General features: G+C 43.0%; 2 protein-coding genes and 1 long non-coding RNA gene across 3 annotated transcripts in view; 2 read left to right on the forward strand and 1 right to left on the reverse strand.

The window, feature by feature from the left end:
* Positions 1 to 2154, forward strand: part of LOX (lysyl oxidase) — a 15581-nt gene extending 13427 nt beyond the window's left edge. The window contains exon 7 of the mRNA XM_075931955.1: positions 1 to 2154. This exon is cut by the window's left edge and continues 2078 nt beyond it. The gene's annotated coding sequence lies outside the window, so the exon portion shown is untranslated.
* Positions 2155 to 6704: 4550 nt separating this feature from the next.
* On the reverse strand, positions 6705 to 119543 carry SRFBP1 (serum response factor binding protein 1). Its single transcript, XM_006128882.2, has 8 exons — positions 119398 to 119543; positions 66621 to 66709; positions 65963 to 66035; positions 31375 to 31446; positions 14018 to 14099; positions 11272 to 12013; positions 10754 to 10791; positions 6705 to 7908 (listed from the first exon to the last, which is right to left on the reverse strand). The coding sequence occupies exons 1-8, from the start codon at positions 119425 to 119427 to the stop codon at positions 7718 to 7720; spliced, it is 1317 nt and encodes a 438-aa protein (XP_006128944.1). The 5' UTR covers positions 119428 to 119543; the 3' UTR covers positions 6705 to 7717.
* On the forward strand, positions 8749 to 18101 carry LOC142829873 (uncharacterized). Its single transcript, XR_012904753.1, has 3 exons — positions 8749 to 8790; positions 16759 to 16994; positions 18003 to 18101. It is a non-coding gene; the product is annotated as an uncharacterized LOC142829873 (long non-coding RNA).
* Positions 119544 to 144179: the final 24636 nt, after the last annotated feature.

Here is a 144179-nt window from a genome sequence, read left to right on the forward strand (position 1 = left end):
AGCTCCAGAACAATTTTTGTAAATGGATTTTTTTTAAAAGGCACACAGACACACACATGTATGAGTGGACTAACACAGTTACATTTATACCTCCCGTCAAAATTGATTCACACCAGAATTTCTAACCTTGGATGAAGACTGATCCTGCAGCTTGTGTGTGGACAAGTTGTACACATGCAGTTGCCTGGTGGGTACATCTAAACTGCAAAAGCACACCCAGTGCAACAAGCTTCAGAGCCCAGGACTACAAACGCATGCTGATGATACATAGCAAAAAATAGCACTGTTGATATTTCAGTTTAGGCTAGAGCTCAGGATTTGAAGTCTGGCGTGGGGAGTGAGTCTAAGAGCCCAAGCTGGCATGCCTACACTCCTGTTTTTAACATGATAGAACAAGTCTTGCAAGCCTGGTTCCATAGAGATGGAGTCTGAGAACTCTTCAGGCACAGCACATTTAGGGTCAGGCATTAACCAGGAGCTGTGCAGCCGTGATGTGTGCTGTTCTAAGGGAGTAGTGTTAAGGGTGTTTACTCCATAGATGCACTGAGATCTGTGGGCTTTTGGGGCATCATCTGTAAAGTTGGAGACACGCTCCGTACTCCCACATATAAAGGCAAATTTTATACCTCCCACATGGATGATACCTCAAAACTTGTGGACGTTTAAAAAGGGCGTTTTCAGAGTATCTTTGGCTCTCCTGTAAGAAGACACATTCTGGCCTTTAGTGCAGATACCTGGACTACCAAATGATTCCCTGATTTAACAGTATTTTAAGTACTCATTGACATGATAGATTGATAAGACTCCATAGATGCCATCTTTGGATAAGAGGAAAATGAACACATTAATCTTATAGACTGCGGATTTTCTTTTCTTCAGCTAAATACTGTACACATTTTAAAACATTTGTTTTAAACAATGGGAGAATACATTTGCACAAACACTGTTCAAAGGTACCTGAATAGTCTTGCTTAAATCAGTAAAAGCTAGCAATGTCAGATTTAAATTTGGAAAAATTAATACAATCGGTCCTGAACTTATCCTGCTGAGTTATAATGCAGGAGTACAGAAAAGTTAATTTACAAAGCTTATGAGCTAATGTTACTAAATGCGGGGTTCTGGCTATTATTGTCAAGATTTTGGTCACTGCAGGTTTGACCCAGATATCTTAAGCCTACTTTTTTATGCTGGAATATATTTAAGGGAATGCTTGCTTTTTTGTAGGAAATCTTTATACATTGTTTTGATGTAAGAGTGTATTTTATAAATCAAATTTTATTGTGTAATCATTTTAATAGGCTTTGGGTCTGTTCCTGCAGTCTTTGAAAAGGGAGCTTTGCTCTTGAGCTCAAAGAACATTAGATCAGTCCAAAAGTCTGTAAAATTTCCAAAGTACAGAAATGTTTCTCTTGCTGTTTCAAATTTCCTTTGAAAATGTTAGAGTGCGCATGAAGCAATTACCTCCCACATTTCAGGTCATTAGAGAAATGTTTCATATAAAGAACATTCCCGTGCAATGGACTTATTACAAGATGGCTTTGCTATATTTGTAAAGTCTTGAAATACATGTTTGATAACAGGTGCACATTTCTAGACAAAAGTATTAAAAGAATGACAGAGTGGTCATCAGTTGATATTTTTAGGTTAGTAAAAGATCTATCCATTTTACGTTGCACACCAAAGTTTACTATGTAATATTGAATGGTGCTTTCACCAATTTTACCTTCATAGTTCTTTTATATATCTGTTTTTTTAGTTGTCTGTTCATACCAGGTTAGCTTCATTCATAAGATATTGAAAGTGGTCTATCCTGTGCCTCATGTTATACCAAATTGTTTTTTCACATTCCCCAGATTTAAAAAGGTGCTAAAATAACTTGAATGAAAAGCAAGAAGTATATGCTTATGGGAGGTTATTTTTGTTTTTAGTATAAATGCTACAAATTCAGTGAAATGCCACTTATTTTTGCAGTTTCCTTCACTGTTTTCAAGAATCTGAATTTTAAAATCTATCTTTATTTGAAGAGCTTTTATTTATAATATTCAGACACTAGCTTTGTATTCTTCATTGCACTTTCATATTCTTGTTTTACATTGCCTGTATTATGGTTGCAAGTTGATGTGAAAATGACTTGAATAAAATGTTTCAAGTGTTCACCTTCTCTGTTCTGCTGAACCCAAGTTAAAGATGGGCTTGATTGATTTGTCACTGAGGTCAACTGGAGTCTCTTCATTGTCTCCAGTGGCATTCAGATGTGGCTATGTATGCGTCAAAATAGGAACGATTAAAGTTTGGCAAAGTTATAAGTAACTGAAAATTGAGTCTTATAATGGGAAGTGTCAGGCAACCAGCAGTAATATCAGCTCTGCCTATAATGCACAAGAATCCAACACAAATACATAGCATGTTTATAAATCTTAGTACTGGACTCCAAATTTACTTCGGTAGATCTTGAAGACTCAGAATACTCTGAAACCCACTTGTTTGAGATGGTCCTCTAACTCATTATAGCAATTCAGCCAGCTGGGATTTGTGAAATATGTGAATGTTTTAATAAGATGCTTTGGCCTGTACTACTGTGTCTTGGATGAAAATGTCTGCAAAAGAGTGGTGGAAGACTAGGCATTTATTCCTTTACCCACATATGCTTTCTCCTAGTCATAAAAAGGAAGCAGTCAATACTTGTTTGGAAGGCAATGTTAAATTGCAAAGGTCTGAAAAAAATGTACATGTGGGCTGTGTCTACACTGGCATGTTCTTGTATGAAAACGGCCGCTCTTGCGCAAAAACGTGCCACCTGTTTATACTGGCCGCGCGTTCTTGCGCAAGTAAACTGACATTGTACTGTAGAAAATCAGGGCTTCTTGCACGAGAACTCTGACACTCCCTTTCAGGAAGAAGCCCTCTTGCGCAAGAGCTCTTCCAGAAGAGGCATTGTAGACAGGCAACATGAATTTCTTGCCCAAGAAGCCCCAATGGTTACAATGGCCATCAGAGCTTTCTTGCACAAGAGAGCATCTACGCTGCCATGGATGCTCTTGCACAAAAACACATGCCAGTGTAGACACACTCTTGTGGAAGACTTTTTGTGCAAGAACTCTTCCGCAAAAGAGTTCTTGCGCAAGAAGCTACCAATGTAGACGTAGCTGTGGTGATATGTAACTGGGATTTGGAGAAAATAAAGATCTTTTAGTATGTCCACACAGCATTTTGGAGTAAGCCTCGGACATCTGAGCTTGAGTTCCAGCCCAGACTACAGTGTCAAAGTGCTGTCTTTACAGTTATTTTAGAGAGCTAGTGCGAGCCCTACTAGCCTGAGTCTCCTGAATTAAACTGGAAGGCTCACTCGCGCAAAAATGCTTTGTAGTCAGTGGTTCCGGATATTTTCCCCTCTGCACATATTTTGGAAGTGCCCATCATTCGCTAATGCAAACTAATAAAAAGAAAATTGTTCTTCAAGAAGTATTTCCTGAGCACAGGCTTAGTTCATCTGTAGCAGGAATGGTTTCACAGCATTTCAAAGAAGGTTGTGAACTCAATAAGAAATGGGTAAATCACTCCAACTTTCCCTTCAGTTTGGCCAAAAATTTTAAGAGGAGGCTCCTACAACCACCTCCTAGTAACAAATCTCGTAGGGAAATGCTTGCTGCCAGAACCCAGGTCTAAACCTCCCACGTTCAGAGGCAAAAGCATAAACAAAATGAGGGCCCCATTTGGAATTTGCTCTTCTTGGAAGTCAGTCAAACCCAAAGTCAAGTGACCTGCAGGCCATGATGCAAAATATTTCATATAGGATCTAAAGACATTTTTGTGTTCTAATTTCTGTGTTAAAAGCCCTGATCAGCCACATTATTTATTTGTATAGTAATTGTCAATCTATCTATTTTAAGTATCAAGGAACAAAAAAGTGAATAAGAGACACTTTATATACAGGGATGCTCTGTTACTTGGAGCAGATACGCTTTGTGGAACCACATACCAATAGTATAGTGTATGGTATTTTGTCATTTGACCTAGCTAAAATTTTGATGTGAAGTAAAACAAAATAAGCAGAAACTAAAGCTAAATTACCAGAGTGACACACATGAAAATATGTACTTTACACTAATGCTTAACACAGGAATGGTGTGATCTATCTATCTTATAGCTAGATCGACATTCACACTGTACTAAGGACACAATGTTAGCAAACACCTAATCAGAGCAGCAGAGGAAGTAAAGCATGGTCTAGAAACCAGTTTGAAGAATTAATTCCAAAGAACAGATAGCATAAGGAAATGAGTGGGGTTGGATCCTCTAACATTCATGGCTCCGTGTGAGCTAGAGAGTTGTAATGGCAAATCTCTAGCTACCCCGCAGTTGCTTCAGAATTTTAGTTTTTATGGAAATATATTTTTAATCCCATATGGTTTACCTTCCAAATATGAACTAATGTTGTGTTGTCTTCCCAGTTTTGTGCACTGCCTGAATCAATAAACCAAGGCTAAGTCTACACCACATCTCTTGTGGAGGGTGCATTGTTTTAAGCCACAGTAAGGCAGGATGGTCCATGCTGCAGCATATGTCAGTGAAATGCTTGTCAAGGGGAAGGCAGTGAGGAAAGGCTTGTCAGCAGAGAGTCTGACATCAAAGAACAAGTCTGTCGATCCAGGGTTAGCGCTTATAGGTCTAATCCAAAGCCCTTTTAAGTCACTGGGAAGACTCCTCTACATACTCCCTATGATTTGCAATGGAATTTGGATCAGTCTCTAAGTCTCCTAAGATCTTATCTAATTCCAGATCTAAATTTCTGAGACAATATAAATTAAATATGCCCATGGTTGAGTTTTCAAATCTTTAAAATGGGGATACAAATATCAGTATTTCTATAATTTTTTCAAGTAACTAAGTTGGTTGATTTTCTGTCAGTTTTTGTAAAGAACTGTGTGCTCTATTTTCATTTCAAGCTATTGATACATATTGGCAACCTGAAATGCAGTTTGGTGAGTGTCTGATAACATATATCGAGGTTGAAATCTGTGCATAGTACTAAACATCGATTTCATTTTGAACCATACAGCTTGCTACAGCACGTTAGGAGTCTCCAGTCATCTAATGTTCACACCCAAAGATATGAACCTTTCTAGTCTGGCAACATCTGTGGTCCAGCATAATTGTGGCCAAGGCATGGGTGTGGTCAAGTTTCCTGTGGTGCCAAAAGTTTGTTTACAGCCACCAGTCTTCTCTAATGTGCTCTCAGTGTTCTCTAATTTATGCTTGTATGTCTTGTAAGATCCCAGTAAGCAGTGGAAGCGTTGGTAATGCTGCTAGACAATAATGACCTCCTATGGTTCGCAAAATTCTCTGGTTTGGCACCAGTCAGATCCCGAGGGTGCCATACTAGAAAGGTTCAACTTGTGCCAATCATAAATAAACAGAGATATATGTAGGCCCTTACACATTTTTGGATTGATTTGGCCATAGCTTCACTACAGAGTAAAACAGAGATAAAAATCATTTCAACAAAAGGTTTACTTACTTTGTATGTTACTTTCTGACCAGAAACTCCTGTGAACTCAGTGTTAACCTTCAGATAAGTCCACTAGGCTCCTCAGTTTAGCAGAGCTGTTCTCTTGCAGAAATACAAGAAAATAGCTCTCTATAGTACAGTGTCTAGAACATTGGGGCTCCAGTCTGGGTATGGTGTCTAAGCACAAATTAAGTAACAATAACCCATAAGACACTTCAAAGGTAGTAAAAAGGCTCTGTCACTATAACATTGCCCTTCCTCTCTATTCCCCACCCCAAGTCACAACAACTAAGAATCAAAATGTGGAATAATGATTGGATTTCTCTGATCAAGGCCTTCCCGTGAAGATCATGAAGTATTCAAAGGCCATTTTGCAAAAAGGGAGGCTCTGATGTTTGAGATACAACCCCCGCCCCTTCCAAGCACACTTAACATTATAAATGATAACTGTAAGAATGCAGGAATACACTTTGTTAACTGCCAAGAAAAACTAAATGATCCTGGCACTCTAAGGACATGTAAAGAGACACTTCAGGATATACAGTTTTAAAAACTAGCTATAATGTATATGCTCTACATTTTTTGTTATGTTTTTAAATACATAAGGTTTTTTTAATTATTTGACCATGCATATCAGTCACTTCTCAAAATTGGAAACTTTCACTTGCCCAGAAAAGATCCAGTGTCTGTGAAGACATTTTTTATAACAGGATAACAAAAAAAAGAAAAAAAAGAAAAAATAGTTTCCTGCTATCTTCTGAAAACAGGAAAGTTGCACATCAAATATTTGTTTGGACTATCACTAAGCCTAGTGAGACAACGCTATCTTCTTGAATAGTTTATTGAATAAGCTAGTTTCTTGAGAAACTAAGACTAGTTTCTTGTCTAGAATATGTAAAACAGTATTCTGGATATTTCTTTCAAGAGGGCTACTTTTTGTTCAAAAATATGACTCTCCCTGAAGAAAAACACATGTTCAAAATCTAATGAACATAGTTCCTATGTATAGCCACTAGCTGTTTACATAGGACAAAATTACTTTGAGTCTGTTGCTACTGAAGGTGCCTTGAACTCTTCTATTCTGGTATAAAATCCCCACTCCCTAGGCCCCTCCCCCCACATCTACCTACTCACACACACACACACACACACACACACCACTGTTTCATATAATAAGGAACAAAAACTCAAAATGCCCTGGGCACAAACTTAATTTAATTCCACTTTCCAGATTCTGGTATATAAGACCTGAATAGGATGGGACTAAATCTTTGACTCTGTGCAATTTAAATTAAGTTGGGCACACTGAATGTTCCTTTCAGTACAGGAATGCTCAAGACTGTTTACTTTAGTTATCCACATTTTCTATCTAATCAAGAAAGATGAATATCATTTTTTAGATGGCAAGTTTTTATTGCTACCCAGAGTTTGCCATAAGCACTATTGATCTGCATTTCTGCTTGCTTAATACACTTATGGAATTTACCAAACGTCTTCAGAGTGAAAAGAGCTCTCAACTTCTTCCATCTAAGACAGGGTAAATATTTTGATGATTTTAACATACACTTTAGTGAACTATTTTAATACAGTTTTCTTATGTTGGAGTTTTTATCCTTCCCATCTCTTCAGATATAAAAAAATCTTTAAATAGTTCTTTTGCATTTACTTTATATAATGCAGAACTCCACAGAGGAAGTAAAAGAAAGCAAGTAAAAAAATCCCAACTATTTTAGAGCACAAAACTCCATAAACCCTTAACTTCATTGTGGGTTTCACAGATGGTAGCAGTACAAAACTGAACTCTTAAACATATACTATGTGACACTCCTATTATTCAATTCATACAGCACAAACTGAGCAAATAAAACAATTTGCATTATAAACAAATCTGGATTAGTTTTTTCCTTGCCAAAAAATTTTTAAAACACTACATCACTGATGTCAAAAGATTAGGATACTTTTAGCTTTTTCAAATCATATTTAGATGTTTTTGTAAAGGCACTAGTTCTCAAATACTGTAAAATGTTTAGTTTCCAAACAACTTTGTATTATCTCAATCAAGAAGATAAATATTCTCTTTCCAATCTATAACACCAGGGACACAAAGGTCCACTCAAATCACAAGTTGTTACATCTCAAAAGTAAGTATCCAATTAGAGGGGAATTAGAAGAATCTTTTTTAAAAATGTGAATTTACATTAAAAAAGTTTAGTCATCCTCAAATTTAATCTTTTTTCCCTGGAATGCTGTAATCTGAGACATTTGCTCTCGACGTTTCTTGCTTGCTTCCCAGGAAGGATGAAGTGGTTGCTCCAAATGCTCTTTTTTATTTTCATACTTTATACCTGCAGCTTTAGCAAGTTGTTTTCTCTTTACCTGCAGTTCATATTTTGGAAAACCTGTGAACAAAATACAACATAAAATATCAGATGTACTTATGTCATGAATATACTAGGTAATACATACTCTAAATATCTTAAGATAAGGATAGGCATTTCCTGGAAGCCAATATAGAGTGAGACATAGCATATAATTTCCAATAGCCATGCCTAATGAGACATGCATAATACACTATACACACACACACAGAAATATTGCTAAGGAGGAAGGAAGATTGTCCCTTATGCTGGGGCACCTGCCCACACTGGATTCTCAAGAGTTAATAGAGCCCTACGAAGGCTGGGCAGGAGGCAGCCAATCACAGAAGGGCTTGTAGGAGCACTCAATCAGGGCCACCCAGGCCCATAGGAGAAGAGCTTCAGTGCAGACAGCTTCAGTCATCCCCTGGAGTTTGCAGAAGGAGAACTGACAAACTTGCTGCAGGCAGAGACCTGTGGAACTAAAGGGAGCTCCTGATGGGCTGCAGGGATGTGCAGGCTGAGGCTGTGTGTCAAGGACAAAGAGGGTTCTAGGGCCACAGGGAAGTAGCCTAGGAAAAGATACTGAGAGATTGGAGGGAATGCAGCATGTAGCTGCCATCTATGAGGTCTCTGGGTTGGGACCCAGAATACTGACTAGGCCTGGTTATCCTTCCATCCCCTTGCCACTGATGAAGTAGCCAGACAATTGGCTGCAGAACCACTGGGGAAGTGGCTGGACAATGGAATGTGATACTGTCCCCCAGAAAGGGGGGCACAGACTGCAGCACAGCCAGAGGGCTGTGTCACAAAGAGGACACCATGGTGCTGGAAGTGACATAGGTCCCTGGAACAGAACACCAATGGAACACCACTGGCTAGCAGAGCTCATCCCCAGGACATCTAGCAGGGGGTGTTAAAGTGGTGAGTCATACCCCATTACATCTCTCTTCTCACAAATCAGCAAACTGCCAGTTCATAAACAGCAGATATGGCCAAGATTATATAGTTATGAGGGCAAAAGCACTGGGGTTGCAGTGCAGAAGCTGTAATTTAATTACCATGTGTAAGAGTCATTGTTTAGTATACAACACAGAGATAAGTCACCACACACCTGATTTTTAGAGTAGCACCTTTCAATACGAGATCTGCACATACTTTATTTGATGTGGCAAAACATTTTTATCCTTAAGTGCAAAATGTGAGTAAAATATTTAGGTGGCTAAAATAATTTGCTGGGATGAACCACTTGATGAGATAAAAGGTTGTGTTCTGCCACCTTTACTCACACTCAGATTGTACCTTTTCCATGGAGTTAAACTACCTAACATGGGAAAAGGTGGCACAGTACAGTGCTTGCTTTTGATACCCATTTCAAACCATGAAAATATATAGCAAATATAAAGTTTCTACAAATTAAAAGGTTTGAATAGTCAAGGTTTTCACATACAACAATACAGGCAGTCCCCAGGTTACGTACAAGATAGGGACCGTAGGTTTGTTGTTAAGTTGAATTTGTATGCAAGTCGGAACTGACGTCCAGATTCAGCTGCTGTTGAAACTGACCATCAGCGGCTGAATCGGACACGCCTGGGGCAGAGCAGCTGGAGTGCTTCTGGGTTGGTCTGGTAGCGCTGACCCTCGGCGCGGCAGGACCAACCCGGCAGCACCCCAGCTGCTCTTGGGGACGCCAGGGGCAGAGCAGCTGGGGTGCTGCTGGGTTGGTCCCGCAGCGCCGCACCTCGGGCTTCCTGTAGTCAGCCGCTGGTCAGTTTCAGCAGTGGCTGACTTGGGGACGCCTGGGACAGAGCAGCTGTGGTGCTGCCGGGTTGGTCCAGTAGCGCCGCACCTCGGCGCTGTGGGACCAACCCAGCAGCCCCCCCCAGCTGCTCTACCCCAGGCGTCGGCAAGAAAAGCCTGGTCTGCTGGGGGGGAGGGGGGGCGCACTAGCTGGGCCCCTCCCCCAGCAGACCAGGGAGACGTGGAGTGGCTTTTCTCGCCGCGGAGGACGCGGGCGGCGGGACCGCCAAGACGCACCGCAGTCCCGCCGCCCGCATCCTCTGCGGCGAGAAAAGCCTGGTCTGCTGGGGGGGTGTGGGGGGGGGGGGGGGAGGGGGCGCACTAGCTGCCCCCCCCCCCCCCCCCCCCCCCCCCCCGCTCCAGCAGACCAGGGAGACGCAGAATGGCTTTTCTCGCCACGGAGGATGCGGGCGGCGGGACTGCGGCCCATCTCGGCGGTCCCGCCGCCCGCGTCCTCCGCGGCGAGAAAAACCGCTCCGCGTCTCCCTAGTCTGCTGGGGGGGGGGGGGGTGCTAGCTCCGCGTCTCCCTGGTCTTCTGGGGCGAAGCGCCCCCCGTGCCACCGGAGGCGGCGACAGTGGGGGAGGCACCCCGCACTAGCTGCGCCCCTTTCCCCCCCCCCCCCAGTTCGTAACTAGGGGTCCGACTTAAGTCGGACTGACGTAACCCGGGGACTGCCTGTATCTGAATAACTATCACTAAGGACTTGTCTACGTAAACATTTTAGTTTGAGGCAAGACAGAGTGTGACTCTACCTTGCATTAGCCTACTGCAGAGTAAGTGTCCACTTAAGACTTGCTGATGCAGTTTGATAACATGTTCTCTTCCAGCTCTCTGTGAAATAGGACTAAACTAAAGCACATTAACAAACTGTTAATTTATGTTAAGCAGGTCCACACAGACAGTCTATGATAGGCTACTGGTGGGGTAGATTCCCAACTGCTAATTCTTTTCATGAAGACAATCCCTAAATCAAAACATGAAATAAAACAGATTACCTCACTGTAATTAGCTATACAAAGATAAACAGGTTTTACTTTAGGCATTTTAAGGAATTCAAATGGAGCTGCAGTATCATGGACACATACCTGCTCTTCTGTTTTTGAAAGTCTGATCATTAACATTTCTAAAAAAAAGAAAAAATAGTATTAAAGATCTAAGAAACTATAATAGAAGGTTTAAAAAATATAGCCAACTCCACCATACTTGCTGGATAACATACATGGCCCTAGGATCATACACAACTCTTGCTATAGGGTTGACAATGAAGTGAAACTGATGTGAACCAATGCAAAAACTACAAATAATTTATCTTTTTGTATGTAACTGTGATTTTGGTTTTTGGCTCAACTTGAACTTTTGAGATTAGCTTTTATGAAGATCAGGAGAAGTTACATTTTTTAGAGCATCTTTTAAGACTCTGTTAACACTGACATATGAAAAATTTTCCTGAGCCAGGAAGAATTTGAAAAATTCATAATGGTCAAGGAAGAACCAAATTCTCCGAGCAGTGATTGGCTGAAATTCTGTTCAATTGATGAGAAATATTATAAGTCATTAATAATTACTCCACAATTTCTATAACTAACATGGGAAAAAAGGGTACCTCTTCATATTTTTGGATTGCTGATCAGATCTGGACAGAGAATTGCAAAATAGTGATTCCAACTTCATTGCTTTTACACTTGATTTACTTCCTTCTGTATTCATATTCTGCATCATCATCAATTTTGAGTCCTTTGTTTTGTTTAGTAATGCTTTTTTCAGTCTTTTCTTTTCCTTTGCTGGAGAAAGGTCACTATCTGCTACTTTTTTTTTCTTTTTCTTCACTTTGCCAATGAAGAAATCATCATTGCTATCACTATCTTCAGAATCGGATGATTGGTTATAAAATCTCTCTTCGGTGCTATCATCAAAATACTCCTTGTTATCATTTTTTTCCATGTCACTAACATCACTATTTGATTCGTTTGTTATCCTGAACTTGTTTACCCTTGTCAGTTTTTTTCTTTTTGGCCTGTCAATTGTAATTTCTGTTTGATCCTGAACTCCTGTGTGTTTTTCTGAAGCTTGCAATGACAAATCACCCAAAGAATCTGTTCTTTCAATGTCCAACATCTTCTGTTCATCTTCTCTTGTACAGATTTCTTCATTTTCTATGTTGGTGGCTGTTTTCTCATTTGCCATTGTTTTATCTTCTTGCTGTGTATGTGTTCGGTTATCTACACGGTTATTAGAATGTTGCATCAATTTAGACTTTTGAGAAAGTTGCTGCTCTGATGAATGCTCATCTGAAGACTGAGTTTTAGATGGCTTCTGTCTTGCCTCCTTAAAGGCTTTTACAGCATCTAGAAAAACAGCAGCAAACAACAGTCATTATGACAGTACATTAATAAAATTATGTTCAAGAGTCTATGAAACAAAGTATGTAAGTTAGATTCACTATACTGAAAAAAAGAGATATTTTTGGTGCCTTCATTATATCATTTACAAATTGAAAGTAGGTGCAGAAAGTGGCTTGAAGTACTGTAAAAGAAGAAAAGTGGGGAAAATCAGAAATGAGAAGTCCTATTGTTGCAAGCATGTAATGAACTTCTGAGTATCAGATCATTTGCATTGCTTTGGGCTCATGTAAAGTGATATTTCAAGTTTGGAAAAACTGCAAACACAAATGTTATATGCACATGTATAACTGCAGGCATCTAACCTTAGTTAATGACCAGCACTGCTATTTCCACCACAACTCTTTTCCCACAAGCTAATTTTTTTCTGAAACATTCACCTTTGGCCTATAATTTTCCATATCTGCTTTCTGTCCAACAGCGAGCACCAAACAACATGCCTCAACCTGCTTTTGTCCTACGTCTACATTGTATATCACTATTGGTGGCGTGTAGGGATTGTGAATGCTGCAGAGTAAAACAAGCTGCACCCACACCATTTTGTTTAGTCAGGCTTGTCAGTTACAGGCTCTGGCAGCAGGGAAAGGCTCCCAAAGCTCCCGACTGCCAGAACTTCTCTCCACTGTCGTGAGAAAAAGTTCTGGTGGAAGAAGGAAGCAGGGAAAGGCTCTGGCAGCAGGGACTGCCTCCCCCCTGCCAGAGCCTTTCCTCACAGTGGAGAAAGGCTGAGGCAGCTCTCAGAGCCTCTTCCTGCTGTTGGGGCCTTTTCCCTGTGGAAATGGCAGGGTAGAGAAAGCTCTGGCAGCAGGACAATTCACTGAAAAAAACAGCAGTGAGCACAGGAGAGGCATTGCTTACAAGTGCAGCAGAGAGCTGGGTAAGATATTTACTCTAAGGATTCAGACATTTTGTTAATCTACTCACCTAAGCAGTTCTTAGCTGTCTACACTGCTATTTATACCTATGGTAGTTCTCTGAAGTGTATGTGTGCCCTTAAAAGAATTTGTTCTGTAGATTTCAGGAAAACTCACTCTTCATCCTTATTTAGTTCTTGACCTCTTGGTATTGAGACTGCCAAAGATGCCAACTATGCCAGTGACTTATGATACGAACACTGAACTAACCACATTTTTTTTACTTTAATTTTAGCCATAATTTTTGATTCATGTATGGATTAGCAGATATCTTTTAAGAGCAACAGAACAACTAGGAAAGTGTGCTTCCAGTGTCTAGTGAATATGCAATATTTTTGGTAGAAACTGTGTGCAAACTGCCTTAGGCTACACTGAAAATCCCAGCCTTAAAATGTCTCCAATATTGAGTCTTTTGCCCTAAATATGTTGCAGCACCAATTTAACTGAGGCTTCTGGATTTTATGAATACTACGATTCCCTTTTTCCTAGCTGCTATGCAACTGACAGTTTTAGAACTTTTAACTAGCTAAGAAGTTAATATTATAAACCTACTTTAGAGGTCTATGACTTCATCTCAGATTGCTCTCTTGAATTTGGTAATATGAGCGTGTAAATTAGGGATGTTAAAATGCGTTTTTTGGGGTTTTTTTGTAAATGTGTAACTGCTGAAAATTATATGAAAATAATATTACCGTGTTTAAAAGCAGAGACAAATATGGAAACAATTTAATAGTAAGCAAAAAGTGACCAATATATTCAGGCTATAACCAGCCAGTTCATTACTGATATACTATGTATAACATTTTATACTGTTATTTAAAAAAATCAGTTCCTTACAGAAGACAGGGAGCCTCAGTGTTGAGGATATAACCATAACACCTTTAAAATTTGTCTGTGTGGATAATTCAAACATCCCTATTTGAGACCAGGTGTAATCATATTACCTCTTCCAGAACAAGTTTTAGGGATAGGAAAAGACAATGTGAATTTAAACAAATACAGAGATTTGAACAAGATAAGAGTGTCTATTTCATACCTTTAATATCAGCAATTTTTGTCTTCAACAGTGGGTATGTTGCTAGTCTAGCAATTGCTCTGTCAGCTGCAGTGGAATTTGGCTGCATAGAAAAAATATCAAGCAGTTACTAGAAGACTGTTGTATAGTGATATGATGGTTGTATTGGTTTGCCTGATCCATATCATAAGGCACACTAGTGACAGATTATGCACTTTTCAGACTACTAAAAATGAATCAGATCCCAAGATAGCGAACATTTAAATGTTAGCAGGACTGCACACATCACATTTGTCTTAAATTAATAATACTGAACCACCCCAAGGAGTGTGAAAAGTTTGACTATGGGGCTACTGAGAAGAACATCACAAATATGCAACAATGCACTTGCCTTATTTAAAATATGAATGATATTGTGATATTTACTACACACCACACCATAATAACTCGAACTCAGGAACCAATCCCTGCAACAAACCTCGGTGCCAACTCTGCCCACATATATACACCAGCGACACCATCACAGGACCTAACCAGATCTGCCATACTGTCACTAGTACATTCTCCTGCACATCTACCAACATAATATATGCCATCATGTGCCAACAATGCCCCACTGCTATATACATCGGCCAAACTGGACAGTCCCTACGTAAAAGAATCAATGGACACAAATCTGATATTAGGAATGGCAACAAACAAAAACCTGTAGGAGAACACTTCAATCTTCCTGGACACACAATTGCAGATCTAAAAGTAGCCATCCTTCAGCAAAAAAACTTCAGGACCAGACTTCAAAGAGAAACTGCTGAGCTACAGTTCATCTTTAAGTTTGACACAATCAACTCTGGATTAAACAAAGACTGTGAATGGCTTGCTAACTACAAAAGCAGCTTCTGCTCTTTTGGAATTCACACCTCCAGATCAGCTGCTAGAAGTGGGCCTCATCCTCCTTGATTGGATCCACCTCGTCATCTCCAGCCTGATCCTGGCCTGCATATTTATACCTGCCTCTGGATATTTCCACTACATGCATCTGATGAAGTGGGTCTTTGCCCACGAAAGCTTATGCTTCTACACTTCAGTTAGTCTATAAGGTGCCACAGGTCTCCTCGTCACTTTTGTGATATTTATGTTAAGAGTAAACTGTCTATATATTTTCAAAGTTGAATAACGTACTACAATTTTACATTCACAGCATATGAGCTATATTGGTCTACAATAATTAAAAAAGGCCGAAGAGGACTATATACATGAAGCTGGCTTGACTGGAGGGACAATTACTAGTATGTCAGATAACATTGTTTGTCTTCTTTCTTTGGTAGAGCTCTATAGACTACATTTAAGCCATTACTATTATTTCCAGTAGTGCTCAGCATGCAATGGGTGCTTTCCAAATTTGAGACAACACTGCTACAGCCCTGCACAGATACAAAATTTGTATCCACATCCATATCTGTCTCCACAAAAATAAGCTGCTGATATCCGCGGATGCGGATACCCATAAGAATAAAGTGGATATCCATGGATTTGCAGGGCTCTAAACACTGCTCCTTGTCTACCAGAACTTTCCAGTCTAAAAGACAAATTGATGAAGGGGTAAAGGAGAAACCTACATAGCTAAGTAAGACAGTCAAAGTAACAAATGGCCATGTCTTCATAACTCAGATTGAAAAATACAACACACTTGTGCTTTTAAAATAGAGGTTATGACAATACCATGGATAATAAATAGGAAGAAACTACTTGACTTTTGTAGGAAAAGTTAACTTTCAGGAACATGAAGAAGTCAGCAACTTTGTGGATCAGCGTAAAGAGGGCATTCTAATCACATGGCATGATTTGGATGAAGGAACAGGGATTCATGAGAGAAGCAGGTGGAATGAGGCATCAAGGCTGGCATTATTAATACAACAGTGAAGATGAGGGAAGATGGATAAAGAGAAAGATGCACTCTGTTAAGGTGCAGAGAAAATTACATGTGAATTTGATGCAGCTGAGCAGTGAAAGCCATTGGAGGGATTTAAAGAGCAGGGTAACACTGGTCAGATTGAAAGGTAAGGATGATACAGGGGTTTGTGGTTTTGTATGAAAAGACAGAGGACAATTTGGGTGCCATGGAGGCAAGAGAAAGAATTTATAGAAATTAGCTGGTATCTCTTTCCATTTCTGCACATTACATTATCTTGTGATTTTAAGTTCCTAGTTCTTCATATGTTGGACAATCACAGGCAGTTATTAGAGAGACTGTTCTTCTCTGAAGACACTTAACACTTTACTGCAAAAGTTTAATGGACAAAACTGCTTGGGAAGGCATCTCTGATCCAGTATGGATTTTGTGGAGTGGAAAAGGGGGAGACACACCAAATCCAGCACAGCTAATTGCCCAGTGTTTATCACCTGGAATGTGGGAGACCCTGGTTCAAGTTTCTGCTGTGCCTTGCTTGGTGCAGGGACCAGAACCTGTCTTTCCCACATTCCAGGTTAGTGTCCTAACCATCAAGCTACTGGTAACACTAGAGTGGGTCTCTCTCCCTCATTCCATATCAGAACGAAAACAAATTTTGAACTCTCTAACCTCCTTGGAAATGTTTTCTGGCCAGCTTTAGGCAAAAAGTTTTCAAAATAATGAGGCCAACTCAACATCTAGTAGAAGACCGTACTATTTAGGTAATATTTCTTTTATGATGAAATGATTTTCTGAGCTTGAAAGTAATCTCCCTTCTCCCTAAGTCACACATATTTTAGGAATCTTTCTTTAGGTCTAGGCGAGCTGGGAAACTGTTCCCTTTCAGACAGTCTACAATGCTCTGAACACTGGCCAGAGGAGATGGCCCAAGAGACATGCATATTCCATCTCCAAGGGGCCTCAGCTGGCTTACTCCCAGGCTGGTTTGGCCTAGAGAACATGAAGCCTGAATCCAGATCCCATGTGACAATGAAGCATTCGGCTACCAGACTGCTGGGACAGCGTGCTCACATTGCTGAAGATCAAAAGGTATTTTCTTTGGAGATTTTTCTATAGCTGGAAAATGTATTTTTTAAACTTAATTAATATACTTTCCCCCTCCGCTGCTTCCTGTGGGTTTAGAAAGTGTATACCATAAAGTTCACAAAGCAGCAGAAGCTTCTGTGCAACATCTGGTGTTCTTTAATTCAAGTATTTATGGAAATGGTTTATTTGCCAGCTCATATGGAATATTCATTTTTCTTATATAAAAACACCCACAAACACTATCTACATTAGGAGATAGCAGCCATAAACATACAATGTGACATTATTATCTTTAAACACTTCCTATATTTTGACACTGTGGCTTATCCAAGCTTATGGAAAATCAAATTGAATTGAAGAGTTTTCCATCATACGAAATACTGACAGAAAATCTAATTTAGAAGGAAAAATGTTAAATTTACCCACAGAGGAAGAATTACTAAATTTGATTATTTATGCAAATACTGTCTGGAATAGTAAATATTTCTTGTACCACTTTACACTAATGCTTGTTTTTCATGCAAGAGTCTTATAGTATTTTTGAAGGTAGACATTATCCCTATTTTACAGAGAAATTGAAGCATATATTAGCCCCAGAGACTTGCCTGAAGTCATAAAGCAAATCTCTGGCATGCAACAATAAAATTCAGTTTCCCTGGCTGCCTATCAAGAAGCTCAGTTACAAAACCCAATATTTACTTAGATGTGCATGAATAGAAATTTTATTTTTTGGTATTTCTATAGCTGTTGTCTGTCCAATATATAATATGTCAAACGAAAACCTATGCTAAAAGAATGTAAAAAGTTGCTAAGTGAAAAACTATCAGGAAATGCTTAAGGCTAAATGAACATGCAACATTTCTATCTTCATGTGCATATATATATATATATATTTATGAGACTATGTAACTGCAACACCACATTGACTTCAGCAGAGTTACTTCTGATTTATATCAACATTTGTGAAAGAGAATAAGGCCATAGCTGTTACAGTTGTCATATTTTTTCCAGGTGGTGGTATTGGAGGAACAAGATCCTCGTCCCTCATTCAACATTCAGTGATTTACAACAACATAAAAAGGAATCCATCTGTCACAACTGCCATGTCTGGCTAAGCTTCATGAGTAATATTTTTATGCTGATAGTTTGCAAGTATGAAAATTATTTCCATGTTCAGTCAGCATAATGGCTCTTCAAATTCCGAGCTGGGGATGAGGAGGCAGGCAATAGAAGGGAGAGGTGGACTGCAGCAGCTACAGGATTTCCACTCAGTTGACCCTGCCTCCTCATCTTGCTGTGCAATGTTGGAGCAGCTGCCCAGAGTTAGGGGTAGCATCGAGTATAGGGACAGCATGGAGTGTGGCTGTCATAAGCCTTTGGTAAGTATTGTAGGTGAGTTGTTCCTCCAGCGGCAGCTTCCCATCAATGGGAGTGTGCACATTCAGATGCCTGAGTGAGCAAACAACTCAGCATGAACTTCAGTATATGTCAGAGACTGACCTTAGCATTTTTGAGCAGGCTTATGAAATGTTTTCAGCTGTAGCTGACATCTGTCCACAGGGGAGCTGGAACATTTTTTATAGTGGAGTGCTGATGTTGGAAACCATGCATCTGATGTTTGTTATTGCTACTTCAAGCCAGAGGTGCTGAAGCACCTCTAGTTCAAGCGCCAGTGTCTCTCCACTGTGATCACACTGGCCTAAAGAATTAGTGGAAGATTAGCAAGATGATACTCAGCAATAAAACTAAACTTTACCAAACTATTTCACATAAGACATCAATGCATGCAGGCAATTTTAAAGTCGCCCTTTAGTTACTGACAATTAACATTTTCAAAATAATCTTTATGAAGGTAAAAGCCTAAAGCAGAAGGCTTCAAACATCATTGCACCAAGACCCCTTCTGACAACAAAATTACTACATAACCCCAGTGGGTGGAGAGGGGAGCCTGAACCCAGGCCCACTGAACTGCTTCAGCCCTGGGTTCTAGAAAGTTTTAAGCTGGCCCTAGCAACCCCTTTAAAAAGGGGTGTCAACCTACTTTTAGGTCCTGATCCATAGTTTGAAAACCACTGGCATATAGACTTGCTTTATTTTATTAAAATGAAAGCTGAGATTATTCTTTACAAGGGCCAAAGGCCAATTTTGGTAACCAGGGATTTTCCTGAGTTACCTTCTTCATATCAGCAAACATGCATGCAGAAATTTGGAGAACGAGGTAGCAGTCTGGAGAGTTTCCCTGCTGCTCTTGCTATCCCTGTGACACAGGGAATACAATGCTTAACTCTTCTTTTCTGGCGAAGTTTGGCACTTGGTGCAGGCCTGAATATCCAATTTTCTGAGCACATTTGAGGAGTAAGCATATTCCCCTGTTCCATATGTGTGGTCTGAGAATAAAGCTAACCACTTTCACACATCCTTAGCATTTAGCCCTTTTCCTTGTACAAAGTGAACTATATCCCCCAAATGCTAGGAGGATGTGCATCCTGCCCTCCAACTACATTGCATCCAGACTTGCCTCTACTTTCTCCCCTCAAAAAAGAATGAGTATGCCTGAAAATATAAACCAGCTTCTATCATTGGCGCTCAACCTCTCATCTTTCAACAAGCATACGTACAACAAGCATATGTACAAGACAACTTTCCAAGATGCATCCCCTTCTTTTCTAAGATATATCTATTCCTCTTCCAAAAAGATTTTCAAGAAATGACTCCACTTCCCACCAGAATGTTGCAATTGGTTTTCATGTGAAAGTGGCTTTTATAGATTTTTTTTTTTTGCAGATTTTGATGGAAAAAATATTCAGTGTATCAACATTTTCAAAATAAAGGGAAAATTCAGAGGCATGAAATTTAATAGGATGAAGTCAGAAAGTTTTTTCCCCCTCAAAATTTTAAAAACAAACAAACAAACAAACAAACAAACAAACAATCCCCTCAAATCCTCTTCCCCCAACTCTTAATTGGATTGATATTAATTGAGCTGGTAGTATTAAAAAGACATAATATACTGAATCTGTATAATTGAGGTCTTCCATGAGGCATCAAAGCATTTTACAATCCTTAATACATTTAGTAAATAACACATAGTCAATGTAGTTCCACTGAATTAACGTGGCAAAAGTAACTTAGCTATCTAACACCTCTGTGAGCGTGGCAATTATTTTTTAGATTATGAAACAGCCATAAAGATTAAGTGGTCTATCCAGTGACACTGCAGAGATCTATGGCAGAGCTTGGAATAAAAATTAGATCTCCCAAGTGCAAGTTCTGTGCTTGATCTACAAGCCATTATTGTTCTAAACTTCTTCCTTTTGTCCATAAAATCAACACTATACCATGCACATAATCTAAGTTACCTACTCACTCAGAATTTATCTTTCCACCCTAAACTGATACAGCAGTCATGTAGATGTATTTATTCATTAAGAATACATATTGTACAATTCTTTGAAAAGTTAAAGAACTAGGTCACTGCTAAATATGTTTACTAGTTAGCTTTTTCCATGCTGAACAACAAAAAGCACTGGAATGGGTTACCTAGGGAAGTAGTGGAGTCTCCATTCCTAGAGATTTTTAAGTCTCGGCTTGACAAAGCCCTGGATGGGTTGATTTAGTTTGGACTGATCCTGCCTAGGGCAGGGGGCTGGACTTGATGACCTTCTGAGGTCTCTTCCAGCTCTATGGTTCTATGATTCTATGAAAACTTGGGGGGAGGGGGGGAGGAAGGGGAAGGAGAGCAAAAGAGATGCTAGTACTTAGAAATCCAGCAATCCATAAAAATGAAATAATTAACAGCGATTGTGCTGCATCAACTCAACAGTGTCAAATAAGAGAGCTTGTAAGTAGATAAGAATCTGTAAAGAATTTTTAGAAAAATCTTACTAAGAAGATGTTACAAAATTGGAAGGAATTCTTGAGTGCAACTATAAACAACTTAGTATAAACTGAATATTTTTTTTAATTATTTCACAGCTGATCTGAAAATATCATTCTGGTTGCTTCATCTTTTCTGGTGAGCAAATTGTGAAAATGGCCTATTGCTGTGCCAATAGTTGATCATATAGCACTAGAAAGTAAAAATGGAGAAAAGCCAAGTTCTACAGAACCAAAGCAGGAAGTTGCTTCCAACAGGGATTTGGATGTCTAAGCATCATGGGAACTGGCCAACCTCAAATAAACTCCAAAAGAAAAGTCTGAAACTAGCACTGTTTCACATTACCACCCATTTTTAATGAAGAACAAAACAGAGGCTGAGGGTAGAACAAACTAGATCATTCAAACTTATGTGTTGCAAGCCAATTTAGAGACAGAATTCTGAAAAAACTTTAAGAGCTAGCAATAATTTGAACGCATCTTGAGTTCTCCGCAGTTTACCACTGACCATATCTCAAAAGCTCTCTGTGAAAGCAGATCGTAGAAATAAGAGAGGAACATACAGAGGATGGTAGGTTACAGGGTTGATTTGTATATTAATAAAACTATATGATGGACCAAGTGGTCCTTGATCAAAATATTAGTTGGAAAGTTCTTTAATTAAAATAATCATAGCTAAAGTTCTATTACAAATTTGGACTGCAGATGGAATGATGAACATACGGATTTCTGGGGATTTAACCTTTGAAGTATTACGTAATTATGTGGCTCTAATGGCTACTTCAAAAATATAACACCTGGAGGTATCCCGAAATAGCTACCCAAAATAGCTACCCTGCGGCCAAGGAACACATCTGCTATTTTGAAATAATTTTTTAAAACAGACGTGCTATTTTGTCATCCCTGTAAACCTCATTCCACGAGGAATAAGGGATGTCTTGAAATAGTGCTTTATTTTGAAATTTGGTGCCATGTAGACATGCCTAATTTTGAAACCGCCTCTTTCAAAATAAAACCGAAATAAGATAAAATGCGCATCTTATTTAGATTTTAGAGTGCAGATGAGGCGTACCCAGACTTGTGACAAGGTGGGGAAAAAAAAAATCAGTATTTCTTCAGTTGAAGCTCTGGAGGAAGAATTATGTTAATCTCTCGTGTCAAAAGTGGTAAGGACACACATGGATAAATAACCTACTGGGTATCTGGTATTGTTACAATAAATGTGTTATTTTGAAAGTTGGATGTGCAACTGAAAACAAAAAGATTTCTTGGCATACTAAACTCATGAAAAGTCTGCCCACAATTGAAAACAGATTTTCACTGTATGTATTTAGCCATTTTTCTGAAAGACATACAATGGGAATGGAAATTCAGTTCACTGAAAAACTATAAAGCATTTGAGATAAACATGTACATTAACAATTCACTGGCACTGAAACACAGATTTCCCAGCATTATATGCATTAGGCAATGTATGCAATTTAGTAATGATTAACATAGGGCAGAAATGCCCAAACAACACCATGGTTTCCATACACATTGATAAAAAACTTGGAGATTAATTTAGACTCTTCACTCAAAAATCCTATTGCAGGTGATTCTATGTCATGCTGGGAGATGTGTCAGGGACCTTCTAGGCTAGTGAGGTACTATTCCTTAGATCTGGTCTACTGGCAGTTTTTATAATGATGTAACCATTTCAGTCGGGGTTGGGAAGGGAGGGAATGACTTTTTTTCCCCACCAAAATCATTAAATTGGTCCCATCCTTCAGTGTAAATTCAGTTAATGCCACCTTCAGGCTGGGTGCTTTCCAGCGTACCCCCTCATGGTCTGAGGTGGCCCTGCAGACACCATGCCCTGAGTTCTATCTTAGTTCTTCATAATAATTTATATCCAGGCCAGAATATATATAACACCATGCACCCTTGTAGGATCTTATTTAGATTTTCCCAACTGCAGACCACTATACCCCCTTAGGAGCAACCACTCTCCATCATTCAAAAATTGTGCCCATCCTCCTCCTGGATAACAGCAGGTTCTTCTTCCAGGTTGAGGAGCCCCACAACCATCATTCTTGGGCTGTGCTAGTTTTAAGGCTATACCAATAGAGCTCCCAAATGTTTGTACTACTTTAATTATATTCATTTAGAAACTGATAAAGTGGTAAAAAAAAACCTGGGTAGACAAGCTGTAAGCATCTCTAAGATCCAGTCTAGAAGGCAAATGAGCTGTCATGAAGAGTTGGTAAAAGACAGACAGTTTTTACACCCAAGTGTAACATTCTTCACGTCTTCGATGGTCATGAAAGCCATCCTTATTTGAAGTTAACATTTCATGTTTGCCATGGAAAATTCTCAGGAAACTGGTTTCATATACCCAGAGTCACTTCAATTTCAAGCAGATTTTAAACACACACACACACACACACACACACACACACACACACACACACACACACACACACACACACACACACACACCCCCCCCCCACACCCACCCACCCTCCCTCCCCCCCAGAGTGGTGATTCCCTGTACATCATCATCATCTTCAGTTATTTTGTGGTTGAACCTAAATAAACCATGTTATTTAGTTAAGTAATGCATTGTTCCACATGGATTTTGAGTACGCAGATATAATGTAAAGCTGGGGAACATGTTATCTGAAGAGATTTTAAATGCCCCTGATATTTAACACCTAAGCAACTACTGCAATTCAGTTTTCAATTAAAGGGATCCTGACAATTCCTTATTGCACCCTATACAATACATCTGACACAAAGGGAGAAAAAACACTTCCATGAAAGTAATATTTCCTTTTTAGTACTTTCAGCACAAATATACTGCCATAAAGGGCAGAAAAAGGAGAACCTGGACATGGTGTTTTATATCCCACGATGTTAAAGGGGATTGATGCAGAAGGAACATCTCTGGAGCAAAAATAAAATAGGAAAGTCACTACTGCTACTGGGGAAATTTGAATAATTGGAAATTATTAAATTACATTAAATTAATTAGTGACAGAACTGCTATTAGATGTTGCAAATATACACACTATGAAAGCACAGAAGGATGAGCATTATAGGTAGAGTTTCAGATCAGAAACATATTCTGAATAAAATTCTGCCCTTAATATCCTTGTAGAATTTCTATTACTTCATAAGTAAATGTGAAGCTCTAGATAAGACTATAATTTAGGCCATAAAAAGAGTACAGGTTGGACTTCCCTGGTCTAGCACCCTTGGGACCTGAGTGGTCCCAAAGGAGGAAATTTTCGGGATCAAGGGAGGTTAACCTTGGGCTCGCAGGGGGTTCCCCTGGTGCCTGGCCAGTGCACTGCCCACAGCCCAGCCATTGGTGGGGCTCCACTCCTGGCTGCCACTCTACTCAGGCCTGTGAGGCTCCTTTCCTCTGGCTGGTGGGGTTCCCTGCCCTCAGCTGGAAGTGGCTCTGTGCCCCTGGCTGCAGGGTCTCTGCACTCCTACCAGGCACAGCCTCCATGTCCCCAGCCACAGGGTCTCGTTGCCCCCAGCTGGAGGCAACTCTATGTCCCTGACCACAGGGACTTCCCTGCCCCCGGTGGGCAGCATATCCACTCCCACTGCTGGCAATGGCTGTATCCCTGGCTGACAGGGCCTCCGCGCCCTCGGCCACAGAGGCTTTCCTATGCCCGACTGATGGAGCTCTGCTCTTGGCTGCTGGGGCTCTCTATTCGGACCTGCTCTGGATATTGGTCGCTGCTTGGGCTTCCTGCCCGCAGGACACTGGCCGGCAGGGAGCAGGGCTGGCCGGGAGGGAGTCGGGGACAGCGGGGCTGGCCTGGGCGCATGCAGATTCCACGCACAGGCGAGTCTGGCCCCGGCGATTCCATCCCGCCCTGGCCCTGCCCCCCCTACACTGTATGTTGCATACCGCCTGGCTGGTAGACATGCTCATGCAGTGTGAGCATGTCTACCAGCCAGGCATTATGCAACTACATACTGATACTCATGATAATAATAAAACTGATTTATAAAATACTGGACATTTATATTTACATTTATACCAGGAATTTGTTTCATGGACAAAAAGCTCAAATACAGGACTGTCCGGTTCAAAACCAGACACCTGGCAACCCTATTTTTATGGGTCCCACAAAAACAGCAGCTGCTTTTTGTTTCAAATTTCTTGGCACTGGAATAATAGAAACATTCCTTTTGCCAAATGACCACTAGATATTTATTGACAGAACTGCACAGACTAAGAATTTTTTACACTGGCAAATTTTTGGTGAAAACAGTTTTCCTATAACTAAACAAATACATTCTTAAGTGTAAGACATTAATGACAAGCATACTACACAAATACAAGAGACTAAATAAATTCAACAGCATTTCAATGTTAAACCAGGAAAGGGAGAGGACTATATACAGTAGTTATTTCTCTATGGTTTATGGATTGTGAACAGAACTTTTTCATAAGCAAAGAATGCCAAAAAAAAAAAAATCTGAGTAATTATCTGGTTATGCTGCTTTTAAAAGCACTAACAACATCATCAGAAGTCTTAGATCACTAACAGGAATCTATCATGTTTCAGGAATGTTTGCTGTAGCTAATAGACTTTATTGGTGAACCCAGGCTGATGGGCATGTGGGGCTTAATGGTACTCCAGTTCCAGGTGACACCCCAGAGGACATCACTATCTTGCTAAATTTTCTTCTTTTTACTGTATGACAAATAGTAATGAATTTACAAGACTGTACTGATGTTCAAGTTTCTTCGTTTCATGAACACCATGAGGAAAAAAATTCCAATGAGGGCTACAAATGTTAGATTGTTTAGTTATTCTCTCCCTCCCCCCACATTTATCAGTTGACAAACAAGAATCTATAATTTAGTTAGAAAGTAGTACAACAATCCCAAAATTGAAATGCTAAACATCTTTTCGTTCTGGCACATACATTATTATGCTCTCCTTTTTAGTCTCAATAGTAATTTTCACTAGGAAAAAAAAAACTATGAAGAAGTTGGGACTTCTTTCTAAACATGGATTACAGTTTGAAGCATATTGCTCTTCTAGATCTTTTAATTTAAAATTATTAGAGGATTTCCATGTATAGAAAATAATGCCTTAGAATTCAAAGAAAATAATGGGTTGCTAGCAGTCTGTACGGAAGCATTTTTATTTGTGTAATAGGTTTGTGATTGGGAAAGGGAAACTAATGTCAATTTTTAAAATTTGCTGATACAAAACTGATTCAATTCATAGAAGGAAAACAGGGAGAAGTAGGAGAATATGTGATTTGGCAGATGAGAACATTATATATAGTTTAATATATATTAATTTTCTTTGACAATATAGAACAACACAATTACGTGCTCTAAAAGATCCTGCAAGCTTGAAGATGTTGGTATCATGTGCAGTCACAGTTACAAAAGCAAATACAGTAAATGTCCGATAATACGGCACCTTTAGGACCCAGGGGGTGCCGAATTATCAGATATGCCAGACTATCGGAAGGGGGGGCTATGAAGGGTCTGGGGTGGAGTGTGGGGGGGGGGGAGATGAGCCCCTCAGACCAACCCGGCAGCACCTCAGCTGCTCTGCCCCAGGCATCCCCAAGTCAGTCGCTGCTGAAACTGACCAGCGGCTGACTCGGGGAAGCTGGGGGCAAAGCAGCTCCAATTGTCTGGCTGCCTGGAGCACTTCCGGGTTCCAGATGGTGCTGGACCATCAGGAGAGCTGGACCATTGGATGCCAGACCACTGGAGTTTTACTGTAGGATGTCTGACTATGTTATAAGTTGACATTGCTGCTTTGGAAGCTTTGGGAATTTCAGGGAATGAACTGAGCCTGGCATCAATCTCAATTTTTTAAATTCTTCAAAGCAACCATGATATTTTATCTCCCTGGTAGATACTCATATGCAAATTGGAAGCCTAACTTGGTCCTGGAACAGCTAACATAGTAATCTTTTGAGACCATGTCTCCCTCAACTTTGCTATTCCTTGCAATTAAAATGGTCTTTTTGATTGCAATCACTTGCACCAGAAACGGAACTATGCCCTTCGGGAAGTCAGATGCTTTGTTTATCTCATTTGCCATGAAAAGAATTAAGATCTCAAAACATCTATGAAAACCATCCACAAGTGGGCTACAGCTGCTATTTCAGAAACCCATAAAACTACAAGTCTTATTTCTCAGAGCACAGAACTCAGATGTTGCATTTAGTTGATGGGTCCCTACGGTCTGCCATTCCCTCAAACAATTATTATTCTGCTCTTCTGCCTCTCTTTTCTGGATAGACTGCTTGGTATTTCCTATCAGTTGACCTCCAGACTACAGAATACTGTGTGTATAGAGTTCTAAAGGAAAGGAATCTGGAGTTACTGCAAACAGGTCTTTTCACAACAGAAGAACTTTTCCCTACCATCTATAAGTTGTTTGTGTTCATTTCTAGTTAGTTCATGGTTCAAGCTGGCACCCTATATATGAGAAACATTCTATTCCATTACCAATCTTCTGACCCATCTAACACACACATTCTTTTCTTCCTTTAAAAAAAACAAAAACAAAAAACAAAACCACACACACACACACACCTCGGAAGCTACACTCCATTTCAGAAGCTTTCTTCTGAGGAAAAAGGATTTGACAAGATATGAGAGCAATATTGTAACTCTACATGTCAAGGCCGTAAAGAACTGGGAGTTATAGCTCTTTATAACAGCAAGAACACAGAATCTTTTTAGACAGTAGAAGCAACTAACAATATGTCTTTCTAGAGTTTGCCCATGGCCTTTGCTGTTAAGTATTAGAGCGGGGAAGGCAATAATTTTTAATGGGGGGGCGGCTACTCCTAGAGTCAAGGGCTGCACTTTTCTATGATATTAATGGAGGAAATTCAGGGTCTGGGATAGAAGTTGGGAGGCAGAAAGGAGTTCAGGATACGGGATTGGGGTGCAGGAGAGGATTTGGGTTCTGGAAAGGAGTTTGGGTGAAGGAGGGGGTTATGACCTGGGGCAAGGAATTAAGGTGCAGGAGGGAGTTTGTGTGCAAGAGTGGATGCTGACCTGTAGGATGGGTGAAGGAGGGGGTGCAGGATCTGGGAGGGAGCTGTGACCAGGGGCAAAGGTGTAGAAGGAGGTGCAAAGGGTTTATGTTGTGAGCTGGGGCAGGAAGTTGCGGGGAGGCAGGAAGTGGAGTGCCACGTATAGGCTCTGGCTGGGAGGCTCTTACCCTAGGCAGCTTCTAGCCAGAAGCCCAATGGGACCCTCAGGCAGGCTCCTTGCCTGCCACGCTCCCACGCTGCTCAAAGAGGCTGGTTGCTGAGGCCAGTGTGTGTGTCTCTGTGCAGCACACTCCATAAAAGGCAGAGGCTCCACAAGCTGCCTGGGCCCTCAAGCATAACTTAGGGTACGTCTAGACTACATGCCTCTGTCACCAGAGGCATGTAGATTAGGCTACCGGACATAGTAAAATGAAGCAGGAGGTTTACCTGGGTGGTCAACAAATACCTTTGATGTCGACACCCGCGCGTCCAGACTATCGCGCTGAGCCGACAAACAGCTGATCAGCTGTTTGTCGGCTCAGCGCGGCAGCCATGTAAATTTAAATGAAGCGGCGATTATTTAAATCGCCGCTTCATTTTACTATGTCTGGTAGCCTAATCTACATGCCTCTGGCGACAGAGGCATGTAGTCTAGACGTACCCTTAGGCAGATCCTATTGGCCAGTTTCTGTATTATTTAGAGTCCTTTCTTTGGCTGATAAATATGTTTTTCACAGCACATAAGCAGCACCTAAAAGACAATTTCAATGACCAAAATATTGTGTGTCACTTCTCAGTACTGGCACAGCTGAGCTACAGCTTTATGGAGATATTTTTATCATTTTGTCATCTAACCTGGAGTATATGCTAGAGGTTATTCGGTTGGTAGCACATGTGCAGCTGCATTACTAATGAAAAATGGGTAAGAAATTCCTTCTCATCTTTGGAGTCCCTCCATACCAGGAAACACTCCTATACCCAATTCTATATTCCCTTCATCCCAGCAACCAATCTGCCTCCAGCTCTGCTCCTGCCTAAAAATAATTTTGCTATACAAAGCATTTCCAATCCACTCCTTACCAGCCATCCTCCATCCTTTTGTTTACTCTCTTTTCCAGTCCTAGCATGAAGGAATGGTCAAGAAAACTAGGGTTGACAGGTATCCGGCTTTGGCCTGGTATTGGACAGAGGCCGCAAGTTAAAAAAACCCAGAAAATACCGGACATATAAAATGTTTTTCTCTGACAGAAGGCCGCTTGGGACATTCTTTCCCTGTCACATCTGGCAGGAGTGGGGGGAATTTAAAGGCGCAGTGACTTTTTTTCCCCTCTCAACAAGTTTGGTTCTCCCCTTTTTTCCCCTCTCAACAGCTTTGGTCCCCCCATTTTTTTGCTCAACCATATTCAGTATTTTTTGTGAAATTATCTGGCAACCCTAGAGAAGACAACAGAGAGGAATGCCTACTGGGCTTGTGCTGCTCTAGACCTGCTGAGGCCCTCCTATGGAAGATGCTCTTATATGTTCTTATACTCCACACAATCCGCAGTGTAAAGTCCACTAATATCAGACATCAAAAGAAGAATATGTAATAAATATATAATTATAACTATGTATGTACAGGTTGAAACTCCGTAATCAGGATTGTCCTGATTCGGGAACACCCCTGGTCCGGCATTGTTGGCGTGACCTTGGGGGGTGCACTTATGGGGATAAGCCAGTGGTCAGATAGGGTCAGAAGTGTTGCCAGACTAGGGGACAAGAGAGTGGAGCCCTGGGTAGGGGCAGCAGAGCCGCCAGGAGGAGAGCGGAGCCCCTGGTCGCTAGGGTGGGGAAGGTGGCACCGGGGCTACTGACGGGAGCACAGAGCCCACTTTGGTGGCAGCAGAGCTTCTGGGAGGAGTGCAGAGCTCCTCCAGGCAGCAGCAGTGGAGCCACCAAGTAGAACCATTGGGCAGTAACAGAGCCTCCCAGATGACAGCGGAGTCAGTTGCTGCTGGTGGGAGCACAGAGCCCTGGGTGGCAGCGAAGCCACTAGTGAGAGAGTGGAGCCCCCATTAGGGGGAGGAGGAACTCCGGGCAGCAGCAGAGCCCCCAGCAGCAGTGGAGCCACGGGGGGAAAAGGCAGAACCCCCATCATACTAACTTCCCCTGGTCTGGGATCACTCAGGTCCTGAGGGTAAACAAGGAAGAGACAAATAGACACACAAAATTTTACCGATTTATTATTGTTTCAATGTCTTCTTGTCACATTCTGTGTCACTCAGTGGGAAAATACCTTTCCCTTTAGGACTCTGTTATTCCTACACTTTCTTTCTTTTCCCTCTCCATTTCTCTCCCATGATCCCTCTGTGTTCACACTCTGAATTTACGTCTCAAAAGAATAACCTATTACTATACATTTGATAGTACACTCCTATACATTTGATTTGCTAAAAACAAAACCTATTGAATAATGTTGACAATTAATTATTATCAGGTTGTAGAGGGGACATAACATTAAGGTAAATGGGGACAAGGAGTTCACCTGACAGTTATTCTTTCAGGCTGCCAGTAGACACCATGACATCAGTTACATTCAGTTCACATTTGGACATTTCTCTCTGAAGCCAAATGGGTTAGAAACTTACTTTTTAAAAAAAATAAAACTTACACTTTTCACAAGCAGGTCATGCAGGCCACAAATATATTATGCAGACCATGACACCCTAATATAGACATTATGTAGGTCAATGATGTGGTTACCTATGACAGATTGGGCCTCTCTGGTCAGGAACCTTCAAGCCCTGATCAGTCCCGAAAAAGGGGATTTGCCCGACAAGGCAAGGGCCCTTCCCTAATGCCCGTGCTGCCCCTGAGCTAGGATTTGAGTCCAGCCCTGCTGCTGTCCCAGCCCCCCCCAGGGATCTCTAGCTGACGCCAGCTCAGCTACTGCGGAGGACCAAAGCTCCATGGTCGGGGCTAGAATTCCCTGGCTGTGGAGTTCTGACTCCATTCTGGCACCAGTGGCCATGGAGAACTGCAGTTGCCTGGCTCCCTGGCTAATGAGGCCAGAATGGGTCTGGAGCTCCCCAGCCATTGATGCCAGAGCTCCCCTGTCACTGGGGACAGAGCTCCCCACCACGACACCCACCCCCACAACTTGGGATTCCCGGCTGAGTCACCATCCTCTCTCTCACGCTCCTGCCCCACCACCAGACCTCCCTGTTCATGGGCTCTGTGATCCAGGAACATCTGTGATCTGGATGTTGCCAGGAAAGTCCCAGTTTAGGGATGTACAACCTATGTTGATGGAGAATAGCCTCACGGGCCCCAACAACAAGCTAATCCTGCTAAATTGCTTGTTTGACTAAATACATATATACACATACATGCCCTAATGACAGGGTGTATTCTTTTAATTAAAAATTCAATTCACATACACACAATATGCATACCCATACCCACATTTGCATATGTTCTAAAAACAAAGAAGTCATACCTTTTTGCAGACTTGCTCAAAAGTAATCTCATCCCCAAGAGCAAACTTGGTTACTTGATCTGGTTTTATTTCCTGTGGAAGAAAAATGTTTACACAAGTCTGAAAAGAGTAAGTAATAACAGTACGTGATAATATTTACGCAGAAAATAAATCTTAGAAAGGTTCAGCAAATTTTGCCCACTCCTATTAATTTAAAGGAGACTTTAAAATTAGATTTATTTACTTCCAAAATATTGCCTTGTATATTTACAGCCTAATTTTTTCTAATCTGTGTATTTATATCATTACCCATCACAATAGTATCTGATTATAATTGAAGCCAAAGGAAGGTCTGAGTGAGTTCAGGCTGCAGGGTCAGGATCTTACTTTGAGAAATATTCAATTGCCTGAATTTGTCACTTAAAATAAAGGACTATGGGAGATTTCTAAATGCCCATTTAGTAGAGACTCAGAAGTCTCTCCAGTATATGTATGATTACAGTCCTGTAACTGAAGCGGAAAAGGAAAATTTCTTAGCTTCTTTCTTTCTTAGCTTACAGAAGAGGAATTCCAGGTATCATCTATGCAGGATTCTCACCCCAGAAGGGAAAATCCTGCACAAGGGATGTCAATGAGTAGTCGACTAGATGATTAACTGATAAGCCTAAGATTATTGGTTAATCTCGTTGACTACTCACATCACGCCCTCCACATTGCTGCCTCTATTAGAGATGGGAGCTGGGACTCCCCATGGACAAGGGCTGCTATCACCCTGTGCTGCTGCCTCTGTATCAAAGGCAGTAGCACGGGGCGGCAGGTAGCCAGTCTGCGAGGGGAGCTGGTTTTTACATTATGTCTCTGCATGGACCGGCTCCTCCTGCCACCCCGCGCTGCTACCTCTGTATCAGAGGTGTCAGGGGGCTCCCCGAAGTGGGGCCAGGAGTACACATGACTATCAAACAGTCATGTAACCAACAATATTTTGTGCGTTTACATGACTATTCAATATATGATAGCTAACATCCCTATCCTACACAGCAGATATCTTTAGAAAAATATATTTTAAACTAATTAACCACAATTAGAGCAGATGTATCTATTAAAAACACTATTGAATCCCTTACTAATCTTAGCTATTGAATATGAAAATTGCTATTTCAGAGCTTATATTGGCTTAATTTTGGACTTTTTTATGGGAAATGAAGAAAACAAATTACACTATAGAGTGTTAGCCGTGTGTCCATTTTAAAACAGAATTTGCATGACTAGATTACATGAGGACTAAGCAACTTCATACATATCTATAGTTTTAAAAATTATAATGCAAATCATTTTTAAGACCGATAAAGGAAGATGTTACCAGTTAGGCTCTAAGCTACTTATCTACAGGTCCTGCTTTGTTACTGGTGATACTAATGTTTGAGGAAAATAATTCATAAAACAGATATTCAACAAGACAGAAAGCTAGGAAGCAATTTAAACAGGACAAGGTAGAGTAAATTAGTCATGTGTTTGCAGTGTGCTATGGCAGTAACGAGACCAATGCAACTGTGGACTGTATAAGCAGGTGCACGGTGTTGCTGAGCAGGCAGATAGCAGACCCTTTGTCCATGTTGTACCCATTGCTGGAACACTGTTTAAATCAGGACACCTCATTAGAAGAAAAATTCCAGCAAAGGAGATCATAACAACCAGCATAATTAGTGGTTTAGAACAGTCGATTTATGCAGAAAGATTAAGAACTCTAGATGCACATTTTGCCATGTGATGACATAACCTACAAATATCTTAAAAGTGTGAACTTGGAGAGGGGCTCATTCTCCTCCTTGCTTACCGTCCAATGAGCATTTCAGTCCTGCTTTACTTTTTCCTAATTTCAGTTTTATATATCTTATCATGCTGCTCCCCATACCTAGTCTGCCTGTGCTCATCTGCCAGCCATTCTCATGCTACTTCCAGAAATCTCTCCTTAAATTAACCTTTCTAGGCAGTTCCTCTTCCTCCTTTATCATTAATAATCGATACACATACTCTTCTCTCACAATACTCTCCTGTGCTCATCTTATTTTGGAATGCATCTTATCTATAGCATCAAGTGCTGAGTAAAACATGTGTGCTTTACAATAATTAGTGAGTAGCAACTGCAGCACAGTAAAGTATAACCAAGAGTAAGGGGATGACATTAAGAAAGGGAAAATATGTTTGATATGAACGTTAGGAAGAAACCTCCTGACAGTGAAATCTATTAACTTCTAAAAGCATCGCCCAGAGACACTGGAAGAAACTCAATCACAAATCAACACATTTCAAGTCAGACTGAAAACACACTAATAAATGTACAATAGGAAACTATTTTGCACTGGCAGGTACACAGATTGGAGGCTCTAACAGGTCTTTTCATCCCATGATTCAGTTTTCAGTGACTTTTCAGATATTATACAGAGGAGAAAACTAGATACAATGGGTAAATGATGTAGCCACAATAATTCACGGGGCTAAGAATTCAGAGTTTGACTCCATGAAGAAGCTCCTTCTCTGTGCTAAATTATGGAAGCCATTTAATTGAAGCGGTCAAAAAGGCAAATAGGATGCTAGAAATTATTAAGAAAGGGAGAGAAAATAAGACAGAATATCTTACTACCCCTGTATAAAACTATGGTACACCCACATCTTGAATACTGTGTACAGATGTGGTCTCTCCACCTCAAAAAAGATATTTTGGCCTGGGAAAGGGTTCAGAAAAGGGCAACACAAATGATTAGGGGTTTGGAACGGGTCCCATATGAGGAGAGGTTAAAGCGACTGGGACTTTTCAGTTTAGAAAAGAGGAGACTGAGGGGGGATATGATAGAGGTATATAAAATCATGACTGGTGTGGCGAGGGTGGATAAAGAAAAGTTATTTATTAGTTCCCATAATAGAAGAACTAGAGGACACCAAATGAAATCAATGGGTAGCAGGTTTAAAACTAATAAGTGAAAGTTCTTCTTCACACAGCACATAGTCAACCTGTGGAACTCCTTGCCAGGGGACGCTGTGAAGGCTATAACTATAACAGAGTTTAAAGAGAAGCTAGATAATTTCATGGAGGCTAGGTCCATAAAAGGCTATTAGCCAGGGGATAGAAATGGTGTCCCTGGCCTCTGTTTGTCAGAGGCTGGAGAAGGAGACAAATCACTGGATCGTTGTCTTCGGTCCACCCTCTCTGGGGCACCTGCTGTTGGCAGACAGGCTACTGGGCTAGATGGACCTTTGGTCTGACCCAGTACGGCTGTTCTTATGTCCATTTAGAAACCCTCCCCAGATATTTTAAGTGGTGATTTTTGCTTATCCTTGGAATTCAAATACACTAAATGGAGTATAAAGCTATAATGTACATTGCAAAAAGAATCTATACAAGGAATTAATGGTATAATCCTTACAACTATAAAAAATACAAGTAAAAACAGTTTAAAATGAGTTAGAGAGGTATACAGTGCGAGTGGTGCGGAAAGGTTAGCAAAAGTCAACAAAAATGACTAGCAGCACAGATGTTGCAGGCCTCTACCCTTACTCCAGGGGAGCTAGCAGAGTAGGCAGCCTTCACTTACCCCATATTAGTAAGGAGGCGAGAAGGATCAGTAGAGACAAGATTCAGATAAGCCTATGCTGATCTTTTCCACAATCCCCACAAACACATACTCCCTACTACTCCATGGAAGGCCAGAGGTATGGAACTGCAGAAACTACTACAAAAATCTTAATATAATTGTACTAATACGTGCTGGTGTTCCCAGTACTTCTTCCACTTGGTGCTCCAAGAACATAGTTTGACTCTAGTCTTGCTATTCAGGGTCCTTTTATTTGGCATACTGTAAAGCTACACTGAGTTGATCCAATTCAAAGGTAGAGGTGGGCATAGGGAATATTAATACCCAAAGTTAAACAGAAAATCTCTGCCTTCATGTACATGCCAACATGACATTGTACTTACTGTCTCTCACACTAGCTGTTTTGGGATTGGTTTGGTCACTTAGTATGTGCTGCCCAGAGATTAGTTTCTACAGTCTATGAATGACTTGTCCTTTACCTCATCTTACGTTCCAGGCCATTTTCTTTTGGTGTTGACCCTTGCTGCTCGGAAATTTCCTGAACAGCCACTACAACAAGTAAGGCTGGAATACAAGTAAAATTCTTGAACCCCCTGGAGAAAAGCTTGCTACTGTCTATACATCCTCTTGGAAATGGGAGGTACCGACAATGGAATCTACCACAAGTCTTTTGCCATTCTAACAATCCAGTGTGATGCCTACGTAGGGGAAGGGGGATGAACACAGGAGAAGTTCCTATCTTGTCTCCCAGTGGAGAAGGCAAACATTCTTCAAAGGAGGGTCTATAGATTCTGCTGTGCTAGACCACTCCCTCATACTTCTACCTACTTAGGGGAAGTAGATTGTACCTCAACTGCTGTATGTGGCACTGTACTTTTGGTAACTGAAGACTTGTTAAGACTGTTGGCATTGTACCAATCAACAATGGGGATTTTGATTTAGGCCCACAAGCAGGTCACTGAGTTTCATGTCATAGGCCATACGGGCAAAACATCCTGTACTGTTGGTTAGTAAAACCCCCCAAAAAACTGGTGCCACTGAATGGCACAGAAATGCACATACAGATCTAGTTAACTGCTTACACTCTTTTCATAACTGTCCTATAAAGATTCAGAGGGGTAGCCGAGTAAATCTGTAACTGGAAAAACTTAAAAAACAACAAATAGTCTTGTAGCACCTGAGACACTAATAAAAGATGTAGATGGTATCATGAGCGTGGGTGGTACCCACAACAGCTCATGATACCTCCTACATATTTTGTTAGTCTCTAAGGTGCTGCAGGACTATTCATTGTTTTCTAAGTTTGTCCTATAAAGAGGCAGAATGTACATTGGCAACCCAACGGGAAAAGTTGCAAGCAGGAATAGATATAGTCCAGTAAAATACTCCTGCTATGGTACACATAAAGGGTTAATATTGTCTATTTAGATCTATAATAGAGACTAGGAACCGTTTAACTGGTTACCTGGTAAGCATTAACCCAATGAGTGATGCTTCCCAGTTAACAGTTAACTGGTACCTGGGAGCAGCCCTGCTAGGACCCCACGTGGGGTCAGGGCTGGCAGGCAGCCCTGCGCAGGGCCAGAAGAACCCCCCAGCCTGCCATGGACAGGTTGGAGCGCTGCCCCACGATGTAGGCAGGGACTGCTCTGGCAAGGCTGGAGCAACCCCTGTCTGCAGTAGGGGAAGGGGACACTCCAGCCTGGCCACGGAAGGCAGGGCGAGCCTCTCCATCCCAGCTATGCTGTGGCACCCCCTCTTCCCCGCGGCCTATGTCCCTTTTTAATAGGTTAACTGGTTAACCAACTGAACAGGATTTTACATCCTTAACACAGACATTGGTTGGGTTCAATTATTGACTCTATCCCCCCTGCCCCCCCCCCCCCCCCCCAATATCCAAACATCTTGGTGTCAGTAACAAGTTTCTTTTGGTCTGCTGATTGCCTGATCAACAGGAGACAGCCAATCTGGTGTTTATATGCAAATTCAATACTATGAACTTAGGACTGAATAAGGATATTAATTGGTTAAGGCACCTCAAGGGCTATTTCCCCTCTCTGGATAGTCATATCACTACACTACATGCTGTGAAAGAGCCACTTCCATCCTGATTTCACTGGCCTCATTAACACAATGTATATACCCCTGCCTCTGTAACTTCTACTCCAATTCATTTGATGAAGTGGGTTTTACCCATGAAAACTTATGCCCAAAATAAATCTGTTTGCCTCTAAAGTGCCACAGGACTCATCTTTCTAGAAGAAAAGGAGTGTGAGATATCAGTCTGGGGTGGCATATCTGAAGTAGCAGAAAATATTTTGTTATGGCACAATCTACAGATTAAAATCCTGACGCAGTATTGTGATCCAAATCTACATGTATGTCCACAGATGGTAATCTCATTAAGGATCTACTGTGATAACAAGATAAAACAAACACCTTAACTATTTATGAAAAACTGTTTTACCAGATGCAACATCAACATTGACCTTTTAAAACACTACCAAGTGGTTTATTCAAATAAAATATAGTACACATTTTAAAAAAGAAAATTTGAATCTGATAGTCAAGTGACTCAAAATTCTTACGTTATCTTCAGGATTCTTTTAAAGTTTTACATAATAAGTAACAAGTGGAAAAAGGCAGCAGTAATAGTCTGAAAGATGTACATTAAAATAATGTTCAGTCATGTGATATCAGCCAATTCTCAGCTCTTACTTTAACCAACCGTATATTATTGCAGAATTGGAGCAATGTATAAATAGGAATAGCATTTAGGGGAAAGACAGGAATAAAAATCCAGACTTCAGCAGCTCTGTACTTGCCAAGCTACATATCTATTTTAGTAACGGCCCTGTGACTCCATAGAGGGACAGTAGATTTTAAAATAACCTGGTTTTCATCAATGTCTTTTTTCCTCATTTAGGAAAACTACTTTCTGCTGGGAAGAATTTAAATTAGCAGTGTACATTTTAATCACTCCTCCAAAGTTCTTATAGGACTCCCGCAACTTTCTCTCTATAGAAATTAACAAACGAAAACCTCTCACAATGGTGAATAAAAGATATTCTTATCAGGGCAATAAGAGAATAACAGTCACCATCCCTTTTTTTCATGTTTGTATAGGGCCCACCAAAATGGGATGCTGGACCATGAACAGGGCTCCCATGCACTAACGCTATTAGTACTAATAATATTGAAAGAAGTAACACATTAAGGCAAACTGAAAAGTAACACCGTCTCTGAAGAACATGGGTAGGTGCAGATACTCAATTGCAAAGCTATTCTGCTCATTCCTTTTTCCTCAGCGCAGCCTCCACCATAAAGTTTAAGTATGGAAAGTGAATTTCCTCCGTTGAAGTAAAATGAAACGCACACACCGGTTAATGTCACATGTTTAAAGATGCAAAACTTAACATAAAAGTGGAGTTTTGCGTTGTAATTATACATTTAAACATTGTGATGTAAAAGTCCTAGATACTTGTTATTCCTAGCATAAATAGCAGTTAAGGCTGAACTTTCAACATTGATTTTGCTTTTCCCATAGTTAATGTTGCAAAAAAGTTATTTTCCAGCTCCCTGATTCCCCCACCCCTTTTTAAAAATGTAAATAGAGGGAAAAATGCAATGGAATTGTAAATTAACAATTTGGAATTTAAACGGATAAAGACTTGCATATATCAAAGCACAGGCCACATTCTGTTATTACGATAATCTTTGACCATCCTTTAACCAACTCGTTTATCTTTCAAATCGTAACTTGTTACTCACACTGCATCATGTCTAACCGACTAAATTCTTAAGCGGATGGAAAGATCATATCTTTTTATTTACTTTGCATAATAGCACAAGGAAAGGAAATCTTATTCAATGACACAAGCAAATTCCTGCTCTTACAAAATGACCCACAGGCAAATGCACTAAAATCAGATGGGGGTAAATTTTAAAATGCACCAAGTACGTAACATGAAACTCAATGTAGCTATTCTGAGAAGAGAGAATTAGCCAGTCCATCTAGATTTGTAATCCTGACTCATGGGAGCCTGAATATTTCCAGCCTGCTGTTTCAACTGCTAATCTAGTCTGTACAGTAGAACCAACAAGTTCCATTGCTACATTGCACAACTTCTCTTTAATTTAAAAACAGCTTTGTTCTCTACAGAAAATGCTCCCATACATTCTTGCTTCCAAAAACTGCTCTATGCTCTTCTCACTTTATAATCCCCTAAAAACCTCCCATTACAAGATCAAATGAAAAGTTGTTGAGTTGGGATATAATGAGGGATGCTGCCTCTCACACATACAGTACTACTCTTTGTCTTCCATGCAGCACATTACGAGCATTCAATCTGAACAGGAATCAGTAGAAACAAGAAAGAAACATCACCAGATTACTTTTGGCATTCATGGAAAACCTGCAAACGGTCACTCAGGAAATGAGAACTGGACTGGTGGGATTGTACTGTTACACAGAACTTTTGGATGCAGAAAGCCAAATTCCTAGAACTGTATGCGGAGTTCATCTCAGCACTACAGTGCAAATATACTAAAATGAGAGTATCCTGACAGTAAAGAAGTGTGTGGCAATCCCAATGTGGAAGCTGGCTTCTCCAGACTGCTACCGGTTCAACACAAATCAGTTTAGAGTTGGAAAGTCCATTGTTAAGGTGGTGTTAATGATAGTGTATAGGGACATTAATTACATCCTGCTGTGAAGAACTAACTCTTAGCAATGTGCATAAAATAGTGGATGGCTTTGTGGCAACAGGATTTCCTAACTGCAGCACAACAACAGATGGCACATGCATCCCAATTTTGCCCCCAAGCCATTTTGTAATGGAGTACATCAATAGAAAGGGGTATTTCTATCCTGTGCAGGCACTTTTGGATCCCAGTGGGATTTTCAATGACATAGAATCATAGAATCTTAGAATACTAGGACTGGAAGGGACCTCGAGAGGTCATCGAGTCCAGTCCCCTGCCCTCATGGCAGGACCAAATACTGTCCAGACCATCCCCGATAGACATTTATCTAACCTACTTTTAAATATCTTCACAGATGTAGATTCCACAACCTCCCTGGGCAATTTATTCCAGTGTTTGACTACCCTGATAGTTAGGAACTTTTTCCTAATGTCCAACCTAAACCTCCCTTGCTGCAGTTTAAGCCCATTGCTTCTTGTTCTATCCTGAGGCCAAGATGAACAAGTGTTCTCCCTCCTCCGTATGACACCCTTTTAGATACCTGAAAACTGCTATCATGTCCCCCCTCAATCTTCTCTTTTCTATACTAAACAAACCTAATTCCTTCAAACCCACATGAAGGTGGGGTGGTCTGGGAGGTGCATGACACATGCATCTTTAGTAATGCTGGCCATAGAAAGCTGCAAATAGGGCCTTTATTTTCAGAACATAAGATTCCAATGGGGAATGTTAAAATGTCAACAGTGATCCTGGGAGATCCAGCATACCTCTTACTCCCAAGGCTGATGAAAACTTACAGGGGAAACCTGAACAGCAAAAACAGCAAGGAGTGTTTCAAAATTATGCTGAGCAAGTGAAGAGTGACTGTGGAATGTGCATTTGGAAGATTAAAAGTACGCTAGTGCTGTCTTTATGGCAGGCTAGATCTAAATGAGGAAAATATTCCCATGGTCATAGTAGGCTATTGTGTGCAGCCTAATACTTGTGAGGCTAAGGGTGAAAAGTTTCTCCCACAGTGGAGTGCAGAGATGGACTTGCCTGGTGGCTGATTTTGAGCATCCAGATGCCAGAGCTATTAGAGTGCCACAATAGGCAGCTATTCGAATCAGGGAGGTTTTGAGTGACCATTTTGACAATGAGCACAAATAATGTGCCTTTCTCCTCCTTATTTTGTGGAGGTGTTCTGCCACTGTGTATGGCAGAGGAGGGGAACGTAAGGCCGGGGGCCCAAATGTGGTCCTCAGCTTGTCTGGATCCAGCCCCTGAAGGTAAGAGCTTCCCTCCCCAGCGTTAGGAAGACCAAGCTGATGTTCCATCTCCCTCACTACCCCCTGTGGGGCTGGAACACAGAGAATATATTAGCCTGCGTCCCCCTTGGCTCTAATGTGCAAGGGGAATTTGGAGAGTGTCTTTCTCGTTCTCGGTTGGGGGGGCCACGTCAGTGAGGTTTTTTTTTTCCTTCTCACTTGTATGTGGCCTCTGACTGATTTTTCTGTGGGTCAGCGGCCCCGACCTTTTAAAAAAAAATTCTTCAGGTGTAGGGGATTTCCTGTAGCCCACATCTGCAGAAGCACAAGAAACAATTAACAGAAACATGATTGTTTGTGCACATTCAGCATTGAATTATAGTAATATGCACCTCATTTTAAATACAAATTAGTTTCTCACTGCCTCTTGGCAAGAACATAGCTCAGTGAATGTTCTAAACATGGTGAATTCTTCCGGGGGATGGGAGGGAGCTGAAGATGGGGCAAAGGACCTACAAGGTTTTTTAAGGTCATCACAGAAGGCAACTAAAGACAGTATTGTAAATTCTGCCACCATTTCCCATAAGGGGAAGGGTCATTAAAACAGATATCTCACTCCTGAAGGTAAGGGTGAATCTCTTGCATGTGTATAATTTCAAATCAGGTCCCCCCCTACTGTTTGCCTCTGTGCTGCTTTGGACCATGCACAAGTGACTGCTCAGAGGCACAGGAAAGTTTCCTACAATGGGAGAAGGAATAAAGCAGCTCTGCCAAAGACTCTTTGGCAGAGAATTGGCAAGTACCCTGCAGGGAAGTTTCCTAGAGATCTCTCTGGAGGATTCATGGGAAACTTTGGTGTGTATTAACACAGTGTTCCACCAAAATGCTTAGCTGCATAGGGAATGTGAAGCACAAGCAAATACAGCTAATCTTGCATATTTGTCCTTTTACCCACTTCTGTAACATACAAAGGATAGCGCTCTCTCATAACTGAGCAACATCAACTCAAAAGGATCACTTACCAGAGCTCTCCTCTCCTGCATTATGCACTCTACAGTAGGGATGTTAGATACTGGTTTTTTTGGTAATCGTGTAGCTGCAACAAAATGGTCCGTGGAGGGCAGGGCCAACTGCCAATGATTTCCCAGTTCCTGGTCTCACTCCCGGGGAGCCCTTGTCACCCCGCGCTACTGTCTCAGTATCAGAGGCAGCGGTGCAAAGCAGCAGGCAGAGCCAGTCCACAACAGGAGCAGGTTTCTGATATAGACGCAGCAGTGCAGGGCGGAAGCAGCCCCTGTCCGTGGGGGCCCTGAGTTCCCTGTGGACAGAGGCTGCTCCAGTATCCCACGGAGTAGTAGCCTCTGTCCTCAGCGAGCCCAGGCCTGCCACAGACAGAGACTGTTCCACCACAGCCACCCTCATCCCCACACTTCTGCCTCTGATACAGCAGCATGGTGGGGGGAGGGAGAGGTGGTTCCACAGAACCAAAAGCTAGTTCCCAATGTGTATTGGCTCCCATCTGCCCACCCTGCGCTGCTAACTCTGATAGAGAAGCAGTAGTGTAGGGTGCTAGGTGGCTCTGTGGGATCCAGTGTTCATGGGGGGCTCTGTTGGAGGCAGTTCCACAGGTACTGGCTCCCGCCTACACCTACTTGTTTACAGGTCTATATGCTAACATCCCGACTCTACAGTTGGACTGCTGGAACTGGTTAGACCTCTCTGGAGTGTAAAAGAGGTCCTTCTGTGTGCTTCACATCATCCTTCACCTGGACCTCCTCATCCATGACCTGATCCTTGGGAGATGAGTCCACTATCTCCAGCCTCCCTGAATTATCCTCAGGATTCTTGGCGGTGGTGGTGGGGTTGCTACAGGGGATGGTGTTCAGCTCCTTAAAGAAAATTTTTACTACACCTGACTTCACTCCTTTATTGTCACACGGCATTGATGCTTGTCTCATTTATAGCCCTGATCCAATATGTCATGAAAAATCTGACCATAGGTACTGAAGTTCCTACAGTGGGAGCAGAGCTGGGATTGCACAGCCTCCTTCCACAACACCAGCAAATCCAACAACTCAGGTGTGCTCCAAATAGGAGAGGATTTTCTGTATAGTGTCATCGTGGTCAGCTAAGATGATGTGACATGAGTTGTTCATTCTGAGTGACTAGGAAGTGGAATTTTAAAAATTCCTGTGCCTTTAGAGTGCGAAGGGCAAATGACTATGTACCTGGGTGCAAGGCAATGGAGTTTGAACTGCTGGTAACCACTGTCAGCATGGACACCTCCTTAAGGCCATTTACAGCAACATCGCCATGTGCAATGTCTACAGTAACACTCTCAACATAACTTTGCTGCAAAAAGCTCTTGTCAGCAAAGCAATTTTGTTCGTGGAACAAGCATGGTAATGTGTAAACTTCCATGGTTTTGGTCAATGAAAGCTGACTTTTGTTCATAAAATTCTGTAGTGTATAGAAGGGCAAAGCCTCAATGCTCCAGGCTATTAGGCTTTTACATAATCTAGTACACCATCACATTTTTGAGGCAAGTCAATTCATTTCTGCATTTCAGTGTCATCCTTCGTGAAATTGGGGGTGATATTTACTTTACCCTTCCTCAAAGCAGTACTGTACTGCAGAACTAGAGTTTGTAAAGCGCAAAGTACTAATGAGGCTGCTGAGAGACAGAGATGGGAAGTAACACGAGTTCTGGGTTCCTAGCCATGTGTTTATCTTTCTGTGCCAATACTGTTTATTTCTCCCTTACTGTATCCAACCCCTTTAAAGTCCTTGAAAGCTCTTCGAAATAAGAGACTCTTTCATGTAAACACAGTAAAGCAGCAAAGTCTATAGCAGGTGTCCTCAAACTTTTGAGGGTCATACCTCCTCCCCACACCCTTGTCTGTATTCACCCAGAGCTAGGTCCAGAAGCCTTGGTTCCAGTCCAGGAACACAGACATCAACAGCAACCGAGGCTGTGCTTCCTCCCCACCTTCATGCATTTTCCCTGGGTCTTGCCACATCCCCCATCACGTTCCTCCACACCTTTCTGGGTGGCACTCCACGCTTTGTGGACTTCTGGTTTACGGAGCATTTATGATTCCCAGGTTCTAAGATATAGACTCAAAGAAAATTCTGCTAGGAAAAAGTCTGAAAACCTTGTCTGAACCAATTTATTTCATACTTTACTTGTTTCTTAGATCTCAGTGAGTAAATGAGTTGATAAACTTAAGTTTATTGGCTAGTCAACTTGACTACTCAACAACTTGTTTCCCCTCCTCCCCCGGTTGCATCTGTATCAGAGGAAGAGGGGTGAAGAGGGTCACAAAAGCAGGTGCCAATGCTAGGGGAGCTGGCTTAAAAGCTGGTACTCCTCAGCATCATCTCTGTAGTGATGTCTCCCAAATCCCACACTGCTGCCTCGCCATGGGCAGAGGCTGCTCCACATCCTGTTCATAGGCAGCTGGGACTGGATGCGAACAAAGGCTGCTCTAGCAGCTGGGAGCCCCATGGACAGGGATGCTGGACCTAGCATGAGCTGAGACTGACTAAGCCCAGCTCAGTCCCTGCTCGCACCAAGTCCAGGAGCTACTCTTGCCGTGGTTCTTTGGTTTCAATGCAGGAGGAGCCTGGCTGTCCGCCTGCCCAGCTCTTACCACATTTAAACTGAAGAGCTGCAGAAGGTGGTAACTCCCAGAGGCTTCCTCCCTTATCGACTTATTGTGTAGTTGATAGAAATTCTATTGGCTACACAATTAGCTATTTACTCGCTTCTTAACATCCCTAAAATGTACCAAATTCCAACCACATTACGTGCCCACAAACTTCTGACAGGACTTTGAAGTGTATGTGTAACAACCACACACACACCAATATACCTCAAATAGACTGAACACATTTTGCTGAAGCTTTCCAAGAAAAATGTCATTCTTAGTCCCAAATCAGTACTGTGTCTATTAAAAACAATGTGTTGTTAATTCCATCTGGAAACCAACAAGGCAGCTATGCAGATAACAGCACAGAGAAGATACATTGCTTAACGAATAGACAAAGATCCTACACCATGTTTAGTGCAGAATGAGATGTAAAGATCTTCAGCAGTATTTGGGGACATTGCATTGCCTTTACTACAGTATTTTGGGGGCAGGAACTCCATATATATTTGCATAGTGTCTAGCATAATAAGGTCCTGAGCCATGGTTGGAGCTCCTCTGTTTGCTAGACTGAAGAGCCCACAATAATAACATGGTTCTGAACCGGGATATAGGATGCCTTGCACACTATCTTCAACCTTTCAATGCCTTAATCAACCAACCAATGGAGGTGCTAATGGTTCTTAATAGCCTCTTCTAACTATCTGAACTATCTACTCACTGTTTCTTCCCCCCCGCCACCTCACCTTCCCTTATTTATTATTGGATCGGGACTTATTATACTCGGGTCATCTGAAGAAGTGGGTTTTGCCCATGAAAGCTCATGATACCATCTACATGTTTTGTTAGTCTTGGTGCTACTAGATTATTTGTTGTTTAACTTTTTCCTGTTACAGACTAACTCGGCTACCCCTCTGAAGCTTTTATAGTTTTATATTGTTTGTCAAACAGCAAATGTCCTGTCCTTTGCAAAATATCATCACCATTTTACACATAGGAAGACAGGTACATAGAAAAGTGATCTCCCCAATGTCATCCAGCAAGCCACTGGAAAAATCCAGGAACAGAACCCAGATTTCCCCAGCTGAAGTGCAGTGTCATATCCCTCATGTAGGAGTAGTCAATAGGCAGATGCCAGACACTTTTGAACAGACCCTGAAATCTTACTTATTATTATTGGGTTTTAAAAATTATTTTCTTTTCTGGAGTCTGGACCTCGACTATATACCTAACCCAAGAAATATGGACTTAGACAAAAAACAATTGGAGTACTACCCCTTTCCTAATGCCACACTGCAACTCCTCACTAAACCCACACAATAGAGGACAGATAACTACTGGAAAAACACCACAAAAAGAGCTCATAGGCTGAAATTCTATACTATCATACACTGAAAATAAGAGTTTTTATCTGGTAGGAATGTAAGTAATTAGAGATAAAGTGTGTTCAAATCGTGTGGAATGAATTGTAATTTAAGTACACTGCCATATAATTGAGACTTAATACCCTTATGACATTGGGAAGTAATTACAGAATCTACATTTTGATAACTGAAAAATACTATATTACCAAGAAGGATTTCACCACAAAAGAAAATGGTTTCTGCAGTTACAGAACATTTTTTTAAGCAATACACAAAAGAAAATATCGTGTATTGTTTAATATGATAATGCAACTTCTTCACATACCTATTACAATTTTTTTTTAAGTTTCATGGGATATAGATTATTTTTACCACATTTAATGTTAGCATATAACTTTTCAAAATGTAAAAAGTTTTAAGCTTTCAATAAAACTGAAAATTAATGTTTCTTTATTCTTGGTAATTTGTCAGATATAAACGAAAGTAGCAACACTTATTCAATGTGCATAATACAATAAAAAGGAGTAGAGAAAGTCAGCAGATGAAAATGATTAATAGAAGCTGAGTAAGAACTAAAAAATGCAAAAGTTCAACCTTAGTTTAGGTGAATGTGTCATTTGATTTTGATGGTAGTTTGTTATTTACCTTTAAAAATGCAGTCCTGACTTAGAATTTACCATTGGAAATGTTTAAAAAAAAACCACCCTTCAAGTTGAGTTGTTTAGGGATCGTTCTTTTATGTCAGGTTTTTGCTGGCAGTAATTTTAAACATTACTAAATGTCTACATACAGTACTGTCTCAGTTTAGATCCAAGTGAAATTATAATTCTAATCCTAAATCTTAATTTGATTGAAATTAAGTTTTATTTACTTTTTCTGTATTAAGAATTTTTTTTAGAGAATGTAAAATAATAATGTTAATTTAAAATGCTTCCAGGCTTGCACATACTTCGAAATAGCTAAAATTCCTCATTTTAAAATACTAACCTTACTCACTTTATTCTACTGAAAGTTTCCACTAAGTTCTCTAACTAGAAAAATGTTTGGTATATCTGAAAATATAAAACCGTAATAAAAACAACTATTTATTGATTGCTTAAGTCACAAAATAAATACATTTTTAAAGCACAAAGTAGTTAACATGGCTCACTTAAGCTCATGTAAAATACCCAAGCTTTATTTGGCAAGTATAGACTGCTCTCCTCTGCCACGTTTATAAACTAATTTAATATTTCAAGAGGTATGCAAGTCAAATGCCAGCAATTACATCATGCTAAAGAAACTAACATTATGAACTTGGCATTTTAGTTAATGAATTGTTTAATTCTGGAGGTTCCCATCTGACTCAGCGGCCACATTTGGGAGAAAATTTTACTGGCTTCACCATAACAGTCAAACAGCCGTAAGCAAGTCTGTAATTCTGTGGCAATTTCAAAACTAGTAGGTCTAGTTCTTTCAGAACAGCTGTATCAAAGTATTTTGTAAACTACACGGTTAGAAGCATTACCAGAAAAGTTACCCGAAAGGAAATACTGAGCTCATAGCATTATTCAGTAGGGCAAGTATGAAAAACCCAAAATTATAACATTTGAATGTTCCTTTTCCCTAAGCATCTTTTTGGTTTTGAATGTCAGTAGTCACATAAACTAGTGCAATCTGTCATTTCACTATTTGCAATTTGTTACACAATCTTTTTCTGATTATTACCACATTATTTAAGGGTTTTTTTGTTTGCTTATTTTTTGGAAGGGACTATCCTCAGTTTAGGATTGCAGTCCCCAGTGTTCGCTATCTCTGCCAAAGTCATAGGTTGCCAGAGGAACTATTTGTTTTTGAAAAAAAATTAGTGAGAAAAAACTGGTCACCTGCTAGAGGAATACATTGGACCCTGCTGGCAGAAGCCTGCAATTATCTGCTCTTTTCTTTCTTCCTTGTCTTTGCCTCTTCTTCTTCCTTGTACTCTCATCACAACAGCAAGAAGAGTGACAGAGCAGCAGCCTTCTTCTCCACATATCAAGTTTCAACTTTCCACTTCAAGCCCCAGTAAGTGACTGATAAATTAATGTGACCAATAATGCCCACCCCTAGATCCTCAGATCATCATCACCTACTTCCTAGTTGTAGGAAGAAAAAACATGCCCCCACTCTGCACAAGAATTTGACGCAGCGCATCCCCAGTAGGGCAGATACCCTCAACTTTGACAGGGATGCAATGTGGGTAACTATTCCACAGCTCCTGCTGCCCCTCTGTATTCTGATTATGCTCCCAGTGCCCCATGGGGCTAAGCAGTGCAGCAGATAGTTCTGGGGCTCAGGCGTAGAGGTGGGGGTTTGGGAGGGACTCAGGACAGAAGGTTGGAGGGGGGCTTTAGGGAGAAGGGGAGTGGCCAGTGGCTGCTCTCTAGGGCCAACACCTGCTCCCCAGGGGCAGCAGGAGCACTGCAGGATGGCTGCTCCTAGTGGGTGGCTCGGGCCAAACTGGCCAGCCAGTCGCCAGGGCTGAGGCACTTGCTGTTCCACTATGATCATTTGGGAGTATAACTGTCCCTGATATCACAGTCCTCCCTTTCTATTTGATGAGAAACAATGACATTCCAGGCACATTCCATTGTCCTGGCACAACCTAAAACAAAGGCAGGGTTTGGTTATGATAAAAGGAAGCTGTATGTCAAATTTGGTTGTTCTTGCTCTTACCATTTAGGATAAGTTCTTGAACAGACAAATTCACAGATGGACAGACACACAAATGCTCTCAAATAGTAAACTAGCAGGTAAGGCCCATTGTTAACTGGGCAAAGTCATTTTGCGTAGATTACTCTTATAGGAAAGTTCAATTTAGGAAATAAATAAAATATATCCAATAGATTTTTTTTATTAATGTGCTTCAAAAGGGAAGTAAAACAGTTTTAAATCTGTAGGATTTCAATTTCAAACATTTATTTTACTGATTACCATACATACTAAATTTGAATCAGAAACTCATAAGCTTCCATTATTCTTTCTATAACTAAATGGAATTATTTTGTGATTTGTAACAGTACACATTTTCTTTGCACAAAAATGACAGTTGAATAGGTGACTAAATTTTAATTGTGTTAGCAAATATTTGTTATGAACTAATAATAGTTGTGACTTTTTTCCGATAAAAAACAAAGATAATTATTTAAATCTTTCACCCAGCATATTCTGGTGTAAAAAGTAGAGTGCATTCAGCTAATTTAAGCGGCAGGATTGTTTATACAAAATTTGGTATCTCTAGGTAACTGCAAAGTATGACTTGATTTTGCACAAAAAAATTCACAAACTCACTCTTCAAAATATATAATAGATTAGTTGAAAGATGGATATTAATTTTGGGGACTAGCAGATTGCATCCTTATGAAACCAGGGGCAATACAGGCACTTAAGCAAGACTCAGAAGGGAATTGGAGTCTCATCTGAAAACCATATTTTTTAAAGGGTGAAAACCACCTCTCTTACAGCCTCATGAAAAATAGAATAGTAAGAAAAATAAATATGCAAGACTCCCAGGGGGAGTTTTATCTGCAAAAAACTTTTTTAAAAAACAGAGCTTGTTGACAATCTGAGATACAGCCTAGTTTCCTTACACTGTCATAAATTCAACAAAAAGCTTCTTCTGTGATCAGTTTTCATTTCATCTCCTCAGCAGTTTTTGTAGGATAAAAGGAAAAAGGCCATTTTTTTTCTATTCAGTTCTCTTGTCAACGGAAAGGCTACATGATGGAGATGATTGTATTAAATGTCACATTTAAGAAATGCGGATCTCTGGCTTTCATGCAATCTAAAGCAATACTGCATTAACAATAATATTCAACATATTCTGAAGCAAAATCATGGCTGATGATCTTAATGAAAAACGATACTACGACACTGACAGCTAGGCCCGCAACTCGGTGTTTTATAGAAATGTTTTTCACCCAAAAATCACAGAATCATAGAATCAATCAAAGAATCCTATGGCTGGAAGAGACCTCAGAAGGTGATCAAGTCCAGCCTCGTGCCCAAAGCAGGACCAACCCTAACTAAATCATCCCAGCCACAGCTTTGTCAACTGGAAACCATTGCTCCTTGTTCAGCCATTGGTCACTACTGAGAACAGCCTCTCACCATCCTCTTTGGAACCTCCCTTCAGGAAGTTGAAGGCTGCTATCAAATTCCCCCTCACTCTTCTCTTCTGCAGACTAAATAAGCCCAAACCCCTCAGCCTCTCCTCATAGATCATGTGCTCCAGCCCCCTAATTATTTTGGTTGCCCTCCGCTGGACCCTCTCCAGTGCATCCACACCCTTTCTATAGTGAGGGGCCCAAAACCAAAACTGGACGCAATACTCCAGATGTGGCCTCACCAGTGCCGAATAAAGGGGAATAATCGCTTCTCTAGATCTCCTGGCAATGCTCTTCCTAATGCAACCTAATATGCCATTAGCCTTCTTGGCTACAAGGGCATACTGTTGACTCAAATCCAGATTTTTATCCACTGTAATCCCCAGGTCCTTTTCTGCTGAACTGCTACTTAGCCCGTTGGTCCCCAGCCTGTAACAATGCTTGGGATTCTTCTGTCCAAGTGCTGGACTCCACACCTGTCCTTGTTGAACCTTGTCAGATTTCTTTTCACCCAATCCTCTAATTTGTCTTGGTCATTCTGGACCGGATCCCTACCCTCCAATGTATCTACCTCTCCCCTACCTTACTGTCATCTGCAAACTTGCTGAGAGTGAAATCCATCCCCTCATCCAGGTCATTAATAAAGATGTTGAACATTCCACTTGAAACTGACCACCAACCAGACACTGAGCTATCCATTGAGCCCAACAATCTAGCAAACTTTCGATCCACCTTATAGTCCATTTATCCAATCCATACTTCCTTAACTTGCTAGCAAGAATATTGTGGGAGACCATATCAAAAGTATCAGGAGGTAGCCATGTTAGTCTGAATCTGCAAAAGTGGCGAGGAGTCTTGAACAGCTTTGCTAAAGTCAAGGTATATCACATCCACTGATTTCCCCATCTCCACAAAGCCAGTTACTTCATCATGGAAGCTAATCAGATTAGTCAGGCATGACCTGCCATTGGTGAATCCATGTTGACTATTCCCAATCACTTTCCTCTCTTCCAAGTGCTTCAGAATGGATTCCTTGAGGATCTTCTCTATGATTTTTCTGGGACTGAGGTAAGGCTGACTGGTCTGTAGTTCCCTGGATTGTCTTTCTTCCCTTTTTAAAAGATGGGCACTACATTTGCTTTTTTCCGATCATCTGGGACCTCTCCCGATCTCCAAGAGTTTCCAAAGATAATGGCCAAAGACTCAGCAATAACATTTGCCAACTCCCTCAGCACTCTCAGATGCATTAAATCCGGACCTATGGATTAGTGTATGTCTAGTTTTTCTTAACAGTTCCTAACTTGTTTTTCCTCCACCGAGGGCTGCCCACCTTCCTCCCATACTTCCAATCAAGTTCCTTCTGTTAAATTTGCTTATAATAAGGCAGGGGTAGCGAATAGGTGGACCATCAGACATTTTTCAGTGGAACAGAGGTGCAGAGCAATGTGTGGGCAGGATATACGGGGTCACATTCACTCCCGCACCCTCTGCCTCCTCCAGATTGCTCCAGATGCCTCTAGAGGGTACGCTGAGATGCAAGGAGAGTACATTCGCCTGGCCAGCCGCACTCTTTGAGTGGCCACCCTGCTGCTTCTTCCCATGCTACAGATAATGCCACTGATCAGGGAGAATGCCACTAACCAGGGGAAGTTCTGCCTTCTCATTTATGGGTATTCTGAGAAACTGGGAAGTGGGTACCTGAACCCCCAGAACCTTTCATTTGTGCCCCCACAAATCACAGCTACATATTGCCTCTGAGCTTGGCTTCAGCCCACGTGAAGTACAGGCTGAAATCATGCCAAACAGTGCTTGTGTACTAAGCAGTCCCTCCCTGATGTTCCCCCCACCTCAGTTTCATGCCCTCCACCTCTGAGTGATCCCATAGCACCCCCAAATCTTGATCTCATGCCTAGAGCCCACAAGCAGTCCCCAGATTGCCCCCCATCTCTCTTATGGCCAAGCAGTCCCCAAAGTGCCCCCCTGGCTTCATATTCACCTTCTCTGTGTCCTTTGGGGCCAGCCCTGGAATACTTTCCAGATCCATCTGCCAGCCAGCTGGCCTCTTCCCTCCTCAGTCTGTATCCAGTCACCCACTTGTGCCACATACCAGTCTCCTTCCATTTCCACAGGGCAGCTATCTGGAGTCTCCTTGGCCCCCCTCACAATACAGAACTTGCATCTGCCATTCCGGTTCCCAAAGGAGCATTGTACTGCTATTTGGATCATAGTCCAATAACTTCACCTCCTCGCGCTGAACTCAAAAGTAGTCACACAGTCACACCCTGCATTGCTGCCCATATACATTGCTCTCTCCCGGTGTCCCATCTCTGTCACTTGGTTCAAACGGAGGCATGAAGGAAGCTTTTTTGAGGGGGGCGGGCGAGGGGGAAGAGAGAGAGGGGAAGGGAAGTGGCAACACAAGTGACTCAGACCAGTCCTGTGCATCTCATTTTCAGTTTAGGGAAATAAAGTTGCCTTACTCTCCAGGCATAATGGGTGGAGAGCTAGCAGATTATCAGGAAGCTGAGGTGGGGGGAAATCAGGAGGCCAGGGGAGCAGGACTAGGTGGACCTCTGACTATACCTTGGTCAACAAATGTAGATTGTAACAAAAAATTGACCACCCTTGCAATAACGTTATTTTTATTTTAAAGCATTCTATTACTGGTATCTGCAACCTGGACACTGCAGGTATCAATGTGTATCATGTGTATCAATCCTCATAAGTACCTTTCCTACTAAGCTTGAACAATCAGACATTCAACTGAAAAGAAGGAAATTTGTACCTTTAGGAAAGTAGGCTCACAGCGGGAAATATTATACAAGGAAACTGTGCATGGGTGAAAAATCATGTTGACCACTACACGCAGTAAGTGTAGAAACAAATCTCCAGACCTGTGTGTTTCATCTACTTTAATCTCATCAGTGCAAAGAGAAGGGTGGTGGAAAATGGGGTTTGTTGAAGAGATATGTTTAAATGTTGCCCTCAGCATGATGCAGAGCTTCATGCTCCTTTCTTTGGCCATCTTCTTGATTCTAACCAGCAGTCATTTTGTTGCTGTTCAGTCATGGTCACTGTACAGAGCAAGACCCTGTAGTCCTCTCTCATCTTGCTCATCTCCTTTTACTCCACACATCTAATGTGCAGAATGAGACCCTTGATACCTTTGTCGCCATTCACATTAGAACTGGCGTTTCTCAGTGGAGGAGTGAAGAAATGAAATATGCACTTTTGCCACCGTGTTGTGTGAGCACGATGACAAGTGTCCCTAAAGTGAATAGAATATGGGAGTAGTAGGTTTTCAAAATCCTATCATCTTCACAACTCAAAATGCACTATTGTTCACTCTAGGCAATGAACCCCTCCTCTGGTGTTTCGTATTTATGTAAGTATCTCTGCCTCTTTTAGGAAGTGTAACATTCTCTGCACTTTTTCTTTGATGCAACCACTCTAAAAAGAGAAAGACAGGGAGAGCCCTTAACAGTAGCAAAAATGTGTCACAATAGCAATGACAGCCAATTACTAAAAAAGAAAAAAATCATGAAAGTAAGTCACATATTTCAAAGATGTTGTTTGCAAAAAGAGAGTTGGTGCAAAATAAATGAAAGTTTGCCCATGTATTGTACAGTAGCGCTCTTTTGAGCTCTTAGTGGAGAAAGGAGCAGATGTAATGTGACCTATCACATTACACAGGGAATGTGGTAATCAAAGCTCCCTACATTACTGTTTATAAGAAAATACTGAAGTTAAATATACTTTGTCCATGTCTGGACACTGAAGCTGGGGAGAACCTGTTTTAGCTTAGCATATTAGAATAAGGAACTTAAATAGGTACTTTCACTAGCTGCTGTAAAATTAGACAACCCAAAGAGATGCAGATCCCATTCCAAAACAAAACTTTAACCAATATTGGGTAAATTGAATAACTGGTTCCAAGAAAATTTTATTTAAAAGGAAATTGGTGCAGACATTGGATGTTTTTCTCCCTCTGGCTAAGCTTCATTGGCAGTCCCACCTTTGGTCAACCATACCCATGTTTTTTCAAGTATGACATATTTTAACCTTAAAGGAAAACGACACACATGCTGATATCAGCCAAGAAATACGAAGGACTTCTTAATGTGGACACCTGGTGAGGTATATGAAAAAAAGAGTTCTTAAATTGCAAGTTCCATAATGTTAATGTTAGTTTTGGCCCTTGTGCCCAATAGCTCAGAAATTATTTTGTACTAATGTAATACAGTTAGGACCACATTGTGGCAGCTAGTTTCAGATACACAGAAAAGTGACATCACAAGCATGAGCACTGGAAAAGTGACATCACAAGCATGGAGAAGGGAGGAATAGCATAGCAGTTGTGTGCCACCAGGAATATCTCTATACACCAATTATCTAGTTAAAGACATAAATAGAAGAGTCAAGTCTGAAAGCTTTAAAATAGCAATAAAATTTTATTTTTTTTTAAGTTTCAGTTTTCGTTCTTGTGTTTTCGTTCATGAGTGGCTATTATTTAGACTCAGCTACTAGGCATGACTAAGAATGCCTTGTAGGGTTGTCAGGTGTCTGGTATTCAACTGGACCGTCTGTTTTTTGGGCCCTCTGTCAGGTAAACAATTCAGAAAATACTGGACATGTGTAATATCCGGTATTTTCTGGTTTTCCAGCTGGGCGCATGACAGAAGCCTGGCGGGGCCAGAGGAGTGGCTGGGAGGTGGGACGCGATCGGCGCTGGGAGCCTCTGGTTGGGTCTGATGTAGGAATGATGCCTTGGGGAGGAGGAGAAGCCCTGTCTGTGCTCCTGAGTGCTGTTCAAGTGCGTTGTGGAGTGGTAGCCAGACTCGTTTGTGCTTCGCCGGGACAGGCAGTGTCCTGGGATCTGCATGTGCCTGGTCAGTTCCGTTCCTTGCTGACCGATTCTCTCCCCCCGCCTCTACTCCCCCCTTCCGGCCAGCCCTGCTCTCCCTGATGCCCCCAGCCAGCCCCACTGCTTCCAACCCCACCCAGCCCTGCTTCCAACCCCACCCAGCCCTGCTTCCTGTCCCACCCACTCTCCTCCCGGCCAGCCCCACTCCCCCCCCGGCCGGTCCCTTTCCCCTCCGAATCAAGTGTGTCCGATATTTTTTCTGAAGCTACCTGGTAACCCTAATGCCTTGCACCATTCTGTTGTACCACTATTACGATGCTGTAGATTTTGTTATTCAGAAATGCCCTTGTAGTAAGATGAAGGCCTAAAACACAAGCCTGTGTAGCACAGGTCTGGTCTGAGGCCTAGCTAACAATGGACAAAACATGGCTAACAAAGCAATGCTAAGCTGTGAGCAAGAGGCAGGCCCCTGCTCACAGAAGTTGGCACAAACAGGTCTGAATGTAAAAAACACTAACTGGTAAATAGCCCAGGTGTAGAATACTAACTGGTATTTGGTACAGACTATAAAACAGTAATTGGTACTGGTCATAACTTGAAAGCACATGGCAACACCAGCTCATTAAAAAAGACGTTTGTACCCATACTCCCCACAGATACAGACACAGAGTCAGGAAAGGATCTAAAACGACAGCAAAATGGAAAGAGATGATTTAAACAAATCATGAGGTACGGGTAATTGGTGGTATCTAAGAAGCGTCAGAGGGTAGTAACCTGATGTGTCAGGAGTGATGTGTAACTTTTTGTAACTGTATATAAAGTGGTGTCTTGGCGGGGGAGGGGGGGGAGGAGAGGAGACAGTCTTTGTCTGACATGGGGCACTGGGACCACTCACTGATTGAGTCATTCCATTGTTACAAATTAAATATGCATAGTGGTTTGGTAGAGTCTACTGACAACTATTACTGTACTTAACAATAAACCTCGCTGGGCACCTTCGATCTTCATCTGACTTGTGGTCTTTGTGGGCTGTGTTAATTAACACGTCTGCTGTGTTAATTCTGCTGTGTTAATTAGCATGTAAATCAATACAGCACACAACACTGAGCACACACACAAGGAGCCTTCTGGTTATCATCACTGACAGAGCCAGAGACCTGTCAAGAACTCATCAGGATGATCCCGCTTCAGTGACAACAACCCTTATGGGGGAAAAGAGAAACCAACATCTCTGGATGTGCCCAGTCATGTGTGGACCATAGTAAAGTCTTTAGAAAACAAACTGTGTTGGGAAGAGTTGAGAAGAGCGGGGGAGGGGGGGGGGGGGAGAAAATCAGAGCTTCATTCTTTAGCTTCCTGGAAGGGTTAGACACAGATTTGATAGAACAGTGGTGACTATGCCCTAGCAGTATGAAACAAACCAGGGAGGCAGCTGGACTACACAGGAGCAGAAGAATGGAAATTAACACACATGGACTGAAGAGTAAGGTTACAGCAACCTACTTTTGACCTTTTATATTAGGCTGTCTATCCTGCTCTAATTACTTTAGTAAGTTAACAAAGGCTATCGGATCTTATCAGTGTATGAAGTGTTTTTATAGCCACGTGGGTCACAGGATATTAGGGAGATAACGTGGGTTAGGTAATATCTTTTATTGGATCAGCTTCTGTTAGTGAGAGAGAGAAATTTATGAACTTGCACTGCCCAGACGTTTGGAGGTTGCACTACTTCAAATTAAGGATCTGTGGATAGTTTAAGCAAGTGTATAAACGGAGAATTTAATGTGAAAGGGACGAGAGGAATGGTTTCAGGAGGAAGATGAGTTAAACTGGAAAAATAATCCTAGAATGTTACTGAAAAGATGTATTAAGCTATCTTCTCTGTGAAACTGCAAATATAGGATTGCTCCTTTCAATATTATCTCAAGTGCTTCATCCAGCCTACTTCTACATGATTCTGAGCTCTTCTCAGCTCTTTGGGAGATAAATCTACAGACTCTTACATTTACTCATGTGAATTAGCCCTTGAGTCTCATAGGGACACTCAGGAAAGCTAAGACAAATCAACTTAAGGCAGTGGTCTCCAATCTTTTTACACTCAAGATCACCTTTTTAAAATCTGTGCACTGCCACTCCCCCTCCCCTGGCTGGGGGAACAGCAAAACAGTAACAAATGGAATCCAGCCAGTGGGAACAGTGGAAACCATGCCTGGACCATGTTGCCTGGGAGCAGCAGGGGGCACAAAGGCAAGTAAGTGCCCCCTTCTCCTCATGCCCAAACCCTGTACTCCCATCTCTCTGGTGTTCCTCCACATGCACCATCTCCCTTGGCAAGACACCTTACCCCTAACCTATTTCTGCACCCTCCCTTGCTCCTGTACCCTCCGCCCTGGCCAGACACCCTATCTCCAGCCAGACACCCTATCCCCAGCCTGCTCCTGCACCCTCCCCCTGCCAGACACCCTACTCCCAGCCTACGTCTGAAACTTACCTCCCACCTGATCTTGCACCGTCAACCCTCCTATACCTTATCTTCCCACCCAGATCCTGTACCCCCATTCCTATTCCACTCACTAGCAGCCCTGTCCTACACAATGAACTCATTTTTTACTCCACCCCAGAGGATGTGGGGAGCGGGTCCACAAAATCCACTAACCCCAGAAGAGTTAATCTGGCCCATGAGAAGCCCTGAACCTCAGTCCTCCCTGTCCTTCCCCTCCCCTCCCACATGGAGCTGGAGCACTAGGCAAGTGAGATGTCTCACTTAGGGGGCACATCAGTGAGGGTTGTGTGGTCCCCGACTGATTTTTCTGAGAGTCAGTGGCCCCTGACCCAAAAAAGATTTCCCACCCCTGCCATAAATAAAACAATGTTGAAACCGTTTCTGTTGGACATAAATTAGTATTATGCTTTATTTAAAATGATGTTTGGTAAACTAATGAGAGAAAATTAAAACACGTAATCTGTTTAATAATTTCAATTAATATTACCTTTCTTACTGGTCACATTAAACCAGTCTCTCTAGCTGCAGCACTAGCAAAATGGCTCAGGTGTAATTATTATAATTAATAGCGAGTTTCAATTAGCACAGGCCAGGGCAAAATACGGCCCGTGGGAAGCCACTGAATCCAGGCCGCGGGGAGCCCCAGGAATGCTCCCCAGCTTGCCCTACAGCCCCACACACTATGCAGAAATGCGGCTGGCAGGGCTCCATTTCTGTTTTAAAACTGGAGGGGAGGGGAGAAGTTTTAGGAGTCACCCTGCCCCCAGCACATTCCCATTGGCCAGTTTCTGCTGAATATTGGAATAACAGGCAGCTAAGAAGAATCACACCCCTTTCCTGGGTTTACTTATTCATGGTGTACATGGCCAGGCAAGCAGGCTGGCAGGCTAGGAAACATTTTAAGCTCTGCAGGAAGGCAGGCTAGTTTGGCAGTTGGCAAGTAAGTCTCTTGGCCACAGCCTGCTTCTGGCGCCCCAGCCCCACCCCAACTCTCTGCCCCGGTCATGATCATGGGGGTTAGCCAGCAGCCTGGGAACTAAGGGGTTAACCTTACCTAAGTCAGGTAGATTCAGCCAAAAGGAATGTAGGTAGGAATTTCAAACTAGGACAAAGGAATGTTTGGTTTCTCCCTCCTTTGTCCTGGAGAGTTTCTCTCCATCTACTGAGGAGGACAGACAGAATGTCTCCCTCCTAGAATAGACTCTTCACTCTTCTGTAAGTAGGGTAAAGTTTAGATAAATCCATTAGACTCATAGACTTTAAGGTCAGAAGGGACCATTATGATCATCTAGTCTGACCCCCTCAACAGTGCAGGCCACAGAATCTCACCCGCCCCTCCCAGAATAATCCTCTCACCTATATCTCAGATATTGAAGCCTTCAAATACTTCGAAGACCCCAAGATGCAGAGAATCCTCTAGCTGTGATCTGTACCCCATACTACAGAGGAAGGCAAAAAACCTCCAGGGCCTCTGCCAATCTACCCTGGAGGAAAATTCCTTCCTGACCCCAAATATGGCGATCAGCTAAACCCTGAGCATGTGGGTAAGACTCACCAGCCAGACACCCAGAAAGTTCTCTAGAGTAACTCCTATCATCCCTTCATTGACCTATTCACACTGATAATGAATGGTCAATTAGTTACCAAGATCATGTTATCTCATCAAACCATCCCCTTCATAAACACATCTAGTTTAATCTTGAAACCAGATAGATCTTTTGCCCCCACTACTTCCCTTGGAAGGCCGTTCCAGAACCTCACTCCTTTAATGGTTAGAAACCTTCGTCTAATCTCAACTCTAAACTTCCTACTAGCCAGCTTATATCCATTTGTTCTTGTGTCCACATTGGTATTAAGCTTAAATAATTCCTCTCCCTCCCTGGTATTTATCCCTCTAATATATTTAAAGAGTGCAATCATGTCCCCCCTCAGCCTTCTTTTGGTTAATGTAAACAAACCAAGGTCCTTGAGTCTCCTTTCGTAAGACAGGTTTTCCATTCCTCGGATCATCCTAGTAGCCCTTCTTTGTACCTGTTCCAGTTTGAATTCATCCTTCTTAAACATGGGAGACCAGAACTGCACACAGTATTCCAAATGGGGTCTCACCAATGCCTTGTATAATGGCACTAACACCTCTTTATCCCTACTGGAAATACCTCGCCTAATACATCCCAAGATCGTATTAGCCTTTTTCACGGCCATGTCACAATGGCGGCTCATAGTCATTCTATAATCAACCAGGACTCCGAGGTCCTTCTCCTCCTCCATTACTTCCAACTGATGTGTCCCCAGCTTATAACTAAAATTCTTATTAATCCCTAAATGCATAACCTTACACTTCTCACTATTAAATTTCATCCTACTGCTATCACTCCAATTTACAAGATCATCCTGATCTTCCTGTATGATATCCCGATCCTTTTCTGAATTGGCAATAGCTCCCAACTTTGTGTCATCCCCAAATTTTATTAGGACACTTCCACTTTGGGTGCCAAGATCAGCAATAAAAAGATTAAATAAAATTGGCCCCAAAACTGATCCCTGAGGAACTCCGCTAGTAACCTTCCTCCAACCCGACAGTTCACCTTTCAATATGACCCGCTGTAGTCTCCCCTTTAACCAGTTGCTTATCCACCTCTCAACTTTCATATTAATCCCTATCTTTTCCAATTTAACTAATAATTCCCCATGTGGTACTGTATGAAATGCCTTACTAAAGTTGAGGTAGATTAGATCCACTGCATTTCCTTTATCTAAAAAATCTGTTACTTTCTCAAAAAAGGAGATCAGGTTGGTTTGGCACGATCTACCTTTTGTAAAACCATGTTGTAATTTGTCCCAATTGCCATTAGCCTCAATGTCTCTAACTACTTTCTCCTTCAAAATTTTTTCCAGGATCTTACATACTACAGATGCCCTATAGTTACCCAGGTCCCTTTTTTTCCCTTTCTTAAAAATAGGAACTATATTAGCAATTCTCCAGTCAAATGGTACAACCCCTGAGTTTAGAGATTTATTAAAAAATTTTGCTATTGGACTTGCAAATTCATGTGCCAGTTCCTTTAATATTCTTGGATGAAGATTATCTGGGCCCCCCGATTTACTCCCATTAAGCTGTTCAAGTTTGGCTTTTACCTCGGATATGGTAATATCTACCTCCATATCTTTAGTCACATTTGTTAAGTTACCATTATCCCTAAGCTCTTCATTAGCCTCATTAAAGACTGAAGCAAAGTATTTGTTCAAATATTGGGCCACTCCTAGATTATCCTTAACCTCCACTCCATCCTTAGTAATTAGCGGTCCTACTACTTCTTTTTTGTTTTTTTTCCTATTTATATGGCTATAAAACCTTTTACTATTGGTTTTAATTCCCTTTGCAAGGTCCAACTCTACCTGACTTTTAGCCTCTCTCACTATGTCCCTACATGCTCTAACCTCAATAACGTAGCTTTCTTTACTGATTCCTCACATTTTCCACTCCTTATATGCTTTCTGCTTTTTCTTAATCACCTCTCTGAGATGCTTGCTCATCCAGCTTGGTCTAACACACCTGCCTATAAATTTTTTCCCTTTTCTAGGGATACAGGCTTCTGACAGCTTCTGCAGCTTTAACTTAAAATAATTCCAGGCCTCCTCCAGTTTAAGATCCATAATTTCTTTAGTCCAATCAACTTCCCTAACTAATTTCCTTAATTTATTAAAGTTAGCCCTTTTGAAATCAAAAACCCTAGTCTCAGATTTATTTTTGTTTATCCTTCCATTTAATTTGAACTGAATTAGCTCATGATCACTCGAGCCAAGGTTGTCTTCTACAACCATTGTATCTATGAGGTCCTCGCTACTCACCAAAACCAAATCTAAAATAGCATCCCCCCTTGTTGGTTCAGCAACTACTTGATGAAGGAATTCATCAGCTATCACATCAAGGAAAATCTGAGCCCTATTATTATTACTAGCACTTGTTCTCCAGTCTATATCTGGAAAGTTGAAATCTCCCATGATTATGCAGTTTCCATTTACTTCATTAAAAACATTAAAGAGGTCTCTATCCATATCCAAATTGGATCCTGGTGGTCTATAATACACCCCAAGCACTATCCCAAGGGAGGATCTGATAGTTTTCTTCCCCAATGTGATTTTTGCCCAAACAGACTCTGTCTTCTCCATTCCATCACTTTTTATTTCTTTACAATCTACCTCATCTTTGATATACAATGTGACTCCACCACCTATACCCTTATTTCTGTCTTTCCTAAACAGCACATACCCTTCAATACCTGTACTCCAGTCATGCCTAGTATTCCACCATGTTTCTGTTATTCCTATTAGGTTTTATTGTTTTATGGTTTGGGAAATGGGATCTGAGGTCTGTGCATTTAAAAATGCTTTTTGGTCTCTTTTGTAACTAAGCTCCTGTCCCAAGGTGGGTTTCTCCTCCATGAGTATATTACTTTGTTACTTTTCCATCTAGTCATGGTGCTTGCAACAGGAATATTGTACTGATAATAAAAGTTCTTTTTCTTTTCTTTTCGTAACCTGGTATTGGTTAATGTGTGTGTCCTGGTTTGTACTTTAGGGGTGAGATTTCCCAAGTGATCTCTCCCCTGATTTTCTTATCTGTACTTGGGCGGTGGCAGCGGCATTTTATCTCCAACATCTAGGTTAAGTTTTATACCAAAGCCTGGTTGATAAGGTTTTGGGGTACTTTTGCTGGCCCTCACTCCTGCATTTATTGTGCCAGAATAGGGAAGGAGTCATGATATGCCTCTTCTCCTGGGCTTAGTTATTCATGATGCACATGGCCAGGCAAGCAGGCTGGCTGGTTGGCAAACATTTTAAGCTTTGCAGGCAGGCAGGCAGGCAAGTTTGGCAGCTGGCAGGTAAATCTCTAGTTCACTGCCTGCTTTTTTGGCACCCCAGCCCTTTCCCACCCCAACTCTCTGCCCTCCCCCCCCACTCAACATACCCAAACTCTCTGTCCGCCCCTCTTACACCCACATCCCCTCCCAGATCTGGTACCCCAATCTTCTGTGCCAGATCACAATACCCTCCTACCTTAGGTCGCATTCCAAACCTCTGCACTCCAGCCCACCTGCTTCATCCCAACTCCCTCCCAGACTCCAGTTTCCCTCCTGCACCCCAATCCCTTACCCCAAGCTCCCTTCTGCACCCAATCTCCATCCCAGACCCTGCATTTCCTCCATTAATGTAATAGAAGAGTGCGGCCCTTGACCACTTTCCAAAATCTTGGAGTGGCCCACCCATCTAGGGTTGCCAAGTGTCCCATTTTGAACTGGAAAGTTCAGTATTTGAGCTTTCTGTCCAAGAAACAAATTGAGACACTACCCCACCCCCCAGCCTGCCCTACTCTACCTGACCCCCCCCTCCCAGTCAGCCACATACCCCACTGGCTTGTTCCTCTCCGGCCAGCCCAGCTCCCCCCCAACCCCTTCTCAGCCAGCTCCACTCCCACCAACCTCACCCCTGCCAGCCCTGCTTCCCGCTGGCCAGTTCCCCCCCCCCCAAATCTCTCCCGGCCAGCCACGCTCCCCCTGACCTCCTTCCAGCCAGCTCCGCTCCCCTCCCCTCCCAGCTGGTCCCCGTCCCGGATATGAGATCAAGTGTGTCTGGTATTTTTTGAAGCCATCTGGTAACCCTACCCCTGCTTTAGCAGCTGGTTGTCTGTGGTAAGTTTTATATTTGGCTATGGGGCAAAAAGTTTGAGAATCACTAGTCTATACCTTTAGATATAGATGAACTTTTGCAAGTCTGATATTGTGACATGGCTTTTTCTTAAGCTTTTTTTATGCATCCTGGCTCTAAGTCTCTACACAACTCTTTCCAACAGCCATGAAAGTATTATTTCATACTAACTTTATGGAATATTTGACCCCTAATATGAAGCAAAATATACAGCACATTTTTGTTGGAAACGTATGCTGTGAGACAAAAGAAAACTAAAGCAAAACAGCAACAAGGAATATTAGTCATTGCTCTTGCCCAATACAATTATTTACAATGATGTTGATTGAAACCTAGGCTACAGAAGCTGAAAGGATCAAACAAAAAAGTAGCTACTGTTACAAGAATTCATATTATAAGTATTATAGGAAAAAAATACTCATTTTTCGAAAAAGCAATAAAAACACCAAACAAAACCAAGAAAACAATGCAAAGAGTAAGATTTGTTTTGCTTCTGAGGATTCTGTATATCAAAGTATGTCAACACTACAAAGCTTACTGTTTGTCAGCACTTGTGTAAACAAAAAACTTCCACCCTCTAGTGAGCAGCATTTGCTTTGTTGGCAGGAAAGGACTCCTTCAGACAGAGCACTATTTACACTAGTAGTTGCTGCAGCGAAGATGCAAAATTGTGTCGCTCAGTTGCCAGTGTAGACAGCAGCACAGAGTGGCAGCAGCCCCTATCCAGGGAGGTCTGAGCTTCCGGGCCAGGTGTGAGCCAGAACTGACCCGGGCTGCCTGCCTGCCTGGCTCCTAATAGACTTTAAATGCAGAGCTGCAGCAGGGGTAGGTCCTGGATCTGGTGCAAGCAGGGACTAACCTGGGCTGCTGGCCAGTTAAAAAATGTACTGGCAGGGGAGAGGGGGAAATGCATGTAGTCTATAGCATTTTACTTATCTGTTACTCGACTACACTATTACATCCCTACTAGCAGTGGAACTCTCACATTTCCCTTTAGGCCATTTATATACTACAGAGAAAGGTCAGCTTAAGGTATGCAATTCCAGTACATAAAGAAAGCTACATACCTTAAGTCAAACTTTGGCTCTATCCTCACAGTAGGAGGTTGATGGGAGAAATGGTCCTGTTGGCTTCCCTTACTTTTCACAGATGCAGGAGTAGCAGCCACTGATGGAGCACCCTCCAAGTTTGATTTAGTTGGTTTTAACTAGACCTACTAAATCGAATGCCAGAAGATTGATTGCCACAGTGTTATCTTCTCACAAGTTTAGACATGACCTTACTGATGAAGGGGAAAATTTTACCCTTCTGTTATAATTCCTTTACATTCTCCAGATAAGTTTAGGATAAGAATACTAAATCAGTTTTAAAAAGGAGTGCTTGTTAACTAAAGGTACCTAATATAGGATAGTAAGTATCTAACAATGTCACAGCAAATCACACAATGCGCAAATGTGACTATTTACTTTTTTAGCAGATATGTTAAATGAAATACTAACTTCTATTAAAAAAGCTTTAGAAATTGAGAGGCCTATTTTCTGATTAATTTAACATTTAAATAGTCCATCATATAAAGAAATGTAGATTATTAAATAATACACTTTTTAAAAAATAGGATAAATAACTCTGCATAAGAAAAAACCAGAATCCTTTTGGACAATATGGTCAAATAAGGCAAAGACTATTTTAAAAATATTTCTGTCTTTCCAGTTTGTCTTCTTTTATTTCTATAAAGTTAATCTCTTAGGACGTGTCTACATTGCAGCGCTAACTTGCAATAAGGTATGCAATTTGAGCTACACAAATTGTGTACCTTATTTCAAATTTCTTTCAAGATAGTTTAAATTTCAAAATAGACTGCTATTCTTACAAGTTCCTTAATCTTTGTGGCATGAGGTTTATCAGGATGTCGGAAGAGCTTGGCCCCCATTTCAAAATAATGAGCGCAGTGTCAAGATGCGGAAAACACTATTTGAGGATACTGGAAGCATCTAGAAATAGTGCTGTACTATAGACTGTATCCTTAGAGGAAAGGCTACCAAGGATTATACTGTTCTTTTTTTCTTCTTTTGTGAATGTTTTATACAGTTTTGGCAAAATGAAGTCAGAAGAATCCAAAAACACTGTTCTATTCCAAAAGCTCTGAAAACTCCTGCAAACAATTAACCCAGTTTTTGCATCCACGTAGCTGGAATTTCTAACCACTGTCATCTCCCACATAAAACACATTCCTAATTCCAGTGCTCGAGAAATGCAACAACTCTAAAACACATTCCACTATTATTTACAGTGATTATTTGGACTTTGATTCTCCAATATTACCCAAAAAAGCAAAATATATAAGCATCAGGAACAAATGCTGTTCCAAACCACAGCCATATAACTTATCCTATCAAGAAATTTGCTGCAATTAAAAAAAGTTCTTATCTATAAGCCATTAGCAAAATATCCTCAGGTTTCAACACACACATCATTATTTTCCTATATGACTGTTTATATGTGATTTTTTTAAAAAAGTTAAGTCTCTGTAACATGACACAATATTTGTTATTCTTTAGGTATGGGATAACACCATCCTCAACACAGTACATTGGTTGTATAATTAGTGCTTTGTCTGATATTATATTATTTTATCTGATATTACATTTCTGAACAGATGCAAGTTTAGTTTGGCAAGTCTCAGTCAAATTAGCTTAACACCTTGACAGGCACTGCCACAAACATGGAAATATTCCCATTAGGTAAGTCTCTTGAAATCACGTTCCAAGAAAATAGGCCAGATTTTTGTTAATATACTAAGTGACACTAAATATTGGCTGTGTATGTATATATATATATATATATAAACAGACATTACCTTCATTGCATGGATTTCTTCTAATAATCTCTCTGCTCGCCTTTGATTTTTTAATACCACCTCTTCTGAACCCCTGTAGATAAAGTTCTTGTTTAACTTGACAACACACAGTTTTGCAATAAATTCCCAACAAAAAAGTTACTATTTGTAGCAGCACAGACTATAAAAATCAATATGAACAATTTTATTGTTCACATTTTATGTGAAATGTAACTAGACACAAAGAAACATATCAATATGTCTGCAATTTAAAAAATGAAATTAGCACACAGAAAAGAAGACAATTTTTAAAATGTGAAGGCAATCTGCTTTGGGAAATTGTCTTTTGGTACATGCTATCTTAGACTTTATTAAAGTTAAATGCTGACAAATGTATAAATGAGATTTACTATTACACACTTAAAAGTACATGTTCATAAAGTTCAGTTCAAGACCAATCTCATTCTAAAAATATACTGTGTTCTTAATAAAAGTATTTAGATCTATTCAAAACTACCCTATAAATGTACTACCCTGTTATCCACCTCAAATATGTAGTGTGTTAAATAATGTTATGCAGACACATTTTTCCCCTCACAACAATCTATTCAATATTTTATAAGTCATTTAGAAGAAATGCAGCATTAAAAATTTAAGGACTATTAATATTAAAGCTCACTTTTTTAACTTAAGTTTTGCAATGTGTCTGGTGAGTCTCCGAATGGTAAGAACTCTGGCCTTCTTCACCTCTTTTCTCATCTTCACAACCTATTTGAAAGGAAGACAATATGTTAGAAAGCTACCTATCCTTGTGGACAGAAACAAACGTATCTGTTACGCCTTAGTTTTTTTCAAATTGATTCAATAAACAGAAAAATACAGGTTGTACCTCCCTTAACTGGGATTCTCTAGTCCAGGAACATTCATGGTCCGGCAAGACCACAGATGTTCCTGGACCACAGAGTCCAGGTATAAGGTGGTCAGCCGCAGGGCAGCAGCAGTGGGTGCAACTCAGCCAGGAGCCCCATGGTCAAGAGGGGGCCACAGCAGGGAGTTCTGGCCCCTGCTGCCAGGCAGTAGTGGGGGGTCGGCAGTAGTCACAGAGCCCCGGCAGCTGCAGAAGCCATAGAGCTCCACCCTGGGGAGCCATGACTGAGCAAGTAGCAGCAGAGTTTGTTTGGAGTTCTAGCCAGGGGCAGCACAGGCCACGATGGGAGGGACCTCTCCTCATTCGGCAAATCCTCTGTTCAGGACCAGTCTGGTCACAAGAGAGCCAGACAAGCGTGGTATGTTGAAAATATGCTTTACTCTTCTGTTTAACAAACATCTGAGTTCAAATGAATTTGGATTCCTGTTAAGTTCAAACTGCTTCCATAAACATCAGAGGAGGAAAACAAACCAATAGTCTAAAAATGTGTCTGAGGTCTGAACAGGAACTAGACATGAAAAAGCCAAGGGCATCACTACCCAGCCATGTTTTAATATTATTCTTAGAACTTCACTGGCCTAAAAGTTTGAACAACCTACATATTTTTTTTTTTTTTTTTTACTCATCTATTTTGTATTCCCACCCTCATTGAAAATGCACCTGTATTGGTCCATTAAAACATGATACAGAACAAAACTTTGTTTAACTAACAATTTAAATGTTCTTTAAAAAGCTGTGAAAATGAAAACTTATTCATTCTTCAATAATAGACTGACTGTCAAATGTCATTTTAAGTTCTACAAGAACAAACAAATGAAACCACATTGTTATATACGGGCTGTTATTACATTTAATTTTATTTCCACCCCACAGAATTATACTTGCAAGTTTTAAGTTTATAGACTTACATCAATATATATTTAATCCTACTTTGTTTGCTTTCATTTCTCCCCAGCCAACCTCACAGAAATATATCTATCTTCTAGAATATATAAAAGAGAATGTTTGTGCTTTAATAACTTGGACACTATAAGACCTACCGCAACCAAACTTTGCATGGGATAACCTTTCATCCAGGAAAGGGTTTTAAAGAGATGAGAGACCAATGCCTCTCCCCGGGGCTGCATGGAGCTTGTCAGTGTAGGGAGAAGTAGCTTCCCGGGGGAAGCGGCGGGGATAGTTGCTCACTAAGGCCGGTAGAGGGATAACCTGTCATCCAGGAGAAGGTTTTAAGGTACTGTGGGAGAGAAGAAATGAGAGACCAACACCTCTCACCAGGGCTGCAAGGAGCTTGGCAGTGCGGGAAGAAGCGGCTTCCCAGGGGAAGTGGTGGAGACAGTTACTCACAAAGGCCGGTAGAGGGACAAAGAAGCCGAGAGCGGGCTCAGGCACCGGCGGCAGGCCTGCCCCCCCCCCCGGCTCAACTTTCCTGAGCAATGCCGGGTAACTCCTGCTAGTTTAAAAATATAGCATGAACAACAATAATTGGTAAATCCATCAAGTTATCTGGGATCTTTTTTCATGAACTTTCCCCAGGGCCAAACTTATTGCAACTAGATATTTCAAGCTGAAGTGCAGCATAACAATAGTAGCATCTCACTTCTGAATGACGACCTGTCCGTTTGTGTACATTAATACTGTGAAGGAATTTAAAACTATTTACCAGCCAATATATTATTTTTCCAAATACACTTTCTAAAACTTTTCTTTTTGGAGTGATTTACCATCATTAATAGTAAAACAATGTTAAAACCTACACAGTGGAGAAAAAGAACAAAAATTGAACTGCTTTTTATAAAATGTGTAGTAAATTTCTAGCAAAACCTTTAACATTTACTTCTGGACAGAAAATTTGTACTGTATGCCAAGTTGCCATGTCCTTCTTAAAATTTCACAGAGCAAGTGTGGGGAACCCAAGGCCCCTGGCTTGCCTGGATCTGGCCTCCAAGGCTCAGGGCTCCCCCCAGCACTGGGGAGGCAGTGTGGGCTCTCCAGCCACCCCACCACCCTACCACAGAGCTGGAGAACCCAAAATCTACTAGCCTGGGCCCCTAGGCTGACATATACAAGAGAAATGTGGGGTGTATTTCTGTTTCTTAGTCTGGGGCCACGTCAGTAAGGGTTTTGTTGTTGTTTTGTTTTTCCTTCTCACTTGGGTGCAGCCTCCAACTGATTTTATTGTGGGTCAGCAGCCCCAGACCTAAAAAAGATTTGCCACCCCTGCCATTGAGGATTTTTTTTATTGTACCCCTAGTTTTTATTTTAGTTTCTTACTACAGGCAAAATTTTAAATACTTGCACACTTCCCATGCATATCCACATCAAAAAGATGTAAAAACCTGGGGGAGACCCTAAATGGTCCAAATAGCTTGTGGCATTGGGTATGCATCAAACTGAAACAGAATAAACTTTACAGATCTATGCAAGTTTTCTGCCCAGTGCAAGTGATATCATGTGAAGTTGCAGAAGCAACCAATAGCATAGTTGAGGTACTTTACCTCCCCTGTGTGCTTATCATGTTCAGTGGAATATAATTGTTCTCAGAGAATTAAATGGGACAATATTCACAAGTCTTGAGGTTCTACTTGTCATTCACAGCAGCCATTTAGTTATAGGCTCTAATAAGCATAGGGTCTTCTCTTCATTGATAGATACATTCTGTGTCATGAGCCAAAGCTCCCTAAATTTGGCAACAGCAATCCTCTGGCTACCACTGCTATTTGCAAACTGTATGAATGACCTGTGAATCCTTCACCTCCCCTAATGACCTTCACAGGTCATTTGCATAATTCCCCAAATACAGCTAGACCCACCATTTTGGGACCTTCTCCAGGTGCTACAATGGAGTCAGCACCACATCCATTTTTCTTAGCTTGTAGATAATTTCCCACAGGTCTTGATAATCCCAGGATTGGACAACAAGGGTAGAGCCATAGGTCATCCCACTGTTAGCCATAATCATCCGCCGAGGTAGACCTCCACATCAGTTTGAATGCACAGCAAGAAGATTGTCTCCCCTGGGGTGCCTTCTTCCTCAGGGTCTGGCTACAGAGAGGCCAACAGACCTTGCACTTCTGTCCCATTGATCCATACAGGGACTGTTAATTTAGTAGGTCCTCTCTTCCACACTTGACTGTCTGCTGGTTATACCTAGGGATACTCACATTCCATACAGGATTACTCTCTTTGGTTGCCACATAAGAAAGAGCCCACCATGTTTTGGTCTCATCTGCTACCAACCTTGCCTCTTAGTAGTCTATATACATACTATTCCCTCACCCTCCAAAGGCCCTTTACTATCCTGTTATTGATTTGGTCAAATAATTCATTCTGGTGAAATGCTGATAATGTCCTTTATGAAGAGAGGGTGTTCTATTATACTGAGCTTCACATCAGATTGGATTGGCTTGGCTTCTCACTTCCAGGTTTTCCCCTGCCATCATCTCTGAAGATTCTCAGCAGCTGTACTGCTTCTGTTAAAGACTTTGGAAGGTGACTTAGTAACTGGGGCTCCTGTGGGGAGTATTCATACAAACTGCACAAAACAGCACTAACTTGGCTACTTGAGCATCAGTCCACTCCTCCAGCCTTAACCTTCACGAGCAATGATCTTTCAGATTTTGGACCATCATCAGTGGATGGACCAGATACATTTCCATCCAGCAGTGGCAACATTCTCTCTTTTCACAGAGATCAAGAAAGTCCAGGTGACAACCTCAACCACTACAGGCAGGCCCCGACTTACACGTCTCTGACTTATGTTGGATCCGCACTTACGAACGGGGCTTTTCTCGCCCGGAGCTTACGGGCGACAGGTCGCCACCCGTGTCCTCCGGGGCAAGAAAAGCTTCTCCCGGTCTCCCTGGTCTTCTGGGGGGGGGGGGGGATCCAGCAAAGCCGCTGGACCCCCCCCCCCCCCAGCAGACCAGCGACACCCGAGCAAAGCCACCATCTGGGCGGCTTTGCTCATTTGCTCCTGTCCCCCTGGTCTGCTGGGGGGGGGGGGGGGGTCCAGCAAAGCCGCTGGACCCCCCCAGCAGACCAGGGGGACAGGAGCAAAGCCACATGGGCGGCAGGGTCCCTTCGCCTGTGCGGCTTTGCTCGGGTCTCCCTGGTCTGATTTGGGGGGAGGGGGCGCAGTTAGTGCGTCCCCCCCCCAGCAGACCAGGCTTTTGTTGTGGGACGCCTCGGGTAGAGCAGCTGGGGTGCTGCCGGGTTGGTCCTGTGGGAACCTACCAGGCAGCGCCCCAGCTGTTCTGTCCCAGGCTCCAGATTCAGCAGCTGTTGAAACTGATCAGGCTGATTCCAGGAAGCTGGGGGCAGAGCAACTCTGCCTCTGGCTTCCTGTAGTCAGCCCCTGGTCAGTTTCAGTGGCAGCAGCTGAATCTGGAGCCAGTTCCAATTTACATACAAATTCAACTTAAGAACAAACCTATAGTCCCTATCTTGTACATAACCCGGGGACTGCCTGTATATAACTCTTTATAGCTACACAGGGACAAGTCCTCAGTAGGCTGCCTGGACTAGGTCAGTGAGGAGGCAGGACCCAATGATCTCAAGACCCTTAGGAGATCAATGTCACTCACTCAAAAGTGATTAAGAAAGCCTCAGGATCATTGGCAGATCCCACCTTATTCAGCTATCGGCAGTGACTCATTACCGCAGCGCCTATCACAGGGCAGACTGTCAAAAAGGGAAGACATCACAAACTGGTGCTATGCTCTATAATCAGATTTCAGCAACCCAGAAACACAGTCCCCTTGGGCTTTCCAGTCTATCTTGTTATCGCAGGCAAATTGGACTAAAGTTCACAAAATACTCAAGTTATACCGGAGTCCCAGGGGACAAGTTACATATCTCAGATCGCACTGCCAAAAGACAACACTTGTAACCAAATCCTTAATAAACTATATTAAGGCTTACTAACTAGGAAAAGGAAATGAGAGAGTTATTTACAGGTTAAAGCAAGCCAGACCTCCTGAACAGGAAGGGGGCTTGATTCCCATGCCTAGGTTCATAAGTCCAGAGCAAACATTTTCAAAGCCATAAAGCAAAACACACATATTTCCTTATAGCATGACAGACATTACAAGGGAGATTATGAAATACTTGTAAATTGTTGTATACATTAGAGTCTAAACACGTTCTGACAAAACACTAATGCCTATTCTGAACACCATCATACATGTGAGATGGTTTGACTTCCAGTTATGAATTTATCAAAGCTCAGCTGATGCCTACAAACTTGGCATGAGCTGCCCCTGGTCTACCAGAATCACAAAGAACAGTGACGAAAGCACGGTCCTGGACTCTGGCTCAGTCATCAGACATCCCATCATCAGCCCATGCCAGCCACAGCTCCAATAGAAGTTGATACAGCAGGTTTTGTTGCAAGTCTTTCTGTTGGTTCACCATCTCACATAGAAACTGCTCTTTGTTGGGTTGTCTAAAGCTATTGTTGACTGATACACAGTTGCTGCTGGGATGGCGGTTGCTGGGTTGTCTGTTGTCTATAGCTCTGTCACTCATTCATATCATTGCTCTGGACCAATTCTGCTTGGATTCACCCTCTTCTTGTGTATGGACTTTAAATTTCCCTCTAACATACCTTAGTGTTAAGAGTTAAAAAATTTACATCTACATTCTCTTGTGTCCCCTTAGCTAAAAGGAGGGCACTGTCATTTCTTGCATCCCAGAGCATATCACTCTGGCTGTGCCACAGAGTCTTTGCAGGGGGTTAAAATGATTCAAACAAAAAGTGAATATGTTTCTGCAGCCCACGAGAAGGGCCCTGAACTTTCAGGAAGCCAAAGGGAGGAGGGGGAATGCATCAGCAGAAAGCCAGCTCAGACCCCCCCACACACTCGGGACAAGCCAGCAGGCAGGCTGTGTGGTTCCCACCACCACAACTGGCAGCACAGTGAAGCTAGAGTGGCTTCCAGCTGTTAGCTCAGCACCATGGCTGGTACATTCCTGTGGCCCGGGGCAGGAGTGTGCAGAGCTGTCTATATGACCATTAGGGGCAGCTGTTCTGGGCCCTGCACTTTGGGACACCTCGCAGTGGCCGCCCCAACAATCCTATGGCTAGGATAAGGCCCTCTTACTCAGGTTAGCGCCTAGGGCCCTGGGTGGGCTGGGGCTGCCAGCACAAGTTAGGCCATCTTCCAGGCCAGCCCAGTTGCTCCGCTTCCCTGCCACTTCTGCAAATGCAGTGAAAGCAGGGGCAAACCCCTCCTGTCACTCCAAGCCAGGCCCCCCCGTAATCCTTGAGGCCACATATGTTGGGGGAGGGGGCTGGAGGCAAGGGGTGCAACGGAGGAAGGGACAGGGCAGAACAGAGCTGGAATCGGGGAAAGAAACAACACTACCCTACCCTAGGGCCACAGGGTCTCACATTCCAGCTGCATGCCGGCTAGATCGAGCAACTGCTTGGGCTGTAGATGGCCCGCGGGCCGTGAGTTTGAGACCCTTGAGTTAAAGATAGAATAAAAGATTGTGTTCTGATTAAAACAGAAGTGATAAAATGATAAAATTGGTCAAATGATAAAATGGGTCAAATGTGTCAAGTGGGTTTTCATTGACTGTGTACTCAATTTGCTACATTCACAATGTGAAGCACATTTTTCTCACAATACATTTCATAAATTTAAATTTAGTAATAGCAGTTCTAATGCAGGAACATCTGTATACCACACCACATGCTGAATAAACTATAGGCTCTTAAAAGCTTTACCACAAAACTAAAGCGTGTTTGCATCTTGAAATCAACTGGTCATGAATGTGAAGCCTAGGCAGGCTGCAATAATTTACTATTCAGATATTTTCATGCCAGCAAACATCCTTCATCCCAAAACTGTACAAACAGGAAGTCTGTCTTTAAAAAAAATCTTGCAAAGTTTTACTTTTTGAAAATAAACACTGAAGACAAATGTAAACTACTGATGTGATAGGTAATAATTACTTAGAGCATCTTTTGCTTGCCCCTAAAAAGGAAAAATGTGCAAAAAGGACTTGATGTATTTAAATAACTACAGAGAAAACTATTTCTTTGGAGTTCATGACATTGCACATTTAGCTCTGTTTTGACAACTGCAGTTCATACAGTTGAATACACACTGGAAAAAATTTAAGCTCAAGATCATTCAAAACTTCTTAAACTAAGGGGAAAAAATGAATATGTCTTATTTCACAGGGAACTTTAATAGCTGTTTAACATTGCAGAAAACAATCCACACTATAATAAAAAAGCCCAAGATTATTCTTTGAATAAAGCGTACACTAATTTTAAAAAAGCACAGCTAGTCATTACATACCCAAACATATACATTTAGTTTCCTCTCCAACATGCTTTGTAATGTATTTTTCTGGGAACATTTAATGCAGATGGAGCATGTTTTTAGAGAACAACTGCACCAGAAAGCAACTTCTTCAGCTGTCAGCCAATTAAAGTATTCTAGCTGGATGACTGCAAGCTAGCAGGAAGAAAAGTATCCACTCTCTACATAATTTGAAATTCTGTGTCTGCTAATCTGTGGCTATTTCTTTCCCAGTTGGATGGTATGTGTGAACTGGGCTCTTGGAAGTCCTCCTGAAATTATTCTTGTGAAAATGACCAGCTCTTTGATGCAGAGGCTTGTCTTTATTATCTCTGTTTGTACAGATCCTGTCTGTGGGTTCTCAATGCTACAAATAATAATAAAGGATAATGTTCAGTGAGTTGCAACATCCAAAATTGGAATAGATGTTTCTTCCTTGGCTGACCGCTCAGTTGGGAAACTTTTGGGGGTTTGTTTACATAGGGGCTATAGCCAAGCAGACAGTCAAGTAGAGTAGGAACTGGAAGCCCTTTACAATGAAACCTCTAAATGACTGGGGTATGAGGTAGGCCCATGACCATGTATCAGAGCTCTCCCAAATTAGTAGCCTCAAACTTGGTGACAGGGGAGTTCCCTCCACACAGCTATAAAAATACAAACAAAAATCAGAAGAAACGAATTACAGCCCAGAAGCAAACCTCAAACCAAATAATTTCCTCTGTCAATAGCAGTCCTGGAAAATTACATTCTAGAGTGTCTGGAAGTCCACAGACTATGTTGCTACAAATGGAAAGAATGACCAAGAATTGTTTGCAATGCAGGATGGGAATGGTTGGGCTTTCCTTCCTCCAAGATAGCACTGTCATGTGGTGTTGTCTAGTTGACTTAGATATACAAAACTAAAACTTGAGAATTCACCGAGGGGAGGGGGGGGTGGAAGAGAAGGGGGAGCAATTTTAGTGTCTAAAAACACAAACACCAGCGTAGCAGAAGACATGTTCCATGGAAATCTTGCCAGAAATAATGGCATGAAACTTGCGCCAACGAACAAAACATAGGGCACAGCTATGATAGCTTCAAGCCTCCAGGGGCTGGAGAGGACTCTGGCATAATCTAGAATCATAGAGTACTAGGACTGGAAGGGACCTCAAGAGGTCATCAAGTCCAGTCTCCTGCCCTCATAGCAGGACCCAGTACTGTCTAGACCATCCCTGATAGACATTTATCTAACCTATTCTTAAATATCTCCACAGATGGAGATTCTAAAACCTCCCTGGGCAATTTATTCCAGTGTTTAACGACCCTGACAGTTAGGAACTTTTTCCTAACATTCAACCTAAACCTCCCTTGCTGCAGTTTAAGCCCATTACTTCTTGTTCTATCCTCAGAGGCCAAGATGAACAAATTTTCTCCCTCCTTCTTATGACACTCTTTTAGATATCTGAAAACTGCTATCATGTCCCCCCTCAATCTTTTCTTTTCTAAACTAAACAAAACCAGTTCTTTCAGCCTTCCTTTATGGGTCATGTTCCCTAGACCTTTAATCATTCTTATTGCTCTTCTCTGGACCCTCTCCAATTTCTCCACATCTTCCTTGAAATGCAGTGCCCAGAGCTGGACATAATACTCCAACTGAGGCCTAACCAGCGCAGAGTAGAGCGGAAGAATGACTTCTCGTGTCTTGCTCACAAAACGCCTGTTAATGCATCCCAGAATCATGTTTGCTTTTTTTGCAACAGCATCACACTGCTGACTCATATTCAGCTTGTGGTCCACTATAACCACTAGATCCCTTTCTGCCGTACTCTTCCTAGACAGTCGCTTCCCATTCTGTATGTATAAAACTGATTGTTCCTTCTTAAGTGAAGCACTTTGCATTTGTCTTTATTAAACTTCATCCTGTTTACCTCAGACCATTTCTCCAATTTGTCCAGATCATTTTGAATTATGACCCTATCCTCCAGATTAGTCGCAACCCCTTGGTATCATCTGCCAACTTAATAAGTGTACTTTCTATACCAATATATAATCGTTGATGAAGATATTGAACAGAGTCAGTCCCAAAACAGACCCCTGCGGAACCTCACTTGTTATGCCTTTCCAGCAGGATTGTGAACCATTAATAACTACTCTCTGGGTATGTCTAGACTACAGGGTTTTGTCGACACAGATACTGTTGACAAAGCTTCTGTCGACAAAGAGTGTCTAGGCTACATCCAATTCTGTCGACAAAGCAAAATGCTTTGTCGACTTAGCAGTGTGGACACAAAGGACAGTGTAGATGCAATAATGCCTTCTATCGACAGAACTCTGTCGATATAAGGCGTTATTCCTCATAGAATGAGGTTTACATACGTCGACATAACTCAAAGGCAGTGTAGACGCAGGTATAGTTTTGTCAACAAGAGTCCACTTTTGTCGACAAAACCCTGTAGTCTAGACACACCCTCTGAGTATGGTTATCCAGCCAGTTATGCACCCGCCTTATAGTAGCCCCATCTAAGTTGTATTTGCCTAGTTTATTGATAAGAATATCATGCGAGACTGTATCAAACGCCTTACTAAAGTCTAGGTATACCACATCCACCTCTTCTCCCTTATCCACAAGACTCATTATCCTATCAAAGAAAGCTATCAGATCCATTTGACATGATTTGTTCTTTACAAATACATGCTGGCTGTTCCCTATCACCTTGCCACCTTCCGAGTGTTCACAGAGGATTTCCTTAATTACCTGCTCCATAATAATTATAACATCTTGCACTTCTAGAGTATATTCCCTTTGTAAAGTGCTTTTCTATCTTCTAACACAGATGAAGCAATTCTGAACACCACTGTAGATAAATACCCCTAGTTTTGAAGATGAAAGAAGTTTGGAGGTATAAAAATTATGGTTTCTCAGTAATTCTTTGAAACAGCTGGGATAAAATCAATTTTACTGGGCTCCTATAGTCCTGTGTTTAAATCACTGGAGTATATTTCTTTTCTACAGAAAGAAGAAACATTGGAAAAGAAAACATAGCAGAATAAGTAATTTACTTTAGATTTATTTTGCATTTCCAATCATTATAAGATGCTTAATAGTATCATAAATTTAATCACTACTGTAGCTTTATTATACTGAAAGATTAAAATGGTCAACACAGCTCCACAGTTATGATGCCAGCCTGAGAAAAATCTATTTTGTAGTGTCATTAATGGATAATGGAACTATCACAGAATGTGAAATGTATGACAGGTTGACTTGCATTTAGTAGTTCCTCAGAAGTGCTGATGCCCACCATGTGACAGGGAAAAAAAAACTAGACAGTTCAGTCATGCTTAGTCCTACAAGTTTTCATCTAGTGTGCTTCTGCAAATATTGTATACATTTTTTTTCAGAATAAAAAAGTGTGCTTAATGGTATTCTAATCCCAAACAAAGTACTTTTATATCTCTCTGCCAATTTCAATGATCAGATAACAATAGGGAGAAACAAACAATTCTCTACAACTATACTGGGTAGCTATGGGATTACTCACATACTTAAGATGAGGAATATGCTAAACTTTTTGCTGAATTGGGGTCTTGGTGCTTAAAGTCTCTCAATGCATCAAGATCTGCCTCCCTTTTTCCTTCTACTACACACCCTATACAGGCAGTCCCCGAGTTACGCGGATCCGACTTATGTTGGATCCGCAGTTACGATCGGGGTTTGCTCCACGTCTCCCTGGTCTGCTGGAGACCAGCAGACCAGGGAGACGGGGAGCAAAGCCTCTGAGGACGCCGGCAGCAGGACAGCCGCGGCGCGTCTGGGCTGTCCCGTTGCCCACGTGCTCTGCGGCTTTGCTCCCCATCTCCCTGGTCTGTTGGGGGGGGGGGGCGTACTAGCTGCGCCCCCCCCCCCCCCCCAGCAGACTAGGGAGACACCGCCCAGGTCCTCCGCGGCTTTGCTCCACGTCTCCCTAGTCTGCTGGAGACCAGCAGACCAGGGAGACGGAGAGCAAAGCCACGGAGCACGCGGGCAGCGGGACAGCCCAGACACGCCGCGGCTGTCCCGCTGCCGGCGTCCTCAGAGGCTTTGCTCTCCGTCTCCCTGGTCTGCTGGGGAGGGGGGCCCAGCTAGTACGTGTTCTCCCCCCCCCCCCACACACACACAGCAGACCAGGCTTTTCTCCGGATGCCTGTGGTAGAGCAGCTGGGGCGCTGCTGGGTTGGTCCAGTAGCGCCGAGGAGCGGCGCTACTGGAGCAACCCAGAAGCACCCCAGCTACTCTGCCCCAGGCGTCCCGAAGTCAGCTGCTGCTGAAACTGACCAGCGCTGACTACAGGAAGCCCGAGGCAGAGTTGCTCTGCCCCAGGCTTCCTGGAATCAGCTGCTGATCAGTTTCAGCAGCAGCTGACTTGGGGATGCCTGGGGTTCTTAAGTTGAATCTGTATGTAAGTCGGAACTGGCATCCAGATTCAGCCTATTGAAACTGATCAGCGGATGATTCCAGGAAGCCCAGGGCAGAGCAACTCTGCCTCGGGCTTCCTGTAGTCAGCCGCTGGTCAGTTTCAGCAGCGGCTGAATCTGGACGCCAGTTCTGACTTACATACAGATTCAACTTAAGAACAAACCTACAGTCCCTATCATATACGTAACTCGGGGACTGCCTGTATTTCATCCATATTTTGACATTCTATACTGGGGTGGCCAACCCGCGGCTCTTCTCCCTCAAAAGTGTGGCTCACAAAGCCAATCCTGTGTCCACTCCTGCCCCCCAACGGCTTCCAGCTTTCACCGGGGTGATTTAAAAATGGCACCCAAGATGGCAGGCAAAAAGCCTAAGCTTATTTCTTAAAGGGGCAGCCTCCTGTCCCCCCCCCCCCCCGCCCGCCCCCCCTCGACAATTCTGGTCTGCGGTTCTTTGCATTTTTCCCGCCGCTGTTTTGGCTCTCTTTGTTAAAAGGGTTGGCCACCCCTGTTCTATACCTTGGGGAAGCACTCTGTATTCCCGTACTCCTCATTTGTATACAACTGTGATATTGCATATAAGAATGACATATGATATATCAGGGGAAAGGTTAAGATTTGCTGAAAGTCATTTCTCTAACCGTACATGTATATCATCAATGCATATGCCATTTTAAGAATTATGTTGTATGTTTTTTCCTAAAATATGCTAGGGTACCCAGATACTAGCGCTACAGAGAAAATGACAAGGAAGGTAATCAACATCCAGGTGGGTGCTGTTAAACATTGTCCAGCAAGGGAGCCACAATTCAATATCTGACATGTATGAAGCCACACCAAGGGAATTTCTCGAGTTTGGTTAGGGACTTACCAATGCCCACCAGACATGCCTGGACTTGTACTTTTCAAACACATGAACTAAGAGTATAAAAATGAAAACCGAGACCCCATATTTGCCCTTTCTACTTACCTACCTATGTTGCAAGCAATCAGGACACTGAGAAGACTGGCCCAAATTTCAAGGGTAAAATCTGTGTAGTATGGATTGCAATATCCATCCAGTAGGGTGAGAAAAACTGCTTGATTTAGTTGTTTCCACGTCTAATAGGGTTAAGAGTTTAGACGGTTTATATTTTTATAAATATACTGATTTTTTGCCTATCACTTAATATATCTTAAAATCCATCTTTTAGTCAAATTTATTTTACTGTTTATCTTTCAGCTAGTGTGTGGTAAATCTACTTAGGTTTTGCAAGGGCTGTGTATATCCATTTTCCATTGATTAAGTGGTGAACCAGTTAATAAATTAGACAGTATGGGTGTGTCTAGACTACATGGCTCCATTAACGGAGCCATGTAGGTGAGTTTACTAGACACAGCAAATGAAGCGGCAATTTAAATAATCACCACTTCATTTACATCAAAATGGCCGCCGTGCTGTTCCACTCAGCTGATTAGACTACTGCGCTGTGCTGACAATCAGCTGAGTGGCACAGCGTGGCAGCCATATTGATGTAAATGAAGTGGTGATTATTTAAATCACCGCTTCATTTTGCTATGTCTCGTAAACTCATCTATATGGCTCCGTCGACGGAGCCATGTAGTCTAGACACACCCTATTTTCCTGAGGTACAGTACTGAGAGTGGGGGATTTGCCTTTTTGTGTGATTCACAAGTGGCTCTGGGAACATTCATGCAATCTAGCTGATTGTGGGATCGCCACAAGCAGTTGTACTGAATGATAACCACACTCGAAGGAGTTGTTGCTAGTCATTAGCAAGGCACTGAGAGAAACAGCTCTCTCAGTCTTGGATAAGAGGGCATGAAGTTCCCATAACCCCTGAAGTTCACTGACGGAGCCCTTCACCTATATACAACTTCTATCACCAAACACCCTTCTGTATTGTCCGAAGTCTGCAAGAGGAAAACCCCATTTTTGTAAGCCTCATAAGACCTGTTATGACCATCTAACCTTATACCTCCCACCCAATTTAAATAAATTCTCTCTCTCTCAAACTGAAAAGTTTACTTCAGTAGAGTTCACCACATTCCATCCCCATCAAAAGTTGATTTAAAAAACCCTACAACTTCGAAGAAAATATAAATATTAAACCCAGTTAATGAACAAGGGATTTAGTCTCTTTTCTGCCATATAATTCTTCACCTCTATTATTTTCTCTCATGCTACCATTTAATATTTGCCATAAGTGCTATGGGTAAAAGTCAGACAGTTAATCTTTTTCCTTCATGCCTAATTGTATGTGATAATACATATATGTGATGGCTATATGTATATATATATATATATATATATATATAGCCATCTTACTCAAATCCTATCAATTAGGAGGATCCTCTAAATGATGTATCATTTTCATTAGGAAGCTTGGGAGAATTCTTTAAACTTCTTGCACAGTGTGTTGTCCCTAGGCCTACTAGTTTCTTCGGACAACCACAAAATAAAAACAGCTTTATCAGCTTTCCCCTGAAGTAGAAGTAGAGTCATTAAACTTGCTCTTGGAGATCAGAGCTGAGGATTCTGATGTTACTCACCATTATCTCTTAGTTAATGTGACTGAACTTAGTAGTATGTTTACCAAAACTGGCCTCTACTCAAAACTGCTACTCCTATCAATTTAACAGAGAAGAAGAAAGTTTCATTGCATGCAGCACACACACTCCCCTATTTTTCTAGTTATTTAAGACTGAGCCAGACCCCCTCCATGCTGTATGAAATTGTCTTACGTATACAAATATGCATAATTCGAAGATGTGTTGGACAAAATAAAATTGATAGTTTACATGAGGTAACGTTACAATCTGCTGGATCTGTATATCTTATTTTGGTGTGAGTATCATTTTCGTACGTAAAGTTAGAAATATCGGGTACAGAATGGTTGATGCTTTTAAATGTACAAATGAAGGCCATCAATGGTGTTTCCAATGCTTGGACACACGAATGTCTGGGTAATCAACTTAATGACCTGAACAGCCTGGTGTTTGTCTCTTAAGGTTCAGCAGTGGTTGGTCATAGAAAAATCACATGACCAAACTAACTTCTATTGATATATTAGTTTACCAGCTAATTTTCCTTGGAGGGGGACAGGGGATGGGTAATCTAGAAACAAAGAATTCCCACCCAAAGGGAAGTCTATTTAAACTGGAAAGCCGGCAGTCTCTTCTGTCTTTGGCTGGCATGACACACCCAAGAGAATAAATAGAGACGCCACGGAAATAAGATCTTTCCTGGATGAGAGGCTTTTTGCACAAAGCAGCACAGTTTTAGGCTAAGTTTGCAATAAGCTTTAGTGTGTTAGAATTAGCTATGCATTTCTTTAATTTTAAATTTGTAGTTTACTTTGCTCTGTTTTCACTTGCAACCACTTAAATCCTACTCTTTGTACTTAATAAAATTACTTTTATTTACTAAAAAGCCCAGTGTAAATAATTGTTGCCTGGGGGAGCCATCAGTGTGTACAACCTCCTTTATTGTTACAGGGGGCTTCCCGAATGGTTTATTTGGGTTTCTGATCCCATTTGAGGGTTGGTTTCCTGGATGCTGTGCATGAAACTGCATTCTCCTCAGAGCTGAAGTACAGGCAGTCCCCGGGTTACGTACAAGATAAGAACAAACCTACAGTCCCTAAGTTGAATCTGTATGTAAGTTGGAACTGGCGTCCAGATTCAGCCACTGTTGAAACTGATCAGTTTCAGCAGCGGCTGAATCTGGACGCCAGTTCCGACTTACATACAGATTCAACTTAAGAACCCCAGGCATCCCCAAGTCAGCTGCTGCTGAAACTGATCAGCGGCTGACTTGGGGACGCCTGGGGCAGAGCAGCTGGGGTGCTGCTGGGTTGGTCCAGTAGCGCCGCCGCTGGACCAACCCAGCAGCACCCAAGCTGCTCTGCTCCAGGTGTCCTGATTCAGCCGCTGCTGAAACTGACCAGCAGTAGCTGAATCAGGACGCCTGGGGCAGAGCAGATGGGGTGCTGCCGGGTTGGTCCAGTAGCGCCCAGAGCGGCGCTACGGGACCAACTGGCAGCACCCCAGCTGCTGTACCACATGCATCCGGAGCAAAGCCATGGGGCACGGGGGCAGCGGGACAGCCGAGACGCGCCGTGGCTGTCCTGCTGCCCTCGGACTCCGCGGCTTTGCTCTGCTTTGCTCCCTGTCCCTCTGGTCTGCAGACCAGGGGGACGGGGAGCAAAGCGGCGGATTACGCGGGCAGCCCAGACGCGTCTGGGCTGCCCGCGTGCTCCGCGGCTTTGCTCGGCTTTGCTCCCAGAGCAGACCAGGGGGACGGGGAGCAAAGCAGAGCAAAGCCGCGGAGCACGCGGTCTGGGCTGCCCGCTGCCCGCGTGTTCCGCCGCTTTGCTTCCTCTCCCTGGTCTGCTGGAGACCACGGAGAGGGCCCCGTTCGTAACTGCGAATCCAACGTAAGTCGGATCCGCGTAACTCGGGGACTGCCTGTAGTGATGCTGTGTCTGCATTGCTCTTTAGGGGGAGGTGGTGAGAGGAAGGATGGGTAGTGATCCCAGCTCTGTGCCTTAGCTGGGAGAGACCAGAAGTTCTGGTCTATCAGGACAGGATGATGAAAAGCCCCAGAAAGCAAGAAGGCAAGTATCAGTGGCTTTATCAGCACACAAAGAAGCTGCCCCAATGAGACTGCTCCCTATCACAGAGACATTGCCTATACAATTTAAACAAAGTGGCCAATTTCCACAAAAGATGCCTTGCTGGTTTTCTGATGGGAAATGGGGAAGTGCAGGGTAAGAGACCAAAAAAAATCTTTTATTATTGGCTTCCACTTGCCTGGCTGACACATAGGGACATAGAGGGAACCAATATATTAGCTCCATATATGCACAATTGGCAACTGAATCTTTAAAAAAAAGACATTCATAAATAAAATTCAAATTAATATAGAAGGCCAATGCTAAAAGAGATTTGTCCTTACTCTCTCTTCCCATGAGGCTTTTTTTTTTAAAAAAAGCAGACAAATTTTAAGGATTTCAAAATGTAATGAAAATGTCCTTAAAATAATATTATGTTAAAAATGTTATAGTTGGCTGCATTTGGGGCTTGTTTTAAAGTTTGCAGAGGGAGCACATCTATAAATGAAGTAAATGTGCAGCCAATTTTTTTTTTTCCAATTTAGAAGAACACGACTAAAGATTTCGGAGAAACATCAAAAAAGGTAGGTACCTGTCTATATTTTCAACTAGAGTGTGAGCAGACTGCCAAAGAATGCATCCTGCAATGGTTAACAATCCAGTTGGTTAAGTGACAAAATAAGCAATGTTCACATATTCTCCCAAGAGTAGCTTGATATATACTGTTCTAAAATATTGAAATACTGTACTAAATGATCTGGGTAAGATTCCAAACAAACTTTATTAAATCAGAGCTTTTTATTCTCTTGTTGTGTGCAAGCAACAGCTAATTTTGCATGCAAGCAGTGTTCCCTCTAAAATTTTCCATCTATGAGTAGAGTGAGTTTTGTCTCGTATGCCAAAATTGAGGTCACATGTGCTTGTTTGCATCCACCTGTAGCATTGCTCTGAGACTAAGAGATAAAGGAGATATGGATGGGTCAACCTGTCACAGTGTGAGCACCATAGCGAGAATCCGTGCCACTTTTGGAGGTATGGAATGCTCTGTGCCCTACTATGGAACAGGACTCCCTGCACTTGCTGTGAGCACTCTAGCTCTTGCGTAGAAAACCATTAAGGAATCAGGCTTTCAGGTTCAGAATGTGGACATTGGGATGGCTGATCAAGCTTCCGGGTTGGAAAAGGAGATCCGTAGTGTGTGGTAAGGGAACGGACGGAGTGTGAGACATCTTGAGTAAAAAGGGGAACCAAGGTTACCATGGCCAAAATGGGGCTATTAGTATTAAGTGTAATTTGTGTGTCTGTGTGTTGAGAATAACCTTGTTGAGAAGAAGTGTGGGGAGAAAAGGTGTAAAGGAGAGGAGATGGCCAACTGATCAGGAACATGTCTCCCAGGGAACTCTTCCCTGTAGTGGCTCTGGAACAAAAACTAAGACACTTTTTGTTGTGCTGGGTGACAAAAAGGGTCGTTGCTCGAAGACCCACAGCAGGATATCTTGATTTAGCTGCCACTTGTGTTTGGTGGGCAACACCATGGTATTGAAGTTGCCAGGAAGGTGAAGCTTGATTATTTGGAGAACCCATTTATCAGAGGTTATTTGTTGCCAGTTGTTAAAAAATGCTAGAAACAGTTTGCATGGCAACAGAGGCATTGCAACGGACAAAAAGTTTTCTTGACCCTCGACATATGGACCAAATTTCCTTATTGAGTTGCTGCAACTGCTGCAGGTTATTAGAGGGTTGAGGACGTCATTGGCCCCTGCCTCTATTATGGTTCTGATGATGCTGATTTTGTTTGCTGTACTGTTGCATGTACTTGGGGAGAGAGAGGGGAAAGTGTATCTCACAGTCTAGGGCAGGGGTCTCCAAACTACGGCCCGGGGGCCGGATGCGGCCCGCGAGGCCCTCTCATCCGGCCCGTGGAGACCTTTTTGGATTCAAAGGCAGAAGAAGTGAGATTGTTTCAAAACCCATTTGAAGCAGATGTGGCCAGTTGCCCAGATGAACTGCAGCTGGAAGTCATTGAGTTGCAAGCAAATGACCTCCTTAGGGACAAGTTCAAAATAGGACTGGTGGGTTTTTACCAGTTTTTGCCCAAGGAAGACTTTCCTAATGTCAAAACTTTTGCATCAAGGTACCTTTTAATCTTTGGAACATACCTGTGTGAACAAACATTTTCAAGAATGAAATACGTGAAGAACAATTTGAGAACAAACTTGTCCGATGATAATCTCAGGTCACTGTTGATGTTAGGGACAACAAATCTAAAGCGAGAAATGTCTGCTATTTTGGCATCCAGGAAACAATTTCACCATTCACACTAATACAGGTGTTCATGTGTAGTGTATGAATGTGTTATTAAATAATAACTGAATAAAATAATATTAAATAAATAATTAAAAACAACATCCATGTTTTGATTGTTTTTTATTTGGACCTCAAGTGTGTAGTCGGCCCCCGAACTGCTGTTTGATAGTTAATGCGGCCCTCGGGCTGAAAAGTTTGGAGACCCCTGGTCTAGGGTATGGCTAGTCATACTGTCTGTATTGTTGTCTTCTAGGTGCTGAATTGCATATGCTCAGGTTCGAGCATTGCTCTAGAGCAGGCTACTCAACATGTGGCCCACAGGTGGGATCCTTTAAACATGGCCTCCACTGGGAACATGCTCCACAATGGCGAGGCGTCTCATAAGTGTGGTTGAACACTGAAAAACCAAGTGGACAGGCTGGCTAGAACAGATGGGTACAGGGAGTCAGCATTTCAAGCCCCCAGGGGGTGGTGCCAGGAGTGCCAGGGCATTATGGGAAGTGCTGGCTGCTTAGCTTTGTGGGCAGAGCCGAAAAGGTGCTGACTGGCTCACACAGGCCATGCTGGGTTCGACACTGCAGTTGGGCAGCCCTGCCTCCATCTCACACGGAGCCACAGACTCCTGCATGGGGAGGTCAGCCCTGCTGGGAATCCAGGATGGGGTTCCCAGGCACCTGATCTTTTTTCCTCATGGCCGGCCTGACTCACCCAGCTCCGCCGCCCACTGCATGTTGGAGCACTCTGGCTTGGAAACTTTTTTTTTTTTTTTAAAGAGTAAAATCACTCCAGGAAACGTACAACCTGAAGCTTCAAGCTAAACACCCAAAACACTGCTATACAATTTTCTTTTTAATAAGAAGCATTAAAAATGGCAACAAAGAAGAGATGCTTGTTGGATGAACACAGCGTTTTCAACCCTGTTTGGGAGATGGAGTTTGCTTTTGCAGAGATAAATGGAAAACCAATGTGTCTTCTTTGTCAAAAGACTATCGCTGTGTTAAAGAAAACAAACCTGCAACAGCACCATTAATCTTTTCACCTTGGCTGCATCTAGACTGGCAAGTTTTTCCACAAAAGCAATTGCTTTTGCGGAAAAGCTTGCCAGCTGTCTACACTGGCCACTTGAATTTGCGCAAGAACACTGACGATCTCATGTAAGCTTGTCAGTGTTCTTTCACAAATATTATGCTGCTCCCGTTCGGGAAAAAGCCCTCTTGCGCATATTGCCAGTGTAGACAGCTAAAAACTTTTGCACAAAAAAGCCCCGACAGCGAAAATGGCGATCAGGGCTTTCTTGCACAAAACCGCGTCTAGATTGGCATGGACACTTTTCTGCAAAAAGTGCTTTTGCACAAAAAGCGTCCGTGCCAATCTAGACGCTCTTTTCCGCAAATGCTTTTAACGGAAAAGCTTTTCTGTTAAAAGCATTTGTGGAAAATCATGCCAGTCTAGATGCAGCCCCTGAGTTCAAAGACTTGTATCCACCTGACAGCAATTTAAGAAAAACTAAGGTAAGTTCCCTACTGGAAGATTTCCGTACTTAACAAGATATGTTCCGTTCACAAGTTAAAGACAACAATGCCATTACAGAAGCCTCCTTCAAAATGGCTTGGCACATAGCTTAAATCAAAAAGACCTTTTTCCAAAGGTGAATTGATGAAGCAGTGCTTCTCGGACAGCAGCAAATCACTTTTTGCAGAATTTAACAAGAAATAAATATCAAAACTGCAAGTGTCTGATTCAACTGTAGTAAGACGAATTGGAAGCATTTCAGGTAATCGGTTTTCTAAATTGCTAGAAGACATTGAAAGCACTGAGTATTTCAGTCTGGCAGTGGATGAATCTACTGATCGTTTAGACATATCTCAGTTCATAATCTGTGTGCGTTTTTTCAATGTCAAAAAGTATGTCGAATAAATGCTACCTCTGCCACCTTTGATGGGTCAAACTAGGAGAAAGGAGGCTTATTCTGTGCTGATGCATTTTTTTGAAGGAATAGGAAAATGCATTGATTTGAAGACGCTTACTTCAGTAACAACTGATGGCGCGCCCCACATGGTTGGAAAAGAGAAGACTAATTTCTTTGCTGAAGAAAAAAATCCAGTTTCCAGATTTCTTTTCATAGTATTGCTTTCTGCACCAAGAACAGTTATGCAACAAACTGAAAAGAGGATTTCTCAAGAGCACAATAGATAGTGTCACAAAAATCATCAACTTTATTGTTGCAAATGTCTTGAAACAGACAATGTCAAGCTTTAGTTGAGGAGTACAAAACACAGTATGGTGACTCGACAATGTTTGCAGAAGTTAAATAGCTGTGTCGAGGCAACGTGTTAAATTGGTTTATGAAGCTACTGCCTGCTGCATGAGTGTTTCTGGAGAAAAAGGATTGCCAGGATTTACTGTCGTGTTTAGACAAAGAGACTTTCCAGCTAAATGTGGCTTCTCTCACTCATCTGACTTAAATGCATTCAATCTTAAACTTCAAGGCAAAGAAAAAAAACCTGCTTTCTCTGACGTGCGATGTTTCTGCATTTGAAATAAAACTGGCCCTTTCCGCAGATCAGTTTCATGAGAAAAACTTGACTCGCTTTCCCATCCTGAACTCGAAAGTGACACAGCTGAGTGAACATGCCTCTTTTTTGCCTATTTTTTTAATGGAGTACATCTCAGACCTGAAAACTGAATTTACTTCTAGTTTTCTAGATGTTTTCTAAACTGTTCTTGAATTTACTGAACATCCATGTTCAGTTGAGGTAAAGGCAGTCTCACTTTCAGCAGTGAGATTTGGTATGTAGAGGGCTACATCTCAAAGGGAGATGATAGGACTGCAAAACAATAGTATTCTAAAAGCAAGGCATAAGGAAGAGGACACTGAAATATTTTGGATGACATATGTACAAGACGATATGTACCCTGAATTACTGAAATGTGCCAAAAAAAAGTGCTAACTTGCTTTGGGTCTACATTGTCTGTGAAAGTTCATTCTCTTCTATGGGAATGATTAAGTCAAAACTGTGCATCTCTGTTACTGACAGACATCTCATTGACTGTCTCCATGCTGACTGTCCCCATGGAATACAAGCCTGATGTGAAACAGCTGGGCTACGTCTACACTGGCCCCAAATTCCGGAAAAGGGATGCAAATCAGGTAAGTCAGAATAGGGAAATCCACGGGGGATTTAAATATCCCCCGCGGATTTAAATAAACATGTCCGCCGCTTTTTTTCCCGGCACCATAAGCATTGGAGAGGAGCATTTAGGTGCCAGAGCATCCTGAGGTAGAGAAGAAGCTCACTTTTTTGCAGGCTTTTTATCTTTTTACACTTGCAGTTTCTCAGACTATGGTCCTGGGTCTGAGGTAGGTCTTAATGATTTTTCAAGCAGTATAAGCTTGAAGCATGGGTCTCTGTAGTTTCATGTGAGGAGGACATTTTTGAGAAACATCTGCCTTGCTGAGGCAGTGGACACATTGTATGTGTACATCAGACACCAGCATGGTGTCTTTGCACATAGTGCTTAAAATTGAGGGAACCAGGCATACTGCTAATTAACAAAAGGGGGAAGTGAGATGAAAAAACTTTTTTTTTAAATGATGAACTAGAAATCGCTAACAAAGTAACTATCTAAATATTGAGTAAGAAATGGGGTTTACTTATTTAATAACGGGAACGAGGTAAGGAACACTGCCAAGCTCCATCTCTGGCCAGAGACAGTAGAGAAGGAACTAATATGAGGGGGGCTCACACATGAATAATGCCTGCACAGCACAAGTATATGGCTAGAGGCATACACTTGCGTGGCACTAGGGACACTGCTCTGAAGACTCCAACCGACGGCAGTGGTGCACCGATCTGATGTGCAGCACTTATGGGGGCAGCTCCCAAAGAATAACACTGTTAATTCTGTAGTATGATAAGTACTTTTAGTTGTGAGGACAAAGTAATTGTAATGTCTTACTGTAAATTATACCAAATACAGTAAAACTCCAATAGTCCAACATCCAATTGTACGGCACTCCCAATAGTCCGGCATCAAAATGGCAATAGCCTAGTGAGTGAGCTTCGGCAAAAAAAACGAGTCACAAGGCAGCAGCTGAACCAGGAGAAACCGGACGGGACCGAGTCAGTCTGCCACTGGCATTGTGACGTTAGACAGTGCTTGTGCTACAATAAAAAGGGTTAAAAACACTTTATATACAGTATATACAGTGTGTGTGTGTGTGTGTGTGTGTGTGTGTGAGTGAGTGAGTGACACACCAGTTTATAGTACCTCCTGATAGTCCGGCATATCTGATAATCTGGCACAATTTAGGTCCTAAAGGTTCCAGATAATTGGAAGTCTACGGTATCAGTAAATACATTTTTTAAAAGTACATCTAGGACCAAACATTTTTCTCAAAAAAAAAAAAAAAATAGAGGAAGGTATCACACTGTGGGAGCAGGAGAAAGGTGCAAGAATCAGATTTATAAATTGGGAATCACACAATTGTACCAAAAATCATAACTTCACGGTCTCTGCATATTTTGTGGACCCCGCCTCTTCAATTTCACACCATAACAAGCCCTGAGGTAGAACTGGAATATAGGAAGAAATATTAAGTATCTTCTCTCCATTTCTTCCTTTCCACACGGGGAACATTTAATTTAATTTTTCATGAAACATGCAAATGTGAATATTCATAAAACAAACCATCAAGGGTACGCCTGCATTGGAGCTGGGAGGTATAAATTCCATCTCAATGAGACATACCTTAGTTAACTCTAATTGAGCTAGAGCACTAACAATAGAGTGCTGCCATGGCTACACCAGGGGATAGCTGTGCCAAGTGCATACTTATAATCTTGGATGGGATTGTGCTCAAGCCGTTTCTTCCACTCACACCACCACAGCTACACTTCTGTTTTTAGCATGCTAACAAATGCATTTGGAAACCAGCTGCTAGTGGAATCCTCTGCCCCTGCACAGAACCTGGTCTAACTTGTGCCAGTCAGCTAGCCAACTGCCTTTGTATGAGACCCACGTGAACCAAATACACCAACTCTACATCTGCTGAGGAGCTCCCTGGGGTAACTCCTATGGGTGATGCACAGGAGAAGTAATAAGGCAGTGAATCTGCTCCAAAATATAGATGGTACCTTCTTGACCTTTTTGAAACAGTATATTTGGCCCTCAGGTTCCAAAGATTGGACACCGCTGCTATAACAGAAATAGAAAATTACTAAACATGAAGGCTGTGTCTACACTGGGCCACTTATTCCGGAAAAGCAGCCGCTTTTCCGGAATAAGCTGCGAGCTGTCTACACTGGCCCCTTGAATTTCCGGAAAAGCACTGACGATCTACTATAAAATTGTCAGTGTTTTTCCGGAAAAACTATGCTGCTCCCGCTCGGGCAAAAGTCCTTTTTCCGGAAAACTGTTCCGGAAAAGGGCCAGTGTAGACAGCCCAGTAGTCTTTTCCGGAAAAAAGCCCCGATCGCAAAAATGACGATCGGGGCTTTTTTCCGGAAAAGCACGTCTACATTAGCCGTGGACGCTTTTCCAGAAAAAGGGCTTTTCCGGGAAAGCATCCTGCCAATGTAGATACTCTTTTTCTGGAAATACTTATAACGGAAAACTGTTCCGTTTTAAGCATTTCCGGAAAAGGGTGCCAGTGTAGACGTAGCCGAATACTATGTTCATATAACTTTAGACACAAATGGAAATTCTGAGTTGTGTGTGAAATGCCATGCTAACAGTCCTCATCATTTTGTTAACTTTGACAATTTCAAAATCTCTGATACCTAGGGAGAACAAAGGAAGCTAAACATCAAATTTCAGCCCTACCATTTTGTAGAGTTATGGAACACCAAAATGAAACAATAGTTTAGTTTCAGTTACCTAAAGTCAGCTTCCAGCCACAAAGTAACCATGGCAGCATAATTTTCCAACTGTTCATTTCTGGCACTATCTAGCAACGGATAGTTTTCAAATTCAACACACCTTCAATTAGTCACTTAATATTCAGAAGTAACAACAGTTCATAACCTTTGGAGTGAATCATCCAAAAGAAAGCTTTTAGAAGTACTTTGCAGTATTTCTCTCCATCTGGGATTTCAACCCAAAAGATGATTTTAGCAAGTCTTAAGGAAAAAAAAACCCTACTATGTGCCAATTTTTCAGTCTTTTTTTGTTTTGTTTTATATTCACTGACTACAAAGTACATACAACATGCCAACATTAGCAACATCAAGTTGTCTCCAGAAATTTAAGATAATTTGAAAAAAGTATATACGAAACTTCAATATATAAGCAGTTTTACACGAAAAGAGGACTAGGTAGGCAACACATAACACATCCATATGGGAACATGAACTCAAAACTTAAGTAAGTTCACATAGTCAGAATCCACATGGGGGAGTGGCACCACAGTACTTTTGTGTGCGCTGCTATTTACACTGTCTGGACCAGAGGGAAGCAAGGGCATGCCCCTGGATTCAGTTGCGACATTAAGACCCTTGTTTGTGTACCAGCAAGGAGCAGACTGTAGCATGCATTGCTTCTTTAAATCTTTTAGCAACAGGTTAGTATTATAGTCTCAGCACTGTCTTTTCAATCATCTACCATGTATAGGCTTCATAGAACCAGTGGGATTGCATCCATTGTACATCTGGCGTAGCACTGTACTGCACAAGTATAGTTATGCTGCATTTTTGGTACCCATTAGCGATGTTAGAGTGTAACTGACTAAAGACAATATATCTCTTTAATAAGATCACTTCTTATTCCTGTAAAGTGTTTCAGGAAATTTGAGCGAAAGAACAGCTAATCCAAAAGTTAAAAGTGTTGTATTGTTTGTACAGTTAGATTTATATTGGTTAAGAAGCCTAACATCAAATGAAAGAAAGGTAACCTGCAAATAAAATGTATTTCTTTTAACATGGCCTTGTACCTAAATATGCTTTTTATGATGCAAGTTGGAGGGTAATCAGATATTTTGTTTGCATATATTTCTTTTCCCATACACACTGAATTGTCTTGGTTCTTTTAATGGAAAAACAAGTCTGCTCTTCCCTGATTAATGGTGAATAGTTTACAATCTATTGATTACAGTGCAGGCAATTTTACTAGTCCTAAAGCCAACATTTAGTCTTCCAAGGTAAACAAGATCTGAATTTCTAATATTTAAGAACAAGACAGGAAGTTTCCTTGAGTGGGGGGAAAAAACCCATCCACCAAAACCTCGGTTATTCTTCATATACAGTATAATAAAGCAGCAAAAGACAGTGGAGTAACCATCTCCCTTTTTCAGGATGTGTTCAAGTAAGCAACTTAATTTATATTACATCAGCTCTCACAAAAATCAATTTTAAAATTTGTAGTAACCTATTTTGTTCAATTACCAGAAAACCATAAACCATTCCTTTCCACGTTGTTAGGACTTTCCCTAATGCAACTGGACACTTTTGTTTTCAGACTGTGCCGATTTAAAGAGCATTTTTAACACATCTGAATCAATAATAAATGGATATTTAGAAGTCCATTTGAAAACACCAAAATATAGAAACAAAGTAATAAATTCAGCAGTGTAAGTTATATTTGGATTTGCATAATAACGATGACCATCCTGCTTAAACACTGCTAGTCAACATAAAAGAAAAGGCTAAAACAAGATACAAAATAAGAGTAGGGAGAAAGGGGCCTGATATACCTTCATGATGGATGTTTTTGGTACCACTCAGCAGCACCCCAGCTGCTCTGCCCCAGGCGTCCTCAAGTCAGCCGCTGCTGAAACTGACCAGCGGCTGACTACAGGAAGCCCGAGGCAGAGTTGCTCTGCCCCGGGCTTCCTGGAATCAGCTGCTGATCAGATTCAACAGCAGCTGAATCTGGACTCCTGGGACAGAGCAGCTGGGGCGCTGCTGGGTAGGTCTCCGCAGCGCCGCATCTTAGCGCTGCGGGGACCAATTCGGCAGCTCCCCAGCTGCTCTGCCCCAGGCGTCCTCAAGTCAGCTGCTGCTGAAACTTATCAGCGGCTGATTCCAGGAAGCCCGGGGCAGAGCAACTCTGCCTCGGGCTTCCTGTAGTCAGCCGCTGGTCAGTTTCAGCAGCGGCTGACTTGAGGACGCCTGGGGCAGAGCAGCTGGGGTGCTGCCGGGTTGTTCCAGTAGCGCCAAGGAGCAGCGCTGCGGGACTAACCGGCAGCGCCCCAGCTGCTCTGCCCCAGGAGTCCCGAGAAAAGCCTGGTCTGCTGGGAGGGGGAGGGGCGCACTAGGCCCTCCCCCCCAGCAGACCATGGAGATGCGGGCTGCGGGACCGAGACGTGCCGCAATCCCGCCGCCCGGGTCCTCCGCGGCTTTGCTCCGCGTCTCCCTGGTCTGCTGGGACCCCACCCCCAGCAGACCAGGGAGACACGGAGCAGCTTTTCTCGCCCCGAAGGACAAGGGCGGCGGACCTCGGCGCGTCTGGGCGGTCCCGCCGCCCGCATCCTCCAGGGCGAGAAAAGCCCGGTTCATCAGTGCGGATCCAACATAAGTCGGATCCGCATAACTCGGGGACTGCCTGTATTTATGCATACATGGGGCCAGGCCCTATCAGGGGAGGGAGGAGACGGACAGGTGGGCCTCAGGAGACAAAGAGGCCTCAAATATTTATATTTTCATTTATTACACACCTTGCAGTTATAACAGACAAAACAAATGAAGCTATATATACACCTGCAAAAAAATGATTTAAATCATTCTGGGACCTTGGGCCTTTGCCAATTTCAGTCACATCTGAGTTTTCATCTACATGACTGGAGATTAGCATTGCTTCTGTGATTAGTGATTCTATGTTATGAAACGCAGTTTACAATCTTTGCACAGTTCAGAGGTTTTGAAAGTCATAATTAATTATGTTGCTGTAAAGCCGTGTTTATCACCGGGTCAATCGCGATCGAGGCCTCGACCAGTCAATCGCAAGGCATTCGGGCCCCCCCGATTTTCCCCCCACTCCCAAGAAGCCCCACTACCTACCTCCAGCGACAATGGAGGTACTACCAGCTTCCCGCAGAGAGGACGGAAGTCCTGCAGCTTCGTGCCACTTCCAGGGGTTCTGGAAGTGCACTGGCTGCTCCCCTCCCTCAGGTTTGTGGCGTGCCGGGCGTGCTGCGGGAGGGGGTGTCGGCTCCGGAGGAGGAGGGCAGGGGTTTCCCTACGCTACGTGGGAGGGAGGGGGGTCGGCCCCAGGGGAGGCGCGCACGGGGGTTTCCCTGCTCCGCAGGAGAGGTGAGTTGGGCCTGGAGGAGGCAAGTACAGGCTTCCCTCAGATGGGGGGGGGGAGGAATCCTGGAAGGAGGTGGGTGCAGGGGATTCTCTACCGTCCCCGCACCCTGTTCCCTCTCCCCTGCCTCATTCCCTCTCCCCACTCCCAAGCCATAGAACTCTGTCCCCACTCCCCTGTCTCCAGCCACAGAACTCTGTCCCCACTGGCACCTGTCCCCTGTCGAGACACCCACTAGCACCCTTTCCCAGTACTATGTCCCCTGTTCCCACCAACACGGTTGGGGCCACATTAGTGAAGCCGGGGACGGAGGGTTGAAGGAGGGTTTTTTTTTGGCATTTCACTTGTGTGGCCCCAACTGACTTTTCTGTGGGTCAGTGACCCCTGACTCAAGGCAGGTTCCTTGCCCTTCTCAGAAATAAAGACAATGCAGAAACTTTTTGTGTTTGACATGGTATTTTATTTAAAAATGAAGCCTGGCCAACAAACCCCCAATTGGGGCCAAGCCCCCATCTGGCCACAACATCATAACACTTCTGCACTCTCCTTTCCCCCAGGCCCTACATCTGAGACTATCATACACTGGAACCCCCTGCCCTGAGCCCCTCATGTACCCCAATCCAAATTCCTGAACCCTCACATCCAGAAGTCTGGGGCTTGCTTAGTACCCTAACCCTTCATCTGACCCCAACACTGCCTGGCCTGGAGGTCCCTCCCCGCATCAGCGTTCCCTTATCCACCTCCTCCTGCATCTAGATTTCCTCCCAGAGCTTGCACCTCTCACCCCTTCCTATACCCAAATCCCTCATTCCCACCCCAGAGCCTACACATCCTGTCTCCACCCAGCGAGGGTACGGCTAGACTGCAGGAGTTTTTCAGGATTCCGGAGATATCCCAGAAAAACTCTTCTGTATCCAGGGATGCATTTGTTCTTCCGCTTCTTTTAGTGGAAGAGCGAACATGATCTTTCAGTTACCCCATATTCCTCTTTCCACGAGGAATAAGGGGGCTTCCAAAAGAAGTGTTTTTTCTAACATTTGGTCCAGTCTAGACAGGCCAAATGTTGGAAAAACCTCTTCCTACAGAAGAATTTGGTGGAAAAAGCTACAGTATAAGGGTTGGGAATAGCAAGTGATGGAGAGGAGGAGAATAGAGGGGGCAGGGCTTCAAGGAAGTGGGGGGGGGCAGTAGATCTCGGCTTGTTCTGTCATTTAAAAAGTGATCTTGGGTGTAAAAAGGTTGGAGACCACTGCTGTAATGTGACTTTGCTTGGTCTGAGGAGGAGTTTAACCTTTAAATTAGATGTTTGATCTTGCCGTGAGATCAGGGGACTGCACTTGATGATCTCTCGAAGTCCTTTCCAGTTCTAATATTCTATGATTCTATGGTTTATCTCCGCATAAGAGGTTTTTGTATTCCTGGGTGGTTTTGTATGTCTTCGTATACAATAACCATATCATGCTCAGCTGTAAGCTACCTCTTCATCCAGTTTTAGATTCACCTTTAAAGGCTTCTTTGTGATAAACTTTATTTCTAATCTGACAATTGTTCCGTGTTCATATTCATAATAATGCACCAGTTATTAGATGAATTTAACAACAGGAACATGTTAGAAGACGAAATTTCAAGACTTTGAAGTAAGGCTATAAGGGTCATAGTAAATAACACTTCCAAAACCATTATAATATTTATTGCGAAGTATATACAAATACATTTTTGTATAATTTATTGTGTTTTACTGTGTTTAAAAAAAACTTTATAAAAATGAAGGGAAGATTTGAAAGTGGTGCAAGTAAGAGATAGCGAAAGCAATGGAGTGAAGCAGCAGTTAAGAGTTTAAAGCCAATAACATCTTTTATTGTAGAAGACGCCTCAACCATTAGAGGGTGACTTTATTGACAGTGACATTTTCAGTTCTGATGATGAAAACTTTGTACCCACAAATGATGTTTCAATGCCACTGCCTCAAAAAGAGGAGGTAATTAATCGAGACACAGAAATGCCAAAAGTAGCGGCAGATGCAGAATCTAAGCTTGATTTAGAGCCTGTTCAGACAGAAAATGAAGACCTCGGAGATGCTGCACAACAAGAGCAAGAACTTTTGCCTAGCACACCAGTGATATCAGCACCTGATGTTGGACTTCTCAATAAGAACAATTTTGCTCAATTGTAGTCATTGCTCAACGATAGTTGTTTTCAGATTCCAAGTAAAATATCAAAAAAATGCTGAAAATCATGCTTTTCCTACTCATTTGCTGTCAAAAACCTCTTACAAATGGAGAGATCTACACAAGAGACTGGCTCTGCTGGAGTATGGTAAAATGGGCTCTGTACTGTGTACCATCTTTCATTTTTAACAGTAATACTCCAAATGTATCAGTATTGTCTGACCATCCATTTGGAGCATCAGTTGAGGCTGAAGAAAGTTGAAAGACCCAATACCTGCACGTGAAATTTCAGTATCACATAAAGATAACTATGTTACATGGAAATCAGCTAGTAGAGCAGCACTGACAGTTTATTTGAAAACTTAGTCCTGAGTGAAATAAACACAGAAACTGGTAACTAGAAAAAACTCCTTGAGCACATATTGAATGCAATTCTTTTTCTTTCTGAATGGGAATTGGCTTTGTTTCAACAAAGGTACAACAATGAAATTTTAAGAGATCTCTGAGATAAGTTTGTCTTCCTGAAACATACATTCCACCAACTTTAAATTGGACTGCGAGACAACAGAACTGCTTCTAGAAATAATCGATCTCGGCCCGTCGACTGTATTTCCTAATATCACAATTGCATTACATATTTTTGTCAGTCTCCCTGCACCAATGGCTTCAGGTGAATACACATTCAACATGTTAAAACAAATAAAGAACTATCATCATTCTACAATGGGACAAGAGCATTTGAATGACCTTGCAATTCTTAACATTAACACTGATGTTGCACGTAAACTAGATTTTTCTTCAATTATAAACTCCACATACCCAAAAGCTCTGCCTCCCTGCCCCCCCCCCCCTACTGCATCCATATATGCAAGAGCTCTCAGTGGTCAGAAACCCACAGCCCCTTATTTGTCCACTCAGCCATTTTTCTGAATGAAAGATACTTTAAATCACCGAATGAGCAGTTGGCCAATTCACACTTTCTCCTCACTCAAACCCAGTCTCAGACCTCACTCTCCCTCCTGCACCCCAATCCCTTTCCCCCATCTCCCTTCTACACCCAACCTCCATCCCAGACGCCAAATTTCCTCCATTAATATCATGGGTGTAAAAAGTACAAAAAATAATAAAGCACTGCAAAACTTAAAACAAAAATTCAGTTTTCTTCAAATTTCAGTTTTGTTGACATACTCCCCAAACTTCTCTCAAGTACCGATGAGGGTACTCGTACCACTGATTGAGAAACACTGGACTAGATCATGACAATCTTCTGGTCTTGGAATCTACGATTAATAATTACTCATGCATGAGTAGTTTCTCTTATGATTTAGAGAGGAATTAGTTTCAAGAGATTATAAACCGTGTAAGATACTGAAGATACTATAAAAGGATAGTTTTCTGTGAGGAGAAACTTCAACTGAAAAAATATAGTTTAGCAATTGCTGTAATCTGCACAGATTCGCCCTTTAGCAGAATTAAGAAAGAGAGTGGTTGGCTTTAAGAAGCACTTGCAGGGTGCACAGAACACTAATGTAGCACAAAGCTCTGGCAATATCAGTATTTTTAGAAGTCTCTGGTCTTGGGTAGCATTGTCTACATCAGAAAAGCATGCTTGGGTAGCATTGTCTACATTCATTTTACCCTCTTTTTAGCTCCTATACTTGAGAAAATCTTGTGTGTAACCAAGAAAAATGATCAAGCAATTTTAACTGGAGCAAAATAATGGAAATATGTATGAAGGTATACAGAATATCTTACACCTGAAAGGAAAGATCAAAACCATTATAAAATTGATCAGTGTATTCTACAGTATATAAATGTGAATATAATTTCCTTTGAGTAAAAAAAAGCATTAGTTTTCAAGTATTTACTAATATTTTAATACCATTTCCTTCTGTTTCCACTTCAGCAAATCATTTTCTCGTCTCATTTTCCACCAAGTCTGTTGAAGAAAATGTCAAATTTACAGTCCCAACATGCTAGACTACCTCTTAACAGATGCAAGACCTATTCTAAAATAAACCTTATGATATCTATAGCGATGCAACACTTAGGGGACAACATGAAGTCCTCTTCATATTTTCCACAGGCTTCTGTCATAAAAAAAATTGGCTAGATCTAAATTTAGTTGAAGAAATAGTATCTTTGGTCTTCTTTCCCCTATTGAGAAATATAAGCTCTATGGTAATTGACTGTTTCGATCTATTAAGCCAATGAACCTAACATCATTAAAAAATACATCTATGTACTCTAGATATTAACACTTTAACAGCAACCAGGGAATATCACACACAGGAAGCAAAGATAGATGCACAGAGGTGAACAAACAACACATTTCACTCAAATGAGGAAAACTGAGGCTCAGGGAGTGTCAGCCGACGGTCAGGGCAGTGAGTCCCTTATGACCGGCTGAAGTTCTTTTAAATTGTGCTTGGTTCTGTTACAGCAACTGAAGGAGTCAGGTTAAAGCTTAAACAGTTACTATTTTATTGTTACAGGGTAAACTTAGTTGTTAAATGCTACTGCTGTGTTACAGATAACACAGCCACTACAAAGGACAGGACAGAAATTACACTAATAAGTCACTTACAGGTACCATGAAACCCTTTTGGTTCTCTGAGCTCTTATTAAATGCATGCAAAATAGACACATAGCAGGTATATATTCTCACCCCTGCGTTCCAGACTTGGCGTGGCCAGCGTCTTTCTCTCAATCCCTCGGGAAGAAGTAGGGCGAGGTTGGGCGTCCCACAGACCTCGGGAGACAATCAATACCTGCCAGCAGGTATAGATGATTGGAGCTCAAATGGGGTGGGCGGCTGAACCTCTTTTATACCCCTTGGGTCATGTAGGCTTCTTCCTGGGCTCAAGTGGCCAATTAGGAAAAATGGCTTTGAATGCCAAGTTTCCCACGAAGGGTGACAATGGGCACCTCTGGTATGTGATGAGCGAAGATTCCTCTCCTGGGACAGTGCAGGCGTGTCAATTACTGGTACTAGCCATCAGGGCGACGGGAGGCCCCGGGTCGTCAGCTAGCCCATTTACTGTCTGGTTTCTGTTTATGGTAGCTGGCTACAGGGAGTAGGACTGGATTCTTCTATTCGGATATTAAAACAGAATCAAAGCTACAAAAAGCTCTGAAGCTGACCAACACCTTGGTTTTAAATAGTGTTTTCCAGAGGAAGGTAGCATGAAACAAAGATTTACCACTGCACTGGGTGACACAAGCTGGTACTTGTGGAACAAAGAACTAGGATATTGAGAAAGAACACACAAAAGGAAGAAATGAAATCAGAAATATGGTAAATTTCTTTGCAAAGTGCATTTGTGCATTTTTCCTCATCTGGTCTATCTGTTCCAAAACATTCCTGTCTTTATTTCATATACAAGTTTCTCAGATTTGCTTCAGTCCTTTTCATATTTTATTTGGAGAGGGTTATACCTCGCCTTTGCCTGGGACTACTCTAGATGCCAAAAGTAGAAGAGGGCTTTGTGCTACCCACAAACATGCTTTAGTATTATTGGCCAGCCAGACTGTGAAACATAGCCGCATGGATAATTTCTCTGGTAGCTAATCTTTATATCCCTCAAGAAAAAGCACCTCTCAGAGTACTGCTATCATTTCTGTGTATTTGCCTCCTTCAATAAGAAATCTTTGCCCTACCTGGTGTTACAGATTAAGAAAGACTCAACACGGGTTTAACAAAGTTTGACATTACACCTTGTTTGAAATTTTAAAAAGGGAACAGTAATTTGCCTTCTACACACAAATGCTTTCTGCAAGGAAAAAAAAGATATTGGGGTTGAAGCCAGGGGAGAGGATAAAAAAAAAAGGAATAAAGGGCTTCGACTATCACTACCAGATGTTTGATTGGCAGTGTACTTATGTATAAAGCGCTTACCTGCGTAGTTAATCCCTCCAGACAGCCATAAGGCCCCCAACCTAAATAAGATGGCACATATCACTGCCACCATCTTAAGTGCTACTTATTACTCCCCTGGAAGTTTTCAGCAAGCCTGTTTTTATGTTTTAGCAACTCTCACACTGGTAATCCCATTTACTAAAATACATCTTTGTCACAATACATCTTTTCTACATCCCCAACCATCTCTACTCCTGTCCCTTCCCCATCACCAACACACCACCTACTCTCCCATCTTCCCCCTCTATTATTTTAGTTTTCTCCAATTCTTTCTCTTCTACACACCTTTTTACCTCATTACCCTCTCACTTCCATCTTTAGCGTTAGAGATATTTGAACAAATACTGACTCTACCTTCATTCCCCTCCTCTCCCACTAAAACTTTCATTTTATGATACAGGCTCCAGGCCATTGCCAAATACTGTTTTCAGAGTTGTTCTCCTTAAAAACTCTGGCAATAGTACTGACCTTCCACTTTCTCATTCCACCTGACTTCAGTTACCCCTTTCCTTCCTCATAAAGCAGTACAGATTGGACCTCCCTCATATAACACCCTTGGGACTTAATCGATCCCAAACGAGGGATTTTGCCGTATCATGGGAAGTCGATTTTGGCCCCTCTGCTGATGGACTCCGGGCTCTCCCAAGGTCCATCAGCAGATGAAGCAGGGCTCCCTTCCAGGCTCCATGCCCCTACCCGATTACTTTGCCAACCTGGCCACCAGGCTGGCTCTGCACCCCTGGCCGAGCTCTCCTGTTGGCTCTGCCACAAGGCAGTCTCTGCTTACCCGGCTGGACTCTCCCCCGGCCCAGCTGCACTGCCGGGTTCAGCTCCAGTCCCAGCCTCTTCTCAGCAGACTTTTTCAGTCCTGTTTTCCATCACTAATCTGGATTCTTCTCTCATGCTCCTTTCCAGACTCATCACTTCAACCTCTTTTTCAGTCTCTCTTATGCTGCACACATGATGGGTCTCGTTTGATCTTTTTCTCTTGACCTGGTATTCATCCAGAACTACTCTCATTGCACTCTCTCAATGAATTACTCTAATCAATCATCTCCCCATGCTAAAATATGTGTCAAGTCTCTGAGCAATGTTCTCCTAAACCAGAGGTCCCAAAACTGTGGGGCCTTAAGGGAGGTAGGATGAATATTTGGAGGGAAAAGGGGGTTAGGCACTGGACAGCTCCCACAGGGAAAAAAGAAGGAGCATCAACCACTGCCCTAGTTACCAGTTCTGCACCCTACACTCACTGCCCAGTATTCCTTGTAAGCTATGTGTTTGTACAGCCACTCAGATATTCTAAAACCACCCAGCTGATTAGCAGAGCACCCACAGCTACGTTTTTTTCCCCACACATGCCTCAGTGCACATACAAATTCATTCTGCACATGGATGGAAAAGATTAGAGGGAACATTGCCACTGCCCTTGCTGCCAGGCCTGCCCCTATTTGTGACCTAATTTTGCCCTAAGCTGCATGGCCCTATAGCCATGCAGGTGCTATTCAGCCCTGCACAGAGGTTCAGGGCTGCAGCAAGGAAAGATTTCTCTGGCCAAGCCTCCTGCCACTGTCAACAGAGGGGAACCCCTCCCCGCAGGCCCAAGTGCTGAGCTGCTGCTACCAGGTGAAAGGGGCCTCTCTTTGCCAATCCCAGCAGAGAGCTCCCCAGGTAAACCCAAGCCCCAACCTCATGTCCCACCTTGAACCTCCCCAACCTGGAGCACCCTCTTTCACTCCAAATCCCACACACCGAGCCTGAAGTCCCTTCCCAAACCTGAAACCCCCTCCTGCACCACAAATCCCTCATCCTCAGCTCCACCCCAGAGCCTGTACCACTAGCAGCATCACAGCCTCACAGGCAATTAATTATCCCTGCCTAGTCAGTCAGCTCTATGCAAAAAGCCTGAAGCTGTGCTACTGCAAAGCTTAGAGGGAATGCTGGCTGTATCACCAGCCTCTTCCCCCTTACTCCTGCCTGTATCCCACTGCCAAAGTCACATCTCCGCTCCTGGCTCATGGGAGATGGGAAGAGGTAAACATTTTCAGGACCACTGTTCTAAGCTCTCACAAAGTAGGACACTGGATACCGTCATAAAAGTGATGCTGAAAAAGGAGACATGAATGTTGCCTGAAAATGGCTTCCCCAAATACCAAGAGAAGCTCTAGTATAGGCTACTCTTCAAAAATAATAAATTGATAAATCACAGAAGTTTCAAATGTATTTTCAAATATATATTTCTCTTATTGGTGACCATCTGAGAACAATGGTATTTCAAATTTGATAACTATTCCATGAGATTGTTTAGTGCGGACTCATGTTAAATGTCTCATTGGCATTAGAGGAAGGATTTTTTTGTTTTTGGTGCAAGGCTTCTTTTAAAAAAAACATGTGGTATGTCAGCTTCCAATACCCAACTGAATGAATGAAAACAGAGTTCTGTATCTCAGACAGCAAATTAAGTTAGTGAAGCACACTGCTTAGATAATCCTGGTTTACATTGTGGTAACTAGGAGATTTTAGGGTCAAATTGTCCAGTGATTTCAATGGAAATACTCTAAGAATGATTATTCAAATCCTATGCCAGATATGATATTAGCCTTTTAATTAAATATTAGAACTATAAAATGGAAAACCATGACTCCTTAAGGCGGCAGACATTTACAGAAAAAAGTATATAAATGGGAGCAGAAATCTTGCATTTCAAAGCTATGCAAAATTTATCTAGTTTAAGTGTGAGTTTAAATACACAAACTGTATTGAAGTGAACAGTGCTGTTTTAATACTATCAACATAAGCAGACACATTGGAGTATTTTCCCCAATTATAGCAGATGTTGCAGTTTAGTCTAAAAAAGACTCAATTTACTCGATATTTCTTTGATCCTAGACTAGGGCAAAAAGCAAAGCTCACTGAAGTCAACACAAGTTTCAGTGAACTTATGAGGATTATCTGGCAACTTCTGTATTAGGAGAAATCAGAATGTGAAAGCTCCTACTCCATAACCAGAGCCAAATTCAGTGGAAATTCATCAACACTGTACCAATTAAGAGGCAGTCATAACCTATTTCTCACTCTTAGTTTTACAGAAAAAAGACCCGAGAAGAATTTCCATTCTAATTAGGAAAGAAACTCTGTAGCTTAACCCCTCCTTCTTCCCACAACCCCCCTTCATTTTTCTTCATGAATTTGTGAATGTTAAGCCTGTAACGCAGATTAACAATTCAAAAGCTGAACACAGAGGGAAGTCTACATTATGCCTATAGCAGCAAGCCATTACTTTAAGTATGTTGCTTTTTCCTCCCCCCTTTCAAAGCATTTATCCTTTATGCATGCGTATATGCTAGTAAATTAGTACTGGTAAATTACATTATATGCCATATTCTATGTACTGCTGCTAAAAATAAAAACTACAGCAGTTTCTCATGACTGCACATGCATGTTTTTTTCATTATTATACACTGCCATACCAAGGAACCACAGATGTTTTATTTTATGGGAGCACCTAACTAGCCTACGTGGCCTACCACACACACTTTTATATAAACTACTGAAAGCTAAGCAAAACTTTCAGTTTTGACCTCAAGTACAGTAGTTAGATATTGTTTGTGTATAATTTAGTTGGCAGCAAAGACTGGATTGCTTTATGCGTTTAATTGCTTTTGCAATCCGCAAAAAGAAAATCTGTATGATCTGCTGATCACGGTTTGCCGTTAATACAATGTAACTGATGATGTGGCATCTCTAGGAACTTTAAAAACAGCTGCTGGAAGAGTTCCTAGAAAAAGTACTGTTCCTCTGAATTCTCTCTCACATGGTATAAATTTGGAAAATTTCATAAGCTTTAAAGAAACCTTTTCCTTAGGACATCTACATGGTTTGTACAAGAATGTCAATAATTTAACATTCGAATCATTTTAAGCAGTACGTAAGACCAAACCATCAACTTTTTCCTTCCAGAACTGTTGTGTGGAGGATCTAAAAGGAACACAGACAAAACAAAAAGCTTTGTTATTTCAATAGAGCGAGGTAAATGGTTGCCAAGCATTTCAGAGGTTAAAGAATATGTATTTTTTTCTTCTTAACATCTTACACATTTCTAACACATGCCTTGAAAGCAAAATTATATATGAAGTTTTAGTTAGCGAGTCCTTTATATGTATCAGCACAAGTTGGCAGATGCATGAAAAATACATTTGGTAAAGAGATGGAATTTGAAACTGCCAGTAAATTTCCTTTAATGATTTCTCATGTCTTACTCAGCCTTCTATATAGAGACAGGGTTACTTTGAAAAAGGCTAATGTTCATGTTTTTCCATTAATTGATAAAAATTCCTTAGCAATGTGATTAAAGAAATGTAATATAGGAAAACCACAAGCTGCATATAAAATTACATAAGTGGCAATAGCAACTTGGTGCTATATTTTAACCAATTAATTTATTTTTAAATACACATAAGATTCTGTACAGCAACACTTGATCTATGGCCTCAAAGGAACCAAACCATTTTAAAAGGGAAATTTTAAATGGCCTCAACTAGGTATGTTAAATTGCGAGTAATTGACTTTTCAAATAGTTGATAGGGCGCCTCCACCTTTGAAGCGTAGAAACAGTCCTAGGGCTGTTAATATACTTTAAAGGTGAAACCTCTGCTTGGAGCCTGAGATCAGCTGGGGGCTCCCCACTGACCCCTGGCTCAATGTGGCACTACCGCTTTGAAACAGCACTGGCAGTCTGGCGTCAGGCTCCTTAAGGCATTTCAAAGCAGCAGCACCACATGGAGCCCAGGATCAGCTGGGGACTCCCCCAATGGCCCCAGGCTCCAAGTAATGCTGCCGCTTTGAAGTACTCCCTTCTCCCTCCCCCCCACTCCAGTTGCTACCTCTTTCTGGAAGAGGCAGCAAAGGAGGGTGGAACAACTAGTCGACTATCCAATTAGCATTTGCTTATCGAATAGTCGACTAGTCCTTCACATCCCTAGTCCCAACCAATATCTGCTGCTCGACAACATTTTTATTTTGGACCTGGAAGATGGAAGGAATGCAAGCCCAAACTGCTAAAGTTAGTTTTTGCTCTATCCCTCTCAATACTCTTCCCGTAACGGTGTGAACAGGAAAAAGAGTTAAGAAACAGATTCTTCAGTGGCAATAACTAGGGATGTAAAATCCTGGTTAACCAGTTAAACCTTAAGTGTAACCTATTAAGCAGGATTCTGTTCCTGCCCCCCAATAGCATACCATTGCCATCCTCTGGCATAGGGAGGGGGAGCCTCCCATCTGGGGAAGGGTAAGTTCTGCTCCTGCCCCCCCTACGGGTAAGCTAGCAGTTCAGCATGTGCGTGTGTGTGGTGGCGGGGGAGGGAGTATATTTCTGCTCCTGCCCCCCCTTCTTCAGCCTGCCATTGCTGACTTCCTCCCGAGTGTGTGGGGGGTGGGGAAGGAGGAAGAAGAGGAGGAGTAGCTTCTGTTCTTGTCTCCCAGCCCAGTTACCTGTTCATATCCCTAGCAATAACTTATCTGAAATAATTCTCCTTCCCAAATGCTTTATCTAGTGGCTCTCAAACGTCAGAAGTTCAAAATATTATCTACCAAAGAACCGCTCATCCTACCGTAAATTTACAGCCTAAATCCAACATGTTGGCAACATCAACACACCTTTATTACATTAAAAAGTATTATTGGTGAGAAAACAAATTAAAACAATATTTTTTAAATTCAGCAATACAGCTGCAGGCTAATTGGATTTTGTCCGTCCCGTTAAGTATCTATTCCTTTCCCTGGATGATGAAACTAAGTACAATAGTACTTATTAGTACCAGATCTCCTCATTACCCGCCAATTCTAATCTCGTAACCACTTGAGATCAGGTAATTTCAGGTCAGAGTCAATTCCCTATGATGTCTTGTATCTTCCAGTATGGATCTCATCACAAATGAATTTACTTAAAAGAATCAGCAGTTGTAGACAGAGCAATTGCACAGAGTATAGATATATCCCTAGTTACCCAACCCCCCCCCCAAATCCTAATTCACATGTCACTGCTTGAAGACTAACACTTAACCATTTTGAAGATGAAGAGAAAACACTATGCAGATCAGTGTCAACAAGTGGTTCCCATTTGTTCAGTTTGTACTGGGATCCATTGGATTGGCATCAATAGTGTTAACTGCATAGTCAAGTAAAATAATTACAAACAGCAAAATATAAAGTCTAACAGGTAAATAAACAACTTTTTTGTATTTAATAATTTAAAACATTTTAGAAACGAATCTACATAGCTTTGGACTATGCAAGTCAAATAGCTCAAGCTTCGATTGGCTCATATGTCCCTCTCATATTTTCCCCATTCTTCCTTAAGATTCTACCCTCTTCTTTAATGAGGCTGATCATACATGTTTTTCTCATTATACAGAAGCCAGTATCTCCAGAGAAACATACCATGAAGGAATGTGCTTGGCCATTCAATTTACAAGTTGAGAAACAACACTTCTAGAGCAAAAGAAGGGGGGGGGGGGGGGGAAGAATTCTGCAACTGATTTTCTATTTACTTCTCTCATCTTAGTTGTGGAAATTTTCTGACGACGACTATCTGGCCAATTACTAAAAAATAATACTAATTCATGCTACAAAGCACAACATACATAGCAGCCTCCCCATGAATAATAAAATGGGCATCATGATGAATGCTCATGTATACAAAATTGATTACAGTAAAACTCCGATGGTCCGGCATCTGATGGTCCGGCACCATCAGGAACCCGGAAGTGCTCCCGGCAGCCGGACCATTGGAGCTGCTCTGCCACCAGCTTCCCCAATTCAGCCGCTGCTAAACTGACCAGCGGCTGAATCGGGGAAGCTGGGGGCAGAGCAGCTGGGGTGCTGCCGGGTAGGTCCCTAGCGCTGCCCCTCGGAGCTGCGAGACCAACCCGGCAGCACCCCAGCTGTCCCCAAGTCAGCGGCTGCTGAAACTGACCAGCGGCTGACTCCAGGAAGCCCGGGGCAGAGCAGCTCTGCCTTGGGCTTCCTGGAGTCAGCCGCTGATCAGTATCAGCAGCAGCAGCTGACTTGGGGACACCTGGGGTAGAGCAGCTGGGGTGCTGCCGGGTTGGTCCAGTAGCACCGCTCCTCGGCACTGTGGGACCAACCCAGTTGCCCCCCAGATGCTCTGCCCCAGGTGTCCCTAAGAGCAGCGGGGGTGCTGCCAGGTTGGTCTTGCCACGCCAAGGGTCGGCGCTACCGGACCAACCCGGCAGCACTCCAGCTGCTCTGCTGCAGGCGTCCCTGATTCAGCCGCTGCTGAAGCTGACCAGCAGCGGCTGAATCAGGGACGTCTGGGGCAAAGCCGGACTATCGAAAGGGGGGCTATGAGGGGTTTGGGGTAGCATTCCCCCACCCCACCCCAGATCCCTCATAGCCCCACCTTCCGATAGTCCAGCATATCTGATAATCCAGCACCCCATGGGTCCTAAAGGTGCCGGATTATTGTAAGTTTACTGTATTTTCTTTTGTTTTCCCCAAACCACAGTATCAGTTTCACAAAGCCTTACTTAGTGATGGATCACCACTGCCAGTTCTGTGGGAATTTAATTCAAATTATAAAATGACACCTTGTTACAACTGCACTTCAACATGTACATAAGTGAATGATTTATTGATTCATGTATTTGTTTTGATTTTTGTCTTTTTGCTACCTCAGTTGTTTGACCATGCATTCATCAAATTTCCAAAACCTAGAAAACCGATTTTAAAAGAAAAGGGCCAAATACTGTGCTTTGAGTTTCTGCTGCTGTTCAGTTCTGAGATAGCAGAATGCTGCCTAAAAACTTTAGTTATGATGAATAAATTCAAATCTTAATTGTATATTTTTGAACAGTAATCTCTTTCACTCTTGTACTCCTCTACATCACAGCTGAAATCCCCAGCTTTTTCGTATTAAATGTATATATGACATACATCTCTGTAAAGTGGTCATTGACAGGAGTAGTTGCTGATTATATGCTGCCACCTAGCAAAATTTACATTCAGCAGTATTTACTTTACTCACCTATTCACATTTTCTAACAGCATACTATTGTAGATGAGTGATTCCCAACTTAGGGTCATAACCCAGTATCGGGTTGCACTACATGGGACACTGGGTCAGAGCTCTGCCAGGTTGGGGGGGAGTTCCCCAGCTGCCTCCAATGTGCTTGGCAGTAGGGGACTCTAAAAAGAAATAATTATTGGGTCACAAGCATAAATGATTTTTCCCAATAATATCACAAGGGAAAAAAAAGTCTGAAAACCACTATTGTAGACTATATATTAAAACTGTAGAAGATTTTTATAAATAGAAATGCTTCCGGTGTACTGCACATTTTATAATCTTTTTTCCTTCATTCTTTATTCCTAGAAATACGTTCATACAAAAAAATCCCGTTTTCATGTAACTTCATAGTCATCAATTCATAAGTAGATAAGCATAAGGTATTATTTCAATATAAAATATAATCACTTTAATACTATACATAAGGGAAATATGGGGAGGGGGATAGTGATGTTAAATTTTGATTAATTAGCTAATCGAATAGTTGATGGGATTTCCATTGATTATTTGATTAGTTGATAAGGGCTAGCGTGTTCCGCCTTTGAAATGTACTGTGCATTTCAAAGATTGAAATGCTGCATGGAGCCCAGGGCCAGTGTGGGACTCCCCACAGCCTCTGACTCCACATGCCATTCCAGCTTTGAAATGTACAAGAGCCCTAGTTGGAACTCTTGTACATTTCAAAGTTCGAATGTTACCACTGCACCCCTGCCCCTTCCCATGAAGCTGGGGGAACCAGCTTTTAAGCCGGCTCCCCCTAGCACCTCCTCTTCTTTCCCTCTCTTACTGCCTCTGTGATAGTGGTAGCAAAGGGGAAAGCGACTAGTTGACTAGTGTGTCAACTATCCAATAAGCTATTGCTTATTGGATAGTCAACTAGCTGATTAGTTGCTTACATCCCTAGAGGGGGAAGAGAGAATTGTGGCCTACTGAATGTAAATACTGGAAGCATATTTGTCAGCTGTGGATGTAAGAATGTATAAGATGAAAGATTTCCCTTTCTCCCCTTAAATTATTTTTGTATGTATTCTTATCACTTCTTTTCTCTCAGGGAAAAAACAGCATGAGTGGGTAACATGCACATCTTTGTGCTACAGATGAAAAAAGCATCTTAGTAAAGTGGCAATGTAGACCTAGCCTGAGCTACAACTTTCTGGCTCAGGAGTGTGAAAAAACACCTACCCTCCTCCCCAAGCACAGCATATTATAGTGCTGTAAAGTACCAGTATAAATGAGCTCCCAGCGCTGTTTGCTACTCCCTTTGTGGAGGTGATTTATATAGAGCAGTGTTTCCCAATTGGTGCTCCGGTGAACCCTGGGGTTCTGCGAAGCAAAACTAGGGGTTCCGCAAGGAGCTGGCACTCCCCTGCCCCCTCTGAAAGAGAGAGAGCCGGCTTGGATGCCACAGTGGCACATCCAAACAAACCACATGAACTCAGTACTAGTGCACAACACAAAATTCATTTTGCTCATGCGAGGAAACTCTTAGGCTATGTCTACACTGGCGGTTTCTTGTGCAAGAACACATCCACGCTGCCATGTGCGAGCTGTGCTTTTGCACAAGAGCATCTATGGCAATGTGGATGCTCTCTTGCCCGAGAAAGTGCCGATGGCCATTTTAGCCATAGGGCTTTCTTGTGCAAGAACAGTTGCACAAAAGGGCTTATTCCTGAGCAGGAGCATCATAGTTCTTGCGCAAGAAACACTGATTTCATAAATGAGAACGTCAGTGTACTTGCGCAAGAACACACGGCCAGTGTAGACAGGAAGCAGGTTTTTGCACAAGAGCGGCCGCTTTGGTGCAAGATCGCGCCAGTGTAGACACAGCCAAGGGGCTGGAGGGAGGCAGGCAGGGGCAGGGAATCAGCACTGGCTCAGCATGTCTGCATGGTTTGGGGGAAGGTGCAGGGAAATTGAGCTAATCTGGGATGCAGAGTGGGGAGATTTGGGGAGCTGGGCTGGACTGCGGGGAGGGGGTGTGTGTGTGGAGCTCAGAGCTCAGTTTGGCTGCAGGAGGAGGGAGGTTCTGGGAACCCGGGCTAGACTCAAGGGGAGGGAGGGGCAGGGAATCAGCACTTGGCTCAGCAGTTTTGCAGGGCTTGGGGGAGGTGTAGGAAAACATGGCTCAGCAGTTCTGTGGGGGAGGCATGCAGGGAACCAGTGCAGGGCTCAGAAGGGCTGAGGTGGATGGGGGAGGGCATATGGAACAGATGGGCAGCTCAGCTGGGCTCTGAGGGCTGCAGGGAACTGGTGCTGTGCCCCCTTGGATTGTGGGGGATGGTTTTGGGGGAGGTGCAGGGAACCAGCAGGGGTGGGCAGCTCTGCTGGGTTGCAGGGGATAGAGGTGCAAAGAAGCCTAGTGGCGAGGAAGCGGGGGGGGGGGGGGGGGGGGGCAAGCAGGAATCAGGAGCCCTGAAATGACCTCTCCTGGTCCAAAAATCCCTCATCTGGGACCAGTCAGGTCCAGAGGGTGCCAGATCAGGGAGGTCCAACTCGCACCCAAGTCCACTCCTTGCACCCTCCCTCGTAGCCAGACACCCTACCCCCAATCTGCTCCTGCTCCCTCCCCCTGGCCAGACACCCTACATCCAGCCTGCTTCTGCACCCTACCTACCACCCAGACCTTGCCCCCATCTCCCTCTCAGATCCTGCACCCCATCCCTATCCCGTTCCTTGGCAGCCCTGCCATCCACCCTAGCACCTAGCACCACCCTGTCCCTGGCCCAAGCAGCCTTCCTCTCACCCCAGGCCCGGCCCCAGCACCCTGCCATCCACGCTAGCACCCAGCAGCGCCCTGTTCCTTGTCCCAGCACCCTGCCAGTCACCCTAGTGTCCAGCAGGACCATGTCCCTGACCCCAGTACTCCGCCACCTTGCCCCAGCACCTCATCACCTGATCCAGCATCCTTCCACCCAGCAGCACCCTCTCCGGAGCCCCAGCACCCACTAGCACTCTGTCCCCTACTTCCACCAGCACATTTGGGACCACATTAGTGAGGCTTGGGGGTCTTTGGAGGGTTGTTGGGGTTTTTTTGCATCTCATTTGTGTGGCCCCAACAGACTTCTCTGTGGGTCAATGACCCTTGACTCAAAACAGGTTCCTCGCCACTTTTTGAGTTTGACATAATATTTTATGTCAAAATATGTCAAAAACCCTAAAAATGAAGCCTGGCCAACAAGCCCCCAATTGGGGCCAAACCCCCATCTCACTGCAGCATCATAACATTCCTGCACAACCTGACCCCAAATCTGAGCCTATCATACACTGGACTGGACCCCCCTGTCCTGAGCCTCTTACATCCCCAAACTCCTACATCCCCATGTCCTCAGTCTTCTGCCACAACACTCCTGCACCATCCACACATCACAAATCTGTGCCCTGAACCTGTCATACTCACAACCTTCTTGCCCTGAGTCCCTCACATACCCAGCCCAAACTCCAGCACCCTCACATCCACAAGCCCATGGCTTGCTCAGCACCTCAACCTTCCACCTGAGCCCAACACTCCCGAGCGTGGAGCCCCCTCCCGAAGCCAACATCCCCTTCTCCTGCATCCAAATTCCCTCCCAGAGCTTGTACTTCTCACCCCTTCCCACACCCAAATCCCTCATTCCCACTCCAGACCTCCTGTCTCAACCTAGTGAGAGTGTATAAGGACTGGGGATGGCAAGTGATGGAGAGGAGGGGAATAGAGCAGATGAGGCCTCAAGGAAGCGGGGTGGGGGTCTTGGGGAAGGAATGTGATTTTCATGCATTTGGTGGGTCCCTCTGCCCCCCCCCCCCTTTTCTTTTTTTTTTTTTGCTTGACAAACCTAGGGGTTCCTTGAAATTCTGAAAAGCTGAAAAGGGTTCCTCGACCAAATAAAATTGGGAAACACTGACATAGAGCACTGGGAGAGTTGCATAAACAAAACCTTATTATTGCTATTTTTACTTCTCAAAAGCCGCTTCTCTCATCTTTCCACTTTGCTCCAATTTTCTACCTTCTTCCCTTCCCCTTTACTCCACTGTGGTACATGACAATAAAAATTCAATAACTGAACCTATTCAAATGCACATTGTATATTATAGCTTGCACAGATAACAATGGGGTTTAAGCAGCCCATTAGGGTAATCATCAGAATACAGAAATGGGATTTAAAAAGAAAGCAGTACCTTTGTTGGAGAGCTAAGCACATTGATGAATTAAGATATGGTCTTGCTGTTATTTCTGCCCACTAACCACTTATTCAGGAAAGATGCTTATTAGTGTTTTTAACATTAAACTCATTCTTAAATGCCTTTTTGATTCAGGGACAATTTTCTGCTGACCGACTGCAAGTGAACATTCAAATTTATGAACATAGCTGTATGAATTATACAGAAGACGGCAACTTTTAAATATGAATTAGTTTCCAAGCTAGTTTTGAAACTCTAATTCCATAGTATACTTCAAAGTATACTAAAAGATTGCTGAACAAATTATCTGCCACAAGTCATACCCACATGGAAGGATAACTCCATTCTCTCAAAGCATGGCTTTCCTTTCATATGTAGGAAACAAAGAAGTTAAATATTTGTTGAATTATATCTTTAAAAACTCATAAAATATTGGCATGAATAGGGATGTTAATGTGTACTCGTTTACATGATTAACTAAGCCGATAATCCTAATGGTTACATGTACCCCTCTTTGCTGCCTCTGCATCGGAGGCAGCGGGGCGGGGATGGAAGGAAATATGGGAGATGGCACCTGGAGTGTGGAGATCTGGCTTTTAAGTTCCCCATGCCAGCTCGCATGGAGCCGCCTGCCCCTGCCAGCTGATGCTCGGAGGAGCTGGTGCTCACAGAGCCACCAGCGTCCCCCACCTGTTCCCCCTCACCGTGCTGCTTCTTCTGAGAGGCGGCAGTACTGGGGGGGGGGAGGCATGGGGCTGGCGAGAGCCGGTACATGCTTCTAACCAGATTCCCATGTACATAAAGAAAATCACTAGGTCAAATTAAGTGATCCTTTGAACTTGAATATAGGGTACAGTGCTTTGAACGTGAACTAGCTTGTCCATCAGGGCAGTGCTCAAGTGTTGTGCAGTGTGACTGCTCTTACTTTTAGCTAGGATAACTTGGGAGTTATTGATCCACGAATATGTCTACACTATGCAGCTTTTAGTGAAAAGACAATGTCGACACCACCCTGTCGCTAAAACTTAGCTTGCATGACTGCTGTTTGTTGGCACTTTTGCAGCTAAAGTATTTCCCCTACAATTGGCTTTTGTTTTGTCAACAGAAGTGTGCTTTTGCTGACAAATAACTCACTTTTGCACTTGCCACAACAAAATTTTGTCACTCATGATAGAGCAAAGGACGGTGTTAAGCACTCATGAATAACAAAACTTTTGCTCATCAAGTGCAAGTGTAAACATAATCCTAGTGTAGATAATGAAGACTATAGCTAGAGTTGGCAACATGTTTTCATTGCACTGTTAATCAATAACATCAGGCAATGCATGAAGAAAAAAATTCAATTACAACTCAGAATACAAAGTGTATTGTGCTCACTTCGTATTTTTTATTTAAAATATTTGCACTGTAAAAAGATAAATAAAAGAACATGTTCCACTTTTAAACATTACCATAAACTCTACAAGCATAGGATTTGTAAAAACTTTGTTATAATACAAATTGGATGTTCACAATATAGGACTGGGTTTCCAAAATAAAAAAGCCATTGGAGAAAAGAAGTTAGGAAACTTTTCTGCTTGCAAAAAGAATATTTAAAACACTGGCTAGCATTAGTACTCAGATCATTTCCATAACTAGAGCATGGGGGGGAGGGGGAAATAAAAAAGCTAGGTGACATTTTCTCTTACTATTCCCAAAAATCCATGGAACTATGTCAACAATTATAAATTGCTAGTTAAATAACTGAGGGGCAACATAGGTAAATGAGTGGGTGCAAGATCGTCTTGGTTACGACAGTGTCTTGGAATAGAGTAATTTTGCTTGCGTACCTAGAACTTTTGGGATTTGCTGATTGAACAGCACTTTGATTAGATGCAGAGGAAGCACATAACTCTCACAGTGTTGTGTGCAATCAGCAATTCACCTCACTCCAAGTTATGGATGTAAAAGACCATTTAATTGGTTAATCAGTTAAACATATTAGTTCAACTGGTTAAGCAATGTAAAGGGGGGGGCCTGCTATACCCACAGCTGAGCTGAAGAAGCACCCCCCCACCACCACCAAAGGCAAGGACTGCCCCAGCCCCGCCAGAGGAGGCCCTGCCTGTGGTGTGCCCAAGCCTGCTGCCATCAGAGGTTGCGCAGGCTGGTACACCAGAGAAGCCCCTGTCCGCAATAGACTTCCCATGGGGATGGACCATTCCCCTGCACACCAGTAGGCAGGGAGCTGTCCCAGCACCCACTGGTTAACCTTAATCAGTAAGCCACTCACATCCCTACTATACATGCCTTTGCTTTAAGTGCGTGTCATTTTTGTGATACCAACAGGTAAAAAGCTATGTGGATGAAAATCAGGGAAACGTGGCAACACTGTGTGTCGGCAATGATAAACAACATATCTTGTGAGCCACACATAAGATCCCAATGGGCTGCAGGCTGCTTACCATTGACTTACCTAAATATGACATTTAATGTTCCTCTTTACAGCCATAGAAAGTGTAAATTTCTAGAGCAAAAAGTTAAACATCTCATCTGCAGTATTTCAATTTGTAGATCTGTAATTGGTTTAGATCTTAAAAGAGGACAGGCAAACACTGGATGTTCAGGCAATGAAAACAAACTAGTCCAATTCTGTCTATTTCTACTGTCCCTTGAACATAAGAGAGTGTATCATCTAGTCTACTGCAACTGCCCATATAATTTTTCAGTTTTGTCTCCCAGAAAATAGATTTTATCTATATAGCTAGAGGGGCAGAAGGAAGAGGTGAGGACACATTTGGCAGGCTCTTGGGCAACGCAGGGGGAGGGGAAGCTAGCTCTGCACTCCAGGAAGGAGCAGGACTGAGGGCAGCCAGCCCTCACTGCCGCCTGGAGTGTACCATACTGTGTCCCCGATCCTCCCTCCCCCTGGCAGCCCTCAGAGCCTCTTGGCACTCTAGTGGTGATTTAAAGGGCCCAGGGTTCCGGCCACCTCTACTGCTGCAATAGCTGTGCTGGAAGCCTTGATCCCTTTTGAATCACCATGCCCTGGGGCAACTGCCCCCTTTTCCACTCTCCATCAGAGGAGCTGAATATAGTTAATTTTAAATTTTAGTGAGCATCAATAGTCTTTAAGGATACTTGCTTGACTAGAATTCAGTTTAGATTTTCTGCTAAAGTGACTGAAACAATGCACATACTGAAATGGACAATAATAAAGCTGTGCTCTTTGCCTATAAGATTAATTTCTTTAAAAAAATAGAACAGACCACATTTCATTTTAAGAAGTTCAGCATCCATTTACCATTTGACTTTTACAGATTCCTGAAAAAAGTCCTTTCAAACATAGTATGCAGGTAACACATGAGATTACTGGATGATAGCTGTTCATCAATGTTTTATACAACTGCCACCAAGCTGCAGAACCCAGACTGTTCGTCCTTATTACCTCATAGCAAGATCAAGAATTGTGGGTGATCTTGCAAGCCTTCTGTCTTAGTAAGAAAAACATGCTGGTGCTAACTGGGTGACAGCATCCTCTTACTCCAACCTAGACTATCAGCCACAATTCACAAATTTCTCAGGTCACCGACAGCCCTTACTTTGCTTTTCCAGGCAAGATTTATAACTCAGTTTCTGAACCCCAGGAAGAGCATTCTCCTGTGATACCCAGTCCATCACTGGACACACAATAATTATCAAGACCACTATCTCCAAAGAAATAGGGTACACACCAGTTTAGTTGAGTCAACAAAGACATCACACATTAAGCAAAGTACTGAGATCTAGTCAAGATAAAACAAAGACATTTATTAATAAAATACAGATTTACTGAGTAAAAATAGTGAAAACAGATTATTACAAACAAGGCAAATGTATACAATGCTTCTGAGAGACTAAAAAACGTTTAGTCTGTTAGGTTTGTAGTCAGTGTTAAGTTTCTCACCTACAGCAACTTCTTACTGTAACCAGCACCTTCCACACCAGGGTCCAACACTCATGGATACAAAAGACACCATCCTCTTTGTGCTCTCAGGTCAGATCTACTTTATAATCTTAGATTAGTATATGCCACTCAGGGTTGTGAAAAATCCACACCCCAGAATGTCACTAATTTTGAACTAACCCTTAACGTAGCTAGTGGTATGTCAATGGAAGGTTTTCTCCTGTGGGCATAAGGGATGTTAAGTCCCATTCAAAAAACTTAAAAAACAACAAATAGTCTAGCAGCACCTTAATACTTTATTTTGGAACTAGACCTTTAATAACTCCATTCATCAGAAGAAGTGGATGTACCCATGAAAACTCATGCCACCATCTACATCAAGGCTACTCAACTTTGGAAGCCCTGAGAGATAACAGTAATACTCACAGCATATGTCTAGGGCTGCAACTTAAGTGTGGTTGCATGTACATGCAAATATATATGCAAATATATTATTTTGCACTGACACACATCAGCACAAAGATTAGGGCAAAACTACACAGCACGCAGACCCCATTTAAGTCAGTCCTGCTGATTTTAATAAAATGCCATATTTACCTGATTTCCACCTATATGACAGCACTTTTAATAAGCAATGACAATCCAGGAATTTGACTGCTAAAATGCATATTAACAGAAGATCATTATATTGACTCATCATTGTGGAGCATGTTCCCAGTGGAGGCCATGTAAAAAGGGTCCCATCCATAGGCCGCATATTGAGCTCTGCGTAAACCCAAACTTCACTGCGGACCGCAAACGGGCAGCCCACGGGCCATGAGTTGAGTAGCCCTGAGCTACATGTTTTGATAGTTTTTAAAGTTCCAGTTACAGACTAATTCAGCTACCCCTCTGAAGCTTTTGAAAATCCCATTTAATTAATGAACTAGTTAAATGTTATGTTTAACCAGTTAACCGATTCAACAGAAGCAACTGGGTTGAGTTCTTTCCCCGCCCACCAGTCATATTTCAGCTGGGCCGCAGGGCTGGAGCACCCCCTGCACGTGGCAGATCCTGGAGCGCTGGAGCAGCCTCCTACCCACTGCGGATGAGAGACTACTCCAGTCACCACTGGTTAACCAATAAACATCACCCATTAAGGTTAACCATTCACATTCCTAGCATAGCTACCATCTCTCAAGGAGATGGTGGAATTTCTCTGACAGCTCTCCCATGGGCATAGGAGTGTCCTCACTTGAGAGCACCTGCACCGCTGCAGCATTTTAAGTGTAGACTAAGAATGTTAAAATGTTATTATCTGGCTAATCATACAGTTGATACACTTTGTATCAACTATACAATTAGTTGATAAGCGCTGTTGTGCAGAGCCACAGCATGGGTAGATCCAAGAGCCAAATCCAGGAATGAACAGTCCTGATTCCTGCCAGCTCCGAAACCACCCATGCTACAGCTCTGCATTTTAAATGTAGTAAGAGCCACTGGGCTCTTACTACATTTAAAATGCAGAGGCACAGCCATCAGTGCTAACCAGGACTGTTTGGCTAGCTCCTGTTTGCAGAGTCCAGGGCTGGCCATGGGCAAGGGTTGCAAAGGCAGCAGCTCCTGTCTGCTGGGAGGGAGGGGCACACAGCTCCCTGTTGGGACCCCTGCACAAAAGGACTGTTTTGTTGTTGCTGCTGCAGCAGCAGCATCCCTCGGGCCCCCCCACTACCTGAGAAAGTGACAAGTTGAGGGGAAAGAAGTGACTAGGAGAGTCGCTGCTCAACTATCCATAAACATTTGCTTCTCAGAGTGTCGACTAGTCACTAACATCCCTAGTGTAGACCTGCCCTCTTTGATGGAGCCCCCAAAACTCTTTTTCCTTCACTTTTTATTTCCTCAGAATGTACTCCTTTTTTGTTCCCAGGATGAACTATGAAATCCTACAATAGCCTAGCAACTCCCTCCCCCAACCCAGAATCCTCTTTTGGGTCCAGCCCTCTCTGGTGACAAAACTGTGACTGTTTAGGCATAAAAACTGAAACCGTGGAATTGACCATTTTAAAGCTTATGCTCATGAAACTGACCAAAATGGACAGTGACTTTGGTAGGGCCACTACTCAGAACCACCCTCCTTGCCATGGGCCTCATCGCTGAGCTACCGGGGCCCCGTCTGCCTGGCACTGGTCAGGCCCAGAGGGGACACAAGATGCCTGATCCCAAGGCTCCCCTGAAATAGCAAACAAACCAAAAGCTCAGGAAACGACTCCGCCGCCCCCACCCCGGACCGCCCGGGCCCTCCGAGCGAGAGCCGCCCCCGGCCCCGGTTCTGGGCCCCGGGAGGGAGCAGCCCGGGAACGGGGGGCGCGTGCGGACTCACCTCATTGTTGAGATTCAGCACCTGCGCCATGGCCGCCTGCGCCCCGGCCCCCGGCCCCCGACCCCGCTGCGCCCACGCGGCCCCGGCGTAAAAAAGCGCAGCTCCGCAACCCGCACGCTGGTTCCCAAGACAAGCGCCAAGCGAAACTACGCGCGTGCGCAGCTCTGGGCGTTGCGGAGACGCTCTAGGCAGCGTCTCAATGGTGAGGGACACTCTAGGCTACGGCTACTCGCTGGTGTGGGCGGACTCAATGGATCCAGGTACTCCTGAGCCGGGCGAAGTTGTTCGGGACGCTGCGCCCGGGGCGAGATGGTCGCGGTGCAAAGCGCTGCGGGGGGGGGGGGGAGAACTTTCCCTTTTGTTGTTCAGTGACTTCAGCTTGTGGCTGTGCCAGGACTTTTTCTACGTTGTTGGCTGAATAACGGAGCCCTGTGACCCAGCGCAGAGCCGCTGAGGAGCCCCTAAGCGCGCACACCCAGATCCTGCACCCAGACACCGGTGTGTGTGTGTGTGTTGGGGGCGGGAAGGGGTGTGTGTGCGCGCACATAGCACCTCGCCCCAAGCTGCTACTGATAGCACAGCGCGCAGTTCTGTACAAGCCACACTTTATATCCGAGGTCCCTTGTCTAACGAGTTTTCACAAATGACAACAATTGCAAACGACAATTGCATCTCAGAGCCGCCCACTGCTCTACTGTGTCTGAGTTTCATCATGCTCCACGGGGCCTGAGGGTTGTTTTTTTTTTTTTTTTAACCAGATACGGAATTTTGCAATATTCCGCTGTTAGCTATGCTACAGTATTTTTGATAGTACTTACCTCGAAATCGGAAAGAAATGTGGTACCGTGTGGAAAGGAATTTGAATAAAGGAAGAATTACTTTTGGTTTAAATTTATATGTAAAGAGACTTCCTCACTGCAAAGTAGCAGTGGGCACAACTGAAAATACAGCTAATTTAAACTACACAAGAAATCTGTTTTTAGTAACAGACATATTTGCCGTTCATGAAATGAGCTGAATGCATATTTTTAAAAAATGTGCAAAGATCAAACATGGAAAGTTTCAGCTTAAGAGGAGAAAGTTATGAGGGAGTGCAGAGAAAAAGTTTCAGGCTACGTCTACACTGGCCCCTCTTCCGGAAGGGGCATGTAAATTTCACGAGTCGTCGTAGGGAAATCCGCGGGGGATTTAAATATCCCCCGCGGCATTTAAATAAAAATGTCCGCCGCTTTTTTCCGGCTTTTAAAAAAGCCGGAAAAGAGCGTCTAGACTGGCCCCGATCCTCCGGAAAAAGTGCCCTTTTCCGGAGGCTCTTATTCTTACTTTGAAGTAAATTACTTACTTTGAAGTAAGAATAAGAGCCTCCGGAAAAGGGCACTTTTTCCGGAGGATCGGGGCCAGTCTAGACGCTCTTTTCCGGCTTTTTTAAAAGCCGGAAAAAAGCGGCGGACATTTTTATTTAAATGCCGCGCGGGATATTTAAATCCCCCGCGGATTTCCCTACGACGACTCGTGAAATTTACATGCCCCTTCCGGAAGAGGGGCCAGTGTAGACGTAGCCCCAGTGTATGGTATTTCAATGAGATTACTCACAAACTTACAGGCAAGCTGATACTTAAGTCTTTTTTTTTTCTTTTTTTTAACCAGTAATGCCTCAAAATAAATATGTACAGGTATGATATGGATGATATATGCAGGTAGTGAAACAATGTTCTCAATAAATTCAGTCATTAATAGAAATCTAGGCTGCAGATGGGAATCCTATTAAGTCTTTCCCACTAGGTGGATTACATCCACAGTTTGATGGCAGTTGCTGCCATTGTGAGGCTAACAGCAATAATAAAAAAATAATAAGTACATAATGTGCAGAGCGGCAAGGTTCTTGACAATTGTTTATGCTAACACTGCAAAACAAATATAACTTCCTCTAGACAACCTAATTCAAGATCTACTTGTATTGGAAAGCAAAATATGGGATGTGCAGTAATTAAGCCACTTATGACTTCAAATTTGTAAAGATTTACATACATGTTTAATGTTATGCACTCTAGACTAACTTCATTGAAGCTATTCAAGCAGCCCATGTGTACTGTGGGGTTGCCAACCCTCCTGGTTTCCCTGGGAGTCTCCTAGAATTGGGCTCCATCTTCCAGAGGCTACTGAAGCCAAACTGGGAGATTTTTAGGCTGCTTTTAAGTCTGTGGTACAGCAGGGCTAAGGCAGGGTCCCTGCCTGTCCTGGCCCTGCACTCTTTCCAGAAGGTCCCTGGTGGGGGAGGGGGAGTGATCTTTGCACATCTCCTCTGCCCTCAGTCTGGCTCTGTAGCTCTCATTGGCCAGGACGTGTAGCGATGCCTACAGGTAAGAACAGCATGTGGAGACCCCTTGCCTCTCTGCCTATGAGCTGGACATGCCAGTCATGTCTAGAAGTGACAAAGGGCCAAGGCAGGCAGGGAGCCTTCCTTAACCTGGCTGTATCACTGAATGAGAGTCACCCAAGGTAAATGCCACCGAGATGGGGCCTTCAGCCCCTCTGTCACACCAACCCTCTTCTCTAGCCCAGAGCCCCCTCTTTTATCCACCCAGAGCCCATACCCCCTCATGCACCTCAACTCAGCCTGGAGCCCATTTCTGATACCCCACATTCCTTGGTCCCAGACCAGAGCTTGTACCCCTCCCTCACCCCAACCCCCTGCCTCAGCCTAGTGAAAGTGAGTGAGGGTGGGGGAGAATGAGCAGTGGGAGAAGGGGGGATGGAGTGGGTATGCTGGGGCAAGGGTGTATGAGTTTGTGATTAGCTAGTTGGCAACCCTAATTTTCAAGATTGAGGTTTAAACTATTTATCAAGGTTTAGTTGAAAGATGGCTTTTCCTTTACTTCCGATCTATTGTCATATGAATTGCCATATGATTTTAAAATGCAATCTTAAGCCACTTTATATATTTCCTATATTATTCCAGCACATTACAGGTTTCACTGCCACAGCTGAAAATCAGTTTTATTGTTTGAGATTTCTACACTTCAATCTGTTGCACTGCTTAGAGTATATAGGATTATATGTAAGTAGACTTGAAGAAATAATTCCAAATACAATGACTACAGAAATTATTGTTTAAACATATTATCAGTTCTAGACAATTATTTTGGTTACATGCCAATAATTATTTGGCCCCTGGATGGCACTATTGCCCTAAGAATTATTTGATTTGGAAGGCTGATGATAAGGAAGCAAATCTAAAACTGAAATACATATACTTCAGGATCTAACATTTAGATTTACTTATATTTTTTGTTTTTTTTCATTGCTAGCTGCTGGCCAGACATACCCTCTAAAGGTGCATCAACACAGTAGGGCTTAGCTCAACTTGCGTAGCTTATTTTGCGTTATATCAATTGTATAGCTTATTTTGAATTTGGGAGCATCTACACAGCACTTATTTTGAAATAAAGCACTCTTCCTCCAACTTTCCTTACTCCTCATACAATGAGGGTTGCTGGAGTAAGAGTAAGAAGTCCTCCAGCTTGACAGTATTTTGACATTATTTCAAAATAACTTCCTGCTGTATATACACAGACTAAATTATTTTGAAATAATGTTGCTGTGTAGTTGTATCATATCATAAGTGAATTGCAGATGTACCAGACTGGGCTGTGATTTTTATCATGGCTTACAAACTCAGTAGAGCCAGGCTAAGACAATACTTGCATGGAAAACCTCCAAGTTGAATTCAAGATGCTGTAAGATGTAGTACTGGTGATTTAGCATCTCTCTCTTCCATCTGTATGAAAACCAACTGTAATGGAGAAGAACCAGAACCTGTTGTGAGGAGTTAGGATGTCAAGGACTAGTTGATTCCCCACCACCCCCTTGCTGCCTCTATATGAGAGAGGCAGTAAGGAGGTGGGGGGGGGGGGGAAATTAACTAGTCAACTCAACTATCCAATAAGCATTTGCTTATCGGATAGTCGACTAGTCCTTAACATCCTTACTCCATCAGTTGTGTGGCGCTGCCCCTTTGAAACACCACCACAGCATTTGCGTGGAGCCCGGATCAATTGGGGAGTCCCCAGCTGATCCCGGGTTCTGGGGAAATGCTGTGCTGGATTCCCCAGCTGACCCGGGCTCTGCATGGAATTTCAAAGCGGCAGCGCAGCATGGAGCCCAGGGTCAGCAGGGGACCCCAGGCTCCATGAGGGTGCTTCCACTTTGAAATACACAAGAGCCACCACTGGGGACTCTTGTTCATTTCAAAGCTGGCACCCGTGTACAGCCCAGAGTCAGTGGGACTTCCTGCTGGCCCCGGACTGCATGCGGAGTTCCACATTCGTCCTTTGAAATGTACAAGAGCCCCAGCCGGGGATCCTGTACATTTCAAAGGAAGAAAGTGGAAGTGCCTATCAACTATTCGGGTTGGAAATTCTATCGACTACTCAATTAGTAAACTACTTGATATTTAACATCTTTAGTGAGGAGAGGAAAAATAAGACAAATACTAATATTGTATCGCAATAAAGGCATACCAGTCACTTAGAAATAAAAATGTCAAGTGTTGGCCCCAGGGAATTTGCACTATAGTACTATGGACAGCACCAAAACAAAAAGCCCGGCCTATATAAGTTTAATGCCAAATTCACAAATTGAAGTGCAAAAATCAGAAATGAAAATAAGGTACTCAAGTCTCATTTTCGCAAGGACCACTTTGCATTGATGTGAATTTTAAAGAGATCTTAAGGTAAGTGGAATTCACAATTTGCATCTTACCATTTTTAAAGCCCCAGTCTGCTGCCAAAACATGGTGTGCAAGTGAGAATCAAGCCCCTAGTCTCTACAGCAATATCAGATTAGCAGCCGTCATAGTTACAGAACTAATTTCACCTCTGTCCCCCTTTTGGTCTCTGAGTGTACCTATTTCAAGTCTTTGACCTCTTAACCCTGCCCGTCTTGGGGTGGAATATCACAATATGGCCGTTCACAAACCAGGTTGTAGGTACGCTACCCTCTATGTATTAACCAGTTGTGACCATACAGATCTGATTGGGTTTTGAGCACTTGTGTTTCCTCCCTTCAGGAATATGTAACCAATGATACTGATCAATAGCTTTCTTAAAATAGTATTTTTATTTAGTCACCTGTTGGAACTAAGTGTTTGAGGGGGAACAAAGTTTTAAAACAACAAACAGCCTATATACATATATATATAATAAAAAGTCTCATCTCCTATTATGTTGAGCCACAAGCAAAATTACATAGGAAGTTAGGTACAGGAACAGAGCTTACCCAGCTACCATTCTTCTACCAAGAACAAATTCTCCTTTGTGTCTTTATGTGTCTCCTTCCCCGTAGGGAAAATTGGGCTTATGGAAGCTCCACCTATCCCAGTAGGTGGCAGGACCAATTTACTATTATTCAGTAGTGTCTTTATTTCATGCCACAGGTGTGAAGTCTAGTGTTGCCTGCGAGAGTTTGTCTCAGTCTGGTGCATCTAAGATGGCTTATCTAGGCTGCTCCATTACTAGGGTAGTTAGACCCAATCAGTTTTAGTTGTATGGCCTAATTATTGTGTACCTGCCACAGAGGAGGGTATTGAAACTGTCTATTCCCCATTGTTAGACCAATACACTATCTTAAAAGTCAGCCAACAAATAATATTTTAGGAGACAGACTGAAATAGTCATTTAATACAGATTCTTGTTGTGATCTATTATCACATACAGGCAGTCCCCGACTTACGCGGATCCGACTTATGTTGGATCCGCACTTACGAATGGGGCTTTTCTCGCCCCAGAGCTCACGGGCGGCGGGTCGCCACCCGTGTCCTCCGGGGTGAGAAAAGCTTCTCCCAGTCTCCCTGGTCTGCTGGGGGGGTCCAGCAAATCCACTGGACCCCCCCCAGCAGACCAGGGACACCCGAGCAAAGCCGCCGCCTGGGCAGCTTTGCTCCCGGGCAAATGAGCAAAGCCGCCCAGGCAGCGGCTTTGCTCTGGTGTCCCTGGTCTGCTGGGGGGGGGTCCAGCGGCTTTGCTGGACCCCCCCCCAGCAGACCAGGGGGACAGGAGCAAAGCCGCGGAGCACGCCCGCAGCGGGACAGCCCAGGCGCGCTTGGGCTGTCCCGCTGAGGGCATGCTCCGCAGCTTTGCTCCTGTCCCCCTGGTCTGCTGGGGGCGGGGGGTGCAGCTAGTGCCCCCCCAGCAGACCAGGCTTTTCTTGCCTACCCCTGGGGTAGAGCATCTGGGGGCTGCCGGGTTGGTCCCGCAGCGCCGCTCCGGACCAACCCGGCAGCACCCTAGCTGCTCTGCCCCAGGCGTCCTGATTCAGCCGCTGCTGGTCAGTTTCAGCAGCGGCTGACTTGGGGACACCTGGGGCAGAGCAGCTGGGGTGCTGCTGGGTTGCTCCAGTAGCGCCGAGGAGCCACGCTACTGGAGCAACCCAGCAGCACCCCAGCTGCTCTGCCCCAGGTGTCCCCAAGTCAGCCGCTGCTGAAACTGACCAGCGGCTGACTACAGGAAGTCCGAGGCAGAGTTGCTCTGCCCCAGGCTTCCTGGAATCAGCCGCTGATCAGCTTCAGCAGCAGCTGACTTGGGGACGCCTGGGTTTCTTAAGTTGAATCTGTATGTAAGTCAGAACTGGCATTCAGATTCAGCCGCGGTTGAAACTGATCAGTTTCAGCAACGGCTGATGCCAGTTCCGACTTACATACAGATTCAACTTAAGAACAAACCTACAGTCCCTATCTTGTACGTAACCCGGGGACTGCCTGTGTTCATTGTGCCAGAGGGCGGATTTGGACCTGGGACCTGTGGAGCTTAGTGTAGGAGCTGCAACAGTTGAGCTATAAATATGCCGACCGTATGGCCCAGAAAATCTGGTACAGTCCTGACTTTTAATGTCCTGTCCTGGTGTCCCACGCAGTTCTGAAATGTCCTGGAGAAAGTCCCTAGGCTCCAACCGCAGCTAGAAGTGGCTGCACAACTGATTCTCCTCCCCATCCTCCAGCTAGGGGAATGTAGGCATCAAGGACACTTTCCAGGCTTTCCCTGTGGCTGGGGATCCAGCCAAAAGCAGCAGCGGGAGACATTGCCTGTGTTGGGAGCGTGCGGAAAACAAGTAAAGCAGCTGGGCTGGGTGGATAAGCAGCATGCGGCTGAGCCAAGGTGGGGGGGGCAAAGAGCAGCCCAGCTGGGCAGGGGGTGGGGCCAAACAGTGGCCCAGATGCCCTGGCTGGGGGGGGGGGGGTGCTGCTGAAAAGCAGCCTGGCTGGGGGGGGGGGGGGTCAAAGAGCACCCCGTGGCCCAGCAGGTTTGGGAGAAAGGGGGTGCCAGGAAGCCCAGTATGGGGGGGGGCGTAAGCAGGGGGCCTGAAATGACCTCCCCTTATCTGAAAAAATCCCTCATCCAGCACCAGTCAGGTCCAGAGCATGCTGGACCGGGGAGGTCCAACCCCTACCACCCAAGTATGCTTCTGCACCCTCCCTTTTGGCCAGACATCTACCCCCAATCTGCTCCTGCACACTTCTCTTTGGCCAAAGACCCTCCCTTTTGGCCAGGAACCCTATCCACAGTCTGCTCCTGCATCCACCGTTGCTCCTTTACCCTCCCTCCTGGCCATATACTGCACCCTCCCTTGCTCTTGCTCCCTCCCCCTGGCCAGACACCCTACTCCCAGCCTCGCAATCTCTCCCTCTTCTGCCCCCTACCTCCCTCCCAGATCCTGCACCCCATCCCTAACCCACTCGCTGGTAGCTCTGTCACACACACTGAATCCTTCATTTTTGTCCCTGGGCAGGGGGAGGGGCTCCTTAAAATCCACCAGAAAAGTAAATCTGATCTATGGAAGATTTGAACCTCAGTCCTCCCTGTCCCTTCCCCTCATCCCTTGAGGCTGGAATGCCAGAGGTGTGAGGTGTCTTAGTTGAGGGTCACCTCAGTGAGGGTTGGGGGTTTTAGGAATTCTTTTGCTTCTCACTTGTGTGATCCTCAACTGATTTTTCTGTAGAGCAAGGGCTCCTGACCCAAAAATGTTTCCTATCCCTGCCATAAATAAAGAAAACATTGAAACCTTTTGTGTTGGACATAAATTAATATTTTATTTTATTTAAAATGAAGTTTGATTAACATGAGAGAGTTAAAATGCTTAATCTGTTTAATAATTAAATACATAAATTAAACCATTCTCCCTGGCTACAGCACTAGAAAAATGGCTCAGGTGTAATTATGTAATTAATGGTGAGTTTCCATTAGCAACTTGTGGTTCGCGGAAAAGTTTACATTGAGCCAGGTGGTCTTTAGGCCAACAAGGTTCAGAATCACTGAAATAGAGATACCTTTGGCCTCTCCTCCCGAGAGACCGGCCAAGTCTCTCCGTTGCTCCAGAAGAGCCCACAGAGAGATCGGGTCTGTTACCTCAGTGGTGAAATCACCGTGTCACTCCCGTATGGATGACAGACAGACTTTTTGTGAGTTTCCTCATCTGAGGAAAATAACATGTTAGGATGCCACGTGAAAACAGTGCAGCCACAGAGGCAGGCTCTATCACCTCTCTCCAGAGAGGGTTGTCATGACTTGTGTATCTGGGTGAAGAAGCCCTTTGTGAGTTCTGTGAAGAGGTGAGATGTTTTGACTTCCAGCTTCAAGGGATTCGTTCTTCTGTCTTTGGGCTGCACGTTGCTTAGGCTTGAATGGAGTTAGCTGTGACAGCACATTTCTGAGTTATTCTGACACACACAGTGAAAACCTGTGCTAAAGACCCCACATCTAGTGAGAGAAAGCTCTGCTGTCAGAAGAAGTAAATTCAAAGTCTCTCCAATTTTCTTCAAAGATCACCTCTAACAGGCAGTGGGGCTTTGACTGATTGGTCCCTTATATGTTTGAAGGGTGACTAAAATATTAACGGGATTTTCTTGGGTAATATCAACAGACTGCTTAGGGCCCAATTCTAGCTTAAAATTTAAATTGGATCAAGTGCTTTGTAAGCAGGTTGGAAAGTGGTCTCATTTGGCAGTTATTATTAGGTATTATTTACATAATATAGGCATTGACATCATGGTATTGACGTATACATTTCTCAGTATCTTTACAGATAAAATAGCCCAGCCCCATTGATCTCCATGGGAAATATAAATTGCAAGCAGTGGTGGTGAGGGTTAGTGGCATGGTTTTCTCCACCCTGAAACTGTCATGGTTAGTTCAATATTGTCATTCTTGCTTGTGGAAATGGAGGACACTTGATAATTTTGCAGTAACTTGAAAACATGCAGTTGCAGTACATCTCATTAGGCATGTAAATTCCCATTCATCAGTTAACCAGTTAATGTTAGGTCACAATGGGACTGCCACCTGTTCCCAGCCCCTTCCGGACTAGTCCCGGTCCACAGCAAGCTGGACTCCCCATGGTGAGAGACTGTTCCGGACACTGACACAGTCCTGACCTGTGGGGGCCCCCGGGTTCCCAAGAGACAGGGGTTGCTCCAGACAAGAGGCTGCAGCAGGTGGGGAGCTGCTCCATCCCCTTCTGATTACCAGTTAATTGGAACTGTAAGCATCATCCATTAAGAGGACTAAAATAAGTTGTTCCATGAAATTGTGGGATAGTTCTGGATGACTTTCAGGCCCTGGGTCAAATGGGGCTGCATCTATGCTGCAAAGTAATAGGTCTAGGATCCTGGATCTCATCTTGAATTGAGGTTGGAGTTCTTGCACTGCAGTGTCATGGGGACCCTAGGTCTGGACCCTGGGTTAATGCAATTGGAGTATAATTGCATGGGGGAGGCTCCTGTGGGGCCCAAATCCATCCCTATTGGTAGAGGATGGTGGGAGGACTTCTTAGAGGGGTCACGACACCCTTTACTTCCAGTCATGTGTTCATCTTGACTCCGGAAATACTACCCCAGGGGTGGGACTTCCTGTGGCAGGTGGGTGGTGTTTAAGGGGTATGGGGCATGGCTAGTGGTTTCAAGGAACATAGCTAAGATGACCCCATTTTGGGTTCAGAAAATATGCTCACCATAGCTATAAAGCTTGCTGGCTCCCAGCTTAGGCTGTAGAACTCCCTTGTTCTTGTCTCTTATTGTAAGTGGTCTAAGTGCCACCACAATTTCATGGGACAGTGAACCACACTAGGTGTATGGGTTACATATATACATTGGTTTTCCTTCAAAAAGTGACAATAAATAGGTTGTCGACGTTCTGCTTCATTTCCCTTTGAGTTTTTGTGAACTAAACTCTTAACTGCTGAAACTGCACAAACTAAAACTACAGATTGAATCTCTCTAGTCTGGCACCCTTGGGGAATAACGGTGCTAAACCATAGAGTTTGTCCAACCATGGGAGGTCAGTATTTTCTAACAGCATTACCAGGGCTCGCCAAACCGCAGTGAGCCTCGCTCACCAGCCGCGCTGTCTAGCGATCTGCGCATGCGCAGCTCGCCCGAACCTGGCTCTTCCAGGTTGCAATCTACTCGCCTTAGGCATCTCAGAAGACATTTAGGAGTAAATTAAAGCACAGAACGCTGAGAGGCAGGACTGATGGCTGTAAAACTTTGAGGCTGTGGGAAACTTGGCCACACCCATGATAGCTAGTCAAATGTCCACTTAACATTGTCAGACCACAAATGTTGCTGGACTAGACAGCGCCTGACTAGAACATCTAGCAAATTATTATAATACATATTTATAACACTTTCTATGTTCTAGCTCCTTTTTGGCAAAGACTAATATATTAAACTCCAAGTACTTAGAACATAGCTTGTATTCCCTTTGCTGAACATACTCACTTTTTTCCCCTCTCAAAAGCCTACACATTTTCACCTTGAGCAGTAGAGTTTCTTAGTTTTTTACCTTGGAAGCAGGCTTTTGATCCGAGAGCTCAGGACTGTGAAGAACTTTAAAGTTTAAAAGTAAAATGTTAAAATACAGAAAGTTGTCAAATGCTGCGGGTCACCACTACAAAGGAAGAGCAAAACTTGAAGCTGCTTGATAGGAAGCATATTCTATTAATAGATCCCAATGAAAGCCTTATAGAAAGGGAATTTCAATATTTCAGATTAGAGATAATAAAAACAAAAAGTACAGGTTAAAGTCTCTGTATTTTCATGAAAGAAAAGTGAGGGCATTTTACTAACATTTCTAAGACAGTAACTAAGAGGCTAGGAGAATGATCTTCACAGTAACATATTGAATAGATATGAGTGGGACAAGATTACATACTTCAGGTTCAAATAAGACAGTTTTGTAATGCTGGGCAACAACAGATGGGTCTGTAGAAAGAGAGATATCTGAGAGTTATTTATTTATATAGTAGCTGAACTTGTGCTTGCAGGTGAGATTACTCAGAGGTAAGGTGTAGCAGGAAAAGAAAAGGGTGCTTTCATGGGACCAGAACAGAGCTTTCATGGGACCAGACTGAAATCTGGAGAGGGAGGAGGAGAATACTCTGAAAGTCATGATAGCATGATTAGAGAAGTAGGAAGAGAACCAGGAGAGGATAATCATTAAAGCCAAGAGTAGCCAAGACGTCATCAAGAAGAGCTTACAGTTTGAGGATGATCATGATGTAGTGACTCTGAACTTTGGTAAGGAAGAAGTAATTAGAATTTTAGTGTGAGATGTTTCAATGAATTGCAAGGGAAAGAAACCAAACTGAAGGGAATTGGGGGTGACAGTTCAGAGACAAGTGGGATTGAAAATGTTTTTTTAAGTAGGGGAATCAAGAGCAGGCTTTTATTGTGAGGAGACAGCCTCACTCTCCTCTAGTGCTAAGGAGAAAGGCAAAGGAAGGATAAGAATGGGGGCAAGGAAAAGCAGAGAACAGGAAGGGGTCATTGGGGCAAGTGGAAAGATTAGAGGATTAGGGCACATAAGAAACTTCTGCATGTATGACAGGGCAGAACTTAAAAGTTAAAAAATAAAGCCAACTGTTCATGTTTAAAATATAGAGCAAAGCTTATTGTACTCTAATTCAGGTGATTTTTGTTTTATAAATTGAATTTTGCAGTGCACATTTCTTGTATAGGCCAGGTCTAAATCTGGAAGGCTGTGTCTACATTGGCATCCCTTTCCGGAAAAGGGATGCTAATGAGACACTTCGGAATTGCAAATCCACGGGGGATTTAAATATCCCCCGCGGTATTTGCATTTACATGGCTGCCGCTTTTTTCCGGCTTGGGGTTTGTGCCGGAGAAAAGCGTCAGTCTAGACGCGATTCTCCGGAAAATAAGCCCTTTTCCGGAGGATCCCTTATTCCTACTTGAAAGTAGGAATAAGGGATCCTCCGGAAAAGGGCTTATTTTCCGGAGAATCGTGTCTAGACTGGCACTTTTCTCCGGCACAAACCCCAAGCCGGAAGAAAGCAGCAGCCATGTAAATGCAAATTCTGCGGGGGATATTTAAATCCCCCGTGGATTTGCAATTCCGAAGTGTCTCATTAGCATCCCTTTTCCGGAAAGGGATGCCAATGTAGACACAGCCTAGCTGTGAAGAAAACCTCAGACATGTACAATATGTAAATAAAGTTGTAATAGCTGAGTCTGAAACAATAGCTCTAAGAGATGTAATTTACCTCATACTTCTCCTTCAAGGGTACCCAATGATGATAATCTAAATATCAGCAGAATTATTCCAGTGTGCAAATCTGCATTTCCCTCTGCATTCTTACAAGATTGTTCATGAAATCTACTGTTAATGTCACCTTGTTCTGATACCAAGAGAAATGGGTTATAGAAGATCCCACTATTTATTTGCATGAGCCCTAGTTACCTTCTTACTTACACACCAAGACTCCATTGTTGTAAGTTCTATACAAAGACAGAACTAAAGATGGTTCCTGTCCCAAATCACTTACAAGCTAACTGTTTTTTGTCAATGAAGATGTTAAGCCCTGCACTTGAGCAGTTCTGCACTGAGGGAGAACAAAATACAATGAATTCAACAGGACCCGTGGGCACCCACAGAGAGCAGGAGTTTGAACTTGAGCTGTCTAGTGAATCATGGAGAGCCTGTTCAATTTTGCACATCTGCAAATCTAGTGTAAGTGGTGCTTCACTATGGTGATTCATATGGGCAGACCTTATTTATGACTGGAGTTTAGAAGAGTACCACCACCTATGTTCTTTCAATTTGATTTCTGTGCTCTGACATCTTTTTTTTTTTTTTTTTTTGTCATGTCCTTTTATTGTAAAGGTAGTGAGCAATGTAAACTGATGGTTAGGCTTATAAATTGACCGTTATTCTTCTTACAAGCCACTGATTATTCACAGTTGCTTTCACACATAATCACAGTCCCTCTGCTGCTCTGCTCTTCTGAAAATAACTCAATATTAGCTAGAAATGTCAGAGCAGTCTTTTCCCTATCCAGCCCCTCCCTATGGACAAGCACCCCTCACTCCCGCCCCACAGGGGAAATAGCGTGCAGGGACAGCACAGAGCCAGAGAGGTGCAGGGGACAGTGGAGGGGGAGGGGACAGGGACAGCGGTGGCGCGGGGAACGGGAGGCACAGAGCCGCAGGGACGGGGGTGAGGGGGAGCAGTGCGCGGGGTGCGGTGGAGACACGGGCAATGGGACGCGGGGAACGGGAGGAGAAGAGGGATCGGGGTCTAGGGGCAGTGCAGGGAACAGGCAGCACAGAGCTGGGGGGGGCAGGGATCGGGGGGTGCGGGGTGCAAGGGTGGCGCAAAGCCAGAGGGAGAGCAGGGAATCGGGGTGGAGGGGCGGCGTGGGGAATGGCGGCGGCAGCCAGATGTGGCGCGGGGCGGGAGCGGTCTCTCGCCAGCGAGGGGCTGGGGCCGTGGCAGGACTGGAGCTGGCGGGTGGGGCCTGGCTGCCGCGGCCCTTTAAAATCATCTGCCGGCGCCCCGCCTCCTTGCGCCGCAGCTGCACGCGGGCAGCCCGGCGCTGAGAATCGCCGCAGTTCCCCCTCCCCGGCAGCGCTCTGCTCCTCCCGGCCGGCGGGTCGGATGGGGCCGCGTCGCCCATAGTGCGGGCTTCGGCCAGCCCGTTACAACGGCCCACCGGGCCAGTCCGCTCCTGCACTCCACAGCTGGCAAAATCTACTCGCCGCGGGCGAGTATTTGTCCAGCCCTGTGCATTAGATACTGGATCTCTGTCAGTTACATTCCTTCTAGATGCCCAGAATTTCTTAGCAGACGTAATCAGCAGGCAAGTCTATACAGAAAATGAGAGAGCTACACATCTATATCCTGACTAAGATATTTACTCAGTAATGAACATCTCAATGGGATCTTTTCATGTCCCAAACAAATAGGAAATGTCCCTTGTACAGCTCCAAAGGAGCTATGTGTCATGGCTCTCAAGGCATTGCTCTTCTGTTGTGCATATAGAGGTCAACAGTCACAGTTTGTTGCACACCGTGCACCTTAGTCCAGATATTGTATGTGCACCCACATGTGGAATACAGATAGGGACTACACATCTAATATATAAAAGACAATGTTTGTATGTTTGTGCGCTAATAACTTGGACACTATAAGAGCTACTGGAACCAAACTCTGCATGGGATAACCTTTTATCCAGGAGAAGGTTTTAAGGTACTGTGGGAGGGAAGAGATGAGAGACGGATGCCTCTCCCCAGGGCTGCATGGAGCTTGGCAGTGTGGGGAGAAGTGGCTTCCTGGGGGTAGCGGTGGGGACAGTCACTCACTAAGGCTGGCAGAGGGACAAGGAAGCAGAGGGTGGGCTAGGGCACCAGCAGCAGGTGCATGGCTTCCTTCCCCTTCCTTCCCCTCAGGCTCCTCACCTCAGTTATATTATTTGTCCTGAGCAATGCCGGGTAACTCTAGCTAGTTTCCAATAATTTCCAGTCACAGTTAAGTAACATTCATTTCTAATTTAATACTCAAGTAATTTTACTGACTCTCATCCTTCCAGCACCCATCTTACCCAGATGTTTTTGGATCAAAGATCTCCTGATGATATCAATCCATCTTCCTATCAGGAGCCACACCTTTCTAGATTTCCTTACTCAAGAACGGCAAAGAATCAGATACCCTATTCATACCCACTATTACTAACTCTGGTATCTGCATGGTCATTAGAACTGGAATGGTCTTGCTTGGCACCTGTCCAAGCTATTCTTACTGAAAATAGGAAGAGCTCAGTTAGAATATGCTAGCCAGCCAAATGGAGAGGCTTTTCTATCTGACCTCAGCATCAGCAGCTGTCTCCAAATTCTGCAAGCATCCCAGTTGTTTTGCATTAACTACAGTTTTTAAAACAATTCTTCCTTCACTGAAGAGCCATCTAACAGAGATCAGTTTCTTCCATTCTCCAGTAGATGGATGTTTAATCTTTCCTCTCCCCACACAGTGAATTTTATGCAAGGCTTTTCTGCCAATTGTCAAACCTTCACCTCAATCTCATACCATCAGCACTCAGCAGGCTACAAACTGAACCCTTGGCAACAGGCTCCATGTCCCACCTATCTGTGAGGACTATGCAGCACTTTAAAGACTAACAAGATGGTTTATTAGGTGATGAGCTTTTGTGGGCCAGACCATATGGTCATGCCAATTCTCTTCCAGAATTTGATCTGAGGAAGTGGGTCTGGCCCACGAAAGCTCATCACCTAATAAACCATCTTGTTAATCTTTAAAGTGCTGCATAGTCCTTTCTTTTGTTTCAGCAAGATCAGACTGACACGGCTACATCTGTATTATTATTCACCTATCTGTGAAAGTCACATTCTTAGTAGCTATTACCTCAGCCAGAAGTGGGAGTAAGGTGGGAGCCCTCAAAGTAGATCCACCATATACTGTTTTTCTTGTAGAAAAGGTCTTTTTTTCTAATCCTAATTTTTTTCCCAAGATTATTTTGGAATTCCATGTCAATCAAGCTGTCCACTTAGATGTTTTCTTCCTGAAACCCTATGCCTCTGCTGCGGAGAGGAAATTTCATTCCCTTGAAGTCAGATGCACATTAGCATTCTATCTGCAGAGGAATAAATCTATCAGAAAAATTGCTTAGGCTATTTCTTGCCATAATAAAAACATCATAAGGACAAGCTATAACCTTTCAAAGAATCAGAAAATGGGTTTCTGGTTGCATCATTGCATGCTATCAATTAGTCCCTATCCCTCCACCTGGAGAGGCAAGGAAACACTCCACAAGAGTACAAACTGTCTCTGCAGCATCACTGCAGTATTATTATTTGATATAGGCAAACCAGCAACCTGAAGTTCCATTCATATATTCACAAAACATTATGTGTTAGCTCAAGTCTCTGTTTCTTGCTGGCTTCCTCTCATCCTCATGTAGTCTGAATACTGCTTATCAGGCATACACGCATGTTGAATACACATGGGGACTAGCACTTGAAGAAGAAATGAAGGTTACTTACTTATAACTGGAAGTTCTTTAAGATGTTGGACACTCTCTGTGTTGTACTACCCATGCACCATTCTTTCCTATGTTGATCCTTCTAGATTTATGGTAAGAGGAACTGAAGAGATGTTAGCCCACACCGCTTCTTGTCCCCTTCATCTGGAGTGCAAAGAGAGCTACTGGGCTTATAAAGGGCCAACAGACACTATTTGTAACAATTTCTGGACTAGGGTGCATGATGCACCCACATGTGGAATACAGATAGGGACTGCACATTTCCAATAATTTAATATTTGAGTAATTATACTGACTCCTGTAAATTAATTTTCATTAATTGTAGAAACAAATGTTCTATTTCCCACTTTTACTTATATCTTGGAGGTTGTTTGTTTTTTCAGTACTGGACAATGCTGCAAGAATTAAGTAGGAAGTTTCTTGTAAAGAAGTAATTCTCTTATCATTCTGGACTTCGGTTTTCTCACTTATCAACACTTTCCCCATTTCTTATAATGGGGTCTTGTACTGGGGACTTTGCTGCCACAGGCTTCCCTAACTGCGGAGCAAGGTGGCTGTTGATGGCACCCATATCCCCATTTGGGCCCTGATCACCGGGCATCCAAATACATCAACCAGAGTGGGTACTTTTTGGTGGCCTTTCAGGTCCTTGTCAACCACCAAGGCCAGTTCACAGACATGTACATTGGCTTGTTGGGGAAGGCACGTGGAAGCCTATTCCAGAAGCTGCACACTGGCGACTTTTTCCCTGACCACGTCATCAGGGTCGGGGACATGGACATGCCAGTTTGTATTGTGGGGGACGCAGCCTACCTCTGCTTCCCAGGCTAATGAAGCCCTATGCTGGACACCTGGACCAAAGTAAGGGATGCTTCAACGCCAGGCTCATCAGGGCCTGAATTGTTGTTGAGGGTGCCTTCAGGTGTCTCAAGGGGAGGTTCCATTGTCTCCTCACCTGGCTGAATCTTGGTGAGCTGAACATCCCCCAGGTAACGGAGGCGTGTTGTGTCCTTCACTCTATGTGTAAAAGCAAAGGGGAGACATTCCTGCCAGGGTGGTGGACAGAGGCCAAACAGATCAACAGGGCCTTTAAGCAGCTACACATGGCTGGTATCTGGCAGGCCCATCAGGGGGCTGTGCATATGTGTGAGGCCCTGAGGGAGAGTTTCACACAAGGACACCAGTGACACTACACCCTTGGCCTCCCCACAAAGTGGCTTCTGCATTGCCCCTCTTTGCCTTTCCTCCCACACCTTCCCTTCCCCTGCCCCCCTTTCCTCTTCTCCTCCTCCTCCCCTTCACTGAACAGAAAATAAACTACAGTTTTTGTTTGGAACAATAAACTCTGTTTTTTAATTGAGATGAATGTAACTGGGAAGGGATTTGGGAAAGAGCCTGGAGGGAAGGAGGTGAAAGGGGAAAGAGAGAGGGAGGAGAGGCTCAGGGGTGGGACTGGGATGGTGCCTGCATTGGGTGGTCCCACTGCCTCTTGTGCAGGGCCCTCAGCAGCCATGGAGGAGCTAGAAGGAGAAGCTGGAGGGGCATGAGCTGGTGCAGGAGCAGCCACCAGGAGGTTGTGGAGGGCCACACAGATGCTTCAGCCCTGCTGCAGCAGCTCCTGCCAGGTGTTGTGGTGCAGCTGGAAGTCTGCAGTCCAGCGAGTCCATGGAATGCTACAGGGGTCACAGGGCAGTGATATGTTACCTCTGGAGGTCCTTGTGGTCTTTCCTACACTGGTGGGTCACAGAGGGTTGGGAGGATGGCCTGGGAGGTGTCGACTGGTCCAGCTGTGGAGAGCAAAGAGAAGGGCAGTTATCCTGGGAGACACCGTTCGTGAAGCCTAGCCCTCATTTCTGAGCTGAGACAAAAAGGCCACGGGTCAGACAAAGGCAATGTGCTTTAGACAGTGGGCCCTTTCCTGCAGGGACACAGATGTACCTGGGGGGAACCTGACTACCCCCACATCCCGGGGACAAGCAGGCTTGAGAAGGTGCCAGCCAGACTGGGAACCTGCAGTTGGGAGGGAGGCTTTGGAGCGGCTGGCCTTCCTTCCATGCCGTGCACACTCCGGGTCCAGCTGTGTCAGCATTCCACAGAGAGGGGACCACAGAGTTTTGATGAGTGCAGACAGACTGGCCACAGGGCATTTTTGGGAAGGGCTGGAAGCCTCTTATTTCTAAAAAACTCTGTCCTGTCTACATATGACCTGTTCTGAAACAGCTATTTTGGAATAGCTGTTATCCTTGTATAATGAGGGTTACAGATTTCAGAATGTGACCTCCATTATTTTGAAATAATTTAGAAATAATAGGCTTGGTGTGTAGATGCTCACAAAGTTATTTTGGAATAACTTCCATTATTCCAAAATAACATTACTGTGTAGACATAACCTAAGTGACTTGCCGAAGGTTTCTTGAATTAACAACGAAAGCAGCTATGGAACTTTTTTCTCTCCTTTTTCAGTCTTGTGCTCTATGTATTGGATTAGCAATTATGTGTATTGTAGATAATTGCACTCTCAGATAACCTTGTTTTTTAGCAGAAATTAAGCTACAATACAGTCTCAGAGTTACAAACTCCACAGATTCTGACTTACTGATAAACAACACACCTCATTTGGAACAGGAAGTATGCATCAGGCAGCAGCAGAATAATAATAATAAAAAAAACCTTCAGCAAAATAAAGCATAGCACTGTATTAAATGTAAACTATTACAAAAGTTTTTTTTTTTTAAAGAGAGACATGCCAGGGTAAGGATGATTTCTTCTGCAGAGTAAACTTTAAAATCTGTATCAAGTCACTGTTTAGTTGCAACATTTTCAAAGAACTACCATAACATTTAGTTCGGTAATGCACATTTGAGTTACAAACATATTTGAGATGTTTCTGAGGGTTTACTCCTATATTATGTTTATCATTATAAAGTTGGTACTTAAGCTTATTACTTTTGTTCTTTTTTGGACTTGACGGTGGAGAGGTAAACTCTGTGCAATCCTTGTTGAAATGCTGGGTCTCCAGATCCTCTTCTATTCAGAGAGGGATGCTGAAGAAAACTCTAGCCCACTCAAAAGATACAGGCATGCCAGGTAGTATTTATCCAAGAGTATATTTATACTGCAATTTAAAAATAAAACATGTGCTGAGTCTTGGAACCCAGTTGAGCTGGGCTCACAGGATTCTAGCTGTAGAACTAAGAACAGCAGTGTAGACATCCAGTCTAGTGGGTAGTCACAGAGCCTGAGTCCTAATACATTTGTGGGGTCTCAGAGCTTGGACTCTCACCCAGACCAAACATCTGTGCTGCTATTTTTAGCCCCACAAGCCTGAGCCAACTGACTTAGGCCAGCCATGGATCTTTTATTGCTGTGTAGGTAGACCCTAGATGGCAATATTTCCCCATTTGTAACCATTGACTCCGGTATAACAGAAGATAACTTCATAAAAGTGATTTCACCAGGTAGTCAGGAACCTCACTGTTAATGCAGTCATGTCATTTCACTATCTTTCACTGCAACACTGTCCTCACACTAGGTTGATGGCTTAGAGCTGCTTATCAGTGACTTTAGCTGTGATGATCATAGAGAGAACAAGGATTCTCAACTGAGGCTAATTAGCTCTGTCTTTAAACAGAGGGTCAGATGGTTTCCAAGTCCTTTCAAGCAGGCCCACACTACCTCTAAGAACTTATCTTCACTCTCCTCCCCCCCACAAATTTTCACTTTGCTTTCTGATTGCTGCTCTGTGCTTTTCAAGGCTCACAACTGGGTGAATCCTCTCAACCAGGACACATTCTATATGGTTCTGTTGCCATTCATTCATACAATAAGGACAACATCTCATTCAACAGTAGAGTGAATTTTTAACTCAAAGCAGCTAAAATTGATCATTTTGGCAAACTAGGTCTGCCTGGTGGTCAGAGTAAGGATGGCTACGCAAATACAGTCTGCTCCTGAAATCTTTCCCCTCCCACTATATGACTTGATGTTGTGAACATTTCATTCAGCCCCTGCTTACATATGATATAGTCAAAAGTGTTTGGTTTATTTTTAATGCAGAATTCCGGTAGCTAAAAATCCGTTCATTATCAAGAGCTCTAGAAGTGTCAATGGTAATTAAAACACTCCAAAATGTGTTTCTGGTGAACTGTTGATCAGATACAGGCCCATACCTGGGAGAAGGGAGAGGAGGGCTTTCTGAAGGTTACAAATGCGCACCTCCATGGTTCCCAAAGTAAGCATGCTCTGGCTGACCGAGGGTAGGCGGGAATGGCACACTGCCTAAGACTCCCTCTCCCATGCTCTGGCAAGCCAAGGGAAGGCTGGGGCTGATTTCCTCCTCCTGGCCCCCGCTCCCCACACTAACACAGGAATAAAGCCAGGGGTAGGGCAGCGGCATGCTTACTTGGGGGAATATGGGCATGTGTTCACACCCTTGTGGTCCACATTTACAAAAAAGCATGCCCCCTCCCTGCCACAGAAATTCCTGTGTACAGGCCTGAGATGGATTTTTAGACTGCCTGGCCAAGCAAAAAGCATCTAGTTTTACTGTATCAGTGGCCACATCTTGCTGCTTTACAATACAAAGAACCTTGATTTTGTTAATAGAGCTGCTTGTGTGAGTAAGACGACCAGAGTTTGGCCTTATGCCTTTACTATGAGTTGTTTCTTTCTTAAAAATAATAAAATGGAATAACCAAAACAGTTAGCAACTTAAGATGGGGAATGAATCACTAAAGAGGGGTGGAGCACAAAGAAAAGGGAACAAAATGCATGTTTTTTTCTTTGGATTTTTTTTAAAAAAAGGAGAAATATAGTTTAAAGCTGACCTATTACAATGTTGCATTATGCAACCACCAATTCAGGTAGATGTGGGTAGAAAATCTCCTCAGTTTTTAATATCACTGAACAATCCCTTCAGACTTCACTCAGTTGTCAAATCTTATGACTGTACCAAGTCATAAATTTTGCCTCTGCCTTTGGCCAGCAACTAATCATCTTGACTTCCACTAACACAACCTGGAAGCAAGCAAGTGTGGGAAGGAAGTAGTTGTTGATTAAAGGAGACTTCTGAGGTGTTCATAACTGTAGGTCTCACATTTCTTCGCATTACTTTGCTGGGATCCCTATGAATAAAGAAAACTAAAATCCTACTGGACTACATTGGAAGGCTTGACATTGCTGAAAGGGACAGCTTTCTAAAAGTTCACTCTCTTCTAAAGTTCACAACATTCAAGGGAATTCTCTCTTCATGTTTCTTTACATATTCAAGGGGACTCTTGACAGTTGAGGAAGGATCTTTCTTGCAGTCTTGTGTCATTGAGTTGACTTCTTGGAATGAAGGCAAAACATCTTATTTCAAATATATTCATGTTAAGTTTTCTTTAAAAATATAGACACTTGTGCTTCAGTGGCAGCTCTTGCTGTCTTGCAGTTTGCTTATGAGTTTTGGACCTGAGATCTACAAAGTAGATTCAGCATATTCTGAAGTTAAATTTCGGATCTTTGCTATTGTATGAATAGTCAACTGGTCAGTAGTGTCTTCACATGCAATACTTTTATTATTTTTTGAAGTAGTTTTCATTGTGCTGAGCATAAGGCCTGATTCTAGAAATAGGCCATGATTAAGAAAGAGCTTCTAAACAAGCTAGAGATGAATAGTCTAAATAAATCTAAGGTGAGAGCACAACTGGCTGGAAAAGCATATCCGTAACTATCAATGGCTCTCAATCATGAGGGCATGTCAAGTGAGGTCCCACAGTGTTCAGTTCTATTTAATATTTCCACAAATTATTTGGACAACAGCATGCCATGTACACTTATTATGCTTGCAGACAATACTGATATGGGAGGGGTTGCAAGCACTCTGCAAGACCGGATTAACGTTCAAAATGATCTTGACAAACTGGAGAAATGGTCTGAAGTATGTAGGTTAAACACATTAAGGGCAAATACAAAGAGAGGACTAATCAGCTGCACAATTACAAAATGAGAAATGACTACCTAGGAAAGAGTACAGCAGAAAAAAGTATGTGGGGGTTATAGTAGATCACAAACTAAATATGGGTCTACACTGTACAGTAAAACCTGTGTTATCCAGCACACCCAGGAATTAGAGCATGCCAGTAACCTAAAAATTCTGGTTATCTGGGTGGGGAGGAGGCACAGGAGCCATGTGGGGGCTGGGATGCAGCCTGGTGTGGGGGGTGGGTGGAAGCTGAGGGGTGGGAGGCAGAGATGGCACAGGTGGCCTGCCATGGGGGGCGGGAGCCACGCTGGGGGGTGGCTGGCCTGCTGGGGCTGCCAGGAGCCACGGGGGGAGCCAAGATGCTTATTGCTTGCTTCTGGCTGCCGTTTGCCCCTCCCCCAGGTGTGTGCTGCACGGTCGTCTGAGTTGCATCCCGGCACTTAAAGGGCCAGTGTCCATTGTTTTTGTTTTGTTTTGCTTTTCTCAGCATCAGAAATTTTCCAGTTTCTACAGTTTTCCGGATGCTTACATTCCGGATAGCACTGGTTTTACTGTAATACTATTGCAAAAAAAGAAAAAAGCAAACACAATTCTGGGGTGTATTAGCAGAAGTGATGTAAGTAAAAATTCAAGTAGTAATTTTTTCATTCTGCTTAGCACTGATGGTGCCTTGACTGGAGTAGTGAGTCCAATGCTGGATACTACTTTTGGGGAAAGATATGGATTAACTGAAAGTCTCAGATGAGAGCAACACAATGATTAAAGGGCTAGAAACATAATCTATGAAGGAAGTTTGAAAAAAAATGGCATTGTTTAGTCTGGAGAAGAGAGATTCATGCATAACTACTTTTTGTAGGCAAAACCTCGCTGCCTGGTATATTACTAGCTACTATGAGACATGTGGCTGACTTTCAGTGGGACTCCTTCAGACGGTATGCTCCAAGCCAGGTGTTTGAAGGATTGGGCTTATAGCAACTATGAATGTGGTTTAGTACTTTAATACATGTCTCTGTGTCAATTTAATGGAAAACTTAAGTTTAAATATTTTTATAAAGCAAAAAGATCAAGGGCTAGAGTTTTAAAACTGAACAGATTCAGTATGCCGTCTTCTATGGAGGAAAGTTGCAGTCTTTATTTCTGTTAACTGCTACTATCCAGGCTGAACATGAATAGACCAACAGCTACATGATGCCACACAATCTAGAAAAAAAGTGAGGGATGGAATTAGAGTGATAGTACTGGTACTCTGCAAAATCATCAGGGTGATTATGGCTGCAATCTCCTACAGGGAACTCCACAGTGGTGTTACAATGCTGTCATTGCTAAGGGTTGTTCTTCTGGGTTCTGTGGCAAAAGGACTTGATAGAAAGTAGCTGAGGGCAAAATTACAATGTCAAATCTCAGCTGCTCAAGGTAGTTAATGTCTTAAAAAGTTTAAAAATTACTCTGAAATAAAGGATTCTTGCATACTTCAAAGCAAGTGATAATCAATATTCAGTGTAGAAGATAGGTATAATCCAGTGTTTCTCAACCAATGAATGTGACTATGCTCCCTTTATTATTTGGCATGATGGAAAGCAGGAGGGTTGGGTGGGTTGGCATGAAAATATAGCTGCATGGAATTTTCCTCAAGGCCACAAAGCCATCCACAGCCCCTTCTTACTTTCAGGTATTAGCAAAACATGACAATAGCACATGACCTGCTTGAACTGGAGTACAGCCATTTTGTATGGCATATTCCCCTCTCAAACTGGTACAACTTAAATGCATTTGTTGCCCTAACTGTGCTAAGAGCATCATTCTCTTGTCCTGCACATTCTATGAACCCCATTAAGAGGGGAACTTAGGCTTGGCTAGCAGAAAGATAATGGTACTGCCACATGTAGAGGAATTACTAGGCATGCAGATCAGGCTGCATGAGAAGACCTTGTCCAAAATGGAGCTGGGAGTGGCAATATTCTCAGTCTCCCATTTAATGATAGTGCAGATCCACCAGTGGCAAAAGAGTAGACCTAGTACAGACAAGGTTTTTGTGATCATTAGAGAGCTCAATACTATACCATTTGGTTTTAATCTGAGCTAGATTTAATATAATCATCACAGTAGTGGCCACAGAAGTGATTTTGTGTGGAATCCTCCTCTCTGGAGATATTTAAGGGTAGGTTAGATAGACATCTATCAGGGATGGTCTAGACAGTGCTTGGTCCTGCCATGAGAGCAGGGGACTGGACTTGATGATCTCTTGAGGTCCCTTCCAGTTCTAGCATTCTGTGATTCTTGCCACAGCTGAACTAGTGATGGGAAAAGCTTCTGATTAGTACATTATTAACCTGTATTCAACCATAAACACTAGCACTAGTTAGAAACAGCATATTTGTTTTACTTTTTGGTTTTATAAATTAATCTCTGGCTATCTATGATCACAATATAACAAAGAACCTGAAGTAGTTTCAAATTTTTGCATTACTTTATT

This window comes from Pelodiscus sinensis, chromosome 6 (assembly GCF_049634645.1).
Source record: "Pelodiscus sinensis isolate JC-2024 chromosome 6, ASM4963464v1, whole genome shotgun sequence".
Lineage (NCBI taxonomy): Eukaryota > Metazoa > Chordata > Testudines > Trionychidae > Pelodiscus > Pelodiscus sinensis.

Bases quoted from the DNA above. Each gene is read 5' to 3' on its own strand.
- SRFBP1 (XM_006128882.2), bottom strand. From the start codon at position 119,427: ATGGCGCAGGTGCTGAATCTCAACAATGAG. The intron at 66,036-66,620 runs GTGAGCTTTAAT...CTTTATCTACAG, and splicing joins GCAAAACTTAAGTTAAAAAA to GGGTTCAGAAGAGGTGGTAT. The intron at 12,014-14,017 runs GTATGAAATAGA...CTGTTTTTCTAG, and splicing joins AAAAATTGCTGATATTAAAG to ATGCTGTAAAAGCCTTTAAG.